General features: G+C 41.9%; 3 protein-coding genes across 9 annotated transcripts; 2 read left to right on the top strand and 1 right to left on the bottom strand.

Moving 5' to 3' along the window:
- Window positions 1-1,277: 1,277 nt before the first annotated feature.
- cbarpb (CACN subunit beta associated regulatory protein b) lies at window positions 1,278-16,537 on the bottom strand. Of its 4 annotated transcripts, none has more exons than XM_065955910.1 (11): window positions 15,552-16,537; window positions 14,057-14,492; window positions 13,316-13,387; window positions 11,683-11,831; window positions 9,689-9,750; window positions 8,384-8,546; window positions 7,795-7,969; window positions 7,321-7,467; window positions 6,409-6,646; window positions 5,627-5,816; window positions 1,278-4,525 (listed from the first exon to the last, which is right to left on the bottom strand). In XM_065955910.1, the coding sequence occupies exons 3-11, from the start codon at window positions 13,361-13,363 to the stop codon at window positions 3,007-3,009; spliced, it is 2,691 nt and encodes an 896-aa protein (XP_065811982.1). In that variant the 5' UTR covers window positions 13,364-13,387; window positions 14,057-14,492; window positions 15,552-16,537; the 3' UTR covers window positions 1,278-3,006. The 4 variants fall into 4 exon arrangements, with proteins under 4 accessions (XP_065811982.1, XP_020487699.2, XP_065811981.1 ...); XM_020632043.3 differs by having other exon boundaries at window positions 14,296-14,492; XM_065955909.1 differs by lacking the exon at window positions 15,552-16,537 and adding an exon at window positions 14,927-15,505 and having other exon boundaries at window positions 14,296-14,492.
- A 156-nt stretch (window positions 16,538-16,693) lies between these two features.
- Window positions 16,694-23,899, top strand: atp5f1d (ATP synthase F1 subunit delta). Of its 4 annotated transcripts, none has more exons than XR_010666535.1 (5): window positions 16,694-16,923; window positions 17,696-17,849; window positions 19,626-19,714; window positions 23,463-23,638; window positions 23,827-23,899. XR_010666535.1 is itself a non-coding variant. In XM_029277020.2 (5 exons), the coding sequence occupies exons 1-4, from the start codon at window positions 16,807-16,809 to the stop codon at window positions 23,583-23,585; spliced, it is 483 nt and encodes a 160-aa protein (XP_029132853.1). In that variant the 5' UTR covers window positions 16,694-16,806; the 3' UTR covers window positions 23,586-23,592; window positions 23,827-23,899. The 4 variants fall into 4 exon arrangements, 2 of the variants coding, with proteins under 2 accessions (XP_029132853.1, XP_020487700.1); XR_002277935.3 differs by having other exon boundaries at window positions 23,772-23,899; XM_029277020.2 differs by having other exon boundaries at window positions 23,463-23,592.
- Window positions 23,900-46,892: 22,993 nt separating this feature from the next.
- Window positions 46,893-73,455, top strand: midn (midnolin). Its single transcript, XM_020632126.3, has 8 exons — window positions 46,893-47,367; window positions 49,413-49,641; window positions 51,244-51,331; window positions 51,475-51,537; window positions 60,522-61,118; window positions 62,485-62,599; window positions 62,797-63,120; window positions 69,793-73,455. Exons 1-8 carry the CDS (start codon window positions 47,292-47,294, stop codon window positions 70,053-70,055), a joined length of 1,755 nt encoding a protein of 584 aa, XP_020487782.1. The 5' UTR covers window positions 46,893-47,291; the 3' UTR covers window positions 70,056-73,455.
- Window positions 73,456-121,896: the final 48,441 nt, after the last annotated feature.

The following is a 121,896-nucleotide window of genomic DNA, read 5'->3' as shown; positions in this document are numbered from 1 at the left end:
GCTCTTGATATATTGTGCTTGTATAGACAGCAAAGTTGAAACTTTGTACAGATTTGAAATCATCCCATATGGCCATTTTCTTTCAATAGTTGCAGTTGCTGTGCTATTCTCATCTTGTACTGCCTCAGCTGTAAGAACCGGTAGTTTTTGATCTGTGGGGAACGCAGCCTTCTTCCCCTTTTCCAAGAACTGTCAGAATTAGCTGAGTAATTATTGTCAACAGAGATGCATCATTTCCATCAAGGCTGAGAGGGGATTTCATTTCCTTTCTGATGATCAGTGCTGTCATAACATAAATGCTATTTGATTGCACAAAACTGTGTTATTCATGGAGAAATCATTTACAATGTTTGAGTGTGTGTATTTGTGTGTGTGTGAGGAAGCCAACATGAAAGAAATGAGCGAGAAAAAAAACATCCCTACCCTCTCTACTCCTTATTGGAGCTCACCTCCTTTCATCTCAGCCATTTCTCTCCTAATGAGGAAAGCATCCTCTGCCTCAGAGTCCACTTAGCCACAAAAGGAGAATCCTGTCACAAAGTGGAGAAAGATCTAATCTAGGCAGACTGGAGAAGAGCATCATCATTACACCAACACAGAGAGAGAGGAAGATAATGTGCCCCCACCCCCCCACCCCCTTATTTTGTATTCAATCATTTCAATGTACTGCATGGTAACAGTCGTGAAGAATGAGGGAACGGAGACAGCGGATGAAAAGCGGGAATCCTTCTCTTGGTATGATTAAAATTCATCAACCTCTTCTGCAGTGGCTCCCCTCACTGCATGTGGGAGAGACGGAAAGCCCAACAGCCCCTCTGAGTATAGGAGACTAAAACTGGGTTACAGCAATCCTGCTGCTACTGTGCAGGGTGAAAAAGCACGGATGTATAAGCCAAAATTGAGTTTGGCCATTTTTTGCTTTCTTTACCGACATAACTAATAGTTGTTCAAATGATAGGCAGTAATGGTTTGTATTTTTTTTTTTTTCAAACCAAATAAGGAGAAAATAAAATGGCCATCACTACAAATACCATCTTTGTTTACTCTGCTTTTACAAGCTGGCAGGAAGTAACATCCTAGGCCCCCACATAGGAGACATCTACAGCACTGACAACTTTCTCAGGCAAAGAAGAGGAGGAGGAGGAGGAGGAGGAGGAGGAGGAGGAGGAGGGGAAAACGAGAATGTCAGACGGGGACAAATAAAGCCTGTTCTGTGAGCCCCATGCACGAGAAAGCATGCCTTTCTGATAAGACCAATAAACACCAAACATCTGTAATCAAAGCGCTCGTCTGTTAGCTTTAATGTAAACACATTCCTCATGGCACAAAACTGAGTTTGTTCTTCTTATTGGGACAGAGGTCATGTCAGTGTTGATGAGCTTAGTGAAATGTAAATGTATTCTATATATGTGGATGACACAGAGGCATCTGAGTGTAAGCGGCTGTTTGGTTTGCGAGTTCTGTCTGTTGCTGTGTAGCCTGTCCTTCTTTTTACGGTCTTTTAAGCAGTGCAGACGTTCAAAAATAGATCAAAATTCATACAAACAAACTTTTAAGAAATGAACAACACGGTTGTCTTAAAGCTGAGAAGCATTTTCAGTGAATAACAAACAAACAAACATAACAAGTCACACGGCTGATTAAGACAATAGCTCCTTAGTCCTTTGTTCCCCGGCACAAAATCATCAAAGATTCAACATTAAAGAGACATTTCAGAGTGTTTTATGTTCACAGCAATGTTTTTTTTCCCCCAGGTCTATTACTCAATGTATGTTTCTATGGATAGACATTTTAACTGAGAAGAGAGTCCTTATTTTGAAAAAAAAAAATCAAAACCTTGGAAGATATAGACAACCTAAGTAACTTTTAGGATAGCATCCCTTTCAAAATAACACTTCATGGGAACTTTTTGTTCTGGCCATTGTTAAGACTGTATTTGTTTTCCATCAATCTAAACAAATGGGTTCCCAACGTTTAAATCAAATGACTCATACCCATCACCGTTCTGCTAATGGTCCCAGTGAATTCTACTGGTTTAAGATCTTTAGGTCTATTTTGCAGTACGAGAAAAAAAATCCACCAACCACAGCTTAGTATGAGATGTTATTTTATCAGCCATGGGGACGTTATCCTACTACAGAGTTAGCTTAATAGCTACAACCAGGAAGAATAGCCACAGAAAAAAATGGCTCTGGGTGAAAGTGATGTAGCTGGGCAGGTGGTTGAATGTAAACATGTAGAAACCACTTCTCTAATTCAAATAATGACATTTTTTATCAAGCTTTGTGAATAATGTTAGCTGCTCCAAGCAACTGCAACGTTTGTTTTCAATGTGACTGAAACATAGGCTACATCTCTTAGTAATTTATCTCACTTCTCTTGGGATCTCCATAGATTTGAAACTACTGATCTCTACTGTTACAGTATGCCTATTAGCTTTGGTAGATCAATTTTGCTATTCTAAATTATTCTTTTTCTCACGACAAGTTCACCTAATCCTGATTGGAGGACTAGGAGGGCTAATTGTTACATCCAGATCTGTCACTTTCTTCTTGTCTAATAGCACCTGGTTTCACAGTGGCTCAATGAGTGCGAAGGCCATACTGGCTCTCAGCATGTTATTCATATTGGAGAGCAGAGACGGGAATGACAGCAGGAGAGACAAACAGACACAGATACTATTACTACTGTAACCATGTGTTAGCTATGCTTCATCTTACACTATTATGGATTGTAGCTTGACTGCAACATTAACCTGCTTTGTAATGATAACAGGCATAAAAAGACACTGACTGAATTTCTAGTTGATGAACAGCATTTAAATGAATCCTGTGTTCAAGTATGGATTTTTGCAAAGCATATTCTCAATAGCGCGTTTCTGAATCTGGATCACACCATTCAAGCTCTATATTGAGAGACACTTAAATAGAGGCAAGACAAACAAACACAAAAGAAATAGTGTGTGTCAGCAGGAGTGAAGTTGATGAGGAAGTCAACGGAGCCCTGCTACACTGGGCTGTGGTCTGGAGAAGCGTGTGTAGCCGTCACCGTCACACACTCAACGGTCGTGTCTTTGACCCTGCGGAGGCCCGTGTACAACCTCTCGTCCAGGTGAGCAGTCAGTTTGTCCATGAGGTCTGCTGTTATGGTCTGCGGGCCGTAGCCTAAGGAGTCAGGCAGCTGAGGCGGTGAGCGCTCGTCTGCGGGTTCGGGGGGCAGTGCAGATGGTTTGATGTCCTCCTGATGATCATGGTGCTCACCTTGTCCTCCATCTTTCTCTGAGACGGAGTGTGCAAGAGGTGGTTGGAAGGAGGAGATACTGTCCTCTGTGTGTCTAACGCTGACACCCTGCTCCTCTCCCCTGTTGCCAGTTGTTGTAGGCTCCACCTTTGGGGTATCAGGGGTGCTGATGGTGCCGTCGCTATTCTCCTCGTCGGGAGCACTAACGATTCGGGGGAGCGTACTGTGGTAGCTTGTCTCCAATGGGTAGTTCACACTTTCACCCCTCCGTAGAGGGGTACGCTGTCTTTCAAAAGAGGAATGAAAGTGTCTGACACCAGGGTCACTCCACTGCTTGTGGCGCTGCCACTGCTTGCGGAGGTGGATTCGGGATCGATGCTTCCTTAGCGGTGACTCCTGCTGGTCAAACTGAGGGTCGTGACGGAGAAACTCGTGGAAGAGGGCGTCAGTCTTCTCGTCTATGCTGTAGTCTCGTCGGTGCAATATTGGCGGTTGAGTTGAAGGCTGTGCAGCCTCGCTGGGTGTGAGCATTTGACCATGTGGGGCCCAGCTCAGTGCGCCAGCATCTGTTTCTATGGGAACTCCTCCACTGGCACCCAACAACACCTCTTCTTCTGGCTCCTCCTCAAAGAGATGAGACTCAAAGCTCTCACCGATGGTGCCACTTCGCCCCGCGTTGGTGAAGTGGTGCCTTTTCTCGTGAGCTGTTTTGTCTTTGGGGCTGCCGTTGTTGCTCCCGAACAGTCTCAACTCCTCTGGACCTCGAGACGGAGCCTCTATGGACGCGTAGCCGCTGTCCATCTGCAGCAATTTACGAGTCCCTGTTTCTCCATCACTACCCCTTCGCTCTGGTTCTTTGCCTCCCAGTTTTCTCTTTTTCCCTTCTTTCACACCTAACCTCTGCTCCGTGTACATCAAAATATCCTTGTCATCCTCTCCACCCTCTGCTTCATCTCCTAAATCCTGGGATGGATATCTTGGGAGCCCTCCTCTTTCTGTCTCTGTGCGTCCGCTCAGCGAACACACACTGTCAGCATCACTGCAGACAGAGTTCCTGTCATTGTTGCTGCTCTGGTCGGAGGCAGCGTACTGTTCGAGTGAGGCACGAAGGGTCCAGATGTCTTTGTAAAGGGTCAGGGGGTCATGGGCATCTGGGGGGTCCAAGGGGTCTGCGCCTTCCCTTCTTTCCAGGGACAGGCCTTCATCTTGGGGATCAGGGGATAGGCCAATCACCCCTGGTCCTCCATGGCCGCAGCTGGGCTCCACTATGACCTCTACCTCTACCCTGTAGGGTGCACACAAGAGTGGAGAGACGAGAAAAAAGAAAAAACATGAGGAAAATGAAGGGGCGAAACACTGAGGCGCACAAAACTCATGTCAATGTTGAAGCATTTCCCTAATTAACACATTCACCTAAAGCGTGGCTGCGTTCACAGTGCACAGAATGAATTTTATGGCTTGCAATGGTTGCTGTTGCATGTCTGTGAACAGAACTTAGCTAGATACTAATGCCTTGTCTGCTGAAGAAACTACTAGACATACCCCCTTTTTCCTTATACAGTACATTCTCAGAGTACAAATTGTTTGAAACATAAACAATCAAAAGTAATTAACTGTCAGTGATCACGGATCCCATTAGATTGTTTTGCTGTTGGCATCTTCCAGGAAATTCCTTGTATTTTCTAAACACAAACGCGTGTAAACATACACAGGAAATACTGATTTTGCTTAATCAAATTTTCAGAGAAGAAGAAACAAACTGTTATTCAAGAAGCTACTTCGTTATTTTTGTTTTGTAACCAAATACTGGGCAATTCTAGGACACACTAAAAACAAAAAAAAACAATGACCCTTGCACTTCCGCAGACATCATGACTGTGTCAGCAATGGAATGGTTTCCTATGCCAGATATAAACCCTGTGTCCCCATTCTCCACTCCACTGTGGGATTCCCCTGTTCAAAATGGTTTTGAAAGAAGTCTTGTACAGAGGGATCACATTACATTTAATGAGACTGTGGCAGAGGTATTTACAGTTACATAACATTGTGTCTTTGAATCTAATTAAATGTCCTAGCAACAGAACTTGTCAAACATTTTCCAAGAGGCAGTTTTCTAAATGAACCATTCACTTAAAGGTCAGTTACTTGACACTGATATATGCCATTTGATTTCTTTACGGTATATCTTCTTCAACAGCGTATTAAAGCGACTCCAATAGCATTTCAAATAGGTTTTAAAAGCACTGTTTTGTAAGAGAAAAGTTGGTTGGGCAGAATTGGGACTTAGAGCCATGTCCTAACTTTCACATATTTTAGCAACTGTCAAGAAATGAGTGCAAGGCAGCAAAGCAGTGAACAGGATGAATGGCAAGGAAATTAAAGATACCTGCCGAGGGAGGGCGGTGGTGTGGAAGGAGGTGAGAGGAGGCGTGTGGTTGGCTGACTGGGACAGTAGGGGATGTCCTGAGTGCGAGCGATGTACTGGATGAGGTCTATGTGGTGTGCGTCGTTGTCGTCCTGGTCCATGCTCTCACTTGCCGCCCGCTGGCGCTGGAACTGTCTCCTCTTTGGAGAGCCTGTCCCACAAAAAGTAATCAAGGGGAAGGAACAACATTTGTGACAGCAGGAAACAGTGAAAATACACTTCTTTCTCGAGAAAGTTTCCTTCAAGTGTGAAGGTCTCAGGAGATTTTTTTTATCCTGTTCTGATCCCTCGGTTGTATTAAAGAGTTGTGTCTATGGAAGCGCAGGGAGAAGTGTTTGTGTGTGTGTGTGTGTGTGTGTGTGTGTGTGTTTGTATAGGATGGAGAAGATCGACAGGAAGGATTCACTCCAGGACCCAAATTGACTTGGAAAGGGCAAACTTTACGTCACACAGCCATCTGTCCTGTATGTGTGTGTGTCACTGTGTATATCCGACTCCTAGCAGGGAAAGGGCTTCTCACAGTTGGTTGCTGGATCCCCCTGCTTAACCATTGCCTGTTTACCGCCAGAGAATGATGCCAAAAATACTATACACCAAGATAAATAATGAAGAAACAGTATTGCTTTATCTCCTCAGTTATGACTTACACAAAGAGTTGTGAATCCTTCCTGCAACGTAAGCACTGATAATTTCCAAAAAACAAGATAATATAAAAGTACTTTGCGTCAACAAGTATCCATTACCTCTGGTGTCCAGACTGGAGGCTCTCTGGCTGCTGTCCAGCTTCCATTTCTTGATCTTAAAGTAGGGACTGGCCCCCTCCAGACTAGCATGGCGCCGCAGTTTGGTGAAGAACTGCAGCACGGGCCCCTGGCCTCCTGCAATGCCGGCAGAAGTGGAGGCGCAGCTCCCCACCAAGACCCCTTCTCCAACACTAATGCTGCTGCCTCTGCCCCTGGGCCCCACTCCCATTATCTCGATCTGAGCAGACAGAAAAACATGGTTAGGAAGAAAACATGATAAGGGAAGTGGTGTGGGTGGAATCCCTTCTGACAGTGATGCTTCTTGTTTGCCCATAAACCATCACTTTTGTTGGGCCCTCCCTCATGCTCCATGACCCTCTGATGCCCATATAGATGACTCCCTGCTTGTCTGGCTGGTTCCTAGAGTGTGACTACTACTTGTTATGAAACTGAAATTAAAAGGGATTCCTCTTTATGAGCTACAGAAGCAAATGAGACCATCAGAAACATGACTGACTGCTTCTATTAGTGTTATTGTGAATGCCTGTTACCACTGCCACTGTCAGACAAGAGCACTTACAGTACATTGCAGAAGAAGCCTTTATTTACATTTTCACAGCAAATATTATATATGAGTGATACATTCGATTGTTAAAAGAGAACAGGATGATTTTAATCGCCGGTAACCAATATCTATGTAGACATAATGACATAAAGACAAACTGCTTTGTCCACCGGGGGAACCAAAATCAAAGTATGTACTGCACTTTTCTTAAGAACACCAACTATTGCAGTTAATTTAAAGGCAAGAAAATTCCTGTACCGTCCAAGCTTAAGAAAACAACGCTGTGGCAGTCACTTATTAATTGATGTAATATATTGTAAAGTTAAGATGAGTTAAAGGTAACTTACTGAGCTTGGCTCCTTAGTGCTGAGAGCCATGTTTTTGTCATTGAAGCTGGTTCCCACCACCGAGTTGAGGGCGTCTCCAGGGAGGGCACAGCTGGGATTGACACTCAGGCTGGTCAACGCTGTTTGTGGCAGAGGGCACAGCATCGGCTGAAGGGAAGCACGCACAACAATGACTCTCTTACTCTTATAGAATATACTGTCAAACAGGCAGGTCTTCTGTTGTTTTCATGTTTTCCGAGCATTTGTGACTAAAAATGAATTTCCTCTCTAACTGGTGACTGGCACTCCTCCTGAGTGTGAAATCAATGAGCCCTGCTTGTTGAAATGAGCGAGCAGACAGATTCCTCATTCTCATGTTCGGGTACATTAGCTTGATACATTTTCTTGCCTTAACCCTAGTGATTGATATTGTAATTGGCCCAGGTCAAGACTAATGATGTGTCACGTCTAATAGCAGGTTAAAGGCTAAATCACCTGGAAGATGGAAAGGGCTGACTTAGCAACAGGGCGTGTTGTTGTCATGGTGATGCTGTTCTCAGCCGAGTCACACTCATGGATAGTGACTATCTTGAGGGCTGGAGAAGGGAAGTTGAGGTTTGTGAGCCGGGCGTTCTTCAGGTGGTGAAAGTCGCCCTCAGTCAGAGTATACCTGGGGTGATCAGAAACGAGGTAAATTAAAAGATACAGAATCCTGTCAAGATGAGACATACATTTAAAGAGATAAGTTGTAAATTCAAAGTTTATTCTTGCACAAGAATCAAACAGCCAAGGGACATATTTGACTTCAAACCCAGCAGTGCTATACTGAATTTGCATTTAGCCCCGCAAAATTAACATAACAGGCTCAGAGCCTAAGAGAAAGCTCTTCATGTCCACAGCACTGATAATGCATCTCAAAACAACCAAAGCAGAAGTGAGATGGATATAGTCAAATGTGTTCATTATTGATCTAAATAAGCGGCAACACTGAAGTGTAAGGAAATAGACGCCAAATGAAAGCTGAATTAACCACACGAGTGTTTGTAAAGTAGTTCGGCTCATGTGTATGTATTAGCTTTCTGACCTGCGGCCCTTCTCCTGAGCCTTCTTGCCATGATCAAAGAGCGCAGCCTCATTGAAGGAGACACGGCGGCCGGTGGTGCAGGTGGAGAGGAAGCGCTCGGTCTCTTGGTCGTGAGAGCTGGCCATCGACAGACACTCCGACTCATCCACCCTGATGGTGATTTCTACCACAGATGCAACAGGAAAGGGACAGATGAGGGAGACAGATAGGGAGGGAGATGGATAAACGGAAGAGCATGAGGAGTTGACAAAGAAAGATGGAAGAGCAGTTCATTTATTTTTTTCATTTTAATATCATTAATGAAATGTTTGCGGGCATAGCACTGTGGATTTTGCCATTTGACCCACCACTTTGGTCCAGATCAAAAGAATACGTCAACAACATTCAGGGTCCTCAATGGATGAGGTCCACTGATAGTGATGACCCCCTCATCAGACAACACCAGAGGGAAAAACTGTCACCACTTCTCAAAATCTGATTTGACTGGTTGATACAGGTCATGTGATTTGCACTTGTTTTTATCAACAACAAAAAATAGTTTAGTCTGTTCAAAGTTAAACTAAATTGGTAATGCAAAACATTAACATGTTAGCATGTTAGCATTGTCACTGTCAGTATACTGATATTAGCATGAAGCTAAAGGCACCTCTGCACCTAAGTACAGCTTGCAGACCTGCTTGCATGGATTTAGATTTCACATTTTGTACACGATGGTACATAGAACAGGTGATGAGTTTGTAATAAAGTATTTACTGTTATGACTTCAGCAAAACTTTGTCAGAGTGACCCTGTTGCTTGTCTTTTTTGTATCTTTCAACTGTGAAAGTGAGGCATAAAATACATTTAATAAACGACAAAAACCAAAAGTTATTTCTGCTTTATTGAAAATTCGCTAAAGCTGAGCCTGAGCTAATGTTCAAACCGCTTTTGGGAGGATGAGCATGAAAATGAGTCAAACTGCTGACTGAAAAGCTGATCAGACAGCCTAATAAAACAGTTTGGTCCCAAACTAATGCTGCTTCTAAATCTCTTTCATTTCAGAGAGAGTGCTTTCTGGTCCCAAAATGTCAGAAGGTGTTCCAGGAACGACACAGCTACTTACACTAATTGGGTTGATATCAAACTGTTTTAATGGACTCGGCTTTACACATTTGTGCTGACTGGTTACAAATACCTCTGCCTCTATCAGTCCAATCCCTCTATCTTCCAGCCTGTCTGTCTCCATTACTCCTCCTTTCCTCTCTATCTCTCCCCCTATCATTCCCCCCTTCCCTACAGTTCCTCCTTTGTCCATTCCTCTCTTACCATGGGTGGGCTGAGACTCCTCCAAGTAGGTGGTGTTGGTTTTCTCAGGGTCATCGCTGGCCCTGGGGTACACAGAGAGATTCAGATCAATTGCTGTGACATGATTTCCCCTTCAAATCTGTCTTTCATCTGTTGAACCCCACAGCTGCAGGCAGCCACACACTCACAACCACGAGGAAAGTCTTTATGTTAGAAAACACAGCATACAAATCAGCAGTTTACAAATCTAACTGGACATTCACACTCTTAATGGCAGCCTGCCTGGCTGTATAATCAATGAGGGCCTAAATCAGTCTAAATCATTGCCAGTGACAGATAACCTTCAGGGCTGAGGGACCTCTTAAAACAATATATCAGGGTACTTTATGGGATTGCACGTTCCCACTCATCTTTAAAGCAGAGAGGGAATAAACAATAAAGGTCATGGTTTTACATGATGGTTTTTATATTCTTATACTTATTTTATATGATTTAAATATGTCTTCTCTTTCAGTGCCACTCCTCTTCCTAAAAATAACTTTTCAAATGTGTCTTAAATCTACCTTATGAGGCTTGAAAAAAGAAATTGAACACTCCTCGGTCATTTTTCTCAATCTGATTTCTTTGTGCAGAGATATGAGTTTTGTGTGTGTGTAAAGCAACTTGAGGGATTTCGCCTTCCAACCAGATCTGCACTTCTTCTTCTTGTCTTTCATTTCCTCTGTGGCTCCTGCTTCCCCATATTGTGTGTGTGTGTGTGTGCGTATGTGTGTTTGTATTTTTGGTGTGCACACAACGCTAGGTTGAGACGCAAGATTAATCACAGCCGTTGGCTGCTATGAAATCTCATTACGCTCATCATTTGTACCAGTCTGCCTGCCTCTCTTCTGCTCTCCCCCGGCAGGTCTCTCTTTTTCACGACTCAGCCTCTGTGCTCTCTGTTTATCTGCATCTAGCTGGTGGGATCATACATTCAAGTGTACTTGATGATGTGTGCTGCTCTGGAGGTAGACAAAGTATCTCAAGGGTAGCCATTTAACTGCTGAATACACACAGATGAATCACCTCTGTTATAACTGTTAATGGCATCATACTTAGTGGGCGGAGCAAACTGGACTATACAACTAAAATGCAACAGGATGTCTTCTGTTTAATTTGCAATTTCAATGAGCTTCATCATCTATTATGTAAGTGTATACATTCAACACAAGCACCAGGCAGTCTTTAAATAGCTGTCGCATGTTAGAGAGGGAGAGGGAGAGTAGTCTTTTGGCGCTTACAGATTGGCAGTTGAAGGCTGAATACTTACGAGCCTGTTATGCCTCGATTGCAATGTGTAATGCACGGATGCGGAATTGTGAAGCAAAGCCGTAATGCCACTTATCTGCCATCAGAGGTATTAACAGAGGCGTAAATGGGGGAAGGCTGTGGTGATGTGAAACATCGGAGCCGGTGTGTGTGTATGTGAAGCTCCCGCTGTGTGTTCACATGTTGTGTCTCTCGGGCTTCCGCAACGCCGGAATGCAACATGAACTCACATACTGGGACAATCTCTAAAGGGCTTTGGTCTGTTAGTATACTCTGAGTACAAACTTGAACAACTTTTTCCACAGTTAGAACTGAACTTGGGGAAGTTGGCTGCTTGAACAAATGAAAAAAGGATCTGAAAGTTAATGAACTGTTCTCATTGGATGCTTTTAAGAGTTCTGCAGCGACTGCAGCGTGTGGAATTTTGAAGGATCAAATGACAGGGGTGCCAGGGATCAAAATACTTTTGTACAATGAAAACCTGAGCACATTTTCAAAATAAACACAGTCTAATGAACACCTCAACAAAACATTATGACTGTGCTCTTCATATTACATTGTGCAGCTGCTGCTTTCATGAAGTCCACTCTCTTTCTTTGTCCAATACATTGGTTTGGAGCTTATACTGAAAGATTCTTCGTAATGGTTCTGGATAAGGGAGGCACATAAAGTGCTCAAATGCTGAATCGATCATCTTCGCATCGTACCTGGCACAGCATTGTCCTCCTCGACAGCAGCGACGGAAGGCGATGAGGAGGACTGAGACGGAGATCAAAGTTCCTACCAGGAAGACGGAAAGGATCACCAAGGGGAGCACGGAGCCATCTTGCTGCTCCTCTGCCTTTACTGGGATCTCCTGAGAAACACAAAGGAGAAAGAATATATATATTTAAATAGAAACTGTAGATAAATGTAGATACAGTAGACTCGAGTCAAAGTGTCTGCAGTGAGTAACGCAACAGTAGCTTTAACAGCAAAAGAGCTAGGTGTCTCCCTGTTCCAAATTAGATTTGAAGAGCGCTACTTTAACAGAGTAAGACAATTTATATCCAAATAAACATCAATATACTGAAACTATTCACTGATATATGCCATTTCTGTAATACAACAAATACCTTCCAGACGTCAGCTGTAGCTGAGATACCTTTACAGTGGCACCAAATGCAGCATCCACTGGTTTGGCTGTTTGGGATGAAGTGAATCTATAACTGCAGCAGTGCATTGACTCAACAAATGTGAGGGTTATGAACCTGTCTACAGTTTACCTGAGCTATGGGAAAGCTCAAACAGGAAGGACTGCAGCTGAGATAATAAAACATGCTGGGAGCACTGGCAGAGACCCCATGGGCCTATAGATTACCAATGTCTTTGACAATAATTCTTCACTACACAAAGATTTGCAAAGATGTAATTTTTTTCCAATGGGTTGGAATGGGTCTTTAAATCTATGTAAAAGATAATTGTAAAATACTTGAGTCAATCCATCTCTTCAGCTATTACTGTATAATGCAAACAGTTACGGTAAGATTTTTACTGCATTAGTTTAATCAGAAAACTTCATCAAGTACATAATTGTTTATTTTTGTTTTGTACGTAGTACTATAAATACAACTCTAAATCTGAATTACTTAATCAATGGATGGATGGATATTAAACTTGATTTTTTTTTTAGAGAACTAAATCTGGGAGTGACGTCCATTACTATGTAGTCGGTTAATGTTTTGGTTTTCAAATCTATTTTTAAGCTTGCTAGATGTTTAAAATTAAATATATGTATGAAGTTATTTGAACATTAAAGCACCCATTTTACAGATTTTGTTTTTGATCTTCTTTCCTTCCTCATGTTGTTCCCTGCCCTTAAAGGCTACAGAACAGGGATTGAAATGCTTTAAATAAAAGGAAAGGTGGTAACATGAGTGGGAGAACAGAGAACAACAACAGGCTTTGTTCTTTGACGGAGAATAAAACTGATGTGGTAACACAAAGGTTATGTAAAGACAAAGTAAAATGTTTGAATATCAAAGTAATGGTCTTATAGGTGCTGTATTATCCTGAGCTCTATGAGGGAGAGAGCACGGTGAGTGTTAATGAGTGCTCCACTCAGATGTCACGTCGTAATTTCTCTGCAAGGGGAAATTAAAGCTGAGATTAGATCAGAGATTTAATTATTTCGGGTCCAGGTCAGGATGTTCCCTATTAGACAGTCAATCCAAGCAGAGGAGAATATGAGGGAAGGTTTGGTTCTGGTGCTGAGCGGATACAACACACCACACACAGACAGAGACACATAAACATGGACAGGAAGTTTGAGACTAAGCCGGTGGTGAAAGACGGACTTACTGTGGAGTTTTCTGGTAGGATGTTCCAGATGGTAGACTCATTGCTCATGGTCCAGGCCAACTAGAGAGTCCCCTTGAGAAACACACACAAAGACACAGAGGAAATGACTGTGACTGAAGCTGTTCATCAAAAAACAACGTCATCTACAATATTCATTACACACTATATGTGTTGATAAGCCAAGACGAAGTCACAACCCTTCTGATCTCACAGTAAATTAAAGAGATTTCCTGTCCATTACTAAATAATGTGTCTAATAACAAACCAAATAAATAGTTATATGGACCTGTAAGATGACATTTCAGCAGAAGGTTTCAGCTGAACGCTCTTGTTGCATCTCTTAAAAACATCGAATATGTTGATGAAATAACGCAAGGGGAAAGCAAACCTCAAACATCTGTAGATGATGTGAGCTTGCCTCGTACACATGCTTTTTCAGGCTCACAGAAGATGCCAATGCAAGCATCTCGGCTGCAAAACATCACTCACAATTCCATATCAGCCTGAAGACTCTCTCTCTACCTACCTCCCACACACACAGAAAAAAAAAAACAGCTCTTACTTAAACACAGGTTCCAGCAGCTTCCACTAGCGCTGCTGTTATGCGATTGCTCTTAGAGATCATAGTCATTAATACTGCTACTACTGCACCAAACGCCTACACACACACACGCACACACACACACACACACACACACACACACACACACACACACAAACACCCTGGATAGAGCTACTCACCCAGCAGGGTAGGAGCAACATGCCAGCAGCACTCAGCACTCCTCACTCGCCTGCAGCACTCAACTTCAGCACCACAACCTGTAAGCTAATGCTGAGCAGCGTGCTGCCAGCCTTCCTAACTCCCTGTTCTACCATCCACGCCTGAAAAACTGTTGCAGGAAACACATCAGGCTGTGAACACACTGCTTTCCTTGGCAGCAATGTACCACATCCTGCTTTCTACCAGCCCAGTGTCTTACCCTGATGGAGGTCAGTGCGTAGCAGCAGCTCTGGATGTGTGTGTTAAGCTGTGGCTCAGGAGTGTCCTCCTCAGCTCCCTTGCTGCATCCTCAGCCACCTCAGCCTCGCCAGCCGACTGAGACTGAGCAGCGGCGTTTTCCCCTTCAGGACTGGCCCGCTGGCCTCGAAGCAACAGAAGGATGGCAGTGCTGCATGGCTGATAACAAGCACACACCACAGTGATTGGTTACATTCATTTTACAGTTCGTGTAGATGAGTTTTACATTACATAAGTGCCTGCATTGACCAAATGCACATCATAATGCACATCATACACACTGACAGGTTCCCTTCTACTATCTCGTCCAGTGAGTATCATTCAAATTGTGTATTTCTTAACGGTGTATTACATTGAGTGACAACCAAACATAAAAAAACATGTTTTCTTACTCAACTATTACATTAAAAAAGCTGCAACTACCCCCAATGTATGTAATAAAATGCCTTAAAAGGGATTGTAAACCAGTTACAAATAGCTTTAAGTCCAATTACACTTGGCTGCCTATTCCTTGTTGTTTCACTAGAAGACATTTCTTTTGAATCAGACTATGAAAACAAACGAAGTGTGTTGCTTTATTGATAATTGCTCACTTCTATGGTATCGCAAATCCAGAAGGCTGTTGAATTGATTGGCTGACTGAGCAGATGGTGAGACATGGGTGTCCCAGCAAAAGGCATATCCCATCATGGTCAACATTTTGGTCTATACCAGCTAAATTACTGGTAGGCTTTTTTTTTTTTTTTTTGTGCATCACCGTCGTGTCGAGTTTAGCCTTTTATAAATGCGCACATGACCACAAGATAACTTTAGAGCAAAAGAGAACTACAATGCTCACATTTGAACGTTTTTACAATGAAGAATTGAGGCACGAAAGAAAGAATTCCGATTGGCTTGGTAGCCTATACTGCAGAACAGCAAAAATATTGAGCTTCGTCTCTGGCAAACAGATTTTTTTTCCTTATGGGGGTTTGGCTGCTAAATACTTCGCATGGAAAAAAATCCCATCACATTATTTAAATAAAGCCGAGTAAACTTTAGAATGATAAAAAAAAAAAAAAAAAAGCTCCAAACAGCGCAACGACGTTCAGAAATATGCCATTTTGATATTTCACAGGCGCCTATTTTCATCAGTCCAGTGATACCGATAGAGAAGACTGTGGAGTGTCTGCCGCTGCACAAACACACGAGGAGGGATGCAGCAAAGATAGCACTCACCTACTCAACCAGCCTGGTCCATGCAGGGGTGGAGGGGCAAAGCCAATACCGTGAAACTCTTCTATGATCACTTTAATGTGGATTTTAAAGCTTAAAGTATTTATGAATGAAACCCCACCGTCTAAGACACGCCCACCACCCAGTCAGAGACGCACCACGTGACGCAAGGAGTGAGGTAAGGCTGATTGAAGGGTTTCTCAAAATGCTCACTTAACGTTCACCAGTCTGTGACGTTCACGCATATGAGACATAAAGGAGACAAAATGAGTCAGTTTCAGTGCCGACGAGGGCAGAGTGCCTCAATAACTAGGCTGAATGTAGCCTAAAACAAACTTCATAAAAACTAAATGTGATGTAACTCAATATCGGTCTATTGGAATATTAAATTAGCCTACTTGGGATATGCTGCAACTTGTGTGGCTAAAACGGTAGACTGAAGAAAGGCAAGCTCAAAGTTTGTTTTAGCATGTGTGTGGGTTTTCATATGCCAATAATGGCTATGAAAGAGTTTCAAAACGTTGCCCCAGACTTTCTAGTTGTGAGAAGGATAGGCATATTGTTTGATGTAGTATTTTGGCACCACCTACTGGTAGTCAGTGCTCAGTCCCTTGTGCAAAAAAAAACTTCACTAAATTAAATTTATTAGAATGCAACATTAAGATTCTCACCCAGGTTATAGTTGTTGTTCACATTATGATAAATGTCTGCCGAATGTAAAGACTGAACCGCGATAATCTCGATTCATAGTGATCCTGATTCATAGTTCTGGCCACATGCGGCCCCCCATCAACCCTCAACGTGGCCCTAAGGTCAATTTCTACACATCAATTAATTGGAAACATGAAGAAAACATGACAAAAGCTGCCATTAAATCATGAAAACCAGAAATATGTCCATAATAATGTTTGATCACTGGTATATGTTGAGTTAAAATAGGGACATAACTTATTGTTTTTTTTTCTTTCTATTCTACAATTTGGTCCCCTGGCAGCAGTGAGAAGTAAATGGATGTTTCCCTTGCTGTGACCAAAGTTGCCCATCCCTGCGTCTAGCCCGACTTGCTGCAGCTGGAGAGAGTATTGAGGTTTTTTTTTTTTTAACACTCCACTTCCCTGCATCCTTTGCGCGCCCGTAAAGCCTTGTGGGTAGTTTACGAACGTCCTTGTCCTCCCGAGCGCACACCGTCTGCCTGCACGCAAAGGCTCCAGGACCTCTGTCATTCACTTGTACTTGAATAAAACCCGGTTTTTCAGTCATGATGGCAGCAAGATTTCTCCGCCGTGCTCTCCCTGTGCTGAGGCAGACTCGCTCCTACGCCGAGGCTGTGAGCGGAGCCCCGCAGATGTCCTTCACTTTCGCCTCCCCGACGCAGGTAGCCAGCTCTCTGTTAACGTTACACGACGAGGCCCGGCAAGCTACGCGGCTAACTCGGTCTTTACTTGAAGCACACCGTCACAGTTTGTTTAAAATCTCTTTGAGTCATTTAGCAAGTTTGTGCAAATGAATGGTTTTCTATGGTGAGTGTGCGCCTGCAGTTCACACAGGGCGTGTGTGCGTGTAGTGTCACTAAATGGTTTAGCTTAGCTTAGCTCAGCTAGCAGCCGATATTTAACCTAGCTGTCATTCACTGTCTTTGGGTGTTACAGTCAACTTTGCGAACTGCATTACTTAAACAGCACTGATTTAGAGTTCGGTTAGGTAAAAGGTGTGTGTCTGCACACATGTTTCAAATGTGTTTAGCTACATGAGATGTAAATAACGTCAGAGTGTTAAATGTAAAGCTGTCTAACCTTGAGGTTCATGTCATTGGTAATGTTATCCCAGCATTCACGTTTTTCTGATTTCAGTTCACTCTGGATGTATGAGTCCTGTTTCACAGAGTGCTAAAAGTCTACCTCGCCCTGCTGCAGAACTAGTTTGTTCTAATAAGAGTTAAGAAATTAATTATGTTGTTTTATAAATAAATGTTAAGGTGGCTGTCAGTGGTCGTTTAATAGTATAATGATGTGCACAGTTTTATAAATATTACACTTGAAGATTGGTCTCCGTGTCTGTGACCCCTCACCATTCGTCAATGTTGAACTTTTGCAAAGCAGGCCATGAGTCAATGCATCTTTTTTTCTCTCTCTCTCTCTGCTCTCCAGGTGTTTTTCAAAGAGGCCAGTGTGAAACAGGTAGATGTGCCCACCCTTACTGGTGCGTTTGGTATCCTTCCAGCCCACGTACCCACCCTGCAGGTGCTCAGGCCTGGGGTTGTCACAGTCTTCAGTGAGGATGGCTCCTCTGCCAAGTACTTTGGTAAGAATAGTATCTGTGATTTTGGCCAGACCTTAACTTTTGCTGCTTACATGAATGATGAATTTGTAAATCTAGAGCAGGTGTGTCAAACTCAAATGAGGTAGATGGCCAGATTTGTAAAATGAGACTCAATCAGCGGCTGAACCAATTTTATTTGTTGCCAAAATCAGTATGACTGAAAAAATCAATCGGTTGCTAGTGGATTTATTATTTAAAATCAGGGTTGTCAAACTTGATTACGGAGGGAGTAAAAAATAATTTTGGCTTTTACTCAAGGCCCAAACGGGGTCAATCTTTATTGAATAACCTCCTTACATTGACCATGTTTTCATCAGAGGTAATAAGACAAACTTAACTGCTCCTAAGACATATTATAGAGTTCAGAACAAACCAAGGATTAAAAAAAAAATCAAACGAGAGATCTTTCAAATAAAGGACACATCAGCATTATTATTTTTCTTTCTATCAGCAGTTTTTCAGAGTCCAGTTTTAAAGCAGGTAGTCAAAAAATGACAAAACTATATATTTTTCAAAATAAAATCTAAAATATTTTATTATGAATTAAAATTAACAACTCCATCAAACACAGTATTCATTTTAAAATGTGATCAATCGAGTGAAAATGTGCAAATATTATAACCGTAAACAGTCTACTTTGTGATTACAAGAAAACTGAAAAAAGATGTTTGGCATCTTGACTTTTTGGACTACAAGAAAATACGCTCAGCTGTGGAGACTCTCAGGATGAAGTGTGTGCTTTATTGAGACACCTGTCTGAGGTGTTGCTCACACGGGTATGCACTTCCAAACATGCAGAGCATTTGAGCAGCTTTTAGGTGGTGTTGGAGCATTGTTTCAGGGTTGAAGAATGGAGGCTATGCAGCCACAGACTCCTTCAATGTGCCACCACATTAGAGTTTCTGTCAGTATCAGCTCCATTTGGATGTGTACAGGGGCTCTTTCTACAGCAGAAACTTCCCCTGTAAACTCAGTGTCGAGTGTACTCAGTTTAACTGCACAGTGTGCGGTTGACAAGACAGTGGTGGAGACCTTTGTTTGGCAAAGGCTCACCCTGAATCTATATCTATGTCCATGTTCTAATGGTCCATTAATCTGCAGATTTCACACACTCTGTTATGCTGCACAGAAACCACAGTGGGGAGCTGGAGCTTGCGAGTTCTGATTGGTGTGCCAGCCTTAGTGCTGCATTCTGGGAGTTGTTTCAGTGATGTGTGTGCTATATACCGGAGGGCCAGCTATGATAGAAAAATAATATTATCTCGCAGGCCGGTTATAAGCCTCAAATTTGACACCTGTGATCTAGAGACGCTGATTTATATCCCTTAAAACAAATATCTTCCAAAATTACAGATTAGCTTTCACAATGTGAAATATGTGTATCTTGTATGTCCTGTAAATAGCTTTGCTCTCCACTTGGATCGTTTAGTGTGTCCATGTCTCAGGCTTGTGGAATCTGTATTTTTGTTATTCTAGTAAATACATTTAATCAAGTATTGAACTCATCCTTTTCTTTTAAACATACATTAGATTTTATTTTAAGATTAGCTTGTAGCCCAAATACTTAGGTACAATGTTTGAGTTGTTTACATTGATCATTTAAACCCTTTAGGTGAAAATGAATTGTGAAACAGAAGCTTCCCTGAGAGTGAGACAGGGCGTCCTTGATTTATGACTCACATTACATTGTTTTTGATGAACAATGAAAATGGCTGTATGTTGGCATGTTTAGTTACACTTTTGTGTTTGTGTATACAGTGAGCAGTGGGTCCATCACAGTCAACGCTGATTCTTCAGTGCAGCTGCTGGCTGAGGAGGCTGTTGCTTTGGACCAGCTGGACATTTCTGTGAGTAAAATGTCAACAAGACAAGACACCATTAAAACACATCTCAAACAACATTTGGCCATACGACCATAATACGACCAATGGTTATTTGTTCATTCCAATTCAGTTTTCATTGAGTAGAATCATTTGTCAGGTATTTTAATCATGTTATAGAGAATTAGCTTCATTCTGACTATGACAGGAAATACCATAATGCCTCTAAAAATTATAAAAAGAAGAGAATCTACCCAGTCAACCCAGTCAATTTTGTTGAGACAATTATCTGCCACATTTTTTTTTAAATATCACTGTACGCGGTTCAATGCATCAGCAATAGCATCATGGCAAGCTGTGAATCTTTGGAAAAAAATGTTTAATGTTTTAAAAAAGTGTTTTCCCCAGAGGTGGCTCTCCACTGAAGTCTTCTCTCTGAAACATACAGTCCAAGTGGTTGAATCAGTGAATGGCATTAAATAAATGATGATATAAAATCAGTCTCCCTCTGACCCTCATGCAGCAAACACAGGACGTATACAGAGGCTACAAGCAGAGTTGCTGCAAGCCTATTTGTAGATTTGTAGGCTTTTTTAAAAAAAAAAAACAACTCTTAACACCAAACTTCCACCAGCTACGTATACATTGCGTGTCTGCTCCGGTCCGTTCCGGCTGCGTGCAACACCCACCGGCTGCTTTCTCCGTCCGCAGCACGGAGAGCACAGCCATCAGCTGGAGTGCCAAGGCAAAGGAATTCCCGCGATAATTAAACAAACTAACTGGCAACCCTATACAAACCTTATAAACACATTAACAAACACACAAACAGTCGTTTTTCTGAACCGTTAAAATGGAGTGTTTTATTTTGAAAATTAACCGGATGTTTTAATGTTGTATCGGTGTCTGACTTCCCGTCCCGCTTGTGCTTTTCTGCGCTAAATTGATGCGGCGGGCTCCGGCCTGCGGACTGCCGGAGCTGAGACACAGTGGAAGCACACACATTGAATAAAATGAAAACCTATCACCTCCGCTGACGGACCGGACACGCATCTGGTGGAAGTTGGCCAAGAGTCAAATTATCAACAGAGGTCTCCTTCTCTTACAAAAAAAAAAAAAAAAGTATTTCAAGCTGAAACAAAGCAGTTTCATGTTTGAAATCTGTGCATTGTTTGTGGGGGTTTCTAGGGGATCAAAGTGTGAATAAATATGTACATACTGAACCAAGTACAACAACCGACTGTCACTAGCACCTGGTTAAAAGTCAGTTTGACATCAGTCCAGAGAAAATCATTGATTAAATAAAGGAATTCTGCTCAAAAAGAGGTTTCAGATATTTAATGCAGGGATCATTGTTTAAATAAAATATTTGTCCAGAGGGACTTATCATGTATTTCTGCTTTACTAGAATAAACTTCACTAATACTGGTATTGATCTTATTATCTTATTATAGGCTGTGCAATAGGTCATCTTGACATTTTTAATGAGGCACACATAAATGCTAGGATCAATCTGTGTGCCATTTATAGCGAGTAGGAGCAAAGCCTTTGAACTTCAGGTGATCCGTATGAAAACCAAGAAAATGTCTTGAACTGTTGATCACATGGAGAAGATTTCATGACCTGTGTTTACACTCAAAGCTCGAACAGTACGGTCCTTTTCAGAAAGGGCTACTGAACATTTCATTTCCTTTTGTCCATTTCTTTTATATCCCTTAAAAAAAAAAAAAAAAACCCAGAGATATTAAGTTGTTTTTAATGAAATGTTTCCTGCATGGCTCTTCAGCCGTATACGAATGTAAGGCCTAATGTTGACCAAAAGTCATTTTTTAAAAATCCTTTACTGTGTTTTAGACTAAAACATTAAACTTAGACATGTCAGGCTAAGGGTGTTTCTGAAAGGCTTTCCTCTGTTTTTACATCCACCCACTATCAATTCAGTCCTACCAGTTGTGGACCACAGAACTGGAGCTACGGTTTAGCTAGGCAGTTAGCATCCTTGTGCATTTATCCCTATTTTCTATTGTTGGCAGCAATCAGTATCCACCAAAAGTCCTCCCTCGCATTCTGCTTGCCATCTCATGGGAAGTTTAAACATCAAAGCTTTATAGTTTTAAGGCTTTTTCAACACTTGTTCTAAAATAGGTGTTGCACTAGGCGTACATGACATGAGAAATACAATTGGTCAATATTGTGATTAATTCAGACCTTTGTGAAGTGTTCAATGCAAAAACTCATAGTGCACAACAATCAATGACATTGTGATCATATGGCTGCTAGGGCCAGCATTGCACATAGCAGCAATTCTCCCTGTGCCCGAGTTGTCTATGAGTGTCTGTAATCCAGAAAGGCTCTTGTTGTTTTCTTTAAGTTCCGGACATTGTGAGTGGGCGAGTAAAAAGATGATTTCTCCTGTGATGTTATTAAAAGGGCGATGGTGTCGATTAAGATGATCGATGTGTACAGTACAGGTCAGAAAGTTTCCCAAATCTAATATCTCTTTTAGGCACATGTGAAGATCAATGCTAAGTGATTGAATTGATTGCGTACTGTCTTAATTCACCTCAAGTAGGGACTAGTGATGTAACAGCTCACAGAATTCACGGTTCAGTTTGTACCTCAGTTTTGGGGTCAGGGTTCAGAGTTTGGTTCAACAGGAAAAAAGATTTAAAAAAAAAAGTCTTGTATGCATATTTCAAGGTTTGTCTCATTGATTTAGAACCGACAGTAGCTCAGTACAGTTTTTCTCCATCTTGTAGTTCTTTAGAACTACCTGTGCTTGTTGGTACATCCTGAAGTGTATGAAACATTGAACAAAATAACATTCTGCAGAGTTATGAGCATTTCTAACACCTGGAATGGGATGTGAATATGTCCATGTGTGATATTTATCCACCTATGACATATTCTGTCAAATTCATGACAAATGATATGACTTGCCAGTTGCAGTGTAGCGTAGTAGATTGTTTATGGCTCTTAAGTGTAGAATGAGATTCGTGTGATGGGTGTCCTTATCTAGTCTGTAGAGATGTGCGTAATTACTCTTCGTCCTTTCTGCAGGGAAAACTGGGCGACGGCTTTCCTTTGAACTGACACTAGATTTTTCCCCGTTCTCATTTTTTCCTCCTCGCTGATGAGTACCTCCCAGTTCATGATTATCCATCCGATCAGTAATGCAGTTGGACTTCAATGTTGAGCCCTTGTTTAAATGTCAGTCTTGTTAATACTAGGCTGCGTTATTATGCTGTCGTCGCCGAGGTGTCTATCTTTGACCTTGGGCAGTGCCAGTGTCAGTGTCAAGTTGGCTTCATGGCAGTAAATGAGTTATTTTTTACTCTTTGTCTTCCACTCGGTGGTGAAAATGCACATGGGCCCACGCTGTTAATAAGGAGGGAAAGGTCAGTCACTGTTGAGTTATAGCAGATGTGTCAAATCCCTACTGGGAGACCTTTAACTTCCAGCTATGTTTGGCATTTCTGGTTTCTAATCACTACTGTGACAAATGGAGCTTTCAGAGCAAAGAGGCAGTGGGGATTTTCTCTGCTCGTCTTACTCTCCACTTTTCACTCTTTGTTGTCAGACTTGCTGTTCTGGCTTTTACATCACAGTAAGCCTCAAAAAGCTTTTTGGAGGAGAAGAGCTTTGCAGACTTTCCTTTACAAGTCTTGGTCCTGAGATATATATTTTTCTGAATAAAAGGATAACCACCATGGTAGGTAAAAGATTAGTACATGGTTTCATTTTTTTAACAAGACTATTTTCCTCTTCTTTTTTTCAGGCTGCTAAGGCACACCTGGAGAAGGCTCAATCTGAGATGGCTGGTGCATCTGACGAGGCAGCGAGGGCAGAGGTCCAGATCAGCATAGATGCCAGCGAGGCCATCGTCAAGGCCCTGGAGTAGACCTGTGGTACGACATGTAAACTGCTATACAATGATCTGCTTCAGAGATAAATGTATGCTATCCAACTAGTAGCTGAGTATTTACAGTTCTTTTTGGAATTTGAAATAGAAAAAATGACCAGAAATTAAACATCACTGTCATTGTTATCAAGCTGTTTAATCTGTTTCTGTCACTCCATCTTCCAGGTCATCTTTTCTGTTTGTTTGATGGGATTCAATCGTCCATCTGTCTTTTTTCCAGCTGGGTCAAATCGGTGTCCAGAAGATCCCATGCTTGCTTTGTACAGTGGATAAAATAAATTTATTTGGAATTACCTTGTAGTGAAGTTTGTGGTGTTTTCTTTGCTGCTTAATGCTGACCTTCTGTGGTACATTATATAATAATGATGATGACAAGGATGGTTTTTGATGCTGATTAGAATTCTCAAGATCAGCTCTATCAAGGTTGTGCTTTGCCTCTGTGCTCTGCCTGTAGGCACCTATGTGTCCGATCAGACTTACTGTAAAGCTGTGTGTTCGCACTTACTGACATTGTTTCCTCCTTTCTAGATTTTTTGCTTGTGTTGTACTTACTCTCTGATGTAAAGTGCCTGCTAAATTAATTATTGAACATCAGCGATTCTCATCAAGCAGTCTTGGCTGTGTAATGAAATCTGCCCAAATCCAAAGGATCGCTTTGTTTACCATGTAGTAACATTTTCTTCCACTTGATGGCAGCAGATGTCAGCTGAAGCATATTTTGCACGGAGCATTTTAAATCACAAGACTGTTATTTAACTTTTCATGAAACCACAAACAGTTTCGAGGAATAGCCTCATTACTTTGCTGGCTGTTCTTTTCCTCCAAAAATATCCTTCAGTGAATGATCTTTTTTAAATTATATTTCTGCGTATCAGCTCCTGTTTCTGGTTAAAGCTTAGTCACTTTTACTGTTGCAGGTTCAGGAATCCTCAGTCACAGCCTTTATTTAATTGAGTTGGCAGAGCTTGTTTTTTTGTTGATTTCCTTTTTTTTATTTTTACAAGTGATGACCTCAGGCTTCTGTGACAAAGCCAGGAAAAGTCCTCCTCTGCCCATTCAGTGGAAAACTGGGTTTTTCTCTCTCTGCTTTCATAACTCTTGAGTTTCAGCTCAGACTCACTCCGGGAGGCACTGACCTCATTCACGTGACCGGAGGCTTTCAGAGCAGAAACCGCAACCGGTTTATTTTAAATGTCATAACTCTTGAGGGCCCTTTTAACAAGTGTAAGTACTCTCACTGGATCAGTGTTTACATAGAAATGCTTTCATGACTGTGCTTATGCCCATGCTGCAACTGATTCTTGTGTTTTAAAAGCAGTAAGGTCCGTCTTCTGCTTCCAAACAGGAACATGTTTCTTTCTTTTTTTCCAGTGCAGGAAGGCAAATTTTAGACTGTAACCAGGAAAAACTAATAGGAACATGTTATATAACCAGCAAAATGTGCTAAAAAATATATTTTTTCCAGTGATTAAGCACGTGCTGTGCAAACTTGCAGACAGTGACTCAGGTCAGCATCCATTAATAAAAAGAGAAGTTCTAAACACCTTTCACACTTCCTGCTCTGTGTTCTCCTTTCCAAAACCGCTGACATTTTCATCAAGCCCTTCTTGTCACAGCTGCACACACACACACACGCATACTTAATCATCAGCCTCAGGGCCTGCAAGTAGCACTTCACAAAGACGAGATGAAAACGGCCTTGTCAAAACCATTCCCTCTTTAATTCAGATTTATGATCGGGGATGTTTAAACCGAACTTGCTTTTAACGCTATACTTGATTCAAATGTCAAAGCCCTAAATTAAATTGTGCATGCTCTGTTCTCTTAGTTTTATGTGCAGTCATGTAGCTAAAACTGAGGGAGCAGAATGTTCCAACTTATCTGTGGAAGAAGATAATGTAGTAGAGGAACAATTTTATTAAAGTCATGTCTAGAATTTGGAGGCTTCTCTAAACATTTGAGTAACTAATCATGAGATTTTACCATTTTATCTCATCTGTTCCCATCAAGAAGTGTCAGGATGCCTCAGCCACACACCCTAAAGAACTAAGTGTTTCATAATTGAAGCCTCCAGTTCCAAATGTAGAAGTGCCGTACATCCATAGAAGCAGTGAAGGGCTGTACATTGATAAAGGGCATTGATGAGTATCCAGTGAGAGCTCTCGCTCAACAGCCACTTGTTGATGTTCCAGGGCTCATGAGCTATCTGATAATGAGTCTCCAACTCCGATGAATGCGGATATACTGTAATTAAAAGACAGCTCCGTGGGTCCCTGAGGGAGTAATGCGATGCATGCCATGACAGTCCATGGAGTCGTCTCTGAGTGGTACTCTGACACTAGTAGAATCCTGGTGAACTGAGTGCTCATAAGCTGTATTTACTGAGCTGACTATGACAGGAATAAAGGAGACCAGCACCTGTGAGGGATCTAATGGAGAGGTTTTTTAATCACTGTGTAATGTATTCTGTGAGATTTAACATTTATAAGTAGACTTGCCCCTGTAAGCTTATAAGCTAGCTCTTACAACAATGTTGGGTGGAAACTTTGTGATTCAACACAATATGAGTCATGATAATTCTGAAATTGGAATGACTGTTAAAGCTATTCAAATGTTTTTTTTAATTTTTTTTTTTAATGGTTTTGTGTTATTAGTCTTCAATCTCCAACTGCTCTGAAAATCACAAATACTTAAAGGAGGATCTCGACTTGTTAAAGTTTTTTTTTTTTTTCTCTCATGCTAAGGAGATGTTTAGAAAGGTTGTCATGCTAGCACGGTCTATGCTGAAATACAGTTGGATGACAAAATCTAGTACAGACATACATCATGTAGCAGCAGGTCTACACTTACACCCACTTAATGCCACATTTGGTCGAAACATTTGATTTATCACACTTTTGTAGCATTGAGAAGTGTGCTGCTTTCTTTCCATCCTTACAACTTTGGCAATCCTCAAACTTTTCCTCAAGTCAAACCAAGAGGTCAAACGTTTTGGTTTTTAAATTAAATGTTCAGTTTGAGTCCAACTAATTGGCGGTTAATTTAAATAGCTTACCATGACAACAAAATATATCTTATCCAGTACTTTAGTGAATGACCTATTATCAAAACCGATGTACTAAGTGCTACTTAATGTTAGCACACAACCAAACAATGTGGTTAACTTAACCTGCTTTAACTTGTGAACAAAGTTATTTGGAAAATGGTAATGTTAGTATGTATCCCAAAGCAGTGAAATCATACTAAGTTGTGTATCCCCATAGTTAAATATCTCTAGCCTGTTCCATCCATCACCAGTCAACGTCCTCAGGTCTTCTAACCAGGTGTGCTGCTTGTTGTCCCACAGATTTGATTGGCTTCAGACCACCTGTTGTCATTTTGAGAAGTTGCAGTTGTTCTGTTTTCAGTTAATTTTTCAGATTATTATTATTATGGTTCAAATGATCTTTATTGTATTTTTTGTGAAGCTACATCTAGCTACATTAGCAGCCTGCACAAATCAAGGGTCCTATGATATCAGCTTGGGCTCTGGTTAGCTTTTCTTTTTTTTAACACAAAAAGAAATTAATTTGTAATGGAATATCTGTAAAGTAAGAAAAATCAGATGAATTAAAGTATCAATCGCTTAATAGAAATATTTCTTTGCAGCAGGGTATAGTTAGGCTGTGTCCAGGCACCTGTCAGTACAAACAGCTCACAGTCAAGCAGTGGGCTTTAAAATGAATCTTTAGCCCTTGGAAAGAATTAAGGCATACAATTTTCTTTATATACTGCCAAAGGCTCCATCATGACACACACAGTCTGTGGGAAAACAAGACATTTTTTCCTGTATGAACTTCCTGCCTTCAGAATCTTGATACAGGCTGAGTCACTGACTGTATGATCTGCATATCGAGCCGCTCTAACCACGAGACTTAAAACACAGCTGAGAGTCTCTCAGTAGACACTCAAACCGAACCCCTCTTCATCTCTTTTATTTCAATGCTCTTATTGGCTTCATCAAATCACAGGACCCTCTTCACCTGCACCCCCATCAGCATTTCCCTCCTCATGTTAATGATAATTGATGCAGCTGACAACTTTGCAATACCTGTAAATTTATCAGGCATGATCATGAAAAAAATAAAACAACAGGCGCATAATAAGGGAGTTATGCAGACATCGAGGGACTGACAGATGACACATTATGAGACACTAATCTGATTTTTAAACAGGGTGAGGTCAACAGCTCTATAGATATGCATGTGTGCATTAGATTTGAACTCAAGATTACACATAAGATTATTCCTTTCCAGAAAGTGATGTCATGTTTTGATTTGATTCATCAGCAAGACAAGCAAATTGTTCTTTCAATGAGCCAGAACATTTCTCTGTTTGTCTCGTTTGACCTGGTTTTTTTTTTTTGTCTTTCTCTTCTCTTGTTGCATACACCTACCAGTCAGACCAATAAATGATATTTAAATTGCCATTTTTGATCATCTGCAGGGGGAATATTTCCATCAGCAGATCTGGCTGCAGGATATTGAGAGTGCCTGATGTGCAAAGGCAAATTAAAGACCTGGAGAAGAGGAAATTAAAGGTCCGGAAAATTTAAACGCTTAGAGCAATGAGTCAGTTATGACTGCAGATGGCAATTTTCCACACACCAAAGTGCTCCAAAATTACACATATCATCCAGCGTGCATAATCATCTGCTTTGGAACTTTAATAAACTGTGTGTGTGTGTGTGTGTGTGTGTGTGTGTGTCACATGGTGCTGACACTTGGATGCATTTTGGGGCAGCTTTTCTTCAGCGTGAAAGCTCCATTTCCACCTGTGAGATACGGTCAAGCATGGCTAAGTGTGCATCAAGGGGGGGCCAAATTGAGGCTCTGCAAGCAAAAAGAGAGAAAAGAGAGGCATCCAGCGAGTGAAGCTGATTGAAGTGCTGACCTTTTTGGTGGGACTGTGTAAAGAGGGGGCCTGCAGACTCTCAGTCAGCTGTCAGATACTGCATCCAGCCTGGTTGTAGGAGTAGGGCCCTGACACCAGCCTCCCACGACTGCACCCTGTTTGTGTCATCCATCCCTCCATTCTTACAGCCTTCCATTCCACACAAACACCCACCCACCCGCCAAATCCACATGGCACACACACATACACACACACAGACAAACACACACACAGAGAATGAAGCAGGCACCGCTGCAAACACTCAGCCAGACGCAAACATCCACACAAACACAAACATATTTCAGCCTGCGCCAGCTAGGTAACATTTCTACAAATAGCAGTGTGGGCATTTGGGAGACGATCGCAAACGCAGCCTGCTGTAGGGGTGAGATAATCAGCTTTGTGGTAACAGCAAATGGCCCCTGAGTGGCAAGGCAGGTAATCATTGCACAGAGTGTTTTTTATCAGAGCAGGAAAGAGTGCTCTTCTATTCTCGTGTGTGTATGCATATTCACGCAGAAAAGCAGCCAATTTAAAGATAGGCAGGTATAAAAAGTACCATTACACGCACCCATACGCTAAATTCTCATACATACGCACATTAATGGTGTGGTTACTGCATATCTACCACCTACACTGTTTCTACACCAAAATAACATTAAAAAAAAAAACAACTCAAATGAACAATATTATGCAGCTATCAAACATGAAGCTGTTCTTGTTTGTAAAATATATAGTCTTGTGATCCAAGGCCATAACAGTCAAAGAAATAAAGGAAAAAAGGTCTTTCTGTGTTCATAGCTGCTCCTCCGCCTTCTACATTTACATAAGCAGGAAAAAAAAGGAGCAGATTTGCTTAAATCATGCTTGGAATTATTCCATATCCCCAGTCTGTTTCCAGTTTTGCTGATGATCTTCACTCAATTTCACATTACCAAAGAAAAACATCCACATTTCCTTTTTGTTGTGAATTCAAGGCACTAATTAGCAGATTTGAGTGGTTTCATGCACATTTTACAACAATATGCATAAATGAAAACCAAAGGAAGCAAAAGCTTTCAACAGATTGCAGTACAAGCTAAATTAAATCTTCCCTTGAAGAAAGATTGAATAAAGACTATAAGATTGTGTTTGTGTGAATGCGAGTGTGTGTGTGTGTGTGTGTGTGTGTGTGTGTGTGTGTGTGTGTGTGTGTGTGTGTGTGTGTGTGTGTGTGTGTGTGTGTGTGTGTGTGTGTGTGTGTGTGTGTGTGTGTGTGTGTGTGTGTGCGTGCGTGTGTGTGTGAGGAGGATGGGTAGGCTGGCTTTGCTGTGACAGATGTGTAAAATATCTGTCTTTCCCGACAGCTACTGACAATGGGGATTGGTTCTGTTTGGCATTCCAGCTAGAGGTGTCACATGCTGGAGGGTTCAGTGGAGTGCATCGGCAGGGTGGGACCTACTCTGAGTGTTGACTTCACTGTGGGGTGTGTTTGCCTGTATGTGGGTGCATGCAAGTACAAAAAAATGAAGCCAATGGAAAGTAGAGGTTTTCCAAAATATAAGGTAAGACGAGGTCAAACCTGACACATGTGTGCGGGTGCTGATCAAGTAAGTGTGAAGGGAGCACTTTGGCCTTTTGTGCCCCTGCTGACAGTATCAGTGTGCATGGCTCTATGTTTAGTCATAAGGAAGACGAAGAGGCTCACTCCAGTCTTGCTTTATATTTCTTATGCATTTCTCAGCAGTAGGTTTCCACCTCCATTCGCAACAAATCAGGAAAAAAAACAGGGCACTGAGACGTATGCTTCAAATCTGTTACTCTACAAGTCTACATTATTGATTCCCCACTAGAGGTTGTTTTGGGTTCTTGTACATCCGGGGGCTACCTCTACAGTTATTTGGGGCAGGAATGGCAGAGAGGCTGCTAAACTTATTTAGAATAATGGGAATTGCATCATGTCAAACGTATATATCGAGTCAGCTATGAAGAATCAATGCTAATTACTGTGGCCCTTCCTACAATGCCAGATAAGTCAAATATATGAAAGTGCAGGAAAGCAAATACTTGTTTGTTGAATGTAAATACTTCTCCCACAATGCTTGTTTCTCTGTGTACAATCCTCAAAATAATAATAAAGACATTCTAAAGGTTTCTCTTTGATGGTTTTGCTTTTGTAGATAATTCAAAGGCTTTATTATTAATATCAGTCTGCTTCATTACATCTAAAAATTCCTCACAAGCTTTAATATAACAAATTAACTTAGAGTAGTCAACAAAAAATTACTACAGATTCCCCGTCCGGAGATAGACGACCAGAATTGTTCCAAACAGAACCAAATGAAAAAATACAGAAAAAAGGACAGGCTGGCTGCGGATAAAAGCCTTATTTGGACAGCCGTCTCTAGGTGTGATTTTTACGACACTGTGACATTTCACATTCAATGTGGGTGTTACGGAAGAGTTATGGGGAGAAGAGGTGATCCTCCCTCTGTGCCGGCTTCAGAGGAAGCATCATAGGCATTACAGAGGCATTAAAGGGGCGACACAGAATTGTCTGAGCCAGTGGGGGAGAACAGCTCCGTGTGTGTGTGTGTGTGTGCATGTCTGACTGTGTGTGTGTATGTATGTGGAGCTCCCGCCGTGTCATGGTCACTTCCGCAATGCCATAACGCAATGTGAATTTACAGACGGGGACACCAACGTTACGCCGTTGCGGAATCAATATGAACGTCTTAAGGTGTAATGATGCTGGAGCTTCATTACAGTGCTGTTGCGGAATGGCAATTTGAAAAGGGCTCATGGGAACGATGAAAAGAGGTTATTTCTGTATTAGTCTAAATCATTTTATTGTGGGGGAGAAGAACTTTATAGAGGTGGGTAAACACTGCTGTCTATGTTCTGATATATTAATAATCACACTGTGAAAATGGTTACAATAGCCATCTGTGTTACAGTTCATGTTAGAGACATTACACAACCCTCAGTTAATGCAGGGAGAGCACCTGAGCTGACAGCTGTAAACCAAAGCTTACAGTACCACCAGCTGAATGCCGCTAATCCTGGCACAGGCATACGACTCTTCCCAAACAAGGGGCTGATCCCTCGGTGCAGATGACGTCCGATTGCTCCACTGTCCTTTTGCTCCACTGTCCTTTTGCAGAGTTAGTCATCTCTTCCACTCTTTCCCCTCTCCCCCTGTGTTCAGATCACTCAGTCCCATGTGATCCACCCGTCAGGCCTGGGGTGTGTTTTGCGGCCTTTTTAGACTCTTTCACACACATTTTCCTGGTAGACGGTCTTTAGCTGCTCCACCTCCTATTTCCAAAACAACTTCTGGATGTGCCTTGACACGTGAGGACTCATTCACACATGAGCACAAAATGAACACACACACTCACCATTAAAGTGCCGAAAGCGATTGTTTGCTCTTTAATTGTATGGTGAAGAGCAGGTGAGGACCCCTTTTGTACCTGTGTGTACTTATGTGTGTGTATAAACGGCAGCATGCCAAAGGGGGAATTGAGACAAGAGTGTAAATAACATCCAACGTGCTCAGTATTACCTTTCCTTCCTCTTGAAATGTGTTGAAACATATTTATGTCATCGTATCTGTTCTGCCACCTGTGCTGTTTTGAAACTTTCCAACTGAAAAAGCGTTTTGTGAATTCTCAGCGATGATGTCACGCTTCCTAAAAAGCAACCGTGAAGACAATATAACTGCATCCATTATGATGTCACTTCTGCTAAAAGTATAAGGATGTCAACCATATACCTCATATGCATGAACATGTCCACAGGTAAATGCAGCCACTTAGCCAATTGGTACTAATAGTGTGCATGATTACATATAATGAAAGGGTTATTCAGATGCAGTGAAGAAAACACAGGATGAGTTATTTTTGTTTCACTAAAGTTTGAGTTTCATCCCATTGGTCTTTGTGCCTTTGAGGTCTGATGGCACTCAGTTTGGATAATGTATCTATCAAATTCACCACCAGACCTTTTCAGTAAACAACCTCCAAGTAATCCATCACAGCAAATATGATGTAATTTCCTTTTTGTTAAATGATGCATGGCCACATTTTTTTCTACTTTCTTTATAACATTTCATATACGTACTATCATTGAAAAGACAACATTTGGAATACAAACCTTTGCAATCAAGTTTTTTTGTATTGCTGCATATTTTTACTCATGGTAAGGACTTTTAAAAAGTTCAGGATAGACGTGACGAAATGACACTTTGCAATAGAAGAACAAAACAGAAGACAAATGACATGTTGCACACTTTGTGCTATGACTTTTCTCTCCTTCAACCTTCACCAGTCTGGCTAATGCCTCTGTGCAGGGTGACAGTTGTCTCTGTACCCAGAGTGACGGACAACTCATTGTGGCTTCAAAGTCATGAGCCTGTCTGCTGAGGCACTGTAGGAAAATATGTCAACAAGCTTGTTTCCACCGAGGACACCCAAAGCAGGCAGAAATAACTCCCTTACCACGCACAGAGCACCTCTGACCGACAGGGCCTGGATTCCAGGGTGGTGGCCTCATACTGGTGGTCCTCAAGTTCACCAATAGGTGGGGTAAGGACTATAAGGAGCTTATAATGATCAGAGTTATTGTAGAATACAAACAACATATATGAAATAGCTTTTTAGCTTGCATTGCTCCTGAAAAGACAATTAGTTGATTGTATTGCACGTTATAATGACCCACTTTGTAAACCAAGGTTGTATTTTATCTCATTAAAAACTTAAAGCAAGAAAATATTACATATTGGAAATAAAGTTTATTTGTAATTAAGTTCTGAATACTTTTGGGGGTTAGGGTTAGTGTTTTCCATGAATTAAGGAAATGCCCATGTAGATTTACCCTGAAATTCCTCCTGGTTTCCTCTTTCTGCACCGACTCCCTCACATTTTGGATTTTCCAGTCTCACAACGTCAAGGATCACACAGACATCATCTGCAGATCGAATGTCAGTTTAGCACACACACAAAGTGTCATTTGCAATGCAGAATTTAAAATTTTTTTAAATTTATCCTATTTAACCCGTGTAACCCTGCTTATTACGGCTGTGTTGAAACATGCATTCAATGTGGCGTTGCATGAGCCTGTGTTTCCTGCGAGTTCAGCCCAGGCCAGACATTCTCTGAATGCAGCTACTGACTGACTTCACACGTGGAGACTTGGGAGGTGGGGTTGTTCCATGACTCCAAATAGAAAGCCAAAGTACTATTTGAACAGCTCTGAAAAGGTCACATAGATGGATTCCAATACTGAAGCACCTCAACATACAGTACGTATTCATGAGCAAAGCATATCAGCATGAAGCCTTGAAACAAATAGGCAAATATTCTACATTTCTCCAAAACTTAGAAAGATGGCATTGAAACGTAAATGTGAGTATGGATTTGATTTTGCACAACTGCAAATATGTGACAATAATCATTTTAAATTATGGTTTAATGCTTAACTGCCTTCTTGCTGACAATTGGATATAACTCAGGTGTTTGTTTGTTTTATACAGTTAAAGCAAGTAGCCAATTATCTTAGATTATATCAAAGGCTGTATTCAAGAGATGAAGTAACCTTAATCTGTCTAGTTATTCCCTCAATTATGTCTATTATTTAAGCAGTACAAACAAAAGAAACAAGAAATTTCCCATTTTTGTATTTATCTTTTTATTGTCGCCTGCATAGATGTAAAAAAAGTTGCTTTTATATGTATAAAAATAAATGATAAAACAAATAAAAAGTGAGCTTTAGAGGTGCTGGTTATTAAATTGTATTAAAAGAATAGTTCTGGGGCGCTGGTGGCGCAGTGGTTAGTGTGCGCGCCCCATGTATGGAGGCTGTAGCCTCAAGCGGGCTTACCGGGCTCACATCCCACCTGTGGCCTCTTTCCCGCATGTCATTCCCCACTCTCCCTAACTGATTTCCGACTCTATCCACTGTCCTATCTCTCCATTAAAGGCATAAAAAGCCCAAAAATAAATCTTTAAAAAAAAAAAAAAAAAAAGAATAGTTCTGTATTTTTTTAAGTGGGGTTGTATGAGGTATTTGTTAACAGTAGGTATATTAGCCACCAGAGATGTTCCACCAGGCATGGAAGCTAGGCTATACATTGTAGCAGACGAGTACGTTTCAGAACTACAGAGCTGATCAGTGCGCTGCAGGTCGGAAGAACACGTATGTGGTGTGCCGAAGGAGTGCTAAAACAAAGGTGCTTGCTAGCTGAAAAGTAAAGTGCTGTGATTGTTTTTCAAACGTTTACCTTAATGTTGTTTTTAGCTAGATTTGTCTTAAAATTAGCTAAATTATGTGGAGCAGATACCCGTCTGCTACAAAATAGCCTAGCTTCTGTGCCTGCACTTCTACCAGTTTGCTGACCAACATCTCCGGTAACTATTGACAAATACTTCTTTCATCCCCACTACAAAAATACTGAACTATCCATTTAATGTTTAGCCAAGCTGGACTAGCTGTGTGTCCAAATGCATAGCTAGCAAAGCTAAGCTTTGTGGCCTCTGGCAGTAGCTTGATATTTAATGATAACACTGGCTTCAATATTTTCTTCCTACTTTGCAAGAAAGTGTCACATTTTTATACTAAGCTCATGGTTTCTAGTTTAAAATTTTGTTTTTTAAAAAAGCAGTTACTTAGATTATATTGGCTTTGCACACTGACAATACTAAAATGAATTCTTTAAGAAGTTTCAGTAACAAGTTACAAAGAAAAGTTTTACTGCAGCCAAACAGGCACTATACTCTGAGAATTGAACAAGCATGAGTAAATGAAAGCCTTTCAGTCTATGATGTAACACAACATGAATCACCATCTAGTTAATTATTGGTATGCTGTCTGCTTACAACTCTGGAGTCAAGAATCATTGTGTTTGCTGTTGACATCACTGTGAACAATAACAAGCAAAGTGTCAGGGAGCTGGAGGAAAGCAAGGCAATAAATGTGTTTTCATATCAGTGGCAAAGCTCCCGGGGAAGGGAATTATCTGAGTAATTATTACAAGAGAGATCATGAAGGTCCTTTTCAAGGGCCATGTTACTACTCATTTCCTTGATCATATCCGCAGACTTTGTTAATATGTGTTTGCTGCTTTGAATAGCACAACATTGAATAACATTAATACTGAACATGGAAAATTCTTTCAATACATTTACTGAAATACATAACGATTTGATTTCACCAAAATCAGAGACGGAATTAACCCGATCTACTTTTGACATTGCCTTACAAAACGTTTCACTTTATGATTAATTGCACTTACATTGTTTCCTCCTATCTAGATCCTTAATTGTGTTATTCTCTCTGATATCCGTTGCTTTGGATAAAAGCATCAGCTAAATGAATTGAGTTGTAGAATGATGAACCACTATGCAGCAGAGTATTACTGCATCCACCCCCATCTGTAGTCTCAAATTAGCCTTGAAACTGCTGCATAACTTGGCATATCACAGTCAGCCCACTGAAATGTGTCTTATCTTGACATGTTTTTGTGCACTTCCTTGCCTTTGTGCGACAAACATTGAGTGATTGTTCGATAAACAGATCCCTAACAAGCAGTCAATACTGGACACGTCAGCTGGTACAGTATAAATAGACACAACTGACTAATTAACTGTGAACTCATAGTTGGCGAAGTGGCTGTATATCGAGTAGCATCAACCCAAAGAATAGACATGACTAAACATAGACAAGGCCGAAGCCTGGAGGAGCGAGTTAGTGCAGGTTAGTTATCATCTGGGCTCATTTGATTAAAAGGTTTGCTGTGACAATGCTGGTGATGAGCAACTGTTTTTAGTCAGACTGCCAATACGGAAGGGAGAATGAAAGAGTGATGATCAGCCTCTTTGTTAAGGTAATCCTCCTTGAAGACATTGTTACTATCAGTGGAATTAATAACATTATTACAATAAGCCCAATGTTTGTACTTAATAGATGACAACATGGTGCAGTTTTAAGATCAGGATCAACAAACAATAGGACAAAGAGTCTATAGCAATACAAACCGGTCTGTGAGGCTGTAGTGACGCACAGCAGTGAATTTACATTCCACATGCTAACATGCTGTGACAATGTTCATTTGTAGGTATAGCATGTTTTATATTTAACAGTTTGCCAATTTTTTTGCATTTGCACTATTTAACATCAATGTGCTGCTCAGATTGATGGGAATACCATTAGTTTTGCAGTTCTTTGGTTACACACCAATGTACTGTAGAATGGTAACAACAAGAACAACAAAAAAGAAGAAAAGTTAATGTCCCAACACATTATTTCATTTCATCCTGGGGGTATCTGAGCCATTTGGGAATATCAATGTTTATCCAACTTTTGGTACCGATCCATTTAGTAGACATTAAAATATTCCACTAAGGGAAATATTGACCTGGTTGCCGCTCCAGAGAAAAAGTGATGGGATAAAAAAAGTGATCAGGATATATCATCTCGAGAACATGAATGTCTATAGAGAATAACATTAGCATTCAGTCCATAATACTGCAGTGTGTGCCAAAGGGGTGGACAATATAATCAACTTTGCTAACTCTAATTCCACACTGTTTGGCTAAAACACAAAAAAATAAACACACATTTAAGAAGATTATAGCTTTAAAGCAGGAATAGAAACATGTGACAGTTTATGGTTCATTAATGATTGGCTTATCATTGTGTTTGTTTAGCATGTTTATAGGAACGTATGACTGCGTATAACTTTGCTGTAGATAGAAACCAGAAAAAAATAAGTGGTTATAAGTCATAAGTGTAATGCTGAAAGTCTGAATGAAACTCAATGGGATCTGGACACTTTTTTATTTCCTCATTTTAGATATAAAGTTAAAAAAATGACAGTTCTGTTTTGTGTTTAAGAGTAACGACATACACAGTGTGGGGATGTCACTGTAGAACAAACAGTAGTTAAACTGAATGCTTGCCTTTGATCATCAAGATACGCAGGGTCAGTGTACTATTCCCCATGTGACTCACTTTTGCCTCATGTTTTTCCACCCATGCACAGTAAATATTCAACGACTCATAAAAGCAGCATTCTGTTTGCAGTACCAACTAAACCTCCTCTACCAAAATTACTGTCACTTCATTGTTCAATTTTTAACAGCTGCTTGAAAAGTGGCAGGACGAGGAAGGACACGTTCATTTGCAAGTCAGTGTTATCATTTTTCATTAGAAACCCTGAATGGAGGTTTCCCTAACTGAAACTCACAAAGTATATTTTACATATTGCTCCTTCTGCATACTGATAGAGGTAACGTGCTGTGGGAGAGCAATCAGCTGAAAGTACAGTGAACTCTCTTTCATGGAATTACTGTTGTTATCGAGACGCAAAAACAGAGAGATGGCAAAGAGGAAGAAAAGGGGAGAGACTGGGGAGGCTGCAAAGCCTTGAAAGTTAGAAGAGGAGGGGTGGAAAAGGGGGATGAAGTGGCAAGAGAGGGAAGGGGGCGGCAGAGCCAGAGGGAGACGGGAATGAATGACGTAAACAGGAGGGCTATTTTAAGGCTGTGATAGGAGAAGGCCGCCCTGCACTCCTCTGGGCTGACGTCACAGTTGAGATCGACTCTCTGTGCAGCACTGCCAGTCCGCTCATGTGACCCGTAATGACCTTTGCTATCAGTGATAAGATTACTGCATGTCAACTGCAGAGCAAAGACCTGCAGTGGGACGCAGATTCATAACTTAGAAGAAAACAACAGGTGAACGTAAACGAAAGCAGGAATAGAAAGAGAAAGAAAAATAAAGTGCAGAACTAAAAGTTCCAGAGCATTAGGGGAGAGACAGTAAAAACCTAATTAAGCAAAAAGTGTGAGTGCAAAGATCAAGGTTGGAGAACAGAGAGACAGTAGGGGAGATATAAAACAGACGAGCACCAGCCAAGATTGAATTAGCCCGCAGCTTTGGCCACCCCTAAGCCCAGGATGGAGGAGGATTAGTGGGCAGGGATTCTGGAGTGTTTGTGGGTGTGTGTGGAAGTATTCAACTGTGTGGGAGGAGTGCAGGGCGATTTGGCAAGTTCGGAAATCGCTTGCACCAACAAAGGAAATGCCTGCATCTGGTATTCATCATAGAGTGTACTATACACTTGCACACACAAACACACACACACACACACACACACACACACACACACACACACACACACACACACATACATATATGCACTACTATTATCTCCTATCTGTTTTCCTTCAGCATAGAAGTGTTGAGAGCACTGGTGCACATCTCAACACGATGCTCTAAAACTGATTTGGTGTCCCCTTTACACATGCTGACCTCAAAGTGCAAAATTTTTACAACTGATACTACTCAGTGAATGGGTAGAGCCATTGCAAAAGTCATATATTTGTTTTACCAGAAGTAACACGCAATAAGTCCATTCTGCTTTGCCAAAACCACCTACCCAGCCACCCACACTTCTTGCCCTGAGTCTCTCTCTCTCTTCCACTAACGCTAACTCCAGTTTTCTCCACTCACTCTCTCTTTTTCTCTCTCCCTCTATCATTTATTCTGGTCTTTTTCTATTTTATACACTCCACGCTGACACCTAACCTTTGTCGGACCACCAATCCCTCCGGCGCTTCGCTGTGGGCTGTCAAACAGACAAATAAACAAACAGATAGCTAACACCCTCCCAGCTTGGCCAAGATTCACAGCTATAAAGGTTCTTATCGTGCCCGGCTTGTATCCTGTGGGTGGATTTCATTAGCTTATTTAGCACATTCAGCCCAGTTCCAGGCTGAGTCCTATTGTGGGCTTTTTCTTAGTGTGAGCAGACCGGCTCTGTAAAAGGCTGTAATTATCAGGTCCATTTTGTGGGGGTGTCAAATTTACACCATTTGGATTAGGCTGTGCAGTAAGTGGTTTGCAGGCCTGAATCTGGGGTTTTGGAGTGCATCACAACACCATAATGTCCTATGAGTCGTGCAACATTGTGGCATAAGAGAGACTGTGAACAAGACAAACTCTTCAGCTGCACATGGACAGAATATGGACCACAGTGTGAAGTATCCTGTTACAAACGTGATAGGCTAAGCCATAACAGTACATCATATTCTCACAGGTCCTGTGTGGAGGCTCAAATCACAACGATGAGCTCATTCACATTACTTTGTTACTATAAGGCAATGGTTGTTATAATACATATTGAATTAATGAACAGTTTGACATCTTGGGCAATACAATTATTTTTAGTTTTTTGCCTATCGTTATATGAGATACCGCTGTAATGTCTGTGTGCTCAAATTTAAGCTAAAACATGGGGACTGTATTCTAGAAACAGAGGAAACAATCTCATAAGGCTTATTCCAAAAAGCACAAGTTACACTTACAAGCACCTAAGTTCACTATTCAACACCTCAACAACACTCAGAGAGGGGACTGCATGTTCACAATAGTCAGAGAAAAAGAGAAGGATTGCAACAACAATGATAACAAATATAGCTAATAATGCTAGTATTATAATGCTAATAATAATTCTAATTATTATTATAATGATAGTAACACAAATACTACAACTTACTACAACTACTCCTACTACTTCTATCATTGATAATGAGAAGAAGAATACAAAGTTATTATACTCCATTATGATGGAGGGGAAAGATGAGGAGACACTAAGCTTGGCGTATGAATTCCATCACTGTCTAAACCTATAGCAGCACAACCACAGCCTAAAACTATGCAGAAAATATGCAGGAAAGTTTTATGTCTACACTTTAAAGAAGAGAGGGTGTCCTCAGTGGCTCAACCCACACCAATAGTTGTAGTCTTAGTTAAAGAGGACATATTATACCCCTTTTCTACCTTTTCAAACAGTCCCCTGTGGTCTAAATGAAACATCTGTGCTGTGCTTTGGTCAAAATATAACATGAATCAAGCACCAGAGGAGGTTTGTGACCCTGTATAAACCAGAATGCTCAGTTTTGGTGTGTGTGTCTCTTTAAATGCAATGATCCTTTTTTTAATTTTTACCAGAATCCAACTTGTGACATCATAAGTTGAGCAAATTTGAAACAGAGCATTTTTCTCTATGTTGTGAGACTTATGCAGACCACAAACAAAGGACTGGATGGATTTCACATTTTGTAGGTCCACATCTCTGTAACAAAATGTGATGATCAATTGTGTCAAATGCTGCACTAAGCTCTCACAGAACGTACAGAGAGAAGTCCTCTGTCCGAAGCAGTAATGAGATCAGCGGTAAATTCTGCTGTTATTGTCTCTGTGCTATAGTGCCCTGGATATCCTTGGGGAAAAAACTAGAATAAACGATTGGTATGAAGAAAGTCAGAAGTAATCGACCCCTGCTCTGTCAAGGATCTTTAGAGACAAATAAATGTGTGGCTGGATAAATGGGTTTGGTCTGCTAAGGTGACTCAATCAAGAGAAGGCTTTTTTAAATGTGTTTTAATTAGAGCTAGTCTATAGGTATATAGCCTGCACTCTGCAGACGAAGAAAGATTGATTTTATGCAGTGAAGAAGTGTTAACTAAAGAGAAGATGTTGATGGAATTGCTTGTAAGTTGCCAAAATAAGCCAAACTTTATTTTGAAATGAGCTCTAGAGACAAGCCAATAAGTGTATTGGAGTATATTTTTTGGACGAAGCAAGGCGGGACCTTTTTCCATGGTTCTAAACTTTGTTCTTAGCCTAGCTAACTGTCTCCTAGTTAAATCTACATATTTAGGACACATTATACACATCAGAGAGTATTTATGCACTATTTGCTCACATACTACAACCCGACCTGGCCCCTCAGGTCATCAGGTGGACTTTTAGCCATACCCAGAATTAGATCGAAGTCCGGAGAGGGGGCCTTTAGTAACTCTGGTTGTCCTTCTCTCTGGAACAAACTACCTGCTGACCTGAGGTCCATCACAACTGTCTCTACTTATAAAGCAAAACTCTAAATCTATTCTCCCAAGCATACAAATAGTTAATCTTTGTGTTTGTGTGTGTGCGCGCACGTGTGTGTATGATCATTTGTGTGGTAACTGATGTTCTTTGCTGTGTGTATGACTTTTTTGATTAGATTTCTGTATCTTATTTACGACTGTGGACACGTTTTGTTATTGTATGCTGTGTTTTTAACCTCTAGGTAAAGCACTTTCAGCTTAACTGTATTAAGATATGCTTTAAAATACAATTGCTATTTAATTATATTGCAGCAATGCACCTGTAAAACAACAATTATGTAATATTTAATCACTATCAATGACATGACACATTTGTCAGAGCCATGTTGATCAGCAGTAGAAACTAAACGTTCACATGCTTATGAGAAATGGCACTGTGATAACACACCTGGTACACAAAGGGTGTCTCATCAACTTTACCTGCCACTTTGGAATGTGTTGACCAAGGATGTAGTGACTAACACGTTCTAAATGTGATATTGACACATAAAACAAAAACAAAACATTATGTTACTCATCACTGTGCACACACACAATTCGCCATATGATGAATGTTCCATGTGTAGAGAATGAAGACAGTGAGCTTTTATTGTGAAATACTTGGACTGTATCCAGTGTACCCATAGGTGCTTTTTTAATACAGAGGCTGTTGAGTTCAGTCATTACTTACTCAGCAACTATGAAACATAAACTTTAAAGTATGTAACCACGTTGATATCGTGATTAATTTGTCAGTCATCAACCACTTCATATGAAATTTGAAGAGCAAAGTATCCACTTCCGGTAAAGTTTCTGAACAAAAGTCAGGGAAATGTCGTGACTCGCATGACTCTGGTTGAAATGTCCCCGGCTGGGATGTTAAGAACTTACTGTTATACTATGTTGTACTGTTGTACTATGCTGTGAATGTGACTCAGTCATAGTCTGGTTGTGACACTTTCTTTTCTTGTACCCTGTAATAGCAAGTTTTTGCACATTTTCGCTCTCTTTCATTCCCAAATCAGAGCTTTGACACCCTCACTGGAATGCTGTCTGCCTTAGTGTGTAGAGCCATAGAGCTTGAGATGTGTCATCAATCATCTGTGCTGTGAGCCAGGAGTGCGAGCGAGTGAGCGAGCCACACTTCAAACAGGGCTCCTTCTGCAGGTGTGGGATCAGAGGACCCGGTCCGCACTGAAACCCTTCCTACTCCCACTCAGCTTATCACCTCTGCTGTCTGATGACTTTTTATTTCACCCCACGCTGTATCTTTGGACCCTTTTGATATCAGTTCAAAATATCTAACACTGATCCCACTCAACATTTGCTACTACTAGGACCAGCTTTTTGTCATGCTAGTGAAGTATGTCTGTAGCAGAATCCCCATGCCCTGACTCAGAATCTAAATGTGTTTTTCCTGAAGTATGGCAAATTCTATGACACATGACTTCATTGTTTTCAGGTTTAACTACAATTTATGCTTATAGCTTTATTTTCTCAGAACAAAACATGAACTAATATGTGCACATTCAAGATTAAATTGTATCCGATTAGATTGTTTGCCTGAATTTGCTATGTAGCCTATTAGTGCTGAGAAACACTAATATATTGACATGTAAATGAGCAGACCTTGTAACTGCCGTCACGTTTTCACCATTAATTGTCTGAAACATGGTTGGAGTCCCAGTGGCATCACCCAATAGCTTCTGAAGAGGTGAAGAGAGAAAAATACAAAAATACAGTAACACACTGAATCCTATCCCTCACATCATACATGTTACATAACAGCACATGTATGATGTTTCATCATGTGTCTCAATACATTCATGATTACCTCTAACTTGTGTAATACATGAGCGTCTGTGTCATTCAAACCAAAGTAACAGCCAATTGCACAACTATCTCTGCCCTGTTGTTTGATTGACTAAGCCAATGTATTGAGTGGGACTATTATGAAATGACAGGGGGAATTGGCTCTACTATCACATGTCAGTTGCATTTATTTGTCAGCCCATGAAGGGCATTTAGGTGCGGACAGGAACTTCATCCACATACAGTATCCATAAAACTCTGAAACGTTATCCACTCACACTAACAGGCACTTAATCTGTAGTAAATAGTTACCATGTAATGATAACATATAAATCAGATAAAGACACATAAAGATGTGGCCCTTTAGTTTTAGTATTCACCGCACATTTTCTCCATCGTCACAGATACAATGGAGCTGATGCTTAAATTATGTGTTTTTTTATTAACTAGCGGGAAAAAGGACTTTATCAGTGGGATAGTACATTTCTTACATCACACGTGGTACATTGACTGAACTTGTGCTCACACTAATTTCCTGGAAGTGTTATATCCACGAGCCCAATTAGCCTAATTCAGTAACCCTCCCTTGCTTCTTTCAGCAAGCGAGACACACCTTGTATGATCTGTTTTACAGTTTATAATTCCCAGCGTTTGTATCAGCATGCAAGGTATGCAGGCATCTTTATGTGTCAGCTTCCTGTGGTAGCGTTGTGAATGTATCAAGGCGATGGCTGGCGAGGTGTGTCTGTCCCACTCACAGCCGCTCGGGGTGAATCAGGAGGAAATGGTGGCAGGAGAACAACAGCGGCAGGCTGAGTGCGTCGGGCATGGTTCATTTTTCTCCCGAGGCAGAGGGCGGCCCACTGGTGACTTTGATGGATAGGAATGCTGCTTACCCACACACACACACACACACACACGCCCACACATGTCCCACAAACTCAAGTCTCTCACACAAAAAAATATGCGTTGTAGCTCGCACATGGACACACATACACTAACTTGTAGTTGGTACATACACAATCGCAAACAGGCTGCTCTGTCCCACCAGCTCTGATATCTAACATGGAATGTTTACAGCCCGCCCACACGGCCTTCCTCCCCTGTCAATAAACTCTTCCCAGAAAAATGTGTAATGCATTATCATGGAGCTGCATATGGGGGTTGCTCTTGCATCCTCCATCACAGGCTTACCCATGTGCATCCTTCTGCACCATGCAGCACACATTGAAAAACATTCTGCTTTTAGGCTGAATGATGATAAATTTGGGAATTAACACAGTTCTTAGCTTAAATCAGATTGTAATTTGTCACATTAGCACAGACAGAATGAGGGGACATCTTTTACTAGCAATTGTGAATCAAAACAAATTGCTCACTGAAAGGAGGCCTTCACCTAAAACAACTTAAAACACATCTACTTTATGAAATAATGGGCCAGTTTGCAAGACGAGCGTCATAACTGTTATTACAGTAAGTGACAGTTGCAACTTCGTAATATCAGAATGTCAGTTCAGCTGCGAGGTCTAATTCAAGCAAACAAGGTCAGAGTGTTCTGCTTGACCCGAGCTGTGTTGACAGCCGGGTGCAGCCAAGCCTTCTCACGGCTGAAAGGAGAACTTGACTCTCAAGCAGCCAGAGTGACAAACATTAAACCACATTAGCTTCCCCTCTGCTCTTAAATCTCGTACACACAGATCTGGTGACGTGCTCCTGCCGGCATGACCAGCGTAACAACAAGGTACAGAGCGAGTTAATTCAAAAGTACAACGTTTTACTGAAACGAGGGGTTGAGTTCTATGTAGAGGAATGAGTTCAACCAACTCCTTTCACTTTGTTCCACTGAGTCAGCATCTCCCTGGGAAAAGAAAGAGATGGAGACAGATAAAGAGGGAGCTGTTGGGGCTCGGCGAATACTGGCACCTTTGTCTACTCCTGGAGTTGCTGGGAGATGTTTCAGTTGAACACACTCTGCTTTCTCTATCCAACACAGATAAGAATGATTCAGTCCTCAGACAGTGTGGTAATTTGCTGCTGGGGCACAGCGTCCTCTGTACATTTGTGAGGAGTGTGTCTCTGTCATCGGACAGACTGTCCTCACGCTGGAGGGAAGGACTTTTCTAGTCATGTGAAAAAGTTTCTGACACAGTCTGTCCCTTTTTTTTTTTTTTGACACGTTGCACAACATCTCTGTTGTCCTTGAGGTGAACCTTATTGTCATGATAACCATTGATAACCACATATCTGAGCATGGGCGTAATCACTTCAGAGGCATATTACAATAGCTTTTCTATACAGCATGTCAACAATCATCGATGGAAAGTACCTACTCCGGTTATGAACCTAGAAGAGGGAACTTATTCTTCAGAGGGAAGGAACTATTATAATTATTTTTAATTCATCCCCTACCAGCTGTTACATCACATTTCCAACAACATGTGTACCATTTAATATAAAACAATGATTTACTTAATATTTTACAGTGGCCAACTTTTTTGCAATCAAAGTACACGTGTTTAATCCCTGAAAATCTGTGATGTACCTCACATGATGCACACAGCTATCAATAAACAAATCAGAGTTGGAGAAAAAGCTAAATGCATTTATTTTACCATTAGTTAATGGTTATATTACAAAATGTTTTCCAACAATCACACACATTTTCAGAAAGCATATCGTCATCTGCTGACCCCTCCCTTTCTTTCTTTCCTCCTTCATCATCTAGTACTGCGGTTTCTCTCTCTATCTCTCTGTTCATCAGTTGTCTGTCTCTGTCTGAATGGAGAGAGCATTTACGATCACGAAGACAAATGTACATACTCTTATTAGTCAGCATTTTTGGAGTTACTAGAGGGTCTAACTTCTGCGTTAATGTTATAAATCACAAGAGAGTTGTGTTTCTTTCTGCTAGGACATGAACCCTTTGACCTCTCTCCTTCTGCTGTAGAACTGCAGGTGCAGATGCAGCAGGAAAGAGGATGGAGGAGAGGACATCGCCCTGGCCTGGGTCACAAATCTCCAGACCTTATATGCATACACAAATAGGCCTATCTGTTATTATGGCTAGGCTGCGTGAAAATATGAAAATACAGCCTAATATAACAAAAAAAACGGTCACTATCTCTGTTTTTGTCTATACCTGCCTGTTGTAACATTGTTGTAGCCTATCTCTACTTTAAGTCTAAATCCTACTTCTTCCACTACTCTTCAAATGATTATGGTACACGCACTATTCTCATGTTAAATGTTAAATGTGTAAAAAAAAATGTCAGTAGAAAAGCTGTATTTCCTCGTGAAACAAAAGTAGCCTACATTTGAGTATGTTTTCGACAAATGTCCACAGAATTCCCCAACAACGCTGTTACCAGTGGTGTATTTCCGCAAACAAAGATCCAATCCTTCCGGTAAATTTTTTTGTTTACCCGCTTACGTGCCCTCGTATCCAGGGAGACTGTTTACCTGCTGTGACACGGACTGGCTACACCCCTGATACCGCGAACGTATTTACTTCATTAACATTTTATTAAGGTGGTGGACAGGGGCTGGTGATGTTTTGGTTCTATTTAGGTATCTATCACCTTTTAAAGCCCTTTATGCTGTTCAGGGAGCCATGGTATTAACACAGTTGGATATCTTTATCCGCGGCATCTTTGCGTAAGGCACATTCTTTCCCACCGACGAGGACACGTCGGACACAGAGGCGGTTACGGCGAAACAAGGCCACCTTAAATCACATGCTGACATAACAATCTCCACCCATATCCGAGAAGAGTGTGTTAAGAGGTGTCTCACCTTCCCGACTACGCTCTCATTACCAAGAAAGACACCGAGGAGCTGACAACACGCCGTGGCAACTTTTGGCAGAACTGCAGCTCCTTATTGGTCAGGAGTCCCGGGGCTTAGTGCGTAACGTCGCGCGCGCTGCATACGCACGAGCCAGCAGAATATTTACTGGAAGAAAAAAAAACTCGTGGATATTCAACCATTTGGGATTATCTGAGAATTTTGTCGCTGCCTCGGTTCATTTTACATGCCAAAGCTGGGGGAACAGAGTGGAAAACAGCAAACTTCAGCGCGAAGCTTCACGGTTTTCGCCACAATAATTGGTGAGTAGCTTGCACTACACTTTATTCGCTATATCACCCGGATATTTGAACATTTTCATCATGCTGTTAAAACCTTAATACAATTTGACATTGTTGGCTATTGGAGGGCTACAGAGTTGATTTAAGACAAGTTGTCAATCGTGGATCGATAAAGCTTGTTGTGTGAGGACGCCTGAGACACTATGTTAAGTCTGTGGACATGATTAAGTTAATGAGGCCGGTATTGACGGCAGGATAATGTCACAGTTACTGTAAATTACATTTCGTAACTGACAGTAAGTCAGTGCTGACGTTGTCTATTTAGAAGTAGGCAACATAACGACCTTTGTGGAAAAAAAATGCAATAATGACAGCCATGTCTGTGGTATTCTAAAGTCTTTCTTCTTTACAATGAGCCCAAGGTAGGAACAAGTGAATAAACACTTTAACAGATGAAAGCTTGCTGCGAATGAACTGAATGAACTACAATTGAGTGACTATGAATCACTCTTTCAACATGGGCTGTCAGAGTTAAATCCTCGTCCACTAGGTGGCGACCGAGTATCTTATTTTTTATGTTAAAGCCCCCCCTTCGTGTGTTGGAAGAAACACATGAGGTAAACTCACTCTCAGAGTAGATGTCCGCGTGTTAACCATAATGCCCCCTCCTTATGAGCATCCCTGTTTAGATTTGTTGTTGACTTACATGTTGATCACGTCGGGCTGAAATAGGCTGAGACTTGCATGAAGAAAATAGTCCCTTTTCTCATATCATTAACACAGTTGTTCCTGTCTGTTACTGATATTTGTGTATTGCAAGTTAGTTGGCAACCCTCCTTCCTGAAGAGAATACCGCCCTCCAGTGCAATTTGCACACCATCTACGATCTCTTTCATGGTTTCTGCATGCTGCCGAGGTCAGGGGAGATATGTTATTATTATGTTGTTATATGCTTTTGCAATATTGTGACATTCATGCCAATAATGCTGCCTTAAAAATTGAATTGATAGCGTCAGCACTATTCATGCCATAACAGCCCATGTGATAACTGGGGAGAGAGTAACCACTGGTCTTTGTTGCCCACCAAGTCTAAAATAGCTACAGTAGTGTTGATAACTTGGACACACAATTACAGAAATTAATGTCTACTCGGTCCGTCGTAAAATAAATCGGCTAATTAATAGTGAATACGTTTGAAAAAAAATAAAAAAAATAAACAATTCATCATTTTAAATTAGCTGCAGTCTCAGGAGACTTCTTAAGAACCACTGCACCTAGGCTTCTGTGGCATGGGCTCATACTTTATCCTATACTGTAATTATGAATGGCCTAAACTCGTCTGCCCTCCACGTGGGTGTGTACCTCTTCTTGCCATTGGCCGAGATCAGCAGCGTCCTGAAGCAGCTCTCATGTGATTGGCTTAGCCGCCTTTGGTCTGTGGGCGTATTTTTATCGATGGTGGAAGTGGGATACTTTGTGACACAGTTCATTGTCGATATTTCACTGGAGCTGCCGTGGCTATGAGAGAGCAGCGGAGAGCATTTCACTTCTAGCCGTATGAGGCTTTGCAGCTTGAGGACCGTGTGTTTTCTCAGCTAAAGCTTGCAAAACACAGAGAGCAATTTTTATTATTAATATTATTATTTTTTGTTAGACATCGCAGTTCTGTTTTTTAAAGGTAACCGTCTGCGTAAATGAGCATCTACGGCATTTTTGCTGACAACATACTTGCGTTTCTGCCCGGTGTTTGCCCATCTATGTAGCAATTGGAGTCTTGCATGCACGCTACAAAAGGGAAACAAAGAAAAACATCAAACAAAGAGAAAAGCGTAGTTGACTTTCCTGGGGGAATATTCTCATGATATCGTCCAGACAGAAGACGGACTGCGCTTTATTCTAACTCTTGGGAGAGCGAGAGAAGAAGCAGCCGAGAGAGAAAAGCTCTCTGAATGCTGCCTTTCATTTGCAAGCAGAACACGGGACGGTAGCCGAAGCGACGGATCTGCTTCACGCATCCTCTTCATCCGTGCTCGTCTCGTCTTGTCTCCTCCTTACTCTGACCACAGGTTATCGGATGGACCAGCATCCCAGCGCCCGGAGCTGCACCAGTCGCGGGGCTTCGTCCTGCGAGGCTGTCTCGACTGAGCCCTCCATGAATCTGTACATCCACTCAACCACCGGCACACGCTTTGAGCTCTCCCTGCCCCTGGAAGAGACCGTGGAAGGACTGAAGAGGAGGCTTTCACAAAAACTCAAAGTACCAAAAGAGAGACTCGCTCTGCTACACAAAGACACGTGAGTAAACCTGCCCCATGACTGACATGTGATTTTTTTTTTTTTTTTACAGTTATATGATTTTGTCCTTTTAAACAACAAAAAAAAAAATTGGCATATAAATCAAGTTTAGTTGCGATTTTTCCCGTAGGACCGTGTTGTTTAAATGTACATGTGTAGTATGTTTTTCTGAGCTCTTTGGAAGCTTCAGAGGCAACCTTGACTGCTATGGTCATCAATAGATTCAAGGAAACCACTGACCATCCGTACACACGGCATTGGAATTACACATAGGGGACGCACCGGTCACTGGAACAGTATTGATGAGGCGATATGCAGACTTGCATTGATTCATGTCTCCTTCATTATAAATACAGAGGCCTGACTGAATTACTAATGCTGTGAGAATCAAACATGTTAATCATTAATGAGTAAAGTCACCGGGACTTGGTAGCCTGTAATTTATTTACTCTGCTGCACAGGCATATTGTTCATCTTTGAGGTGTTACTGTTAATAGAAAGGGGATGCTTTCTGCAGTTTGATGAGAATGTGAGCATGCTTTGAAAGTGGGCAATAGCTTTGGAAGCAGAATACTGTGATTTGTGTTGAGGTATTGACTAGCTGGTTTCTCAATCATTCAGAAAATGCTGCTGTAGCACATTAGGGCAGCATTGCAAAGACAAGAGTGCAGTTAAAACCTTTATTATTTAAAAGTAACCTCAACCTGCATTATAAGGAGATTCCCATATGAATCAGGCTCAGGTTAAATTAGCAATCAAAAGTGCTGTTACACAAAATAAAGGGAGGGTTTAGTGCATGCAAACAGTCGGCATTGTTTTTCACCCCCCATTCCCTCTCATCCATTGTAATCACCAAGTAAATCACATCATCCTTTAAAACCCCCTTTTTAACTTCCCCTCCTGCTCCTCAAACTATGCTGAGGGCCAAGCCAGTGCTGAGGGCCTTTGTTCAGCTGCATGGGGTGAGATTTGGGTCATGCCTGTACAGCAAGCTGTCCTTAACATTCTTCACTAAAATAAAGGAGGCAGACAATCAGGCACTTGTATGTGAGTGGTTTTAATGGAGGGTGACTTGCACAGTTAGACAATTTCCCCATTGTGGAAGAAATACTTAAGCTCTGCACTAAATATTACAGAGTAAATTCCTGTGAATGTAATTAAAATCATGTGGCTTAACTTGATACATCTGCCATCATTTTCTAAAATTTAACAGAATAATAGACCGTCAATGTCAATAATAGCTACGAGTCATATTTTTTTATCTTCTCCCGGATGTGTGGTTTTGCTTTAAGCTTGTAGCTTTTACTCCTCATTTGTATGACTCAAGATACCAAAAGAAAATACTTACCTCCACTTAGGCAAGTGGCAGTGGTCCCAGATATCCACTGCGAGCAGTTGTCAAGCTCCACTATACTCGAAATTGAAATATGACAGCCAAATCAATACTTCTCTTTCATGGAGCTTTTCACCCACGGCTCTTTTCCAAACTAGTTTTGAAGTCTGCCTGCCCCCCTGGCCAAAGGGTGTTTGTGTGCCTGAAGAGAGAAGATATTGTCAGCACAGTCTAATTATCTTGTTATCTTGTTCTCTCTAACCCTGCAGGCGACTAAGTTCGGGCAAACTCCAGGATCTAGGCATATCCGATGGGAGCAAGTTAACACTTGTACCAACAGTTGAAGCAGGATTAATGGTAAGTCTCACCTGACTAGGTTTCTTAGAATAGTTTACAGTGTGGAATCTGGATATAAATTATAATTTGAATTCATCTCTTTTCATGTACATACTTTTTGTCCCTTTCCAAAAGTAATTTTGAATGCTCTTTCAACCTTGCAGTCTCAAGCATCAAGACCAGAGCAGTCAGTCATGCAAGCCTTGGAGAGTTTAACAGAAACTCAGGTAAGAGCATATTTGTCTTTGTTAAAACTGGAATGTTATTGATGCATCGATGGAGTGGCTTACCATGCTATCTAAACTGAGCGTTGGGCCTTTTCTGTCTTTTTGTGGGTTATGGGAGGTTATAGCTTTGCTTAAGTGCAGAGCTACACCCTGACATGACCGACACAGAGAGAAAGAGATGAGATGAGCTAAGCAGGCTGCACAAGCACAAGCCTCTTTGCTTGTCTAATCTCAGCCTCTTAAACAACCCAAGCCAAGCTAGACATTCAGAGTGAGCTGTTAGGATATAATAAGCAGCAACGCCCTCCTGTCTCTTAGTAACATCTGTGATAGTGTGTGTGTGTGTGTGTGTGTGTGTGTGTGTGTGTGTGTGTGTGTGTGTGTGTGTGTGTGTGTGTGTGTGTGTGTGTGTGTGTGTGTGTGTGTGTGTGTGTGTGTGTGTGTGTGTGTGTGTGTGTGTGTGTGTGTGTGTGTGTGTGTGTGTGTGTGTGTGCTTGCATGTCACTGCAGGAAACATCACACAAGAAAAGCTTATTTGTGAGCTGCAGAGAGGTCCAGCACAGAATACACTCACTTTAACCTTTCTGTTTATATATGTATCTGTAAACTCTCCACTCCTTGTGTATTTCACGCTCTGACACACACGTTCACACACACACACACGCACACACACGCTCAGGCAAGTTTCCAGGAAGTGTGCTGTGGTGGCATGGAGATTGAGCAGGGTCTCACGCACTCATAAACAGAGCGCTGGATCACCAGATGACAGCCTTCTAACTCAGCATTAAAGTTGGTTTCCTGGAAGAGGAACATGCACACATAGCGAGAGCAGAGCCTACACCTTGTACTTATAGTGAAATGGCCATGTAGAGCTGCCGATATACTGTATGCTTTTGAGTCATTGTGGCATGACTCACCGAATAGATCAATAGTGAGAGTAAAGTGAAAAAGGCAGTTCTCTGCTCTGGCTGAAGCGAAAGAGGGCGAGCAAGAAGAGAGGCAATAAGGCTGAATGCACACAGACAACAGTGTGACGTATGAAACACTCTGCAGCTGACTGACTGACTCACATCAACTTCCTCTTGTGGCGTTGGGTAACACTGAGATGTACGTAAGTGCATCAGTAATGCACTGCTGAATGATGTCAAAGCAGCAAAAGATGAAGAAATGGGATGCTGGTGTGAGGAGGAAGATGTGTCCATCAAGCAGAGGTTACATCCTGATGAGATTGTCCAAAGAGCAACACATTTGAGTCACACTTTTATCAGAAGATGTGGGCTGAAGGAGATAGTGGAGTGAGGTTTCGGTATGGCTTCATTCCCTGCTGATAATTTTGTGGTGGAAATCCTGGCCCGCTTGTGTGTGTGAACTCAGCATGCATCTCGTAGCACTGACAGCAGATGACTGCATGTGTAGGTAGTGTAAGTGAACGTGTGCGTGTGCCTTAGTGGATGTGTGTGCGTATGTCGGAGTGGTAGCGGGCTGGAAGCAAGCCTTGCCCATCATGTGGTAGGCCTCTGCTGGGGCAGCCATGGTGACTGTCGTTTTCACTAGAGGCAGATGATAATTCAACCCGCAGAGCAAGAAGAGCAGATTTCTCACTCTTCCTCCTCAGTTCCTATTACTTTGAAGTCATTATGAGTTAGATGCAAGCATTTTATCCAAATAACTTTTTACATTACATAACTGTTGCATTCATATTTATTGTTGTAGTGGTCATAATCTTGCAGTGGGGATTAAGAGCATAAAGGGCACAGTTGGTACAATATCAGGCAAAAACGTTAAAAAAGGCATAAAGCTGCTTTAGTGTGTTTTTATCCAGAGAAATTGATTCCACTTTATAATTCATGAAGTGGAATGGAATGATATAGATTGCAGAGAGATTAAGGATCTGAGTAAGATTAGAAAATAGGAACACAAAAGCTTTTCCTCATTTCCTCTTCCCCCCCCCCCCCCCAACTCTGGGGCTATCAAAAATCAATCAATGCACTTAGCTCTTAAAAGTGTCTGACATGATAACTGATATGCCCAAACACCCAAAAATAGCCTGGGGGAGATGTGGGGTAGATGTTAGCTGTAGAAGATGTGGGTATGAACGCCTGCAACTTTTACCCTCTCCCCTACATCCTCGTGTATTTAGGTCCAGTGAGGTCGTATTTCCACATTGAAGATGTTTTGGAAGACGGGGCTGAACGGATTTCCTTATGTCTTCTCCATCAGGATTCTTTGAGAGTTCACAGCTAGCAGCTAGCTAGGCAACCAACCAAGTGTAACATGACAACTTACAGAGCTGTTTCAGACTTTTTTGGAGCAAGTCAGACAGAAAAAATGTTTTATGGAAAGGAGCCCTGACAATTACTGAGATTAGATTTTTTTTTTAAACTTAAACTATCTCCCACTTTTTCCTTCTCTTGTTTCTTAACAGCTCTCCCAGGGCCCTATAATTTAAATGTGCTGTGGTTTGCAAGTTAGACTAGCTTCCCCAGTTTGGCCGTTAAGGCTGGCTTCCTCTTTAGCAGGGACAATCCTGGCTGCCTTAATTCCTGCTCTGGTATCTCACTAGACTTTTTGCATGACATCTAAGCTGCAACAAGCCCCTGTCTTCTGACAGACCATCAAAGTTCAGTTGCCTGCACTACTATATCTTCTCATTCTGTCTGCTAAATAAAGGTTGTATGTACAGCTTACATATGCATGCACTTATGCCATGTACACACACACACACACACACACACACACACACACACACACACACACACACACACACACACACACACACACACACACACACACACACACACACGTTGAAAGGATATATTTAAGAGGATTTCTGATCCTGCTCAGAGAATGAGAAAATGTCTGGTCCTAGTAGTTAAAGGGATGCATACTTGTGTGACAAGCATTGGTGGGGGAAATGAAAGCAATACTCACTATTGCTGGGTATTTGAAAGCTTTGACATCAGCACTCCATCTATTGATCTTGGTATTTGACAAAATAGAGAAGGATTATATGTCCCTCTCAGCACACAGGGACTATTTGCTCATTGATGCACATTGATGTTAGAATAAAAGCCAACCAGGCAAGCAGACAGGCATCACCCTTACCATCCCCCTCTGCCCTTCCCCCATGCAGCCACCTCTTTGTTCCTGTCTTAAAGCATGAGCACCAAACCTGCCCAGCTGACAGCCCCTCAAACACGCCATAATGATTGAGGGTCACTCTTTAAGTTTGGCTCTCCCCCCACAATCTCCTTTCATCTTCCATACATCCATAGGTGCTGCTATACCCCATTGAGTGCAGCTACAGTGGTGCATACTGGTTTCAAAATCAATGCACGGCCCAGCTGGAGCGAGGCTCAGCAGGCTGCAGATTGACAAATTTTGCCTTGAACACTAAAACAGATTGCTTTGGAAAGGGTCTGTGTTGCCATTCTACATGTCCCCATGGATTTCCCTGTTACATATCTGCTCTACTTTTTTAACACCTGCTGACAAGCACCTCCTGTCCTCATCATGCCACTCTTCACTAACCCTCTCTGTGTTCGTCGAGGAACTTTGTCATTGTGTGTAAAAGTGGACGGATGCAAAAATAGTAAGAACTATCAGTCACCTTCGGTCATCATATCCTCATTTCCTCCTCTCTGACTCCCTTGGATGGTGCTAGGCAGGTGGAGGAGAAAACATAAGGCAGAGCTTTGCTATGCAACCTATATACACAAATGAGGAAAGTAGACATTTAGCATCAGTTGCTTGTAGTTGTGGCAGGCAGAGAGTGGTGTGTGTGTGTGTATGGACAGTCAGATGTGTACCTGTGCTTTTCTGTGTCCCTGCACATGTCTGTTTGTAAAACAGCTCAATGCACTTTGTCAATATGTTTCTTTTTCCAGCCCCTGCACCCTGTACACCACCTTATCTAGGTGCTAGTTAATCAGCAAGATTGACTCTACTGGAAATCATTGGAGAGTAATTGTATTGCGAATTTGTGAGGGCAAGGAATTAAAAAAATTACTAAACCAGTTTGTTGGTCAATATGAGAAGATCCTCCCCTTTTAAAAGCAGGCAGCTCCCTCTGTGTCATTAAAATGAAGGCTTTTTTATGCATGCAGTGTAGGCTAGAGGTTTGCTCTTTAGAATGGTAATTTGCTTCTTTTTGTTACCTAAATGAAAGCTACAGAAATTAATTTGTTTCTGGATGTGTAAATCAAATTGTGTAGGGAACAAAAGACAATACTGATCTGAAGGCTTATTCAGTCACTGCTCATGTAAATCCTGGCCTTGAAAATTGCATTATTAGGCTGATCATGCACTATTTTCTGCACCTGTTTAATCCTCTTTGTGATGCTGAAATGCCCAGTCGGAGGGGGGTTCTTGGATTGATAGAGGGAATCAAGGTGTGTTGTGGGGCTATAGACAGAATGATTTTGTAGGGGTTTTCATTGTCCCATTGTATGTATGCATCTGCGTGTGTGTGTGTGTGTGCATGTGCCAATATTCATTTTTAATGCTTTTGTCTTTGTGTGATCCCTTGTTCTGCAGCCAGGGGAGTCTTATTTGTCCATATTTGAGTCGCGACCATCATTGTTTGCCATTCCCTGGTGACACAGAGCTTTTGTGATTCAAGTAGCAGGCATCGTGACTAGTGGGGCTACCGTGTGGGAGGATGGAGGCCTGGAATGTCATGTCTCATAGCCACAACCAAGTCTAATGAAGTCAATTAGGCCTGTGGTAGCGGTGAAACAGAGAGGCAGGGGTCAAAGATACAGATCAAGGTCATCTAAATCTTAAAAAAACACACTGAAGACAGGAGACATTATAGGAAAGGACAGACTTTTTTTTAACCTCCTGGAAGCAATTTATTTATTAATGGGTTATTTCAGACTCCTATTCTTCTCTATTTGGCTGCACCCACTTACTTTATCCCAAGCAGCTGATGTTCTGTTTTCTCACTCTTCTTTTGTTAGTCATGACGATGTTCAAGTACTCACAAATGTGTCTTACTGGGTTCAGAAACAGCTCATTGTTAAGTGATACTCTTCTCCACCAACCAAGGAGTCTGTTAAACTGTATTTATCAGAATGTAAAATGAATTCTGTAGAGTAATAAGGCTATGGGTTCAGAGGCTTGTATGTGCATATGATGAAACTCAATGTGCGCGACATAATTGGTAGCGTTAGAAGAAGCTTGAGCTGGAACCTGATCGTCCTGAACTTTGCCATTCTGATCTCTCTTCACTCAGCCGATCAAATTCAGTGATGGCCCGCTGGTCCTCTTATGCTGCTTCCAGCACCCTCTGTTTCTTATCAGGCAATATTGCAGACGCCTTTTTTAAAAAAAAGGGGCCTTTGAAGAGCCTCCGGCTGCTTTTAGGATTTGGGGCATGATGCAAGTCATTGATTTTTTTCCCCCCTTCTCTCTTTTGAGAGCCTGTTATTGCGTCTTTAGTCAGTTTGTGTCTGCACAGAGACTATCAATAGTGTCCTGGTGTGATCAAAACATCTAGGTCAATAGGTAGGTTAATAAGCACGCTTTTGAACCGTCCCTTTCACCTAGCGCTACGACAGGTGAGAACCAGACCTGCTGTAGGAGACAGCTTCCTCCTCTCAAGGCTTCCCTCTCTCCACCCTCCTGTCCCGCCCTCCAATCCTCTTTTCTATGGCACAAAGCTGCTCAGTTGTTCATGAATGTCAGCACAGTGCTGCCAGCAGTCTCTATCTTCCCTCCCTTTCCCTCTCACCCTCCCTGCGTCTCTGAGCCTTTCTCGCTCACTCTCCCTCCCTCACTCCTTATCTCCCTCCCTTAGTTCGCTTAGTGTGCAAAGGAAGAACGACTGCAAATGAGTTCCTTGAACCACAGGGACCCCAATAAATAAAACTGTCAGCCAGAGATGTCGAAAGAAAAAAAGAGGGAAGGAGCCAGAGGCACACTCTCACTGAATATTTCATCACCCACCACCACCACCAACAATCTGACACCCTACCCCCATCGCCCGCATCCCCCATCCCCCCTCACCATCCCTGCTTTCTTCCTCTCTAATGCCACCCCCCTTCCTTTTCCTCCATTTTTTTTCTCCACACCTCCTCCTCTTAGTGCCCCTTATCATATTCTCCCCCATCACTGCATAGCAACCAAAGGCTCCTGCTAAACAAAATAGCAACTTACTGACCCTGGCAACTGGAACAGAATGGTTGATGGCTTTTTCTTTTAGGTCGAACATCTCTTCATCGAACATCTCAGGTCGAACATCTCTTCATCAACACCTGTAAAGACTCTGTCACAGCATTTCCCATGCATTTTCTGTAGAGTATAATCACCTGTGTATGCTGTTTTCAGCAGCACACACCTTGTCCTTGAGGCATGAGCTCCTCTTTGCATACCACTGCAGCTGCATCAGAAAAGGAACAATAAATGGGTGGTTTCTCTCTGTCTGTCTGTCTGTGTTAACACAACAAAAGTGGGGCCCTCCACTCCCCTTGTCTTGCGTCTCTCATAACAAACCACCTCAGACAGCCACAAGAAGGCTTCTCTTGCAGGCTAATTTGAAGGCTGCTGTGTGGTGTTGGGATCTCAGTAGGAGTACATGAATATTATCTTGGTGGTTTTCAGTAATAAACACCAAGGCAAGGCAAGGCAGGTTTATTTATATAGCACATTTCAACAACAAGGAAATTTAAAGTGCTTCACACAAGACATCAAAAGCATCATGACAGAGGAAAGAAAAGAAACATTAAAATAGAAAATTAAAAAATCACTGAAATTATTAAATCTGCACCAGTCATTATAAAGGCAATCAAGCCCCTCTCTGTTGAGAAATTGATATTTTGGGTGGCTCCTTTATCATATGAACTGCAGTCTGAACAGTGTGAATGTGTCTGTGACCTACACATTTGAACAACTCTGACATTGTGTAGAAGTGAATAAAAGCCCACTGCAGTCCTATCCGTTATATAAGGGACTAGAAATGCAATTTTGTTTTCATTCTGTAATTGTACTTTCTGCCCAGCTTAAGAGATCACATAAAGTAACATCTGACAAAAAGCAGCATCTCAAGAAAGATTCTAACATCAGGTGTGAGCTGTGACCTATAACTACTTGATGAACAGTCAGGATAGAAGTAGGTGCAGGGTCAGGTATGTGAATAGTCCCAAAGACAAACAGATACTCTCTTCTCAGGGGTGTTTCCCACATCTCTCTCCCTCCCTTAAATAAACAGGGTTGATGGTCTCCCTCGGGGGCTCTGTCTTTGTGTACATGTAAGTTGTGTGTGTGTGGGTGTGTGTTTTGGGTTGGCAAACTGCCGACTCATTCTCTTGACAGCTGTCAGTCACAGGATCAGTCACCCCCCCACCCCCCCCAGAGGTCACGAACAGACACAAAAACAAAGATCATGTATATCATATGACCTTTTGTACCTGGAATTTCCTTTCAGGTAGGGCCCTGCCCTGTTCTCCTCCTCCTCACTTCACACCCCACCCTTCTCTGTTTATTGTCTTAATCATTGTGGGTGTTGACTTGACTATCAGAAAGCCTTTATAATCGGCGTTTACTCTGTGAAGAACTACTGTTTATCCTGCGGCATCCTATATGCTGATGGTGCTTCTTAGGCTGTTGATTATTTACAGGTTAAAATGCAGCCATTAGATCTGACCAGCCCCCCTCGTCCTTTCACCTGCCTCTCTTTTCTGTCCATCCTCTTTTTCACACTATATCAATACCAATGTGCAAAGGTCACCCTGGCAACAGAGAGGCAGCAGTCGATAGAGAAATAAATAAGCAGAGAAAGAGGGCAGAGCCTGGAGATTCACAGGGTTAACTACAGGCCAACATCTCATGGCACACTCCAAAGGCTGCAGGGTCTGTGGGGAGTGAGACCTCTGCTCTCTTTTGTTGTCTTTGTATGTATGTATCACTTGTTTTCTCTGCTTTTTTATTGTTATTTCTTGCATCTCCAGTCAACTTTGTGCTCTCTTTCTTTCACTTGTGTAGCTTTTTGCTGTTGTTTCTGTCTTTCTGTGTCCCTCCCAGGGGACGGTAAGACAGAAAGGGAAGTGTAGTTGTTGAAACCTTTTTGGACAGAGGTGTCACATTGTATTTGTAGATGCTGGTTGTATGTGTTTGCCTCTATTTGCTTCTATTTGGGGAGAACCTTAGATGTCATTGCTGCTGAGTCTTCAAGACCCAAAGAGGCTTCTGGCCTTTCGAATGACACACACTCTCACACCCAGCTACACATATGCATAGACTTCAGGAGTGACCGAGTGAGTGTCAATACAGCCACAGAGCTTAGTGCACGCAGATGTGGGACAAAATAACTTTTGTTATTTAGTATGAATCCTCCAGCCAAATTGTGACACCTCAGCTATCCTGTGTATGTTTGTGTGTGTCAATCTGGGCCACTGTTGGGTCAGTGAAGGCCTCCACTCTTGGTCCCTGTTAGCTGTTGCCAGAGCTCCTAAAATGGGCAGCCCTTCCAGATCCGCCGAGGACAATTGGCCATTCTGTGTTTAAGAGGCAGGCGGGGTGTATTTCCTGGACGTGGGACTGATTTTTCAGGCCCCGGGCCAGACAGAAGGGTGGCCTCTGTCTCCGAGCAGAATGACACTGCTGACTAAGAACGGACCGAGAGGACAGTGGGAAGCAAGAGAGAGTGGGCTCTATTTGTGTGTGTTTTCCCATTAGGTCCCCTCAACTGACACTCCGCAGCAGATGTAAATAGGGCAGTGTTACAGAAGAGTGATTTAGTGCATGATGGGATAATGTGATGTGTATATCTCTATGAGAGGGGGAGCTCCTCAAAGAACTGTTGTGTGCATTTGAACTGCCATTTACAGTGCAGACTGTTCATTTAAAGGAGATGAAGTCATTGTGCATTAGTTCTTTTTGGGGAATACTTCGGCTCTAAATGAATTTTCTATGTTTTTGAATTTTCTGCATTTTCTCAGGTTAACTAAATTACTCAAATGTATTTTTCTTTTGTCTCTGTGCAGGTCAGTGACTTCCTGTCCGGCCGCTCCCCACTCACCCTGGCACTGCGTGTTGGCGATCACATGATGTTCGTCCAGCTCCAGTTGGCGGCGCAGCAGTCTGGTGGTCCCCAGCTCCAGCACAGACACCTCATAACCCGGGGCAACGGAGACACTGCAGTGGGGCAGCCAACGGGGCAACCTCGTGTTCCCCACCCTCACCCTCACCCTCACCCTCACCCTCACCCTCTCCCTCACTCCCACCACCCCCACCCCCATCATCCACACAGTCATCCCAGCCCCCACTTGTCCCAGCCTCAGTTAGTCCCTTCCTCCCCCTCTTCTCCTGGCTCCCCATCCTTCCCCCTGCCCTCCACGCACCACCAACCCCTCCCTCCAATGTACCACCAGTCAGCCTCTTCAGCTCACTGTAGCCCCCCTACTCCTCCTCCTCAAGCCCACTCCCCTCGCCCATCACACATCCCTGGAGGTCTTTTCCGCTCTCCAGCCCACCATCAACATCATCATCATCACAACCACCACTACCACCAGCCTTCCTCAGGCCAAACCAGCCAAGACATTGGCCAGGCCAGCCCTGTAGCCCCAGTCCTCTGCCCTGAGGTATGCCTTTAATATATTGTTTTTTGTCTTTATTGTTTATGTTTACTTTTACAGCTTTGACTTCGGCTTTAGAATAATGAGACAACAAACATGTAAAACATCTAAAGTGTTCTCCTTATTGTAACTGCTACAGACACAGTGGTAGATAGTGGTTAAATAGCTTAACTTTTACGTAACTGATGTCATCTCTGGCACTTAGCCTTCTCATGAAAGAATAATGGTGGGGACAGGTTTGACTGTTTGACCCGGGTGTCATGCACACAACTAAATCAGTCTCCATTAGATTAGTGGGATATCCCAGCAGCATGCTGGCGAAACCATGGTTTACTTAGATCTGCAAAAGGTTTGCACGTGATGTGTGTGTGTGTGTGCTTTTCCAAACCACAGTGCACTTAGTCATCGCTGGAGTGCAGTCAGCTTCCCAAATACATACAAACACACACATCAGCCCCGATGGTTACGACAGCCCTATGACCTCATCCTGCCCACTGAGACACACGGGGGGAGAGGAAGGATAAAATGCTTGAAAGTAAAATAATCAGAGAGGCACATTTAGTTTTTTTCTATGCGACGACTGATCATTAACCCCATATTGTCAGCCATTTGTCATTAATCTTAAATCAACCATTCAGTTATCTAAAACAACAGCTGCACACACATGCACAAACACACTTACTTGTCTCAGCCATCCAAATATGCAGTTTATACTTTCTCTACCTCCCTGTGCTCCAGTCTATAGAAAGGGAATACGAACCAGATGTCAGTAGGCTATGTGGGAGAGATGGTTCACTACCAAAAAAACAAAAAACCCAGAAAGACAGGACAGTTTAGTTCTGAGAAAACAGAAATGGCTGTTCTTCATTAGGCTCTCACACACACTTGCATACAAACATGAAGACCTTTGCCTGGGTTTCAGTTTCACTTTCAGATGTCAATTGAGAGATCTGAGTTAAGCTACTGTAAGGTGAAGCAGCAGGGTAGGATTTGAGGTAACAAGGTATCCCGGGTGTTTTGAGGCTATAGCATGGCAGTATGGCTCAGGTTTCTAGCATGGTGGGGTCTTATCACTTTTTGCTTTCGCTGCATAGATTGTCCACATAGTGCCAATAGTATTAACAACACACTAAAGGTCCCTTACAGAACTCAGCACAGATGTATACCGTTCACATAAGAGTAAAGGTCAGAACATTATGTCAGCATGTCCAAGGACAAGATGTTCATGCACAAGATATGCATGACTGTTGTCAGATGCTTATTTTTACACAGTATGGAAGGTCAACTCAAACAGATTGTGTACAGATGTGTGTCTCCATTTACTATACACTTACCTAATGTCTGTTCTTTTTTTTTTTTTTTCATTCTCCAGGCTAACTGCAGCACCACCAGTGGCAGCAGTCCATCTACACGCTCCCGTAAACCAGGCGCTATCATTGAGAGCTTTGTCAACCATGCTCCCGGAGTCTTCTCAGGGACCTTTTCAGGTGAGAGCCCACTGAGCTCCAACTAAGATCAATTGTTGCTCTAACTAATAATAGTGTATACATGGAAGAAGCTCTTTTATGGTTTCTCAGTTGGGGAGGAGGAAGGGTTATCTTATATGCTCTCCTGCTTTTTATTTTTGAAAACTGAAAAGCATCTCCTATAACACCATTTCCTTCTTTTGTGCTCCTTCTCTCAGGCACTTTGCACCCTAACTGCCAGGACAGCACTGGGCGCCCCAGACGAGATATCGGTACCATCCTTCAGATCCTGAATGACCTCCTGAGCGCCACACGCCACTATCAGGGCATGCCCCCTTCTCTCACCCAGCTCCGCTACCAGACCCAGTGTGGTTCACCTACCTCCCCATCCCCATCGCCACCTCCTTCTCCCCCGGTTGTTGGCATGACAGGCCTCTCTGCCAAAGCTACCTCGGTGCCCGCCAGCAGCCCTAGCAGCCCTGCGCCGATCCTTCACCCACTGGTGCAGTGCCAGAGTCAAATACGCATGTGCAAGCCCCCTGGTGAGTGGCTCTGAACCTTAGTCCTTCTGTTCATTCAAGCATGTTATGAACACAAACAGAAACACACTCACTCACACTAAGACTTCTTTTAAAGCAGATGTTACTGCAGTTTATTCCGCTTTAGGAAGTGTGTGTATGTCTTTGTGGATGTCTGGCAATTTAGAACCTGCTTTTCTGAGCTTGCATTTCAACCTACTCAAGTAAAATAAGTTCTCTTTGTTTTTTCAGCTTCTTGTCTTATGTTCATCATAGGTAGCTTTCAATTCTTTAGAGATAATTTGGCATCATTGTCTTCTCAAAATCATATTTTCATCTTAAAATCCTTACAAAGCACGAACAGAAACGTCAGATTAAAGAACAAATACAGTCATAAATATCTCTCCTGGGTTTTAGGCCTATGAGAATAGGAAGAAATAAGAGGAGAGGCGGGGGGGGGGGGCTCTCCCTAGTAATGCAACACCAGCTTCTCCAGACCTGTTCAGTCAGGCTTCACTTGTCAGGCAGCAGAGTTGGCTTTGTTTTTGTGTGCCAAGGAGATAAGTTTACCCCTTCAAGCCTGGGCTGGGCTATGTTTAGATTAGATTAGGCTTTGGGTGGTTTAACCTATCTCTTAAGCAAGTGCTGCAGCTACCCGTGCCCAAGGGGCTGGGCCTGGGCAGGTGCTGGAGTTAAGATGATACCGTAAAAAAGAAAAAGAAAACTCCTTTCCTTGCAGAGACACAGGATGTTGAGTAGCAGACAGATGTCCAGAAGAGATAACATTCAGTCGATGTCGTAAGGTTAGACTGGCTGTGCGGAGAGAAACTGCATTGTCTCCTGCTGCATCCTTATCTCCTGTGGAGGAAATGGAGACAGTCTTTGGTGAGCTGAGGGTACATTTTGTTGAATAGTCTGTCAGGGAGGGTCCTGATATACAGTGACTTATGTTTAATGTTTTCTTTTGTTTTAAAGGCAAGTGATTACAATTCTATTGTCTTTCACTGCCCTGTCTCCTGTTTAATGACCTTCTGATGCAGCAGAATGAAGTGTTTTAGGTGTAGCAGTGAATACAAGTTGACTGGGGAATGTCCACTATTCTTTTGCTTCACCCTGGGAGCCCTTATAAGTGTTCAGCGAACAGTTGGAATAACACCAGCGTATTTTCCTAACTCAGGGAAGACCTTTCCTTCCCTGCCTCCACTTACAAGCCCCCCTCCTGCCCTTCCCCTCCTCTCCCACTATTGTCATCCATTTACGTCTGAGCCCAACAGCCCACGCCAGTGTTTCCCCCATTTACAGTCAAAACTGCCTTGTCTGTTAAATCCATCTCTCTCCTTGTCATCCTCCCTCTGTTTCCATGTCTGTGCCACGCATCAATATATTGTCTGTGTTCATTTGGCCTTTTAATAGATAGATTTATTCCAAAATGCAGCTCTGAGAAGAATTGTCTTTGTGAAGCCGAGGGCAGGGAGAGGAGGAGGACAGGAAAGAGGGGGATTGTTAAAACTACAACACTAAGCTTTCATTCATCTCGTGGATGCTCATATCCTGTCCATCAGTCTAGTAACTGCCCACTGCTTAACAAGGGGGAAAAAAAGAATGAAAGAAGGAACAGCCTGTCTAAAGTCATATTCTGACCCTCTCAAACTTCCTGCACACAATATACACTTCCAGAAATTGATATGAATGAGTAAGTTGTCAACCCTAGCGAGCACAGTTTAGCTCACTAATACGACGAACTTGCCGATTGTGTCTGTGTGTGCCGACTGCTATCCTGTTCCACGTGGTGTGCTAAGGAAGCCGATGACGAAGCGCTCTTAGGCGGTCTTATCAGCTGACACCTGATGGAAGACTTACTGGACTTAACACCACAGCTTAACACTGCTTCACAGAAACCTCCCTTCATTCAGCTACCGGAATATACTGCACTTCCCATCAGCCAGAATGTGTGTTTGTGCAGTCAAACTCTAGGACGAAGCAGCCACTTGAAAATGTCACATAGCTTGGCCGTCTCCGGAGAGCCTTTACCCTTTCAACTGCAAGTTCATGTGTGAGGGGAGAAGACAAGCGTAAATAAAAAGCTTGACGATACACACATGCACCCACACTTGACCACAAATGCCTGGTTAAAGGCTTTGGCAGCTCACTTGGTTTTGAGGCTTTGCGGGGCAGTATTGCTGAGTGTGGGGATTTGTCAGCCCCGGACTTGAACAGGGGGGCTTTGGGATGGCCTGGCATGCTGATTGTTAGCTGAATTCCTTTACTGAGTAGGGTGGACCTCCCCGGCACCCCCCTCCAGCCTCTCAGCCCCCTGCCCAGCCACAGCTATTGTGCAGGGGCCAGGGACAGGGGCTGCATACAGGGCACCAGGCTGAGCCATTGTCAGGCAGTCGAGGGGAGGGCTGTGGGATTATAGGGCTGCCTTTTAGTTCAATTCCCACTGCAGCTGCCTTAGTTCAACACAGGCCCACAAACAGCGGCAAAGTTAGCTCTCAAAGCTTCTCCGGCGCCCCCTTCCTCCCTTGTGTGCCTTCCCTATCCCCCCGGCCCCCCCCCCCGTCTCCCTTTCGATTTGTCAGGTCATGTTAGCTTCGTGCTGGCTGGGACTGGGCAAGAAAAACAACGAGTGGGGAGCACAGAGATATGCCCATTGAGCCTTGTGTTTAATCCCTGACCTGCTCAGCCGAGGCCCCGCACATTATCCCCTTGTTGGCTTTACTCCTCTTTCCACCCACACAGAGGTTTGGTGTGACACACGTGCAGCGGTAACTTGCAAACACCCCCGCGACGCAGCAAAGCACCTAGCTAGCAATGCTAGCAATGCCAGCCAAGCACATCAGGTGCCCTTTCATTGTCGACAAGGAGAGAGAGAAAAGAGAGGGAGAGTGAGAGAGTAGAGTGAGAGAGAGAGAGAGAGAGAGAGAGAATGCAAATGAAGTCTAAAAGTCATTGAAGAGCTTGTGTCCCTGCAGGGCTGTCAATGCCCTTTCAATGGCTGTCAAAATGTTCATTTTAGCTGCAAGTTGATTGGTTGCTTTAGTTTGTGATGAGTTAGATGAACTTTTGGAACCGACCTCCTCAATCCTGATTGGTTCTTCCTGATGTCAAATAAAATAAATCACAACATACAGCTTATTCTATGGTTAATTAGTCGACAACACAGAAACTCTATAAATAATATGAAAAGTTAAAACATTTCCATTGGTTAGGTGAGGCGAAACAGCAATTCAATATTACGATTTATTGTCTTTCTGTTCAATTATATTTTGAAAAAATGTATTTTGATGTGATTTACTTAAATGATTAAAATCCAGAGTCATTGTTTTGCACACAAAATCAAAATTGATTGAACATGAAGTGGAATACCACTGTATCTTTGGTGTCATTCCAATATCACCAATACAAAGATAATTATACTGATTTAATTAAAGTTATAACTATTCGACTGGGGAAAAGAGTAGCACTTGACGAAACCAAGGCTGACTTTGCTGCAATGTGATTTTCTTTCCTCCTCTCTGTTTCTCTCTCTTTCTCTTGTCCATCCCTCCCTCTCTTTCGCCCCTGGTTCCCTTGATGCAGAGCAAAACACAATGTTCTCTCTGCAAGATCACAAGACTTATCAAGGCAAAACAAACAAACAACAGCACTAACACAACTGCAAATGAAGGCCAATCTTTATACAATCAATAAAAGGAGAAGCTCCTTTAATCTTCCTGTGCGTCCTGCACACTGCAGCCCTCCTCCCTTTCTTTCTACCTTCTCCTACACCCACCCACTCCTCCCACCCCTCCCGTGTGCTCCCTATCTCAGTCCTTGCTGTGTTGCTGGGCTGGGCTCAAAGGCAAGGAAAACTGACTGACGCATCGATTATTCATAGATCACCCCTTCTTTCTCCCTCTCTTTCTGTCTGTTTTCCTTTGGCTTTCTCTGCAGTGCTCTGTGTATATAAAGTCCTGTGTCAGAGTTGGCACAGAGGACGGTTTGGAGATTGAAAAATGTAATGCTCAGGTTTGAGAGTTGGATTGTTTGCAGTCAAACAAGCTGTAAAAGAGAGCGGAAGAAAATGAAATTGGTACAACTCTGTGCCCTTAACCTGTCTTCTATTTGTTATATTCTAGTGAGCTTTTCTTTTTATGTCCCGCCTGTGTCGCACAGGGTTGTGTATGAACATGGGTTCCTCCTCTCTCTCTCTCTCTCTCTCTCTCTCTCTCTCTCTCTCTCTCTCTCTCTCTCTCTCTCTCTCTCTCTCTCTCTCCCTGTGTCAATCATTCCCTATGTCTCTTACCCACCCCTCTCTGGGTCCTCCAAGGTTATTGTGCTCACGTCAAACCGGAGTCGCTGCATCCAGGCTCTGGGCCAGCTTGTGTGTGTGTGTGTGTGTGTATATATCTGTATGTCTTGTGTGTATAGTCTGTCCTTCTTTGCCAGCCCTAATAATAGCCTTACTGTCATAAACATAGTCTGGAGATCCTTGCGGCCAGCTGTGTCCGGCCTAGCTGCCCAGGGCTCCGGTAGTGATGCTCATGAATGGACACACACATGCACACTAACACTTACACACACACACTAAGTTTAGTGTAGCTCCAAGCACATTCTTGGAGCTTTAGCCAAGCCAAAGGCCAGGACCTACAGATCCATCAAACTGCCCTTAAAGCAGCGTGTGCATATGTGTGTGTGTTTGTTTTGTATATTGTTAAGCTGTCTCAGTAGATATACCTCTATGGAAAATATGATCATGACATAGTGGACTACCCTGCTAAAATCAAGAGTGAATTTGAACTGAGACACTCTGAAGGCAAATTGTAGCAGACAAAAAGGTTTTGTAAGTAGGCATGTGTTGGCTTTGTGCCTTTTCATTGTGTACAGCCATATTTCAACACAGCCGAGGGGCGGTTTCACTGTTGGCTAGCTGAAGCAGGGGAATAAGGGGAAGAGGGAGGACTGGAGGGGGAACAAAGCCTTGAGGCTGCGTGTATGAGTGTCACATGGAGCTGAGGCAGCGGAACAATGGCTCTAATGTAGGAGAACCCCCCCCCCCCCCTTTGGTTCAGCCCTTGCTCTCCGGAGATGACACACTGCCCTCACACAGCAGCACACATGGCATCTAGATGTACACACATGTTTGTATCAGGGCAGAACATGTTGGCAGGAAGTGGAGAAAATAAACCCAGTCTTGATGACTGTGATGTTATTATTTTCTTTTAACTGTGCTGTGCACATCCACGCTGCTTGATAGTTTTGTTCTTTAGTATGCACAGCCAGACTGTATATTTATAGCTGGAGAAAAGGCTCTGCACTGCTCGATCCGATAAGCAAACGAGGGAAAGAGGTAAATTAAGCCCACACAGAGTCCGGAATTCATTCCGATGGGGGGAAAGCAGAGGAGGGCATGATCGATTCGGAAAACTGCCACCTACAGCTGATCTTTTACCCTCTTCCTCCGTCCCCTTTTTTTTTTTTTTATCCCCCTTGCCCCTGGGGGAGGAATTCCTTAACCCACAACGCCACCCCCTCTCCTTCCCCCCTTCTCTCGTCTCGCATCCTGCTTCCCCTTCTTCACACTGCCCCACCTATAGCTGTCTCTGGGGAGACGTGGGGCAAGAGCTAAAGGAGGAAGGAGGTGAAGGGGGGGGAGGGGAGGGGGTGGCTGAAAGAGGTGGAGGTAGTGGGGGTAAGGAGAGAAAGAGGGATGGGGGGAGTGTTGGGTCAATGAGCTGAGAGTGGGAAGCTACAGCCATAATAAAGAAAAAAAAAAATAGCAGAAAAAACCCAATCTCTCCCTGTCCCTCTCTCTCCGCTTACAATTTCCATTCGCTTGCATTTTCTATTGAAAGCCAATAGCGTTGTCCTGGGCCCGAGATGGATGGCTGCACTAGAGCTAAGGTTTAATCAATAGGTCTTTTTAATTTGCCATCGATCCACGTTAAAAGCTACTGCGGCTGTTGCTGCTGTTGCTGTGTGTTTGTGCGCATGCAACCATGAGCGTGTGCACCTGTGTGTTTATGTGCGTCTCTGCGTATGTGTACGTGTGCGCCTACATATTGTGTGTATGTGGGTTTTTGAGTGAATACATGATGTACTCGAGTGCGGATTTGAGTGTCTGACTGTGTGTGTTAGTGTGTGGTGTGGTGTGCAGCAGAGGCAGAGATGGCCACGTTGCTTCGGCTTATTGACATTCTAGCCCATTATTTAATTATTTAATTCCCAGACAGATACTAATGGAGCTGGCTAATAGATTGTGGTTGCTTTTCCTTCCTTCCAACCTCCTGAATATACGTATAAATTGAATTAGGCTCGACTTGGCCACTGTAGGAGAGCATTCACAGTGCGGTGCAGGGCCTCTCCCTGAAGACGATATTCTCCTATAGGCACATCAACAGCTAGACATGCACTTAGTGGCACATCCAGACACTGAGGCACGCCATCTGTAGTTATGGGTGCAGATATCAAAGGCAGGTGGTCGTATCGGGTTGGTGTTTGGATGTTTTTGGACTTCTTATTAGTTCTCAAGGAGAGCCAGGTCTGAAAAGGTCTCTCCACTCAGGGGGTAAAATGGCACAGAGTGGGATAATCATTCTCAGCGACTGAGTTCAGCAACAAATTCCACCTTTTGTGTGTGTGCATGTGTCAGAGCAAGAGCATGTGGAATACCTGATTGACCGTCTGTCCCCTTTTTTTTTTTTCTTTGTCCAGGTGACCGCCTGCGTCAAACCGAGAACCGTGCAACCCGCTGCAAGGTGGAGCGCCTGCAGCTGCTGATGCAGCAGAAGCGTCTGCGCAGGAAGGCCAGGCGGGACCAGCGAGCTCCCTATCAGTGGCTGCCCAACAGGAAGGCCGGACGCAGCAACAGCAACAGCAGCATGTCGAGCGAGGGCTCCCTGGACCTGGACTTTGACGATTCAGTGTGGAAGCCCGATGTCAAGGCTGACTTGAAGACAGAGTTCGTCTTGGCCTGAACACGCTCGGAGATGAATTCAAAGACGTGCAAAGCATTGATTGGGATTTACTTATTATACTGTAAGGGACGTGATGGGCAGGAGGTGACACAGAAATGTGCAAACGTGTCTTGGAAAATGATAAAATCAACGTTGTCTTTGAGACTGGCTTCTGTCACATGAAAAAAAAAAAAAAGGCTCCCTGAAGACTTAAATCCCATTCTGTCATTCACAGTTGACCATGTGAAAAACAGCATCAATAGCAGCAGAACTTTCTTTGGATGCTTGGATTTGGACAGCTCCACTTTACAGTGTACAAGACATTTTACAGTATGATTACAGAGACTATACTGGAACTTAAGCATAGCAGAATTCATTGGGTGGTGGTGGTGGTATTTTGAGATTTTGTTTTTTTAAGACTTGTTTTTTGAAGCGCACTCTGGACATCAATGAAGAGATCCACACTGGACTTATTCACAGGATGGGAGCACCAGAGGCCTCAGTGTTTCCTCATCCCAAGAAAGGCAGAACTGTCGCACTATGGATCACTCCAACGGGCATTCTTATCGATCTCAAAACTCACAAACCAGAGTGTAGTTTTTAACCTGTAACGGGATGGTTTAACTTTTTTTTTGTTCCGTTTTGAAACATATTATTATATTTTATAAACAAAAAAATATGTAGCATTGTTCACAAAGCATTCAGGTTTTCATATAACAGTTCAAAGTAGTCGTTGATTTGCACATTTTCTTGATTTATAACAGCTGGTCAGAGTGTGCAAGAAGGAAGAGGTGGGGCCTGAAAGACAAAAAATGAATATGGAAGTATTGATATCAACCTCAGTGACATAGGGTATTGATAGGAATAATTAATGAATTAAACAAAATGAAATAATATTAACAGAAAGTGCTTTAGAGGATTTAAAAATCTTTAAAATGTATATGGAAAAAGATCTATTTTTTATTTCTCTTCCTTTCTGCTGTTTTCAAAAAACAGCAGCCCTGTGTGGCTTTAGTCAAGTCTTTGACTACCAACAAATTAGTACATCCATTCAATCATTCATTAGCTCGTTCATGGATTATAGTCGTCTAGCCACAACAAATGTTATAGAAAATAAATTTCATCCAGCCCACCTCATGTTTTACAGACCTGAATGGACTTGTTGAGGGTTTGTATTGGTTTGTGTACATACATGTGACAATTGGCAAAGGTTTATGAGGGTGTGTGTGTGTTTGACTTTCGTGTAAATTGATTTTAGAGTTTCCCATGTTTTGTCCCGAGTTATATATACTCCCTAACAACCTGTTAGTTTCTCAAAATCATAAAGATTGGCTGCAATTGTAACAACTTCCTATCACGACAGGATACATTCAGAGATGGTTCCCAGTTCCATGCCCATGTGAGGTGAACCTTTACCAAGTCCTCTTAATGATGACTTTATTTTTCTATTGGCAGAGAGAGGAGAGGTGGGATCAGTTTCCAGCATCATTAACTAGTGCCTCCACCAGTACATCCATTGACATATCAGGTTAGGCCTTTCACAGTTCCGCTGCTACATATGGGGACTTGAAGTGAGGAAAAAAAAAAAAAAGCGAGAGGGGAAAAGTGACTTTTCTTTGCATGCAGAAGTGTGATTACACTGATCTTTTTCTATTGATGGATGACAAATTAAAGAAATTGGTGCTGTGGGGAATGAAGGTTAACAACATGCATGAATTTGTGAAGAAAATTAAACAATGCTGCTTTCGTTGGTTAGGTTTTATGTATTGTTTTTTTTTTTTTTTTTTTTTAGAATAACAGTGTCCTGTTAAAGTATTAACGACACAAAACCAAAACAGATGAAGTTAAGTGTGGACTTGCGTCTTGCTCAGCACTGAACATTCCTGTTGTGTGACAATGGAGATGATGAGCAAAGAGCAAGTGACTTTTCTCTGCTCCTCCACGAGCGCTGGTGATTCTCAAGGACCCAGACAGCCTATAAACTGTTCAGCCGCCTCCCCTCATCCCAGCCTAAAGACCAACCGAGGCTCATGTGGACGTACTCTCGCAGGGATCCAACAGACCAGCGGATATACAGAACTGTCCGTCAAAACATACCCTAGAGAAGCATCTGTCTCTGTTCCTGTCTGTCTGTCTGATCAATTGACCACCCTACCACTATTGCACTCCCAGAGATTGCAGTGAGAGATTACCTTTTTGGTGAACCTCATCTTTTTTTTTTAAGTGGCCTTACCTTTCACTAAAAAAATTACACACTTGGGGACAATGGGGGCGGGATTTTTTGTTTTTGTTTTGAACTTTCTGTGTGCATTGTTGTCAGACTTGTTGTCATCAAGGCGCAATTTTTGTCACTGAGGACACTGGGCATCCGTTGTTTAGTGCTTTTAGCTGGTGGAGTCTCTATTATGTCAAGGCTTCTGTGCCTTAAAAATGTTGCCCTTGCTGCGTCAGTGTCAGAATTGTTTTTTTTCCTTGGTTGATCCACAGGACTATAGTGTTCACAGCCATGAGAGTCATAGATTTAAGGGGTGAATCAAACAGGATTTAAAAGGTGGTGTTCCACTCAGCTTTCTTCGTCCTGTTCCTTCATTGTGTTGCCATGCTTGTTGGTCTCTGTTTTCTTAACATCCCAGATAACTCAGTTCTCCCAACAACAAGCTGCGAACAGAGTTAAATCTGTGTAACTTTCGTTAATTGATCAAGTTCACACCATAGTACTTAGATGGCAAGAAGCAGCCGCAATGCAGGATAAGAAAGGTCCTCTGAGGACTCCAGACTACATGCACTTCTTGTTTCCTTGGATACAAACTAGGATTAATGGACATATTATCCCCTGCCCCCCCCCAATTTTTTTTTTTTTTTGTATATGTATGAACTATACTCTGTGTGTGCCTCACTTCTGTGTGAAACTCAAAAAGAAGATGAAACAAAACAAAAAAGATGACAAATGCATTACAGAGAGGAGAAAAAAACAGTTCGTTGGTGGAATTCTGGTCATTTAAGTTGCCTGTTCTTTCTTGTAGCCAACTATTGAAAATAACAGGATTCAAGAATACAATTTACAATGTTCTAGCTCTAGACCGGTGTAGCACATGTGTGACTGTATTAATTTATGAAACCAAAATGGTAACTGTGAATTATGTATTTCTTTGTGCATTTTTTTTTTAAAGCTGGGGGCGAAGGTTTGCTGGGACACGGCAGCAGCTGGTTGCTCGTGTCCGTAAAAAAACTTTTTTGTTTTTTGGTGGATTATAATGGAAACAAAGAAAAATGTTTCCAAAAAAGAAAAAAAAGGAGAAAAAAAAAAGGAAAAAATATATGAATATATTTTTTTTTCTTAAGCAATACATTTCAGTGTGACTTGTGATAGAACATTTTCTTTTTTAGGTAATAAATAAATAAAAACAAAATGAGTACGTCAGGTTGTCTCTGCGAGTATTCATTCCTAACCCATTCAATAACATTGAGTGAAAGGTGCTGTTCAGTCTAATATTTCATGTGAGAATCTATTTCATGAGGGAATATGATATGAGTGGCATGTGGAAACGTAGAGAAGCCTGGAATTGCATTGATAAAATATTGCCTTGCACTATATCAGAAGCTAATGTAATTGATGTTTGGACTGAACCATCTCAGGTGGCAGAGGGGTGGACAGGCGCTGTAAATGGATTCATGGAGGACTTTAGAGACTGTATGTTAGCAGCACAGGGGCAGAAGGTTTCTGGGGGCTGTAGAATTACTATTTATTGACAGATTTGGGGAATGCTGGTTTTATCATTTGCTCCTACTGATCTCAGTTATCCAATGATGAGTCCTATTCAATTTTTTTGTGTATTGTTTACCATATAATACATCTCCACATTACACTGACGATCAGGTGCACATTTCAACCAAACACAGCAGTTCAGTCCTGGAAATAACACCGAAAACATCCCAGGAGACATGGGTTTATGTGCATGTGTATGTTCTCCACATCTGTGAGTGCAGCCCGGCCTCGAGATGAGACAGAATATGGAAGTGGAGTGACAGATTGGAAAAGCAGAAAATGCCGTGCCTAGTGTGAAGCCCGCTTCCTGACACATGTACTCACAGCAAAAGGTGTTATGAAGCAGCACTTGTAGCGTGGCTGAGAAGCGAGCTTGACTCTGAAAGAAATAGCTGGGAGAGGATTGAACATGAAAGGGCAAAGCTGTATGTCAGAGCACGGCTCGGGCTGGGGGCCAATACCACGATACATATACTGTGAGAAGCTACAGCAAAGCATTATGACAGACAGAGGCTATATATACACAGTGAGATATTACACAGCACTTAATAAGGCAGAATCATCAAATGTATTACCTCAATGATCTTCCTCTTAATGAAGACCTTATTTCAACCGTTATGTAATTCTGACATTTAGCCGAATGTTGTCTCTTAAATATAAATTGACACATGTTTTTGTTGAGACTATGTTAAGGCCAGCTGTCTTGTGTTGTTTGCATGTTTATTCTGAATCAGGCCAAGGACAGCAAATGTGTCTCTCTGCCGCTACGCATACCTGGTCCTTCTCTTTTCATATTCCATCTGAAAAATACTGCTAATGAAAGCCTCCTACACAGCGGCCTTCTGCATATAAGCAGACACACCTCCTCCCTGTCCTTGACCTGTAGTGAACGCTTGGCTGGCAAAGTACGAAGATGGAAGCCCGGTGACAAAGAAGAATGCGAGATCAATCATTGATTAGCTCATCAATTGTCATGCCTTTCCCTTGAATCATTTTATCAGCTTACATGACATAAATCCAAACTCTCTTATATTAATAGTCGGTCTGTTTTTATTCCAACAGGAAGTCAAATACCCTCAGCTTAAGACAGTACACAATTTCAAAACAAAGGTTTAACAAAATCTGTTTTTAAATGCAAATGAATGAAAATAATTAATGGAAATAGTTGAACCCCTGTGTATATTGTTAAACACATTCGTCCCCTTTTCCATATTTAACAGTGAACTGTTTTTAAGAGTGGTCTTTTTATTAACTCTCCCTTAATGTCATAAGAGTGGGTTTTTGATACTTAGGCAATTCTGATTAAGAGAATATTAAGTAATTAAGGATGATCGATAACAGATTTTAACAATAACAAAGTCAAAATCTTAAAGTATGGATGTCTTATGTACTTTTCTTTTGATTCATGACATTTTTCAAGGCTGAAAATAAAATAGGAATCATTCAAAAAAAAAAGCAAAAGCCACAAAGTGAGCATGTTGACACATTTGATTCTGAATGTTGCAGGGGACCAAAACACTCTGGCCTTATACCGATTGTGTTGTGTTCATAATGACTTCTCACAAATGAACATTTGACTGGATTTAACACGACCAAGAGTTGCAGCAGCAGCACATTCTCACAGCTTCCAGTCATTCTGCAACTGTCAAGAACCTCTTCTGAGAAGTCACTGCCTATTTCTAGCTGCATCTGAATGTCAGTCTCAGCCTCCACACTTATCTGCTTTATGCAAGTTTTACCGTCCGTGGATGTAACTGCCTTTAGAAACAGAGAAAACAGAGAGTGAGAGAGAGAGAGGCTCAGCTGCCACCGCAAACTGAAACCCTGTGGCTCTGGGATCCAGAGGAGTTCCGCAGAGCTGGGGTTTCACACGTTGTTGTGTGATCTAAGATAAGAAACGCTCAGCTGTATCCTATCTTCACTAAAAAAAACACACACACACACACACACACACACACACACACACACACACACACACACACACACACACACACACACACACACACACTGACACACAGATACACACAAGAGTGTAACGGAAAATATTCCAGGATGTCATGCTGCATGAAAGCGAGTATAGAGCCCTTTCTTGTTGTAATGAAAGTACATGGCATACAGTCTATCTGCATTTGTGTGTGTATGTAACAGTGTTGTGTGTTGTGTGAATATATTTACATACCTTGATTCAAAACTGAAAGATAACCCTGGCATTTTTGAAGTAAGTAGAAACACGGATCGATGTATTCAATGTCAACAATGTGCTATCCCTCTTCATCACAGTCAAAGTTCCATCCAACCACAGTGACAGGAAATGTAGGGAGAAATACTGGGGGCACAACAGGGGCAACAACCAATCAGCATCAGGAGAAGGAGTTGAACCTGTGATCAGTGCAATGAGACTTCGTCTCAACCTAACTGAGCTACACCAGGTCCTTGATCCATCACCTTTAAAGGGAAACCCTGGTGCTTAGTGATTTCTACCTGCCGCTGATCAGTGAAACACTCTTTAAGCAACAGTCTTGCTTTGTGGACAAACACTCTCGTTCAATTTTTGATGAGAGTAATGCATTATTCCAACAAAAATCTGCCTCCCATCGCAATTGTTCACCAATTAACACAGCTTATATCTAATTTATTTGATCAGTACAAAAATATAAAAATTAAAACTGAACTAAACATCTGCTAGGCGAATGCAAGTCTCATACAATTTGCCAGTTTTCCTTCCAACTCGGACCAAAAAGATTGTGTATATTTCCCCAAAGGAAATGTTTTTTTCTCTTTGTAATATATAATGATATATGAAGACACTCTATAGAAGTTTCTCTGTAAATAAGAATAATTTGGGCTGAAAACATCAGTAAATTATGGACAAACAAACAGGAGAAACAGCTACATAAGAAAACCTTTAAAAAAAAACAACCTTTCCTTTCTTTCTACATTTTGTTTTCATGCATTTTGTGTCTCTTGTGTAGGTACATCCTTTTATCATTTTACATAAGAACAACAAACCAGCTCTTTGCTCTAATGAAAGCCCCATCTGCACAAGAGAGTAATGAAGTGAATGCACTGAAGATGCATTTTCTTCAAAACAGGGTATAAACATCAGAGTGGAGCCTTCCAGCCTCCTCCTCTCTCCGTAAGACCCAGGGCTGTGCGCTTGGTCAGCAGGGACCTTGTTGTCTTTTGTCTATTTTTGTTTGTTCCCTGCACAGTTGAAAGAGAAGAATGGCTTTCTGTTTGAAACATTACCTGATGGATATTTATGCAGCTGTGAGGCTGTGAAGAGAAGCTTTGATATCTTTTTCTGGCCCAACGCACACACACACACACACACACACACACACACACGTAGTTCAGCTGTAATAATCCTGAACAAGCCATTTTTGGACCATTGCAGGACAAGTGAACACACACATGCACTCATTACTCTCAAAGGTGTTCAGCTGTCCCTCCCCATCAGTGAGGAGCTGACCTCGGAGCTTGACCATGTGACCCGGGGGGAAATGGCACAGAGGTCATGGTTAAAATAAACCCTGGAAACTGGGTAAACAGGATGTGTACACCCACCCAGACATATGGCGCTCACCAATCAAACAGGGCTGAGCTGGGAGAAAAAGACAAGGAAAGCATCACTGCTGAAGCACTGGAGTGCACAGGTTTAGTGCAAATGTACTGTAATGTAATATGAATGGATCAAGCTGCTTAGCAACTAAACCAGCTTCAATGAAATGTTACTTATTTTTAGACAACTACAAACTTCTGAGAGGGAATTAAAAATGCCAAGGTATTACAGAGAGTGAGTGTAGTTCCATGTCACTCAACACAGACAACCAGCATACACTGCTATTGAAACAGATCATTTCTGTCAGTCAGTGTCTGGAATGTCAGTCAGTTTCTAATTTTAGATTAAAGGCCATAGCGATCTTGCACTTCAAGCCAAATATGCACACGTCTTACATTGTTGTTTCTCCTTGAACTCTTTGAGCTAGAATATGTGCATTTCTATTTTCTGCAAAACATTCTTTCCTATCCTGAAGGGAGGGTATACCTTTAGAATCAGTTTGAATTTGTTGTTTGGTTCACTTTCCTTGTGCAGCCTGACATTTTTTTGTTGTTGTTGAAAACAGGGGACTCTGTTTTATTTTGCACCACTAACCAATCAGAAGCACGAGATGAATCTATTCTGTTGATGTCATTATTTAATGTGCAAGCTGTGAACTTTAAATGACTTCCATCAGCTGATTTAGTTAAATTGGAAAGCTATAGATTGAATCAATTTAAGAGTGAAATTCAGCTGCAAATAAATGGGAATAAAATTGGGAAGATCATGTGATAAAGCTGAAAGCTCAAAAACAGATTCTCAATGGACCTTTGGGTTTATTAGGTCAGCCTATCATCTGCTTTTTGGGACAAAAATTACATAGGAATCATCCTTTTCTGTGAATACACCTACAATTTTGTAAGATATTGGCATAGAATATACAAAATTTAGCAGGTTACTATACTTTGTCTTTCTCATAACTGGATAACTATCACTCTTCCCCCTTTGTGCTGGGCGTCTGCACTTTGACTGTTACTGTTTTGTACAGATTTAGCTCTTTGGAGGTTTCTAGAAACTGTCATATGTCAAATGCTCTTTTTCTCAGTGTCCTCCACCTCCCTTTTTTCTCTTTCCTCTGAGAAGTAGATGAGAAATCGTTCTGCAGTTGCTCCAGTGACCTTAAGCAGCTGTGGGGGTGAAATTGGCTGAGTTTCCTTCACCTCATCCTTGTTTTTTTTTCAGTCTTTCTGCATCTCTCTCATAGTATGCATACACCTCTCAATACAGCCTGGCAAAATCAGAAATCTTTGCCAGTTGGCAAAAATATTGTAGCCTGAATGACACTGAAACGAAGGAGCAGTAAGAGTTGACCTATCTCCCATGAAGCAAAAGCGTGTTACATTTAGCTAATCTTTGTTGCAACGTGACACAAAAGCATGAACAGCATATCTGACAAACAGCAACACAAACAACAACTCTGTCCAAGATATAATTACAGAGCTTGGCATAGCAGCAAACAGCACCCCAGGGCTCTTACTCTTGAACCGACTGGGACAGTCCAATATTAACAAAGCACAAACCCATTCTCCTCTATCACAGTTGGAAGTCTCCAGAGCTTTACCTACATTCTCAGGCTTGTTTGCCAATTAGGCCTGACCTGAGATAATTGTGAGAGGTGTAGTGTTTCTCTATTCTGACCATGGTTTTCATACAAACAATGTAATTTATCATGCTAAGCACTGAATAAAAATGGGCAGAACAGGAGTTTGGATTTCCACCCAACAGGTATTCATATAGCAGCAGGGGCATGCAGGGCATGAGGGCAGAAGGGGGTAGAGAGAGAGAGAGAGTAAAAAGGAGTGCATGGCAGATTAATGTACATTTTTGCATCTTCCTCCTCCCTGACATCCCTGCTCTCCTCCACCATCCCTCTCACCTCACTTATCCAGCTACTCTCTCATCTGTCCACCCTTGGCCCCCATAAGGGAATGTGGGGTTTTGAGTTATGGTGCAGCTTTACAGTGTGCTGAAACAGCTGAGGTCATGGATACAGAAAGAGCCTATGAAGCCTTGTGTGCTAAATGTAAATCAGCTGGCTTTCCTCCAGCCCGGCGCTGAGACCAAGCTGTGCATGATCTTGTCTGCTTATCCCTCCGAAAGACGCAAGGCAGGGGTATGGATCCTGCTTATCAGCCTGAGGTATGTGGGGCAGTAGTTAGCATTAAGCAAAGAATAGATCTGTTATGGCCCATGCTTCTATTCCACACGAAATCTGTCTCTCTCTTGATCCAGCCGGGGCTTTCTCAGTCTTCCCCACTCTTTCTTTGTAGCCTTTACAGAACGTGAAGCGAGGAAACACTGGCTGTGTGCGTGGGTTTGACATAGTTTCCACTGAGAAAAAAGTGAATTTCAGCTAACAGTGCCCCAAAAAGAGAAGAGGGACTGATAAAAGGGCAAGACAGGGAGATAATTGTTTGTTAAATGCTATCTTGTTAGCAACAGAAAAAGAAAGTTGTGCTCATGCTGTGTGATGAGGTGTGAAAAAACTCGGGCATAATAACATTAAGCTCAATGCTTAATGCTTTGCCCAGCAGTAGGTTCAATTCCCATGTCAAGCAGTGTACACATTTACATTTCATTTAACTGTAAAGAAGGATAATTGTGTGCAAATGGGTTAAGTTTAAAATGACTGATAAGCAGCATGGCAAAGGCTCTTTGTGTGTTGATGTGTGTGTTTTGATGTGTGTGTGTGTTTTGATGTGTGTGTGTGTGTGTGTGTGTGTGTGTGTGTGTGTGTGTGTGTGTGTGTGTGTGTGTATGTGTGTGTGTGTGTGTGTGTGTGTGTGTGTGTGTGTATGTGTGTGTGTGTGTGTGTGTGTGTGTGTGTGTGTGTGTGTGTGTGTGTGTGTGTGTGTATGTGTGTGTGTGTGTGTGTGTGTGCATGCCATTAATGTTGTTTATTTGACTTTGGGGGAAGCCCTGTGCCCATTGTTCATAAAACCCCATATATGGTAATGTAAACACATTGCTTCGTAACTCCTCCGTAGGGTGCACACAAAAATGAATGAACACAGGAAGACCCGCTCTGGCAGGAAGTGGCAGCTGCTGCCATGGTAACAAACTGAAACCTGAAGCAGCAAGGGAGAGGGACTTGCGTTTCTTACTCCTTTGACGTCATTTCTAGTATACGCTCGGCAGCAGCTGCAGAGCACACAAAGCAAACAAAAATGAGGAACTTTTCAAATGCGTAATGAAAAATGATGAGAGACCTGATCAAAACTTTTTTCTCCTTTCAAGTAAATCATAGTACGGGAAACTCCCCATATGTTCACCACTATCAAGGACAATGATTAAAAAGCAGCTCTGACAATATCAACAAATAATAATAGCATATTATCAAAAGTGTGACTGATGAATATGCAAATGCTCTCTGTGTTTACGCCAAATTGGCAATATGGTTCTAACACATTTTTTAACTCTAGTGCTAGCGCTTTTACAGCTTAGTGGTGTGTGAAACGAGTGCAGTTTTATTATTTACACAACCTCTGCTTTAGTAAATCTGTGCTTCTCAGTTCTGGCAAAGAATGCAAACCCATTATGAAGCCAGCAGGACTTTAAACCAAAATGATAGAAATAATGTGGGAGCTATCAGATCATTTTTCAATACTCTTGTGTGACTTCAGAGAGTGAAATAGGACTAAACAAAGCAATCGTCACCACCAGCTGGAAGAGGGTGTAGAAGATGCTGAAAACTGGGAAGTGGAGGAGGACTGCGTGCATGCATGCATGCATTAAGGAGGGGGGCAAGAGAGAAGTGCCAGAAGCGCACATGTCATGCTGTCAATTTTTTAGGTCATGGCTCAAATAGAGGATGTCAAAGCCTCTGATGCCTGCAGGGGTGAAGCAGTTAACTTGTTCATTTAACAATCTCTGCAGGGAACCTTTTTTAAATTATAGTGAGAACAACCTAAAAAGCATCTCTTTTTTAACCTAGGTTTAGTTTTTTAGTGTGTTGCTCTTTTAGTCACTGTGCTGACCCACTTTGGTTGAACAGTAATTGTTACCACAGATTAATAGAATCCAACACAGGGGCATTTTTGCCAACAGATATAGTCACCTTCTACCCAAGTATAGTTGATTTGTTGTCAGTCAAATGGCAAAGCATCCTGGGCGAAAAAAGGAGCTCCCTCGTGGCCCAAAAGCTCATCCTTCCCTCGCTTTTCTTCCCTTTCCCCCACCCCCCTCATTAAAAACTCTGGATCTACACACATTTATCCTGCTTTGTCCCTCACTCATTAGCCACAGCCTTATCCTTTGTAATTAGCTGTGGCTTCTTAATGCTGCTGTTGTGTTTTAGCATTGAGGTTTTAAAAAGGTAAGGGGGGAGGGGGGGTCAGATTTCTTTTGGCCCTCAAGGCTAAATCCATAGACAACAAACCTCTTTTAGGGGAGGGGATTCAAGTACTAAGGAGGGCTTAAAATGAGATGTGTATGCATGTAGATTGGGGAGGGAGGGGGGTAAATCTTGATCCCACCACCACACAAGCTAATCCTGCGTGTACTTTGCATAATGGCATGTTACATACACACATCTACAGACAAACATTTATTATTCCCCACACCCTCCCACACCTTCTGAACCCCCCATCAACTTCTTTTCCTACAATAGAGGTAAGGGACAGGTGCTGCTGCCTTGTGTGTTTTTTCTTTTAGATCCTCAGACATTGGCTCCCAGTCGTTAACCCCTTCCACACCCCACAAAGACACATCCGCCCACACACATAAACACACACACACACACACACACACACACACACACACACACACACACACAGACAGTTGCAATATTATTTGATGTATGTCAGTGGCTATGATTTATGATCATCAATTCCTCAGAGGGGCCATACGTTGAAACATCTGTGTCTGTGGCGGTGTGTAGCATTCTGTGGTGTCAGCAGCTGCATTTGTTGGAACCTTTTGATTTCATCTGTTAGGACCTAAAGGTAGGTCAATGCTTGTAAAAAATGTCAATATCTAATTTTAAAACAATAGCTTTGTATATACTGTATATGTATGTCTGTTTAGCTTGAGCGTTAGAGTCAGCAAACTACATTCAAGCAAAAAATGTAATACCAAGGACATACAGATTCTGTGTTGTTTTGGTTTGTGTGACTCTTACCCCTCTCTCTTTAACAGTAATGCAACACATGAGGTGTGTAGGTGTAGTCCAAGTCAAATATTGTTACAGCTTTATTTCCCCAAATCTAATGGTTCAGACAGAAAATATAAAACCACATTTAAAACGAAACAGTTCGGGTTATCACAGTGATGTTCTTGATTGTGCGGTTGTTGAACATTTAAATCCATAATTTTAGAAAAGAAAAAAACACAGAGTTTGGACAGGACATAAAGCCCACTTAACATAAAAATACAACATAAAAATTCAAGGTAAAGTGATGACGTTTAAGTGGTCTAAATCAATGAATCAGCCATCGTATCACTTTCACACTATATGATGCACATTTCCTTTTATCAAATATGTTTTGGAGAAAATGTCAACTCTTGAATATATTTAATGGTTATTTTTTCACCATCCAGTAAAGGTAGTGTTTAACATGATCAGAATGTGTTGCTGGCCTGACTAAAAGCTACAAGTTTCTTAATAGACGCGCGCGCGCGCACACACACACACACACACACACACACACACACACACACAAGGAATACATCACCCTTGAAATTAGGATTTTGTTGATTTAGATATGTACGTAAAAAATGTCCGTATCTCAAGTCAAGTTGGGTCAAGTTCTCTTCATATGTCATTTCAACCACATAAAAGTACCCAGGGCAATGCCATTTATTTCTCCAGGACCATGGTGCAGCATAAAAGAGGTAGAAACACTAGTGTTTCTCTGTAATGTACAGTAGAGAATCAGTCAAAGTTACAGAAGTAAAACAGATCAGTATCGACCAATTTACCCAGTACTTACAAAGCACATATAATGCCCTAAACAGAAGATAAAGAGGAACAGTTGAAGTCATTTCCCAAGGTTCCTTGGAAAAGCTATTAGATTATTTTAAAATAGAATCATTGTCATGTTGAGCTCTCCATTAATGATGTAGTTTATGTGTCATGGTCTTCCAGTAACAAAGCAGCTGTGAGTGACACATCACGGGCCCTCCAGTAGATACCACTGAGTGTGATCCAATTGTCCATGGTGGGATCAGTGGATCAGCTGAGACCCCCCTGCTATGCTGCCCTTCCTCCCCCCTCCCCCAAAACAGTGTGGGGCCGCTGGTACAAGTGGGGGGCGATGATCAATAAGGATTTTGTGTTTGATTGTCTGTGTGTATATGTGTGTCTGCTGTGGTCGTTTGGTGTCTGTTTCCCAGTTTCTGTGTTCCATCTGTTTGTGTGTGTGTGTGTGTGTGTGTGTGTGTGTGTGTGTGTGTGTGAGTGTGTGTTTGTGTGTGTGTGTGTGTGTGTTTAAGTGTTGTGAGGAGGGGGTTGCAGCGGGGTCTTTTAGTTCAGTGCTATAGTTGTGACTGATAGGGTGGCAGGCCCCAGCGTGTGGGGGCCCAGGGGAGCGGCTCTGTATTGGCGGACTCTGTAGAGAGGCTTTCTGTTCCCCCATCGATCCTAACATGTCAATTAGACAGATTCAAATAAATGTGCCCTCAACCTCTGCAGGCTGGCTCTATGCAGAGACTCCCATGTAAGCGACACCCACACATCAGCCCCCGTGTCACCGGAGCTGGGCCGATACCAAAGGGCCTTCTGGGTTTGAATTGACCGTGAGCTTTTCCGCTGCATAGATTGTTTTTCACTTTGACCCCGGCTTCTGCTCACGAGCAGTCAGATAATGGGTGTGAGACTACAGACCTTATGTAGGTGAATTACCTATCGAGGCTCTGAACTTCCTTTTGCTTTCTCTGAAAACCAACTTCAGTTTCCAGAAATAAAATCAGGGGGAAAGTCTACCCCAAGCATAGTTTTGTTTTTGAGAGAAAATGAAAAAATATTGACTGAATAAAATATGTTTGTACTTCTGAAGAACTCTTTTGATGATACTTCAGAAGAGGTGCACAGAGGTGTTTCTGCTGAACCATTATGAGGTTAGTAGGTTAAACTTATAGGTTGGACGATTTTGAACTGATTCAACATGTTAATTAACCCCTGTCCCCCCTCCCCCCCCAAAAAGGCCAAACATAAAAAAAATGGGCTCATGAACTGTAATGTTTTCAAATCAAGCTGTTTTAATCATTTTTTTTGGAAATAATCAAAGTCTATTTTTTGTGAAAATTCAAATGAATAGTTGCTAAAACTCCCAGGTCATCAAAGTTAATTTGTCAGAGGTAGTATTACCCTTTTTATTTCCTTTTTTTTGCATTGATTACATGATGAGATATAAAGTTCCATTGAGAGAGCTTTAGAGGTGATGGTTGAAGGAATTTGGTTCCTTTTTTATGAAGCTAGCTCTTGCCCCCTGTTCTTTGTGCTGAGCTAGGCTATGCTGACAAGATGTGTCTGCTGTCTAATATTCATTGACAAGAGAGTAGCATTGATATCAGCTCATCTTAATCTTCAACAGAAAGTGAGGCGGCGTATTTGGCAAGATTTTTTCAGAATTACAAAATTGTAAGTCTAGATTGATATAGAAGGTTATTTCTCCTTTGTATCTGAACACCCATACGGACACACAGAAACACAAACAGACATTTGAAGAGCCCGGATGAGACTATAAAATTGTCCAAACAAGCCCACCATTATGGAGACAGATTAGGGGTGAGGTCTCTTGAAGGTAATGACAGCGGGAAGTGAGTGACCCTCTGACTGGAGGTGATAAACCAGTACTTCCTCTATCTTTTTTACCTTACTCATTTTCTGCTCCTGCTATATATTGTCTCCTCTCCATCAACACTCAAAACCCAACTCTTCACGCCTCCTTCCCCTGAGCAGACACCCCTGTGAGAAGACGCCCCCCCCCTCCCACCTTCCTTCTATACCCTCCTCCATACTGATCAGTAGGATTTACTATGCACTCGTCCACAGTTCTCAGCCGGTCACACACGCCCTCTGGGTCGATCCAGGTCGAATTCAATTTGTAAGATATTATGTATTGATCCCTGTTCTTCGTCCTCCCCCTCATCTTTTTGCAGCTCTGGCAGGCACTCATTGACCCACATGCGCGATTCCTTGGATCATCATCATCACAGTAGTGTGACAGTCTGAGCCAGTATTAGGGTTGGTGGCCTTAGGCCCTTAGCGGCGACCCTCTGTCACATCTGCTGCCTGAGATCTTCTGAAATCTAAGACTTTAAAGTGGGACTGCTGATGAAGGTGCAGCTTGAGAAAAATGCAACGCACAATCTGTTCTGAAAGCAATCAATGCTCAAGGGGCCTCTTTTATGAAAAGTGATTAGCAGAAAATGTTTGATCAAGCTCGCCGAGTTTTCTTGGCCTTTGTTTAAAGCATAGTTTTAGGAAAACTTCAATGGAAACTACATTTGGCCACAGTTATGCCTCTTTATAGTGCTGCTTTTTGCATATTGTTAGAAAAATTTATAACCAGACCAATGCTTCCTATAACCATCACATTTTGCCATTAGCTTAGCCAACAGCCTCTAAATCTTTCAGATCAATAGTTGTTCCCCAGTCCCTCCATCAAACCCACAAGTAAATAATTCAAATGAGATAGTTAAGCCCCTTGGAATATAAATTGTGGAGGGAAAAAAATCCTTCTTGTGGTTTGGACGTGCGATTTACTGGCATATATTCTCTGTGGTGAACTGGGGGGGGGGGTTAGGAAGGGCTCCTCTATAAATTTGCAGGTTAAATCAATGACAGTGTTGACTGGATAAATTGAGATCTGAAAAGCTTTTATGACTTTCCTATTACATTAACATCAAATATTCAGGAGACTCTAGATCATTTTCCCATTTAGCATACCGTAGTAATACTGCGTTTTCAAAACAAAAAAGGTGACCAAACGTTTAGCCGGTGGCTGAACATACACACGTCGGCATCACAGAGCCTCAACCCCCTATTCCACCCAACACAGTTTTTGTGCTCCACAAATGAGTGGCACATTAACAGACGAGCGAAGGTCCTGCATGGCTGCCACAGATAAGAGAAATAAGGTCACTTGCTAACAGGGGAGAAAGCGCTATGCCAAGGTGAGCAATAGCTATGACATTTCACAAACTAGGCTAATTCCCCAGAAAATATAGAAAGGGCACGTTGCACATTATTGCATCACGATGATGATCATCTTTAAATCATATTACAGTCACACTTTTTTCTCTTTTGTAGGGTCTTCTGTGTGCAGAAATGTTTTTTTATCAAAGAGACTGAAGCCATCACAAAAGGCACATAAATAAATGACAACGCTTCTGGCTGTGAATTCTAAAACACAGCTCGATAAATGAATATCAGAGAAGTTACTGAACACAAAAAGAAAAGAAAATCTTTAAAGGACAAATGCCTTTTACATTTTTATCTGTGCCAGACGCTACTCAGATATCCATTGTCTCAAACTGAGGACATGAGGGACTCAGGGTACCCGTGCACATGTGTACTTAAGCTAGTACCAAAGCATCTGTGTGAGTAAATGTGCATATGCATATAGGGGGGAAAGGGAAAGAAGACCGGAGGCATTCTGAAGAGTCCCTGCGGGTTGTGCGTAGGATGGTATTGTGGAGTTTCCTCGTCAGCGTGTGGGATTCCCTCTGTTTACCCCTCCACTTCCTGTCCCAACAAGGAAGCATGAAACACTCTGTCTCCCCTGGCTGGAAACCTCAGCCAGCTTCGCTTTGTGACTCACATCATGACCTTCAGCCAAACCCTTGTCACATGACATTTTTAGAAGAGCCCAAGGGGAAATTAAATGCTAGAAGAGTAAAAACGTGCTTGCTGACAGTATATATTTTTATTGTCTGTTCAGCGTAGTGTCTTTTGCCAAGTCCCATTACCAATAACAACAATTACTCGGGGGTAAATTTAACCTCACATGTTTGTGAAAAGAAATATCCTAGTAGGAAAATTTAGATGAACTCAACCTTGCAGGAGCTGATGGAAATGTAATCGCTCTTGTTTTTTAATAACTGAAAGTGTTTCTACCAAATGTAGTACAGAGAAGAACCACACTATAGTTCCATGAAAGGATGACAAGATTGACTAAAATTCTGTGCTAAAAATATTTTTTTTCCCAAAGTCAGACTAACACACCTAGAGAACTTGCTTGGGGTTCGATTTACTCTTGCATGTATACACCTGAATCAGACCCAAACTGACCTTGGTGTTCTGCTCATGCTCCACAGTTCCCGTGCCAGGGTTCAACTTGAACTGCATAAATGTATTGAATAACAGATGTCATGATGTAGTCTATCTTCTGATATCACAGTTAGCTTGAGGGACAGTGTGCATCGCAGTTATACCAAAGGTAGAGCGTAGAGTATGTATGAACAATATAGAGCTGTAAAGTTGTATTTTTTTCACTTTTTGACATATTTCTTAGCTAAATGAATAGCTAAGAAATGTATCAATCAATCTGCAACTGCAGCCACATCATACCCTGCCTCCCAAAAGCTAAGTTAACTCACCCAACCAAGTGCTGACTGGCACAAACCCTGCTGCAGGCAATCACAAAGAAAGAAGTTACGGCCAAGAACCTATGCAGAGCTGAGTGCTTTGAGTAGACATGTTGGATCTAAACCACTGGACAGACTACAGTTCACCTTGGAAAAAGTCCTGCAATAGTTTCCCCCACTGCTTTCACAGCATTACGAGTGCTTTTCACCAAAGTTCTAATATTATTATTTTTTTAAAATTCAATCAGGTTTAATAATTGGACTGAACAACTGACAGACAACTCTCATAATCACCCGTGCAGCAAGCAGGGTAGATAAATATACTGTCTTTATAATCATTGGTGTTTTTTTTAAAGGGCTAAGGCATCAAATTGAGTTATTTTTCAACTTTACGTGGCTTTTTTATTTCCATCATAAAACTCGACTAAACCCCTGAACTGTGTCACAATGCATCACCTCTTACTGAGTGATGACTGCCTGTTGTTTTTGTTTCTGAGTATAGTGTCTTGGAAGTGTGCTTCCTTCCTTCCTGCCCTCCAGATCTTAGCACTGTCTGAGTTTGGTGTCATGGGCAGTCAGAGACGAGGCCGGCGGTGCGCCTGGACTACATCAAACATGCACCAGACGCTGCATCCGGAAGACAGGCAGGAACCGTGAAGCTCTGCTTGGCTCTGTCACTGTCTATCATCAAGAAAAAACTGACCTAGAATGAGTGGCGCTGCATAGATGGAGGCGTCAGGCAGGTGGGGAGGGACGTAAGCCAAAAAGCAGACTGCTTTCTGTCAGTGTGTTCTTCTGCTCAGCCCTTGTCTGAACTTTGTGTTCAGAGGGAGAGAAAATGAGAATATCAGAGTTTTGCTTGGTGCAGGGCAATTATAAAACACAGTACATGCCAATTTTTTTCTCAGGGAAAAGGTTATTTTGAGCAGACGGAGATAGACTTTCCACTCGACCTGTGTATAATCAAAGCAGCATAACAATGAAACCAGGTTCTCTCTGTGGTTTCCCCCTGCAGCTTTTTGACATTTAGCAGAGCTCACTTTTGCCTTAATGAAATGTGAATGAAGAGAGAGAAGAGGTAACATGTGTGATTTTTGCTGCATTCATGTACTACATGCAGCCAATCTACAATCAGTTGCTCAGAACACACACATGTAGAATAAATTAATGGCTTGAGTCCAACACCGGTTATTATTAATGTTTACTTAACTTATATCTGAAGATGTTGGCCTTTGAAATTCTGTTCTTTACGAAGCATTGAAAGATGACTGTTGTAAAAATGCATGACTTCACAAACTGTATCACATTTCAAACTGGAATTCTAACGTGTAAAACCCGAACAAGACCAGTCAGGACTACCATTCCACGACAGGAGGAAACTAGCCCAGACTGGACCGGATCAGATCAGATCCATCAGATCAGTCTACGCAGATTGTCTCAGCCAGTCTGGAAGTATTGATCTCTATGATTGATCTAAAGCTCTGTCCATCTGCCTGATCCAGACCTTAATGCCACAGAGTACACAGGACAAAGAGGTGGGAGTGAGGACGGTTGGTGGAGAAGGATAGCAGAGCTAACACAAACAAATAAGTGCAGATAGGATGGCGCATTGGGGAAGTGTAGGCGGAGTAGGAAATCGAGGGAGTCTAGCCTAGTCTATAGTCTGGACAGCTGGTGTTGATAACTAATCTGCCCATTGCTGGCACTTTTTGTAAAACACGAAACCAGGCAACCTGATAGCATGAATTAATAAATGAACAATTTTCTTCTACAGCGGGGCCCCCCTGTTCCACTGGGGCTTCTTTACACAGACACAATAGACACTGAGAGGGGCCCACAGGGGTGTTCATTCCCTCAAGAGCCAACTACACAGACCACTGCATGACTGAAAACCACTTGATCAAATAATGACACCAGGAGCTGATATCCCTGCTTATTTACCCGTCGGAGTAATATGCAGTGAGGGATCTGTGAATAGCATTTGGGAGGGTACTGACTGCCACTTCTCCGTTTCTTTTTTCCCCAGTTGTTTAGAGCAGGCCTAATAAGCAGAGTGGGTGGTGAATGAGGAGCCATTAGCTCAATAGCTGAATGAAGTGAAGCTCAGGCTGGCTTCTTTTCACACCTGGCAATGGGAACACCTGCACCCAAACACAGGAAAGGCGTGGTAGGGCAGAAAAAAAGGGTAAGAGGTGGGAAGGCTGACTTTAGGAGAAAGGTGGGATTAAGGAGCAGAATGAATGTTCATATTTGTTTCCTCGAAAATAATTGAGAAAATCAAGTAACTATATTCAAACGATGACCTTTTTCCTCTGATTGATTCTCATTGAATGAAGCTCTGCTCTTGTGATGATGTACCATGTGTTACACGATCCAATGTAACAAACATTTTTTTTTTTTTGTGATTTACAAATCTGGAACACAGCAGTAACTGTTTCCCATTCTCAATGTGATGTCAGAAAAAGGCATCTACGTGGATATGATGAACACTACTCAGCTGCAGTCATCTGCTAGTTAGCTTGGATTAGCATGACATTTAGACTGGATATACATGAAAATATCTAGCTTGGCTTGGATCAACAACAAAAAAAATTGACCTCCAGCATCTATAGAGGTCACTTAAGCTGTTTGTCATACATGTAAAACTTCTGAGTATATACTGAAATTGTTTGAGTCAGCGACATGTGTGAATGCAAATGGCAAAGTTTTTTCAGCCTGACTCTACCTGGACTTTTTCCCCCCAGGAGCCCCCTTGTATAATTTCCATGTCAAGTTGCAGTGGGTTAGGATGCAGCAAGAAATATATGAAAAATTCACAGCAAGACACTGAGACAGTGAATATCCAATTAAACTTGGCATTGATATAAAGACAAAAACTGTCAATTTAATGGTGGACTTTGTCACTTCTTCCGCCATCCTGGATTTTGGCAGCAGCGTCTTTTTATATGTCTATACATTGTGAGGTACATGATGCATGAGCAACTCAAAAATATTTCAGGTGCAAGCTGAACTGAACATTTTCAGAAAATGTCTTGATTGCATCTGTTAAAACATTTTTCGGAACATTTTTAATGTATGTATCTCAACTATCTAAAACCTTCTGATAAAAAGGACAGTTAGCTGTTCTATTCTGGTCATCAGCCTGACAATTTATATCTGAGCTACATGCCCCCAAACATCACTTACTGTTTTAAAGTTACCTTTTTTTCTTTAACTGCTATATCTTGTTTGTTCTCACTTCCTGGAAAGGCAACTCATCCTTGATGTCTGTTTTACAATTGACAGCTGCAATTGATGTAACTGATGACGAAAGGTGAAAAGAATGAGGCTGAGGCATTGTGGGTGCTGAGTGAGCCTGTCAGAAGGCTGATGTATGGCAGAGCAGATGCAGTGGAGGGAACTGAGGGGATGGTGGGGGCGGTTAAAGGCTTGGCTGAGGTAAGCTGGCAGGCGGGGCAGAGAAGAGAGGAGAAGAACAGACAGACAGAGAGAGAGAGAAGAGGAGCAGGCATGTGAGCTATGTGATGATTATCAGAAAACACAGGGGCCGTCTGTTTTCCACCCTGCCTGGCCTGGGAGGCACAGGGCTGGGTCCCTGAGCAGGTGTGCAGGGTGGGGAAAAACAGGAAAGGGAGGGGGAGGGGCAAAGAGAGACAGCCAGGGAAATGAAAACTAAAGTTGAAGTGAGAAGGACAGGAAAAGACTTATTGGAGAAAGACAGAGGTGAATATTGATAAAAAAAAAAAAAAGTACTGGAAGACATGAGGTCTGGATGACATAGTAGCTGTGGGCAATCGTGTGTGAGATGAGAACAGAGGTCAAAAAAGGTGGAAGAGAATGAGGACACGCTTGCTTGCAGCTATCCTGGTCATTAGTGTCCCTCGCACGGCTCAATAAGGAGCTCAGACTCTGGAAGACTGTATGCCTTACAGCATTCGTCTGTATGGTTAGATGTCAATATAGAAACAGCAGTGTATCAGAGGAATCAGAGGGATCAATGGAGAGGAGAGCTGAGTGTAACTGGATCACTGTGACCCTCAGCTGACCCTTCATCACCAGGACACACGCTCTTTGTCACCTGTCTCCGAGATGCACACACCTGCACTGCTCTCTGTTCCTCACAGATACACACAATTGACCTCTCACCTTACGCGTTTATGATCACACCAGGTCACTTTTCTCCTCACTTTTTCCATCTTTCTTTCTGTCATTGCATGCATTGGTTCCCAACCTGGGGTTTGTCTGCTCTGTGGTAGTCAAAATTAGATCTACACATATTAACTAAAATCAAGATAACAAGCCGACTGAATAGTTCATATAAAAGTATTTTGGTAAGAACAAGTATGTGTATGCCTATTCTGCCTATTCAGGATTTTCAAAGAAAACTGTTACGCTTAAAAGAGAAAAGAGACATTTATCAATGAAAATAAGTAAAATTGAAGTTCATTATGCATCGCCTTATTTGTGTAGGTACTTGGGTAGCCCTTTAGAGATAGTAAAGGAAAAAGGGTTGCAACAACTGATTTAGAGCATATCGTGTGTTTGCAGCAGGAGAAAATAAATACCGTAAGTGCATTCATCTTATTCTTAAATTTAAGTTATAAGGGTGGCTAGTGGAAGTTATCAGCTCAGGAGCAGTTCCGCGCATTTTGTGATATTTTCTGGGGGCTTACTTTGATTAGGCTTACGGTTAAATCAAATCAAAATCAAATCACTATTACTCAAAAGGGAACTTCTCATCTCACCAAGGCCAAAAATGTGCCTGTTACAACACACATGTGTACTTGTGTGGTTATTATAAAAATATTCCAATCTTGTACTTCTGCTTCTGAGTATGTTTGAATGCTCTGAAAGGGCAAATAATTGCCTTGTGACTCCACAGTGCAGCTTAATTAAGCGCAGATAAATCAGCAGAGACTAACGTAGGCCCTGCATGTACACACATACACAAACACACAAACACCCAGTCATACACAGGCATGCACAGCGCTTGTTGCCGTGTCAGCTGCTACTGCTTCTGGTAAAGAGCGCAGGCTGTGGGAGTGCAGGGACATTTCTCGCTAAGGGAAGTGGTAGATTTTCGCGGTCTCGTTTTGAGCCCTGTGTGTTGAGAAATGGACGAAAACTGCTTTCATTTCGAGCCGAGAGGCTAGCAATTACACTCTGCTCACACTCTGGCTACTCACGTGACCAAGATGCATGAGGCTTTTTATTGCACCAACGAGCCCCTCCAAGGCTGATATGCCAAGAATGAAAAATAAAGAGCCAACAACCCCCTTCTCCTTTTCTTCATCCACCACCCTGGCCCTCTTCTTTGCACACACTCAAATAAACAGAGACACACATGCACACATGCCATATCTTGCCCTCAGTACAGCTTCCAGCCCCATACGTGCTCGCAGCTCATCTTTACATTCATCAGACTCGCAGTATAATGAATACCTTGCACAGGAATGAATGGCTTCTCCAATAACCCTCCAAATGTTCTCAGGCTAACATAACCCATGCCCATAATGCTCTTATTGTTCTCTGTTGCATTTGCTCCACTGAAATAAAGATCAATATCCAGAGACAATAGATGACTAGCAGCATCAGATGAAAACAACAAGCACTCATTTAATTGGTGGAGAGTTGTCATTAATCTAGACCAGTGTGTGTGTTTCCTTCAATAAGTGTGTGCCTCCCATTGTCTGTGTGTCTCGCTTTCTATTATTCAAAGTGCTTGATTTTATTTCCTCTCCTCCCAGGCACTGGCAGCACATCTTTTACAAGTCAGGGAGGAGGTTGATGGATTGCTGCGAGGCAAGCCAGAGAGGCACAATTAAGATTCCATCAGGATAAAGGTAAAGGTAAATTATTTACATTAACAAGAAGGCTCAGCACACCCAAACATTCCTCATAATGGGGGGTGCTCACTCTGGATGCTGGATGAGCTGGCTTCCGTAAATTCTTAAATCAATGAGCCATGCAAATGTTTGTGTGTGTAGGTGTGTTAGGAGTGTTAGGGTGGGGAAAGACATCCGAGGCCAGGTAGAGGAATGATACGTTGATTGGCTTCCCTCTTTTTCTTTTAAATTGTGAAGTAAAGACCACAGATTATCTCAAATAAAGTGGTCTAAGTTTACTCAAACCTTCCTGAATAAGCATGACTCTGACCTTGAAACGGTTTCTGTTGTTCTGTCAGCTGCTTTCTTTTTGCATAGAATAGTTGTCAAGAAAATATCAGGATAGATAATAGGCAGGATTGGATTGCAACTCTTTTAATTGTGTAACTATTCATCAGTGCTTGCCAAAATGTCATAATGTACAGCAAGGATTGATTTAAGATAATTTATGACACCCCCTGCAATAACACAATATTGGCCTCTTTGAGGCAGTGGCAACTCTTAGTTTCACAACACTGAAAGCAGAGGTGGGATAAAGTCATTGTGTTGCAAGTCACAAGTAAGTTTAAAGTCTTTGGACTGAAGTCAAGAGACACGTCTCAAGTAAAGACAGGCAAGTCCCAAGTCAAGTCCAAAGTCCTAAACAAGCCATTAGCACCTAATAAAATGGCTTTTCACCAGTGTACTGTACTTTCAAATTTCACAGATATATGTTGAAATAATATCTAAAACAACAAGGACTATGACATTTGGCCTCCTTAATGGGTTCTCCTATACCTTGGTGATCAGGGGGATGTGAAATAAACACTGTAAATATCAGCTATCAAAAACCCTAGCCATTTATTTGAGAAAGGTCCCCAGACGTTTGTCTAAAAATGTAGTTTTGTCATTACTGTTAGAAATCAGTGTCTATAGTGACCCAGTGGGCCATATCACACTCATTGACTTTGGGATCTGTGCCTCTTTAAGGTCAAGGAATGTGTGAATAATTTTAGGACTATAAATACAAAAATACAAAAGAAAAACTTCACAATAATTTATTCAATTACACATTATGTAGAGCTGTTTTGTAGATAGAGCACAGATCTATTGATTCTAGAATAAGCTAAATGGATGAATCCAGTCAGATCAGTTCTATCTTACGTATTTCTGTGCTGAGAGCAGGCCGTGAGGTATCTTTTAGGCTGTCCTGGCTTCTCATTGGCCCTAACATATCAGCCTCTGATTGGTCGACAGACCAAAACAAGATGGCAGCATCCACATTAGCTGAGTGAGCTAACATAAGTTACACTATTTCACTCAGATTTATACATAAATCATCACGGATTAAATGCGTTTTTGGGAGGATTGGATCCGGATAGTTACTGAATACACTGATCTGCTTTTGATTTTAGAGTAAGTTTCCACATCATATCATTCTATTTTCAGAGCTGACAATGTATAAGGGATTGCCCTGAGCTTTGCCCGTCTGTTTTTTGTTACGGAGCTGGTAGTGTACAGTTGTTTTTCGAGACTTTTTACAGCAAGCTTCTGTGTCCTGAAAAAACTCTGATGAAGGCTGGTCATTGGAACCAAAAACAATGAAATTGTGCGCCCTAAAACAGGAATAGCAGGCGGATCGTAGTTGTAAAAGTGAGTTGAACTGCAGAGTCTCATAACTATGACTTATCAAGAAATCTACTGTAGATATAAAATATTAGAGAAAACTATAAGTCCCACGGATGGAGATAGACAAATAGAAAAGCAAATGAGGAAGGAATCAGAAAAACAAACATGACAAAAAAAAGTCACTGTGGACTATCTGAATATGAAACGTTGATTTTGTTTCCAAACAAACTTTACCCTCCTATGTTCTTTGGATAACATTTCTAAACTGACAAACTGTGTAACAGTCAGGTTTGTTTGGGACATGTGCAAACATTTACGCATCTCCTCAGATTTCCAGCACTAGGTCTTCTTTTGTTTGAATCAGTGAACCCTTGAGTGTATTTTGGTGACACGTAGACTCCAGCTTCTCCTTTTTAAAAACTCTAAAAAGGGATTCAGACAAATCAAAAATAGCACACGCAGAACATCAGTATGAGAGCGTGTTAAAGCTAAATCATATCAGAAAACTGACGCTACAGACTGCCTAAAATGTATCTTAGGTTGTTGATATAAGGCCGTAAAATACTGGACTTTTGCCCAAATATGAGATGCTTTACCTGTTCTTTCCCATGAATGATATTTCTCACATTTTGTAAGACAGGAGTATTCTTTTCACCTCACTTTATTCACTGACAGCTAAAGTAAATATTCAGATAGTAGATACATTAATGTTGCAATAACATCATATAAGCATTTGTTAGATATTCAAAGAGCTGTTCCTCATCTTTGTGACTCTTGAACCCTTCAAAGGCTCTTGTTGTTGTTCGTTTGTAGCTCCAATATATGAATTATTTAAATCACAGTTTGATGAAACACAAATTGATATAGGTGGCCTAAGCACTAGGTTGGCAACCACAGGATCATATTAAAACCTCTACAGCGGACTTGTCCCAACTTGATAAGCTTCAACAATATCATGCTACACATCAGGTATTCAATGATATAACAAAAATACTGTAATTATACTCACAATGGTCTTTCCTCTGAAGAACTCACCACATTTGGTTAAAAAGGCAGATATTTGACCTTTCACTTATAATGCAGTACTAACTGGGGAGGCTGTGGCTCAGTGGTTGGTTGTTTTTCAACCAGAAGGTCGGGGGTTCGATCCACAGCTAACCCCAAGTGCTCCCGCTGCTTCGTCCCCAGTGTATGAATGGATTAGTTCTTACTGATGGACACAGCATGTGCCATCAGAGTGTGAATGGTAGATGTGACCTGCGTTGTAAAATAACTGTGAGTAGTCACAAGACTAGATAGGGCCGTACAAGCATTTACCATTTATCTTACTTTTACTTACAGGAGGTGACATGTGAACTTCCTTTAATTCTGCTGCATTATAAGGTGCCGTGTCAAATGTTTCACCACTCAAAGCTTCTTTTTTCTGAGTTGAAAACCAACAAGCCTTATTTTGTAGTGTCCCCTCTTATCCTTCATCACTGATGCCTGCTTTGCTGTCAACATGAATCTGACAGCCACACGACTCCTTGCAGGCAGAGATGCCCTTGGCTTGATGGGATCAATCAGACGAACATGCCTCAGAGAGAAAGCTCTGTGTCTCTGTGTGTGCAAAAAAAAACACGTTTTCAGTTAGAATGTGTTTGCATATTTGCACAAAAGTGTTTGTTCCAGTAAATGCATGTGTTTGCCCACTCATGCTAAAGTTTTAATGAATGACAGTGCTTGTGCGTGTGCATGTGTGAGACAGCCAGGGGGGAGGGAGAGAGAGCGAGAGAGAGGAAGAGAGTGGGTGGCATACATTTTGACAAAGTTCCCCATTTTTCAGAAATAATCACTTGTTCCTGTTACAGAGACAGAGTCGTGTAACTCCGGGGCTGCTGAGAAGGCAACACCATAAAAAACTCGCTCTCGCTCTTGTTCCGGGTGCATCCGACCCTTGTCCTTGTGGCGGCTAACGAGGGGGTGTGGCTGTCACTGGAGGCGTCGGGGCTAAATTACCATATTAATTAGCTCATCCTTTGACCGACAAACACAGAACTGAAATGTCACCACACTCACACTGGCCATAGGAAACACAATTAGTGGAAGTCATTATTGTTTTAGTAATGCCGTGTGTTTCTCACTCCATTTCCTGTGCCCTCTACTCCTCCGCTCCTCTACTCCTCCTTCTACTCCCTCACGCTTGTCTGTGTTGTTTGGGCCTTACAAGCTTTGCTGCCTGCTTGAATAGCGTGTAGCTCAAATAGCAGCCATGTAGGATGGAGTTAGTCATATACTTTAAGTGTTCATGGCTGACGTAAACCCGGTGCTCTGGCCAGCAGCTGAAGATGTAACATTCACTCACAAGACTCCGAAACAGCAGCAAGGTTTCACCTGCACATACTAATGATGTCACTTAGAGGAAAACTGCAGGGATCTGACTGACAGGCATGGTGTACTGCTGGTAAAACAGGGAGTGTGTTTTTGATGTGACCTCTCCCTGGGCATCTCCATTCCCTTTCTGCATACACACACACACACACACACACACACACACACACACACACACACACACACACACACACACACACACACACACACACACACACACACACACACACACACACACACACACACACACACAACGCATGCCAAGTTTCCGACCATTTTCCACATTTTATTGTCATCTTTTAAAAACTTCACTTGAAATCATTGTAATATCAGATGGTGTTCATTTTCAGCTCAATCTGTATGAATTCTAAATGGGTCATTGTAGCAAACTAATGAAGTATTTGTCAGTTGGTTCTGTTCAGCGGTGTAGTGGTGCCTGAAGTAGTGGATATACTCTTTATTGTTTCCCCAAAATGTTTTTCTTATAGTGGCCTGTCAGAAGAGGATTAACAGCCTGTTATATACAGTGACATGTAAGATTCCTCTTGCATATTAAGTCAGCAGAGACAGAGTAGGGAGGGTCATCCCTTCACCATCGTGGAAATAACATACTGCGTATACCTGAGCTCTTGATATTTGTTACTTGACACCAGAAATGTGCCAACTTGACCTTAGAGTGGTGCCTAGATCATCATCATTTTGGAAGTTTAGGGCCACAGACCAATCTGCCGTATTTGACAAGTTGGGAGACAGAATGGTTGGAAATGATGTTTCCATCATAGAAGGCCAGTTGTGATTTTTACTTTGTTGATTTAGTGTGTATAGTAAATACTCACTTGGCAAAAATGTGTTACAACCAGGTTCAGTTTGAAAGTAGTGGATGTCTGAAGTCAATTCTGAATTAGGGGAGCACACAAAACAGTGAGACAGAGATTTTAAACTGTCAGTATCTCTGAGGCAGACTGACTTATGTGAGGCACCACCATGTGCCTGCCATACATATATTTCCTTTGATCCATATATCTTCAGTACACTGACTGCAGCACACCCCCTCACAACACAACTCCTCTTCGGAACCCCTCTTTTCTTTAATCCCTGATGCAGGGATCTGATGAATAAGTGAACCCATAGGGTACTGTAAGGCTCAGATATCCTCCTGTGTAGATCTGACCCTTTGCTGCTACCTTTGTGTTCTTCTATGCTCTCAGAGTGCTCTTCTCATTTGGACTTCAAAGATGCTGTCAAGCTAGCAGTGTCTTCACAGGGATGGTATTGCCGCAGGTAACTTTGGAGCTTCCTAGCATACCGGCAGGTCATGATGGTACAAAGGTATGTATTAGTGGATGAATCATATGTTGACCTGTTATACCACAGGAGTAGGAGATCATGTTAATGACTGAATGATGGACTATTATGGACTATTTCTGCATAATTATCTGTTGTTCTGTCCTGTATGTAATGGCAGAAAGTATCAGAATTTTATTTAGCTACTTATACCTATAGCTCAGGACACTCTGTGCCAAATTTCATATTTGTAGGGCTATTGATGCAATTTTAATCAAAGATAATTTGTGACTTTACATGATGTAGACCAAAGCATTTTTCAAAAAGGGTTTTTTTTTTTGCTACCCAAGGACCAAACGACCCCGAGTTGGAAGAAGTCATTATCAACTTGTCATGGCCCAAGGTATGGGCTAACTAAAAATCTTAGTGAAAAAAAGGTAGCAAAAAAAGCTAATGTCTACATAGATATGATGTGATCATATGTATGCAGTCAAGTGATAAAAAGTGATTTACTTGTTAGCTTTTGTGAGTGTGTGTGTCTGCACTCTTGCTCTCCCTGGAGTCCTTCACTTTGGACCCTCTGGTGAAAGAAGTTCCTCAAACCCACAGCGCTGAAAGTGAAGCACTGACAGGTCTTTGAGTAGAGAGAGATACGGAGGAGGAGGAGCAAAGGCCTATAGGTGACTCAGATGCAGCATCACATGAAATGTACAGCGTGTGTGCAGTATATATACGCTGCATGCATACGTGGGAGGAACGAGCAGCGAGCTAATCAGATGTGTTATTTGTATGGGGTGAGAGCGAGGCTGCTCACGGAATATGTGAGAAAACCGTCTTTGACCTTGGATCTCACTCGCACACTGCTGCACTTCTTGCGTGTGGCCTGATTTAGACAAGTCAGGTGGGTGGGGGAGAGTAAACCCTTCACAATAAAACATGTTTAAACCAGATATGTTCTATTACAAAATAACAGAGAGTTCATTTTTTCCCCAACCCTAATTCACATTGTAATGAAGATATCACACAAAGAGTATGATTTATTCTCTATCTTTCTCTAAACCAGATATGTTCTATTACATATTATCTCTATCTAAACCAGATATGTTCTATTACAAAATAACAGAGAGTTCATTTTTTCCCCAACCCTAATTCACATTGTAATGAAGATATCACACAAAGAGTATGATTTATTCTCTATCTTTTACAGATTACGTTTCACATTAAAGTACTAAACAAATCTGATCTACCACAGTGCTGTTTAGTTCTGAGTTACAATTCACACTTTGATTTTGTTTGCCACAGTGGGGGTGTTCCTCTTTTCTCCTCTTCTTTCCTCTCCATCCTTAATAGAAGATGCTGTTAGAAGTCGTCTCCCATGGGAAGAATGCGACAGATCCCACATTGTTCACTGTTGTTTGTCTCTCCTTGAACAGAAAGAAGAAAAAATGAATTACAAAGATCACATTTTCATCCTCTTTGATCTGAAGTATTAAGAGAAGGGTTTTGTGAGTTGCTTGTGTGAGTGCATATGGGGGGAGATGACAGTGTTTGCATGAGTGTATCAGCAATGAGCGGGGTAGGTGGAGAAAGATAGGAGGAAGGGGACAGTGAATGAGAGAACTGTAGGGAGGAGTGGGAGGGGGGTAACAGTGATGTGAAACTGTCCTTGAGGGTTTGTGATGCAGAAAGGGAGGATATGCTCCATGCAGGGAGAGTGGGCTGTTTATTTACTGCAAAGAGGCTGTCTCCCTACAGGGCTTTCCAGGGGAGCTTGTCCCCATCACTACCTCAGCTCCTGCACCTGCCCTGCAGCTAAAAGATAAGCTCCACCCAGCCAGGGAAGACAGAGGAGGGAAAAAAAAGAGTGAAAGAAAGACGGAAGGAGAGACTTTACTCGTACAGCCCTCAGCTGTGTTCACTCCTACCCCCGCCTAAAGTTGAAAAAAGGGGGAACCACGCATTGCACCAAGGAAAAAAAAAAGCCCACTCCTAATGCCAGAGAAGTGCTTATTAAATCCGAGACAGCTTTGCAATTGCGCTATGCAGCCAGTCAAAATAAGAAATTGTTTGTTGTTGGTTTATTCAGCCTGCCTCCGTCTTATTCCACATGCTTTCTTAACCTCCCCCGAATCAGACCCAAACTTTCTGTTTTCTGTTTTCTCTGTTCCCCCTCCCTCCCTCTCTCTCTCCTCATCTCATCTCTCTGTTTGTGAGAAATGATGTGTGGCTGAGGCGAAAACATGGGACATGACAGCCAAGCAGCAAAAACATGCAGATGTGACAGTAGGAGAGAGAGCCACTGGAGGGCAGAAAGAAGGAGGGAGTATTAGGGAGAGAAAATGACAGGCACAAACAGAGAATCTGATAGAACTGAGACGAGACATTGCAGTGGGTTGGGGGGGTGGAGAATGTGCGGGAGGGAAAGACAGAGAGCCTGAGGGATGAAATATTTGAAATAGTGGAGGAGATTGTTAGTGTGGAGAGGGAGAGAGACAGGGAGAGAGACAGAGAGAGAGAGAGAGAGACAGAGAAAGGGTTGGGGTACACAGTAAGCAGCAGATTGTGGGGGCGCGTGTTGTCGAGGTGGCCCAGGTCCCTGGTGCCCTCCTGTTTCATGGCTCTCACAGCCTGTCAGCGAAAACAGCCCAGCCATGTAGACAGCTGTGCTCAGGAGGCTGCGGGGGCGAGAGGAGAGGAGAGGAGAGGAGAGGAGAGGAGAGGAGAGGAGAGGAGAGGAGAGAAGAGAAGAGAAGAGAAGGGAAGAGGAGAGGAGAGGAGAGGAGAGGAGAGGAGAGGAGAGGAGAGGAGAGGTTTTTCCGTTTTGATCCTCATCTCCATCAATGTCCACATTTCTTTGGCTCCAGTCTTCCGTATATTCATTCCACCCCCAATTTCTGTGCTCTGCCATGTTTGTTCTATTCATCAGCAAAAGCACCACAAAAGAAACAACAGCCTTGGTTAGCACTCAACAGCCTTGCAATATTTACATGTCTGTTTGTTTGACATGTGTTTGCTTTTGCCATTGTCAGTCAAGTCACATATCTCGTCTGAAATGTCTCTTTCTTTGTCTGTGGACAATTCTAACTCCCTCCCCTCAGGCTATAAAGTGCATTTTAAAGAATAGGATGTCTTTGTGTGTGTGTGTTTTCTGATGAAAAAGAAGCATTACAATGAGTGGTCATAACTTCCATGCTGCCTTCTCCACTCTCTTCAAATCAATCACTGGGTTAGTTAGACTGATTTTTATCGGCCCTCAAAAGTCCTAGCCACAGGCTAATGGGACAGATTCATCTTCAGCATCAACGATACATCTCCCAGAGTGGAAACTTACAGAATATTACAGCTTGTCATCTGGAGCCTCTCTATACCTTCGTCTTCTTTTGTCTAATACATCACAGGGATCACAAAGATCACTGCTCTCTCCTCTCTCCTTTGAAGGGAGAAGTGCTACCCCCACCTCTCCATACCGACCCTCATGAAGGCCTCCACCTCCCCATCTCCCTCCACACCGCCTACCCTGAGTCCCCCAGCCCTTCCTGCCATCACGGCCTTGTTTACGAGCCTCTGCCCTGGAAGGACAGGTTAATAGAAGACCTGGCCCGGCTCAGGCTCGCCTGGTTCCCATTCCCTCCCTATAATAAGACATTTCATCTCCTGCTGCATACTACCTGTTGGCCAGGGGCTACGCTCTCTTTGAAAACACAGAGTCCACTATGTGTGTACGTGTACTATAGTTGTATGCATTTTGGTTCCCAGCTGTAGCTTTGGTGTGCAAAATCTTATATTATCTTTCACACACACACACACACACACACAGTCCTGATATAAAAAACAAATTCACTTTTTCAGTAGTTAGAACATGTCTTATAAAGACAATCTGCAGCTTTTTGGGACATGTGTGAAAATGAAGTTGATAAATATAAGGACCTTAATGTCTGAAAAGAGCTTGTGTGAAGTGGGATGTGACAAATTATGTATTCAGTTATTGTTCCCACAAGCTCCAAATGTGAACTCTGGGTTATAATTTTTATTACCTATCAAAGGAACAAGGCTGCTGAGGCAATGTTACAAAGCAATCTTTTCATTTACTGATTTACTGATCATGAAACATTTTATATTTAAGAATAATTAAAATGATTAATTATCCCCCATAGTGGAAATGGCACCACTTCAGGACAAGAACTACAAGTGTGTGTGTGTGTGTGTGTGTGTGTGTGTGTGTGTGTGTGTGTGTGTGTGTGTGTGTGTGTGTGTGTGTGTGTGTGTGTGTGTGTGTGTGTGTGTGTGTGTGTGTGTGTGTGTGTGTGTGTGTGTGTGTGTGTGTGTGTGTGTGTGTGTTAATAAAGTTGCAGCTCTACCTTCTTTAATGTTCACATACTTTCCAAAATGTTTTGCTTCGCACCTCAGGGCCAGCATATTCTATCCAACAATTAAAGACAGAAGAACAAGCCAATGAAAGTCGCCCCAGGCACTCAAGGTTAGCCTCTAAATCAGCTGCCAAGGACACAATAACAACCTCTTGAAACACTGAAACGCAAGGACTGTGATCTTTTCTTTTTTTACTGGGGGACGAATGAAAGACAGGAACCGGAGGAATGGGAAGCCAGGCCTGGTTTGTAATGCCTGAGCTTATATGTGGTTTAAATCACCTTGACTAGCCGGGCTCTAAAAGCACACCACCTCCCTCCTGTCCAGAGGGAGAGCAGCGAGACTCCATGTCCGGTAAACAATGTCCTCCTCGCCCTCTGGGGCCCTGGTTGGGAGAGGAAATGGCATGTCCTTAGGGCTTAAACTTTGACCCCCCCACAGCCCCCCCTCCTCCCTGTGGTGTAGACTTGTTTGAACTGGAGTCCCTAATGGGCAATGTTCATTTTTCACCCTGCCATCATGTTTGTGTGCCTTTTGAGAGTTTGGTATTTGAAACTTCGGGGAAGTTACAGAAAACATCTCATTGATCAAATTAATGATCCATTTGTTTACTGAGTAATATATTTTGCAACATTTAAAGTTGTTAAATCGACGTTAAGAACTCCTGTCTCTACATCTGAATGAAAAATTAACGACGGATTATTGTTATTATGATAAGAAAATTGTCTTGTTGCATTTCTTGTTCCTTCGTTATGCTATTTTCAAAATATGGGATTAGTCTAAGGGTATTGCAAAAGTATCCCCAGTCTTGTCTTTTTACAGTACAAGGGAGTGAAATGAAGTGTTTGGGGTTACAAGCAATGTTTACACAGGTCCGGCTGATGCTTTGATAAATGTGCTGGTAAGTGACCTATGTGTAATACCAGTTGCTCCTGTTCATTCATATTAGATTTGATACTTGGCACATGATCCATCAGCAAAGCACGGTGACCTTTAAAATATAAGCAGCTTCTCACTCTGTGGTTTCAGATAAGGGAGAAAAGAGAGGGGGGGGGGGGCTGTTGAACTCTGACATTTGTAGGATATTTAAGGGTTATTAAAAAGGGGGAATGATTCAGTCACATTTTCACAACATTTCATTTATTTTTGTGCCTACTTAGCATCAAAAGGTCATAACCAAAAAGCATGACAGACAGTAAATGGCAGTTTTTATACAAGGGAAAAAGACTGCTTTAAGAAGAATTCTTCAAATTAAAGAACCTCAGTTGAGGTCATTTAGAGTCAAGTCTGTTTCCATGGTAGGCTTCATCTGAAACACAAGCTGTCTTTGTACAAACTGATCTGTAGCATGTTTCTTATTCTGTGCATGACGCATTCCCTAATTGACAATGCACATGTTACAATTTCTGCTTTTTTTATAATTTCCAATTGATGGATAAAAAAGACAACTACCTTTTGCAGATGCAAAACACACCTTCAGGTTGTGGAAGGAGGCCACAAGCGTCGTAACCTAGCAACCAGGGAGTTGCTGTGAGAGAGAGACTAGAGGGGCTTCCTCTTGAAAAGGGAAAAAAAAAAACTCACATGCATTCGAGTTTATTCATGCCTTTGTTTGGCCAGCTATTTTGGGACCTTTCTCTCTCACCCAAGGATACTTTTATTTTTAGCGTCATCCCGTGCTTCCTTTCTTTCAGCCTGCTTCATAGGCGATCACTGCTTCACTTTTTTTCTATCACTGTTGGTCTGCCTGCATCTGTTCAGCAGAGGCACATGGGGAATGGATTTGGTGAAAAAAGGGGAAAAGGGAGAAAGGCGGAGCGTGAGTGTGTGGAAGAGGGGAGGCGAGACAGGATGAAACAGGATAAGGGAGAAGAAGGGGCAGAAGGAGTGTTTTCCATCTGCTTTTTGGCTGAGTTTATGCTTTTTGTTTGAGGCTGTCATGCTGGGCAACATATTTGTGTTTGAATGTGGTTGTTTCACCATCTGGACTATTACAGAACATTGTCTTTGTCTGTGTTTACACTTCGTTTGTGCGAGCGGTGTGCACACATTTATGTTACACTTAACCATGCTCTTAAGCATGAAAATCCTCCGTTGTTCATGAGAACATCACACAAACTCATTTTAAGTGCCTCTTTCTATTATTGTTATCTCGCTGCTATGTGAACACAATATTACAGGAGTTAGGAAAAACTTGATTTCAATTAAGAGCTGGAGACAAACCCTTTTGACAGACAAACCAACGTTACACTAGTCTCTGTGTGACTCAGTACCAAGCCTGTTTTTTTGCTATTTCAGTCAAAAAGTGTTGCTCCCCTAAAAAGTGTTGCACACCTCGTTATCATAAAGCATCAACATGTGTGCAGCAGGAAGAGAGATGGTCCTTTTCTTATACCAAAATGTGTTCTACTTTGTCCTAACCTGGTGCCTACATTACCCACCATGCAACTCAATCGATATATGATTGGGACGTAAGGGTGTAATGTGCCTTAACTGGCTATTTTAGACTTGAGCCCTTTTACCACAGGCAAAAAAAAGAAGAAGCAATATGAGGTCCGTTATGCTCTGTTCTTTCTCAATCAACACCACTCTAGTCCTTATCCTCACTAAGTTGATGTTGTTCCCTGCAGCAGCAACACACTTTTTTCATATGCTGTCACACTTCCCAAAATGTGCAAAAGTGATCACATCCCTTTTACAAGTTACAAACTAATACACTGTATATTGTACAATGGAAATGAAATACAATGGTTGACAAAAACATTGTTAAGGGAAAAAAAAGGCTGAATCAGTCAGTGAAACAGCTGAGCACTGCAGTTTATAATGTAAGCCACACAGAAGGAGAGAATGTGTTTTGGGAGCTAACATCATCAGTGAAATATGTATTGAAACCACAAGACCCATGCTCATGGTAAGGAAGAAATGTCTCACACAGTGCAAAGGTGAATGTTTTCCTATTAATTTTTGAAGATTACAGCCTCATTACATTATTAATGAAAAACGTCATTTTTCTATCACATATCACTATATCAGACTTTTTTTTCTTTATTTTTTTAGAAATCCACCTATCAGAGAGTTGTTCTAATCTAGGGAGGATCTTGTGATCTTTCAATGACACGAAACCTAAAATTCAAAATTGGACATAGAAGTTTTTTTACTCAAGGTTTTTACATGACAGCAGTGATCTATCTGCTCGTATTAGGGTAATGAATTATCTCACTCTCCCCCTCTGTTTTGTATAATGAATCAGCATATACATGGATAATCCTTAACCCTGAATGTGAATTGATGTCTCCTCTTAATCGCCTTCCTCTCAGTTCTGCCTCTCACTGTCTCTGCTGCTGAATTTGCATAGTCAAAGCTGTGATCATTTACATGATGGCTTAGGTACAATTCATTTCAGTCTGAGACCCCCCCCCCCCCCCCCCCCTCCTCCTCCTCCTCCTGGTTGAAGCACTGAAGCCCTGGTCTGCGTGTCTGTGGGGAACGATAGAAGAAAAAATAAATGAGGAAATCATAAAAGGGTGCTCAGTAGCTGATGTGTAGCTCTCTAGTGGCGATGTGATTTTACTGTCATTGGCTGCAGAAAGGTCAAAGCAAAGGCGCATTGAAATGAGGGAATAAATAGGCGAGCAGACTGCAGCGCATAGGGAGTGTGGGCCTGCCAATGAAGTCCCAATCTATTCCCCTCACGCTCTCTGTTCACTCCCATTACAGACCTCATCAGCATCAAATCCCCACTAGCAGCAGTAGCACGCCCTCCCCCACATACAGTATGCACCTCTCTGCCTTGCAGATGCACAACACACACACACACACACACACACACACACACACACACACACACACACACACACACACACCTCATTTGCAGGCCTTGCAAAAAGTAGCCTATTTGTTTAAATATCTCCGGCTGTCTGTGTGATTGTGTTTAGGTATACAATGTTCATGCCTTTTTTGTGTTCATTTAGAGTATTGTGTCGAAACCTATAACAGCAGCCGTTTTTAATGTCTGTTTTCCTCGTTGGCCATTATCTACAATCTCCAATTATCATTTCATGCTTTTATTTTCCAAACTACCTCCTCAGGACATAAACCTTTATTATGTCGTTTTCTAGCATACAGTATTATAGGTTCTCTCAAATGTATGTAACTTAAAAGATGCTTTGAAAATAATATGATAGCAAGGAAAACAAAACAGGAAATTGTAATTTGTGATGATGATGACTGGCTGGTGGTCGTAGTTTATATTAGCCACTACATCACTGCTCTCTTTGCCTTGTTCCTCTGTCCTCTCTCCCTCCTCCCCATCCGACCTACCCAAGGCAGCAGACCAACACCTCTTGCTACATCCAGACAGACACAGCACCACCTCTACCTCACAGTCCTGCACCCCTCTCTCCATCCACCTCAGCTCAGCTCAGCTAACATGACAGGCCAGGCAGATGATGATAAATGCAGAGGAGGAAAAGCAATTACTGGATCAGTTAGGTGTAGTAGGGAGCGCTCAGGGCACTCATTACCAACAGACTGTAGAGTTCAGGATGCGCACACACACATACACACACACACACACACACAAACACTTTCACACATGTGCATCTGCACCGGATTAGACACATCAACAACAACCGTTACTCACAAAGTCACATCTGACAAACTTATTTTGCTTGTTTTGTTTTATACTCTCATATATCCCAATGCATTGAGCCAATAAACCTATCACTATCCACCTAATGCCTGTAATATACCAAGAAGCAAACAGCAAAAAACAAGATCCAATGTAGCAAACAGATGACAAGTTATGTTCTAATGCACAACATTAGAAGGTATCAGTGTTGCAGCACAGCTTAATCTGATGACTTTGTAAGTAACAGAAAAAGAAAAGTTTAAAATTGAAGATTGATATCAAGACATGATAATGGAATCACTGGATCTTTATAATAGGTCCTTGGTAATACGAGACGTAATGTTTGAATGAAATTGTCATCTTGCCTCTTTTTAGAGAACTAGTTTTTGGTCTGATGGGCAAACTTTGAATTTACCAGACTTAAAAAGACTTCTAGAAATGAGTTATCTTGAATTATTTAAGCAACCCACAGGCAGGGGTTTGTCCAGAGCGGTGGAGTAAGCCCAGAAGAGATCTGATTTGCCATCCCAAGTGCAATCCCAGAATGCTAAACTATGAGCGGCGATTTGCTTTGTCAGAGAAGGGCCTTGGGTTGCAACAGGCTTGTAGCTTTCTTTGCATTTGAATTTGTCACATTTCTTTGAATGAGTACTTAAAATAGTGACCTTCAATATAGCCTTTCTTCTGTTAGATTAATTAAAGAATATAAACTGACAGTTTTCATGTTGGCGCTGTTGTGTTACTTTACCAAGTTCAAGGAATATTCAGGAATATATGCATGATACTTTAAGGTTAGTATTTAGGGTAGATATGATTAGTGTAGACAGCATAACTGTTATTTATTCATATGTGTGCACCCACATACTTCATACCACGTCTTCATAAGTCTGTGGCCTAGATGGGACACCTCAGTCAAAAAAAAAGTCTGGACACTGATGACAGGTGGAGTGCCTTATCTCTTTCAATACATTTTAAGAAGAATTTGCTTACTGCACTGGCAGAACATTTTGCATGTTTGAAGATGTATGCATTCTGAAAACGAAAAAAAAACGTTTTGTCTTACATTTCAAAGCGCACCACAGTTTCGAAGTGAATGTGGCCTAAATCTGTTGATGCATGACGTGCCATCTGCACACCTGTCATAACCAAGGACATGCACATGTAGAAAATGAGCCAAGGAGGATAAGGCAGCAGTGGAGACTGACAGCAGCACTGAGGTTGTCATAGGGACAGCTGCAGTCCACACATGTCCCCAGAGGAGGATGTTGAAACCCTAATGATAAGGGAGCGACATAGAGGGAAGTAGAAACATTGAAAAAAGGAAGGGATGATTTGTATTTACCCTGAAAATGTTCACATACACACACATGCATAAGCACACACTCTTTCTTGCAGGCTAAAACAGAGGCAGTTGCCCAGGCTGTGTGGCTATGCAAGTGGTGGGCGGTGAGATCGCAGGTCAGGCCCACGCAGTCCCCATTGAGCTGTACAGCATGCAGCAACACACACACACATACACACACACACACACAGGGGCCAGGATGGCAGACGGAACAAAGAGGAGCTCATTCATGCATGCAAAAATAAAACACACACACACACATATTTACACATGCACGCACACAGACACACATACATAACCAGGGTCCTCTTCTTGCCAAAAATCCACGCTGGAGCCTGCTTTGCCTATGCATTGCTGTCCCCGTTCAGTAAAAGACACAATGATTATTGTTTTATCAAGAAATTGTCAGACATGGCTTCATTGGCCTGGAGATCAATACAATAACATCCAAAATCACAGTCACACACTCATAGAAATACATCTATAGTTTCCAAAACAATAATCAAATTGGGTTAATAACAATACATTTTCACATGCAGATAAACTGTTTTGGTCTTTTGGTACAAAAAAAACAACTAAATGAAAAGAGGGAGCAAGTGGACAGCAGTGCAACTAAAATAGAATAAAATAACTAATAAAATATAAAACAGAAATGTATAGAATATACATATAAACATGAAACACATGTTCAGTCTGTGCAAGATGATGTCACAGTGATTTTAATGTTTATGAAACATTAAGCAACTAGATGTAATTTACACAACGAAGGAGAAAATATCAATACAAGTATATACTTCATAACCCTTCAAAACTTTCCTTTTCCACTGACTGAACGTCCAGCCACAATGACATAACAGTCCGCGGGTCTTAATTGTGGGTTTCCTTTAACCACTACACACAGTGATTACAAAACAGCTTGATTCAGTTGGACATCAAATCACTAGTTGTGCTGCGGTTTCACCTCACTTTCACCTACACTGTCAGAGTAGGTGTCTGTTTGACTTTGATAATGGGCATGTTTTGATATTTAGTCTGTAGGGGCGTTTTGTCACGTGTGCGACCACATTTTGGACTGGATAGGATGTTCTAAACAAGTTCATGCTTGAGGGCCGCTGGGAGAGGATGATGATGATGATGTAGTGGCATTGTAGGTGGTGAAGATACATAAAGTCTCCAAGTGTGCTTTGCGTGCATTTTTCTGTGTGTGTTTGTTTGCATGTGCGTCAGCGACGGAGTGAATGTTTGTGTATATGGGCGAGTGGGGGTGGCAGGGCTATAATCTGCTTCAAACTGCTTGCGGGCAGAGCCGAGGTGGGCGAGACAGTGATACAGAAAGAGAGCAAGGAGAAGGGGGGGAGGGGGGGGGGGGGGGGGGGGGGGGTAAGGAAGAAATGAGTTGGCAAGAGAGAGAAAATAAAGACCGAGAGGGAAAACATGGAAAAAAGCGAGGGAAGAAGAAGAGGTGAGCAGCGTGGAGCCGTACATATTATGGATGCTATTGTTGCATGCGCTGTCCTCTTTCCTCTCCCACCTATTGTCATGCGGGGCTTCGTGGGCGCTCAACAAGGCAACTAATTCCTGACATTTATGCTATTTTGTCGGCCCTTCAGTGACGTGAGCCTGGCTGCAGCCACTGTGAGCACCCACGATGGCCTCAGGAGGATGAGAGATAGTGGATGCTGCAGACTGTGCAACCCTAACTGAGGGTCTGGAGAACGAGGGGGCCTTTAGAAACACTCTCAGCGCCAAGGTCCTGCATATTGTGTTCTATTATACAGTATGTCTTGAATAAAGTAGGATTAGTGTGGGTGGAAGAATAAGAGAAGGAAACAGTTCAGAGAAATAGAGTCAAAGAAACTGTAGGAGAGGAAGAGGAGAGGGAGGGAAAAAAGGGAAATTGATAGTGTGCAGAATCTTTAAAAAAAAATCTTTCATGCCAAAAAAATACACGAGTTTTAAATAACAGGCTCTGAGAAAATTCTAACAACATTAAGTCATCATAAGACACTAACTTTTTAGCAGTTTGGCTTGTTGATCACCTTACCTGACATCACTTCCCATAATCCCTTGCAGCCCTGGAACCTTCATGCTGCAGTGAATCACTTTCTGCAATTTGCTTTCAGAGAACTACAACATTTTGCTTGAATTTTGTGGAATGACTTCAAACACAGTCGATGATAATTCATTATTTCCTCATAATAAATGATGTAACCTTTCTGCAGGTACCAAATAGAATAGAATATATCTTTAATGTCATTGCTATAGAAACAACGAAACAGTTTAGCAGCTCTTGTCAGTGGCAGCACATACAGACAGACAGGAATAATGTTAATGTAGAGACACACATTAAAAGCACATCATTAAAACAATAGTTAAAAACACAAGTCACAAAAAAAAAACACTAATAAAGAAAGTGCAAAAAGTCCAAAAGCAGCTGTCAGGTTCAATACAACAATACAACAGTGTAGATAAACTTCACAATTACTTGCAGTTCTTTTTCAGATTTCCGAATGCTTTTCATGTGTGCCTCGCGTTGGCTGCAAAAATGCACTGCTCGTTTCAAGGTTGCAAACACAAATTATAGATACATGTGTTATTAAACAGACACAATGCCAACCAGCAACTGCAAATTACCAATGTGTTGGTCTGGCCTTGTGTGTTGTGGGTACTGTCACAGTATTACTGTGATAACAGCTTAGCAAAACGATAAATGACAGTGAAGGAATGACAGTAAAGGTGTTGGCAATTGTAGCACTTTGATAGATAAAACCCAACAGACACAATGGAAATCGTATAAAATGATGTGGGCTTGGTAATGTATTTTATACTTAACGATGATGCCTTTAGAAAAATAGAAAGACATACTATGGTATAATACTGATCAATATAGTCAAAAACGCATGTCTTTATTGAGTCATGAATGTAATGTTATTTGTATTTCAATATTACTGAACTATATGGAAGATATCTTAAAGGTTATAACACAGTTAGGAGGAAGAATAAAACCAGCATACTGCTTCTGTCTGACCTCCATGGTCTGGATAGAAAAAGTGCTGTGCAGTAACTGATTAAAACAGGTGGGAATTACTTGCTAGCTTACAATTTAAATAATCAGACTCCCCTGTCATTATAATCAGAGGAAAAGCAGCATTTAATAATAATCTGCAACAAATGATAATGTTAAGGTGGCATTTTCTCCAGAAATATAATAATAATCTTTCAAGAGGTCAGTCTTTTGTAGGCTTGCCATTTGCTTGCCATGCAATATTAGCCTTCATAAGACGCTGAACAAAGATGAACATTGATGTTTAAATCAGTAGAATGACTATATATTGTTTAGCAAATAACCAATTTAACACAATGTTCTGAATAGAGGTCTTTGCATTAAGCCTGGCTCACACTGCAGGATAATCGGGCCGATTTGAGCTCCGATTCTTCCTTCCTGACAATCACAGGGTCTCTCCCAACTCAAGGCTGCTCGGAACCGATTCTCTGCTCAGATTATCTTGTAGTGCGGTACAAAGATCCAATCTTAACGTCACTGATCTGCCCGGCGATCGTCGGGACGCCCCGATTTATTTCAAACATGTTTGATATTTAGAATTTAAGATCTTGACGATAACATCATGAAAGGGTCTGGCAGAAGTTATGTGTGACTGTAGTCATGGCGAACAGTGGCAGGACGCAACCCGGCGTTTTTTTTTTTTTTTAGTTTTCGGTACAGATCATTAGTGCAGCACTTTTCTGAAACTTGTATCCTTATATCTACGATTGTGTCAACTTCTCCTGTATTCAAATGAAAACTTTATTAACAATTGTCAACTTCACTCTTACAGTGTGAGCACGTACTTCGTAAGGTCTGGTCGGGCGTCGTAAACGATTCAGTCCTACAGTGTGAGCTGACATGCCACCCCGATTTTTATACAATCGGGGAAAAATCGCACGTGAGCCAGGCTTAAGATTTTTAAAATCTTAAATGATTTTGATAACGTGAGCGACCCCACACACGACAACAATCCTGACCGATTAACAGTTCAGATCACATAGTGTATGGTGTGCAATGAGACGATCTACTCGGCACACCACACACTAACCGATTCGTTCGCCGACATCTCGTGCGGTCAGACGCGATTTAAGAGTAAACAAACATGACAGGCAAGCTAAATGTGGCTAGCTGTTAGCTGGTACATCCATTCAGTAAACATTTTGGTTAAACTCCTTTCCTTGTCAGTTGGATTGTGGTTTGTTTTACAGGACACGTTAACTCATGTTGGTGCCACAAATCAACAAGTTGGTTCCAGAATTCATGACATCCATTTAACTTTATGCTTCGTGATTGCTGTTGTCGCCATGGTAATGTTTGTTGTGCTTCCTGCTTCAGTCAGCTTGCTTCCCTATTGGCTATTGTTCTGTTCCACGTGACAATTCACAGAGTCCGTGCTTCGGCCGTCCTCTGTGTTCTCCCCACACCACAATATTAAACGTGTTCAATATTTATGATTTCAAATCGGGGCGGCGAGTTTAATATCACTCCTAACACACCTCACACCACAGGAGAATCTGGCGAGATAATCTTTGGAACTTAAGATAGTCTGGCCTTTGCTTGCGTTGTTCCTGTGGGATACGTGTTAGACATTAACACATTTGTATGTTACATGGGTGTGTAATGCATTCCACAGTAGCTATGAACTTTCACACATGGGCTGCATGAGGGTGCTGACTCGCAGATTATAAACACCTATACTATTTTAAGCAGAACATCTTTCCACGTTTAGGTTATATTCTTGTTTAGACATGATGTCATCACCAACATTTAGTAGGGATTTTTATTGCAATGTTGTTGACTTTTCTTGCGTTAACATTTTAGATTCAAAGCAAATATTTTTATTGAATACCAGTTCTTGAAACTGCAGGTCTTTAAATTGAAGACACACATGTTTGAAGAACTTAAGTGCAGTTTCACTATAATGTGCAGGGTCCTGTCTGTTTATGGGACAGTGTGGGGACTCAAATGGTTCACTGTTACAACAACGTCTCGTCTATATCGCTGTTTTCAGTTTCTCTTTTTTCAGTTCATGTCTTAGACCCCCCTCCCCCCAAAGGTACCTCCTTTTTCACTGCAGGACACACTGATAATTTAATATAATTGTCAGGCCACTCACAATAAGGGAACAAAGCAGCACACACACAACTTGCAGTCACCTTAATTACAACCTATAAGTCAGACACATGGATATGCAAAATCAGTGGCAAAGTGACAACAAGCATGTCATGCAAATCCACCAGTCTCACGATGAGAACGCCCTGAGAAAAATCAAGAACTTTTTTCTCTCAACAATGGACAGGAGGCGTCCTTCTTTCACAGCAGACACTCTTGTCATTCCTGAATTGCCTTTGCAAATGACTGCAAAGCGAATGCAAATATCTCTTTGTGGGTTTTAACGCTCCGAGCTGAAACATGCAAATGATAGATAGATTCCATTCTTTTTGCAGAGGATTACTTTGTTGATGATTACAGTCACTGTCTTTACCTCTCTTCTCTCTCTTTCTTTCTAATTTATCCTATGCCGTCACTCAGCATCACAGTGAGTCTGAGATTGCTCTAGCTTCTGACAAGCATGATCTCTCACTCTTCTCACTGGCCTTAAACTCGCAGACCTGGAAGATAAAGTACTTTTGCTTGTCCTGCCTACTTTGAATGAAATCTCTTTCCACTATTAATGTCTTTCTGTCAGATGTCATATGTTTGTTTCTGCAAAGGCGTGAGTTCAAAAAGAGTTCAGAGTTGGAATGGAAAAAGATCTAGTGGGTTGTTATCCTGAGTGGGATGATAGGAGGGGCACTGACCAATCGGAAATGAAATTGTAAGATGAGAAATGTAAGACTGATTTGACCAATCCTTTCATGATGAATGTTTTTAGAGAGTATGAAGAAAAACCACAGATTCTTTGAGACAAGTTTGGCACAATACTTCTGAACCGATGAAAAATCATTCAAACATTACGATCAAAAAAGCATGTTTGACGCTTTATTCTTGCGTGTGTAATACTTTCTTTCTTCCTACTATCTAAACAAACATAGTGGACATACACACAACAATATGCACGATCGTTACCAACGTTAGCCTCCGCATCAAAGAAGTGAAGATTGAAGACAAAGTCATTATGATTGAGCTGCAATCTGTGACCCCCTCCTCACAGCCTCCGGTGCTCAGCCAGATAGATCTAAATGATATTGACAGTTGAATAAATTTTCTGCATGAAATCATGTCAGCTTGAGCATGCTGCCCCCCAGCCCCCCACCTCTGGTCCACTGAAGTGCTAAATAATTACATTAGTTTCCAGAGGCTAATTTGACTGAGAGCAATTATTCTGCTCCCATACCAACATAGCTATTTTTCACATATTTTATATCGGTGAAGAAAATTAAATGCAGGTTAGCAGTTGTGAACGTTGTGGGTTGATAATCAATCTGTGGTGTATCTCAGATTGATGCCTATCATCAGCTGAAATTAAGACATGTAATTATAAAGATACCTTAGTATTTAACAGAAGGAGCTGCCATGGCAACCTTATTAATGAGTCATTTGCAAACCCTGGAAACATCTACAACATGGATTAAGACCTGTTGGAAGCGAGAAAAGAGGGAATGCAGGAAATGAAAGAAAAATTGTTCCCTGACTTTTGTTTGGATAAATGTGCGTATGATGTCATCAAATAGACTGCACCCGTGCTTTAAGAGGAGGGGAAATATGGTACTTGCAGTTTATAATTGTAGCTTTGCGGGTTTTATTATACTTTGATTATTTTTAACCAAAAACAATAGTACATGTTTTAATATCGTACTGATGTTCACAGTCTCCCCCTATCCCGAGGCCAGTGCAAAGCAATATCTGGATGTCATTTCATTCATGTCAACTCAAAAGAAAGAAGCAAAGGAGAGAAAAAACCCAGAACAAAACAAACACAAAAAAAACTAAATTAAAAAAAGTTGGGGGTCTTGTTATAGATTAGATACCTATAATGGGGGTGAATTAGGAACCTAATCTTTTATTTCATTCCATTTTTTTGTATTTGTTTTCAGTTTCAAAAAGTTTGTACATAATCTTACACAAAAAGAGATACAAGACTGTATAGCAATACAGCTTCAATACACATCAGATGTAATAAAAGGTCATTAAACATTGCATTAAGTCATATCAGACTCTTAAAGGCATGATATAAGTCAAGTCTTCTCTAATTTCTGCAAAACCGTTTAACTTATACAACTTTATGCCTGTTTCAAATCAATCATCAAGAGCCTTTAATAGATACTGTGTACACCTCAAAACCTGTCACTCACCAGCCACTGTTACATTTTAAATAAAGAGTTTGTCAGATCTTTTATGTTTATTTAATGATGGTGCAATTATAGAAATAGCACAGTATTGACTTGTCTTGTAGTAGGGTGTGTTTATTGTTAAAGAACACTTTGACCGTTACATGTTTACCGGCTCCGTTTCTTATGATGGGCTTCTGTGTTTTGTTGTAAGATATGTTGCTGTCTGTGACTGATGTTATGTAAGTGTGTTTGGTCTGACTGGTCTTTCCACTGCTGCAGGGGGAGTTTCTGCCCCCTGGTATTTGGAACAGCAACCGTCTGACTCCTATGACTACAAGATTGCCTTCTCTTTTATTGTATGTGTGTGAGTGCAGATGATCTAACTGCATAATAAAGAGCAGTTACATCATCCAAGAAAAAGGCCTTTTTTTCCTTTTGCCTACAGTTTTCCAGTCAGAACAAGGCACTGTTGGACTACTCTGCTTGGCCTCAGCATTTTTGCAAGACTCTGATGCGATTCTGATTAAAAAAGAAGAAGTCTTAGTGTTTTCACTGTTAGGTCGCTGTCACCTTAATGTTCTGGTACATTTTCATATCTTGTGGGAAGCGTTGTGTTGTGTGAAACAGGAAGTACAAGGATCAGAGAACAGACAAAGGTCGTTGGCTGCAGGGTTAAGGCAACACGGGTTAAGTAGCGTTAAAGCTTCATCTGACTGAAAGGCTCTTTAATCCTGATGAGGACAAACAACTCCCTGACACACTCATGCAGATATACACACCCACACACAAACATAGAGTTTGCTGATGAGAGAGCCAGGGGTCACCCTGAAGGATAAACTGCTAATGTCCTTCCTCATTGCAACGTATGATGAACATAGACACATGTATGCCTCACATGCAAACAAAGTTGTCAACTGAATAGCACATGACTTTGGATATTTAAAAAGTAAATAGAATCAAGAATCAGAAGTCGCGCAGTTTGAAACTTGGACATACATGCTCGCTTCCCCTGATCCCTCATCATCATTCCATCCTGCCGTCATTAAGTCTGACCCTGACACTCCAAGTGGTTTTACCCAAATGTCTCTGTCCCCCACCTCTCATCTCTGCTCTTTTGGCAGCTGTGTCAACAACCACAGGCCTCTCTAGCCTTAAACAAACCATCCGCGCAGCCATTGTACAGCATGCCACTCCCCTTGTGGAGCTACAGGAAGGCCACGCTGACAACTCTATAAATGCTGGCAGTCAGTCCCAGAACAACATTGATTTTGCTCCAATCAATCCAGAGAGATTGCAATGCATGGTAAATGACACAGCCTGTTCACCATAGCATACATTTCAGCATTAATTGTTGCTGGGCAGACTCCGCAGGCCAAATGGTGGGGTTGGTCCCGTGGGTGTTACGACAGTGGGAAACATCAGTGTGTTGTCTGTGGGAGGCCCAGCTGTCACCCATATCTCAACTCCCCTTGGACAGACTTGATCCTCGTCTTACAAAAAATGGTCTGTATCATTACTCGAAACACTCCCTCACCAGTAACTCTGTAAGAAAAATCAACAAGAGGACATTCTGCCTTAAATGGGTAGATAACAATGAATAACAAGGATGATTTAACCTAATGTTTCAGTAAAATATATATACAGTGGATGACCCTTTTTTTAAACAAAATAAATTTAACCACTCTTGTGTTCTTAAGAGGGACATAGACGAATGCTAATGCATCAGAGCCAGAGAATAGAGCTTGGTTGCACATTAAAAATGGAAAAAGAAAAACAGAGACTCTCTTAATCAAAAGAAAGTTAACACATAAATTGATGAGTGTATTAAATATTTTTATAGCAACACCCTTAATGTTTCAAGTCTCTCTGTCATGCTTAGCTAACCATATCCTGGCTGTTTCATATTAGAATGACAATAGTATATGTCTTCTGTTTATCAAGATAAAGGCAGGGTTTTCCCAAACTGTCAAACTTCTCCTTTAACAATTGTTATGGTCATTTTTCCGGAAGCACCTTTTCCTTCCCAGCCTATGAGCTTTTGATTGTTAACATAAATTGATATTGCAGGCTCTTGCTGGAGGAGTGTATGTCGGTCAAGGAACTGCTGTGGATGTTATTCTAGCTGTCAAGCTTTGTTTACCTTTCATTTGAACATTTTCCTGTCTCTCATTCCAAAGTTTTGTGTGTTTTTTCTCCACCCCGCCTGTTGTTTTGTGTCATAACAAAGTCAGTTATATTCCCTCGTCCAAAAGTTTTCACATCGTCTCTCCTTATGCTTGATTTCGATGTTTATGTTTCCACTCCATCATTCATGTTCCCCTCGGAAAGAGCAGAGTTGGGACAAGGTCTGCTATTCTCTTCTGTGTGATAATATGGGTTTAGGTCCACATGTGGTGCATGGACATATGTCTCAGAAAGCATGTCAGGAGAGGTGTGAGGTAGCTTTGTGTCATCAGTGACATACCTCTGCTGATGAAGGCCTGCATCTTGTACAAGTTGCATCACACTGACATGAATCTGCTTTCATCTTTACACAAATTGTTTGGAGTGGAGGGTTGGGGGGGGGGGGGGGGGAGTTTCTGTGCTGACAGCCAACCTGCTGCCTCCTGACTTTAGAAAAATATGAATGTACCAACTAGTGAGAAGGAACACTGCCAGCCCTTTCCTTTTCTCAGTGTCAGTCCATGTCTGATAGCTGGGAAAGACTTCTAGAGTTTTTGCCTGCTGGACCTGCCGCAGGCTTGGCTCAAGGCCCTGACAGGGATCAGAGTGGCATAGCAGCACTCACACTGGGGCACACACACACACACACACGACCAGTGAAAACACACAGTACAGTAAATGTGCCGTGTTACAAATGTGACCCATGTGTATGTTCCCCCTCAACCTCCTGGGATGATGTGGGATTTCTCTCTCTGTGATGGAAGTAGCAATGTGTAGTGGCATTGGCTATGCTAGACACTGGTTACAACATTCAACGGGAACACTCACACTCACATAAGCTGTTTAGACAAAGCAGAGACAACCTGAACAGCCTTGGGCCAGTAGGCTTGGGATTACACCACACATGAGCGGCTGCTTGGCGAGGCAAAGGTCACTGGGAGCAGATGTGACGTACTGTAAAGAATCCAGCACGTAAACTCACACGAGAGAGGAGTTGGTCAGGGATAATAAAGAGCAACTTTTGCTCTTCAGGTTATTTCCCGAACCCTGTGCTGAATTTGGACTTGGTGACAATAAACTCACCTACCTGGATCAGCCTGTGGCTTAAGGCCATTTCCTATTGGCTCTAACCCTTTTTGTCAATCTCAATTGATAACAAATATGACAATCTACACATATATGCATTGATGCAATAAACAGAGAAAAGGACATGATTAATCATGAACACAGGAGTGTTCAAAACCGGACTAAAAAGTCTATTATAAAATCAGATTAAGAACGATACAAGAAAAACAAACAAAGGAGAGAGAAAGAGAAAGAAGAGTACGGCTAAAACAATACTCTTTTGATGTGACAGTTGTGTTGAAATAGCAGTGAAGCGGAGAGAAAAGAGAGGTACTGTCCCCGTTTGTAAAGAGCGCTCGCTGCCCTTTGTGTTTGGTGTTAGAAGAGGAGGAGTAACTGCTGACCACATCAACCACAGGCCTTTAACTCACGGTGCAAGCACTTTCTGTTTGACCTTCACATAAGAGCAGCTGTAAACTGATGTCTAGAGTTCAGTGAGAAAGAAGGTACACTAAATTTATACCTTTCAGAGAATAGAAAGTCTTACACTGGAGCAGTGCCATGTTAAAGTACAATGCAGCATCCTTTTTTAACCACTTATAATTGTACTACACACAATTACTACTTTTAAACAATGGCCTATAGAGAATCTTTATTTGAAAAATATTTTTCTCTGTATTCTTTCTCTTTTTTTGTGGATATGATAGACAGTGTAGACTGATTGAAATAATAATCATAATTAAGGCTGTCAGCATTAACGAGTTAATCGCGATGAATTAAGGTCTGAAATGAATGCATTCATTTTTTTAAATCACAATTTAAAAGGTGCTATTTTGTCCCTTTAGGGCCATCGTTGATAAGCCTCAGCAGTGTCTCCCTGTATTCACACTTTTTGAAAAGATAGGCTGCTGCATCTTTGAAGGTCTCATTTCACTTTAAAAAAAACTTCTTGACAGCTCAGTTGATGAGTCAAAAGAAATCCCCCCTTATGACATCAAACATTTCACTTTTTTTACCGTTCCTTTGAGCTGTTTTTACTTAGATTTTGATCTGTAACACTTTCCTTTTTCCCTGGTTACGTAAATGCCGTAACCTTCAATCTACCAGAAGGTCCTTACTTTATTTCAAAATAAAAACAGGGTAGAACTCAAATAGCAAGTAGAGTAATCTCAGCATTACAGCAAGACAGTACAAAAATTCAAAATAAAAGACAAACAAATCTCATTGCTAAATGCAAAATAATAATGGAATTTCAAACATTCAATTAAAAATGTGATTAATCATGATTAACAAAATTTATACCGATTAATGGTGAATACAAATGTAATTGTTTCACAGCCCTAATTATAATACATTATATTTATTTATCAAGCACTTTTCAGATACTCAAAGACATAGTTCATGGTTAAAAGACTGTCCAAAATGTTGTTGGAGCTACAATAAGAACATGATCCTCCACAGGTGTAGCTCTCCTTATGGAGAAGCCTGGCACTGCAGCAACTAAACCTAAAGGAATTCAGCAAAACTTGAGACACACATAAGCTCTGTTGCTCAGACAAGTTCGAGGCATGGGCTTTTGCGTAGGTAAAGCTGCATGGACCTACAACATATGCTCTGTATAAACATATGCTCTGGTCTAAGTCTCTGTGGTACTGATGAACAGGTGCTTGTCCAGGGGCTGTATGAACCAAGAAATGTCAGCCTTTACATTGAAGACACATTTTTATCCGATTACACGTTAGTTCTAAACTTGCTAATTGGACTTTGAACAATGCAGCGCACGGACAAGGAAGTCTTGGCTTAAAGTCATTTAACGTGAACCACTGGACACACAAGAATTATTGAAAAACTGGCATCTGTTCCCAGCGGATGATGAACGATGAATGCTGATGGGTTTCGACCCTAAAGCATACATTACAGGCAGATTGGT

This window comes from Labrus bergylta, chromosome 6 (assembly GCF_963930695.1).
Source record: "Labrus bergylta chromosome 6, fLabBer1.1, whole genome shotgun sequence".
Classification (NCBI taxonomy): Eukaryota; Metazoa; Chordata; class Actinopteri; order Labriformes; family Labridae; genus Labrus; species Labrus bergylta.
Note: the sequence above shows the minus strand (reverse complement) of the source record. Positions and strands in the feature narration are given on the sequence as shown.

Coding starts and splice junctions, on each gene's coding strand:
- cbarpb (XM_065955910.1), bottom strand. CDS start 13,363: ATGAGCAATGAGTCTACCATCTGGAACATCCTACCAGAAAACTCCACA. Junction 7,970..8,383: donor GCTCAGGAGAAGGGCCGCAG/GTCAGAAAGCTA, acceptor TGATCACCCCAG/GTATACTCTGACTGAGGGCG. Junction 4,526..5,626: donor CCACCGCCCTCCCTCGGCAG/GTATCTTTAATT, acceptor TGCACCCTACAG/GGTAGAGGTAGAGGTCATAG.
- atp5f1d (XM_029277020.2), top strand. CDS start 16,807: ATGATGGCAGCAAGATTTCTCCGCCGTGCTCTCCCTGTGCTGAGGCAG. Junction 17,850..19,625: donor CTCCTCTGCCAAGTACTTTG/GTAAGAATAGTA, acceptor TTGTGTATACAG/TGAGCAGTGGGTCCATCACA. Junction 19,715..23,462: donor TGGACCAGCTGGACATTTCT/GTGAGTAAAATG, acceptor TCTTTTTTTCAG/GCTGCTAAGGCACACCTGGA.
- midn (XM_020632126.3), top strand. CDS start 47,292: ATGCCAAAGCTGGGGGAACAGAGTGGAAAACAGCAAACTTCAGCGCGA. Junction 47,368..49,412: donor GGTTTTCGCCACAATAATTG/GTGAGTAGCTTG, acceptor CTCTGACCACAG/GTTATCGGATGGACCAGCAT. Junction 49,642..51,243: donor GCTCTGCTACACAAAGACAC/GTGAGTAAACCT, acceptor CTAACCCTGCAG/GCGACTAAGTTCGGGCAAAC.